Genomic DNA, 141,388 nt, shown 5'->3' with positions numbered 1-141,388 from the left:
GTGACTTTTCCATGTAGCTGTATTGTTCTTATAAAGACAACAAATGTCACATATCTGGTATCAAATCAAAGAGAAAAAAATGTTTTTTGAACTCAATTACTTTTTTATTTTTGACAAGATTAAATTAAGTAAATGTTTGACAGTCACATATTTGCCCGCCAATACTGTGAAATCCAGGATGATGCAGGTGAGTCTCTGTCTGCAGGTAAATCGGGTCTTTCATGTATTTCTGCGGAGGGAGCAGTGACAGCAAGCCATTTTTCAAAAGATTAATTACATGTGTTTCCATGAGTGATGCAGAGTTTGTTCAAAGGCCTGTCGACACCTCACCCAAACTGCTCACTTATAACTACTCTGCTACTAACTCCTTCATGAAATGCAACGCTGCTATTTGTGGGTGAACTCGTTTTAATCCTGGAATTAAAATGAAACCAATTTTCCTTTTTTTTTTTCTTTTTTTTTTTTTTCTGTGGGGCCATGAAATGAAACGCGGTGTGACATTTTCTCGTTAAAGAACCGTGAGATAAGAACGACTTCGCTTCTCTGAGCTTTACGGCAAAAAAAACAAAAAAAACATTCTCAGTCATTTGCATGACTTCATTAAACTCTCTTTACTTTCACTGCTGCTGCCACTGAATGCAGCAGCAGCAGTGAAAGTGCAGGTTTAGTGAATAATAAGATCATATGGGGTTATAAGTGTGCACTTAATAAGTCTAACAAGTCATGCCGCCATGGGACATTAGCAGGGAGTGGATCAATGCACATGAGATGCCAGTGCATTAACTTGACTTAATTATAGTTTCTCTCTTGTGTCAAACCCACCTCTTGTCTCCCCGCAACACACATGGATGCACTTAGCTGCCTGTTTGTTAGGTATACTCTAATGAGATAAAGCTAATGCAGTCTAATGCAACAGTCCTGCAATAAATCATATCTACATGAAGGTTAAAATATTCAGTCTTAAGAGTTTAATCAACTGTACAGTCATTTTAGAGGCTAGACTTTGTGGTGCTGTTGGATGGTAACCTCTCTGAGTCCGTCTTCTGAGCCAAAATACTTAAAACTGTGAGTTATTCGGTCTGGTAATATTTGGAAAGTCCAGAAGAATGAGATGATGAAATGAGAACACAGTCAAACTTAAGTCTTGCACACATACACGTACACTGTCCTTATTTAATTCGCAGTAATGGCTGTAGTTGAATTGATTGATGGATGTAATGATCAAAGTTCCTTTCTGTCTTGCAAACTGGCAGAGTGTTGTCCAGAAGAATCCTTCACCCCGAGTGAGTCCTTGACTTAAATTAGATTTTAACTGCAATGCGGCTGGCTTTTAGCTCACACCGTTTGCCAGTTAGTGTAATGTGTGTTAATGGACCATCCACTTAGGAATGACTCTTAAACTTACACTGTCCATAAAGAACAAACACAGTCACACATCTGCAGGATGAGAGCGCGGAGCAGGTGCTGCTTTCTCCGTCAACGCCGACCTTATTATCGCTGATGTTTTTATAATGTGCACAGAGTCGCCCTCGGATTAACCAAAGGAACGCGTGAACGTGTGTGACAAACAGTCGCTGTTGGTTGTTATCATAGTGTGCAGATGTGGCCGTGCGCTGCCCATGTGATTGGAGCTTCAGAGGCTTTAAGAGTGGAAGGTTTTCTCTTTTTTATTGCCTGACACGAGTGATTTGTTGAAATTCGATATACTTTACTGCTCACGCCCCACACATGCCACAGCACGACACGTTTCTCTTACACGCTGAACCTCAAGGTCAAACGTTGCTTTGTTCATTTTTAGAATATGCACGTGCGTCGGCCTGTTGTGTATGTGCACATCTACATGTGTATGTTGGCGAATTTGTGTAGGTGTTTGCAACTGAGGAGGAAGAGGGTTACATGTAGCATGTTGTATGTTGTGTGCGTGTGGGACAAGACATCTTCTCATTGGTTTCTGCCATTTTTCTTTAACCACTGGAAATCTGCATACAAAGGAATAAAACACTGTGCTTCAGATGTGTGTGTGTGTGTGTGTGTGTGAGTTTAGATCAGTGTCATCCTTCACTTGTATAATGAGCCGTATGTATCATAACTCAAACGTAAACGTCCCAATCTGTGACTTGTTTATAGCGCAGTTTACGCCCACCTGTCACATGAACTCCACATGATTCACATCAGTTTGCAGCCGTTATGATGTCAGTGGTCCTCCTGAATACAGAAAAAGGCGAAAAAAAAGCTCCTATTTGTATTCAAATGCACATACAATCTATATATGAGCATGAACTGCCAGAGCAGGTTCACTTTAGTGTGTCAATAGCATGACCACCAATTAGATCACTGATCCTGTCATAGTCCTCCTTTGACAGGTAATAAGGACAGATACATACTGATGTGCTTTTTATGTGCAACACATTCTCACTTATTTTGAGCCTTTGAATATTTGTGAATTATTAAGTCTCTTATGTTCTAGTTATGTAAATATATTCTTTCCATTTTCACTTATAATTGTCGCTGTGAACGATTTTTCCTGGAGGCACCTGAGCGTTTTATCTCATCTCAGTACTTCTTTTTTACGGCTCTGGTTCTGTGTGTCTTGTAACATAGCGGTTAACAAGCTGTAAATCACAGAGATAGGTCATAACCAGCTTGATGATCCAAATTATTATCCAGATTTACAAGTGTTAGTTTTAGTAAAAACAAGTAAAAGACCTCAGGACATCAGCTCAAGATACTGATGCTGACTGCTGGACAAACTTCTACAAACTTTCCCTGTCCTAGGCGTGGCCCCCAGTCTCCTGTGGAGATAACTGGACAATATATAGTGTACTGGAGTGGACATTTAATTTAATGCTAGGCAACAATTAAATACATATACATTTGATGGATGATCTGAATTGTGACGTAAAGCTCATAGAATACAGACTATGTCATTATCAATCTAGCCACATGTTACACATATTTATATTCATATGCAGTATGAACATTTTTTTCTTTAGTCATTCCTTCAAACAGTTAGTCAGAGGTTGAAAAATGTCCCATATGGCCTCCCATAAACTCTCTTTGCTTCTGCCAGCTTGCAAAACTTATTTCAGAAGCGTTTTCCAGGAGAAACAATAAATAAATATCCTCATTTAAATAACTTCGCCCCATTTAAATTAACTGCTGGACATAAAATTAGTGGGCTCTGCCTTTGCCAGCGATTCGGTTGCTTCTCACCACATTCAGATAAAGTTTTACAGATGTTGTACATGTCCTGAAGGGACACCAGTGACCACAAACACTTCAGCACTCTCCAATCTTCTGAGCTCTTTTCTTGTCTTATAGTTGTTGCTTTACCAGTGATAGCCGACCCTGACTTTCCCTTTTTGAAAACTGAACCTATCTCAAACTTGTTGAAATGATTTAGTCTCCCTGTCTTCTCCCCTTCTCCTTTCTCTGCCTTTGAATGATCGCCGACTCTCATATCGCAGTGCTGGAACTCATATTGCCTCTGAAGTCAGTGTCAGCTATTCCCAGACACCTGTTGCCAGGGTTCACACTATTCTGTCGGCCAAGACCGGCACACCAGATACTGTGTGAATCACACAATCAGCTGACCTCAGCATTCCTGTCATGTGTGTGACGATTTTAATAGGAATTGTTAAGATACATTTTTTGGTGCCATTGTCATGAGTAATTTAATAAGTAGCTACTTTAATTTCTGTCATTGGATAATATAAATAATAAAATGGTGACTGCTATAGACATGCTGTTCATATCATCTCGATATCTGTTTTTCCTTCGCTCCGCTGGGCAGAACCAACATGTCACTGTGCCTGTGCATCAACTTCAAATGTTCAGTTCAGGCGGATACATCTCTTACCCCACAAAAATAGTTGGAGCGGAGTCAGTGCCACACTGAAGATGGAAATGTGAGTGTAATGAGACAATTCTGTCTGATATCAGATGATCATGACAGTGCTGATCATCTCCACATCACTCCACATTACTACCAGGATGATGTCCAGCACACCTCGTTCTATCCTGGCAATCATTATGTGTTGCGAGAGAATCTTGACTGCAACGATTTAGACTAATCTCAGTTACAACTAAATTGATCTGACATCTCCGCAATCCTATGTTAGCCCTGACGCTCTCCCCCTTGCAGTGACCTTAAAAGCTGTTAATATTCTTTAATACATGTGCACTCTAGTTTTAAAATCAGCACGCAGGTCTCCAGCCTCGTCCTGACGACATATCGTGATGAAAGTGATAAAGATGCCGTTGATGACAATAACATTGACACTTCACGGCCTCTACAGTCCCAGCACTGACCCGAGAGATCTCATTTTCCAGATTGTCCAGGCCGGACACACGGAGAGATGCCTGTCGCTGCACTCATACATCCTCCTCCCTAAATCACATCCAACAAATCAATTTTTCCCCCGTGCAGCCTTTTGCTTCCTCCTTTTCCCTCCATCATCCTATCTCCTCTCTGTCAAGGCTTCCTCTGTGCGTATGCAGACATGTCAATCATTCTTTATGTCTCTTGATAACTCTGTACTTCTGACGGGAGGCTCAGTTCTGTCCGATATCTACGGGGCCTTGCAGCGAGGAGCGTTTTACCTCGATACCTTCATATATATGTAGAAACAAGCGTGATTAAGCAGGTGGATCGAGCGACACGAGCATCAGGGGAACATACAGTCACACATGGACAAAAACAGACAGCAGACGAGATTGGATTGGATTTCCTATTAACAGGAGAATCATTTATCTGTCATCTTTTTCTCTTCCTCTTTATTTTTTCATCCATCTCTGCCTTTTATGTTTCCCTCACCATTATTTTTCTTTCACTCTGTTTTTAGTGTGAGAGAGATAGATGGGGTAAAAAAAAAAAAAGCTTAGACAGGGTAATATAATAGAGTACGTGGAGGGCAGAGATGATGCCATAAAACAGCTTTTTATTTTTGCTACTTGCCCAAGGACAGAAAAAGTGTCTTCACCAGAAAGATTCTACATATTTACATATTCTGTACCTTCATTTTTTAAATGGATTTTACATTCTCTGCAGTGGCTGACACAATATATAGATATAAATGTAAAATGATTTACTCATCAGCATTGGAAAATTAAATCATCTCCAAAAGGCTCGTGATATTATTTATGTACAAGCGCAACATCCGAATCTTACCTCAAATCTAAATGCCTTTTGTTCCCGTTAGATGCACTCATGCTGCAGTTAGCCTCTACTGCAGCATTTTATTCCATCCGATACCTTTTTCTTTACTGTGTCTTTCTCCCTCTATCGTGCCTGCGTCTATCAAGGCTGTCACTTTGCACAAAGTTCAGTGCTTGAATGATGCTCTCTGATCTAAATAAATCACGCCTGCTGACTTTGTCTGAATGCAAAACCTTGTCAAAGAGATGCTGACGGTGCAGCTTTGCTCTGAATACATACTTTTCCAAGTCCTCCTGTTGTGCGGAGACAACCTTGAGTGCCGAGTGTTGTGAAGAATTGTATTCATAATGATGTATGAATGCAGTGATATAATGATCAGTATAGCGCTTGCTTTCCTAAGCACAAATATACAGCTGTATCTCAAGGTGAAGAAGTCAGTGTCCTCAAAACAATCTAAGATTTCACACTGTCTCAAGACCACAAGACAGATGCTTGATTCTGTGTAACCCCATACTGTATGTGGGATGAACAAATTCAATCAAATCTTACCCACATGTGCTATTTAGGCATTCACCAGATGTTCTTATCCGGCGACCAGTGAAATAAGTGAATAAATTGAACTACATTTATTTCCAGATACATAGTCTGGCAATTTAGTGTGGTATATAAGCAATAAAATAAATCTGTATAAGCAGATAAATAACAGCTGCCTCACTAATGTGTGTGTAAGAGCCAAGCACAAGGTGAGTTGAATCAGTGCAGTGAATCAAGCAGCTCCCTTAAAACTTCCCGTAATTGCACGAGAGAGTTTAAAATCAACACTTTTAATGTTCATCAAACTGCTGACACAACGTTTTTCTAAAGAATGAGCAGGATTGACCTTGTCGGCTGCATCTCTTGAGCTTTTTTGGTATGCGCACAGTGATTTGTTTGATTGAGGACAAGTCTGCATTGAGTAGTTTCAACGAATCAGGAAATTTGCCAACATGTTGCAAGCTATATGTGTAATTGAATTATTTAGGCAGGAGGTTTCAAGGACGAACACTATCTCCTCTGCATAGTGACATGCCCTAAAACAGCAGCCTCATGCTCTAGAGAGTATGGCAATCAAAAATATTACCTATACACCGGTGCAATGATCTAATACTACACCTTATTTCTTATAATACAGGAAGATGGTTGCCTTAGGTGGGAAGATACTCAGATACATGATTGAACCTCTGTATTAGAGGAAAGAAGAAGTAGAGTTGAGTATCGTCTGCATAGAAAGGCAGTGGGTTGTCCTATCTACAAGAATATACTCTTACAAAGGTGATACTGAACACACAACCTGGCAGGACCATTTCTAAGATGTGATGTCAAGGTCAAGGTGTATTTTGAGAATAGGTGAATGTTTGAGTCATTCATGTAGTGAAGAAAGTCACCTTTAAAAAATGGGTTGATTTTAGCCAAATATAACACTGAACTTTGTTTAGGTGTTTTCTCAAACTTCTGCTTTATCCATGCATACTTTCTCTATCTCTTTGTTTCTCTATGCTACCCTGAAAAACTGCCTGTGTCGGCATTATGTCGGCTTACCTGGACTCAGGTTCAAAGGCATCTCTCGTCCTCCTGCCTTCTGCCCTTTCTGATTAGCATCACTCCTTCTCTCCTCCTTTCCTCTGGGATTCTTCCTCATACAGTTTCTTATCCTCTTATCTCATCCTTAGACCTCAAGTCTAACCTTCCTTTGTTCCAAGTTGCAGGATGTAATATAAATGTAATCTCATGTTTTAGTCAAACCCTGGACTGGAAAAGTTGAACCATAAGTTTTGTATAGTAAGTAAAAATAAGGAAATGAGAATAAGAACTGGTAATGAATAGAAATTAGAAATTATGGATCCATTTTATAGTCTCAAACAAACTGTTATAAACAGGAGTCCCATGAGCAAGTTTGTGTTGATTACTATATATGCTATATTATCATTGATAAGGACATAGAGGACATAGAAGAAAGAAATAGTCCATGAAAGGCTTTCATTTTTATAATCCATGATGGTTTTACTTGTCAGGTTTTGGATGAGGCCATGATTATTCTCCTTCTTATTTTCTGTCTTTTTGCTTTCTCATCCCTACCTTCCACTCCCGTCCATGCCTCATCTAACATGGACATTCCCTGGTGGGATCCATTTTCAACCTCGAGCCCTCATCACTCGCTTTCTTCTTTCGCTCTGTCTGCATTCCTCTTTGAATCTCTCCTTTGCCATTCCTCTTTTAAATTTCTTTTTCTTTCATCGTCTACCTTGAGCTTCCTCCCGGCTTCACTTGTCACTGCTCCATCACTTCCCTTCTCTCGTTCCCTCCTGTCTCCTGTCCTCCTGCTGAGCACCTTGTCAGCGTAAAGAGAACCGCGAGAGGCACCCTGGCACATCATAGGAACAAGGCATCCTCCTCTGCGGTCCTTTGGCTGCTGTCAGGAGGTTGGAGAAGGTGATAAATTTAGAGGAGTGTACCAGCCGATGGATTGGAGGAGGTAGAGAACACTTGTCACAAGTTTGCATCAAATTTAGATAAAGATGTTGATGAGGGAGAGATGAAAGGGAAAGGACATTGAATAGTTAAAGGACTTTGAAGGGAAGGTTTGCGAATTGGACTGGGATTGATGTCCCTTTGCAGTTATGCCAAGGGGAATACAGCACAGAGGACAGAAAGAGACAAAAAGGAAAGTTTCATTGAGCTAGGCCGGTCGTCTTATCTAAATGGCAAATAACTGACGAATTTGTCAGTAAATGACCCATGTGATTGTTCCCATAATGACTCCTGTGAGCGTTTTCTAAACTCCGACTAAAACTACCTACTTAGGGGTGAAGAAATGATTGCGTGTTGTGTGTAGAATAAACCAAACTTTGCCTTTGGAAAGACACAGTACACTGACTGCAACTTGTTCAACCATCCACCTCAATCTCTTCCCTAAGGTCATGTTTGGACAGACAGCAGCACTGCGTGGAAATAGCGGACTCTTCATGCATTTCAATGGGGAGTGCTGCATTGGCACAGTGAGTGTGCCAAAGGGCAATGCAAGTAAAAAAAAAGTGAAACTTTTTTCTGCAGCGCAATGAAACGTCATCCAGTAAGATGCTGTGTTGGACGATCAAAAGTCACATTCCTGACAGATCAATTTGTAACGTGAACGGTGTATTTCTGTTTATTGTTAAAGTCTGAACCCAGAGAAGAAGAAGCAGAAGTCTAAGAGAACTGAAAAGCACTGAGATCAAACAACGCTGGACTGGGGAACAAACACAGATGACCCGACGAATGAAAGAGAAAAACAAGAGAACTAATTAACACAGAAAGCAGGCGGGAAAATAGAGAAGTAGAGAAACACAACACACCCACGGAAAGACTCTTTCAACGTAAAGCAGGAAACACTAAACCAGAAACCCAAAACCATGACTGTTCACCTCAAGACTGTTGTGACAAAGGATCAATAGATTGCTGTCATGATAACTGTCTGTGAACCACTGCTCGGGCCTTCATATGAATAGAAGTGTTACTCAATCCAGCCCTCCTGGTGTTGTTTTTCCTAGCACCTCAAATAACACGCGATATGAATTAACGTGATGAGTTTGTGTGGTGTTTTAAAGACCTCACACTCCGTCTCTGCTCCTAAGAGAAGCCGAGAACTAATCAAGAAGGTGTTGTCAGTGAACATATATCATTTCAAGCATTTGCTGTTGTTTTTCTGGTGAAGACAGTCCCTCACATATAAAAGCTTCCGCAAAACATTTCATGTTTAAGTTGCAAAGACAATAAATCTCTGCCCGTTTTAAAATGATTCTGGAAAAAAAAAAAACATCCAACGTCAATAAAACATCTGTCATAAAATTGATAGTTGTCTCATAAATACAGCGCGCTGACAGTAACTGAGATAACACCACCTGTTGTCGAAAGTCATTCACACAGCAGAGAAGACCTGTCTCTGTTTTAATGTCTCACACTCTTTCCCACACACAGACATACACGACATGCACACAAAGACTCAACTACACACACATCCATTCCTCAGAAACTTGTTTATGGCTTTCACATTGAGACAGTAGCCCCTAAGTCTCATATTGGACTCTCACAACCAGAGTGTCCGAAAGGTCAGGGTGAGAGGTTCTTCAGTAATAGAAACAGCTGATGTTTACCGTGATCTATAATCACTTCACATCTATAAGTGAGCCCCAGGGAGGGTTTCTGGGCATGGAGTGCCGCACTGCCCCACAGGGATGTATACTGTATGGCCTGACAATGCTTGAGTGCTTTGGGCTCGGTGACAAAAAGTAAATGGGTCCTCTTGCTTTTCTGCAAATTCATTATGGCAGGCATAGTGGACCATGGCGGCTTTCTGGACCTCTGCACACTCTTAGTCTAGCTTTAACATAAAGTCACAAACACTATTAATTCAACCACTGCTGCAAAATGACCCAAATGGAACCAACCTTTAACTTTTTGTAACATATCATATTTCTATATTGCTTAGAAACCAGACAGTCACACTAATGTAACAATCTTTGATTTTGATTATTATGAAAAATAGGATTTTTTTGGTTTACTGTCATCGACTGTGATAAAAGTAGAAGAGGTTTGGACCTCATGTTGCTGAAAGCCATAAATCAGAGAAGGGTAGATGAGAAATAAAAGTGAAAATTAAAAAGTTTAAGAGAAGAAAGAGGCAAAGAGAAAGTAAAGGAGAGAGACTGGATCAGAATCAGAGGGGGATTAGAGGACAGAGCGAGGTCCCTCGGGTGGGAGGTGTGAGAAAATGAGGTGGAGAAATCAAATGGCTGCAACGAGACAGGAGATGAGGGGGGCGAGAGTGGGTGAGCATAAGAAAAGAAGTCTGGCTGGTACGAGAGGTGAGTGAGTGATGATTATAAATAGTAATGTTTGATTAGCATGAGTGCGGTCAGGAAAGCGATATGGGCCTAACATCACTGACCTCCCACTGACGCTGAATCGGGCTCCCATATTCCATCCCAAAATAGTTACAGAGGACACGTATAAAACGGAAAGGGCACACCCCTCTTATGTTTTACCGGACGTCCCTCTTGTATCCATCTGGTCCAACATCCATCAGCCCGTAACCAGGTAAGATGAAGAAATATGAGATACTATATGAAGACAGTGGACAGACAGTGTGCCTGCAGGAGATTGCAAGAAGTATCGATAGTGAATGGTAGATATCAATATCGCAGTAGCTCTACAATCACTGATGTTGCTTTGTGATCAGTTGCAGTGATGTATGCAACTAAGAGCAAAGGTGATAGATAAACGTGTGAAGAAATGCAATTTCCTTTTCTTTTACAGGCTCCTCTATAGAATGAGATTAGATTTAGATACAGAGAGCGTATATCAACAGGGTAATTACTTCGTGATAGCAACGGTTTGCTGCCAAAATAAGAGACATGGGTGTAATTTTGTTGCAGTGCTTACTTGTGATATCTTTCAAGGTCAACTTTTAATTACACCTGATGAGATTGAGCACAGCTTCTATCCGGCTTCAGGGTAACGTGGTTTTGTCCAAACGCTGACGCAGTAAAAGACGTGAAGTGAGAATTAATTTTGTAATCGTACTTCTGATTCCTGGGCGAGGTGCAGAGCTGTAAAAAATGTTGCATGCGCTCGCACATAGAGGCGTTGTACACCATGAATATTCATAGACAGAACGGTGCAATCTGAGTTAATTAATGAAGGGGGCGCGTAATATTTTGTTCGTGTGTCACAATGAAATATGTAATGCTTTTTAGCGCTCTTAACGCCGCTGCTTTCAGCGGCTGATTAAAAGAAATTTACATCTTTAATCTGTTTTCTAATATTTTATGCAAATGCATGTTAAGTCTGCACGCTTAAGACTGCTTTCATCGCATGTGTGTTCTGCAAAGTCATCTCATTAGAGTTTGTGGTAACCAAAGCTTCATGCACACACACACACACACACATTTTTAGCCATGCTCGCACCTGTAGAGCTGTTATTTAGCTCAATAACATTTGGATAAATCGCCATGAAATCTGTGCACGCAATCTTATTTTTGGTTTGGTTTTGGTTACCTGCAAGACGACATTTATTATCAGCCTCAGCTGTACTTGTCTGGTGCCAATCAGAAAAAGTTCTCATGCTAACAACCTGTGAGTATCTGGGCACTCATCAACAGGTTAAATGTGGTACGCTGAGCACTTCTCGTCCTCGATGGTCACCATTTTGGCTACGTAGTGGCAGGGGAGGGACCACGAATGTCTAAGTTGTGCAAGTGTTTTATATTTAGAATTTGGCACTGATGTTCTGCATGGTTGCATTTTGGCACTAAAATGTTTGTAAAAGATCATCACAACGGACATATAATGAGAAGTTAGCACACATACTAGGAAGTACATAGTGTGTACAGTGTACTACAATGAAGTGTACTAATGTAAGTATCCAAAATGAGACACAGTACTAGACTTGCTTTCACCCATACCAAAACATTTAAACAGTTACTGTACAGTTTAAAAAGTAACTAATATAATCAAGTGAAGGAGAGGTGCCAAAAGAAGAAACAAATAAATAATTCATTTATAATTTACAAACAGACTCAGTCAATCAGAAAGACAATTACCGTAGAGTTATGAACACACACATGGGACTTTTGTTGTTGCCAAGCTGGAACAGTGTGGTTGAGCTCCCCTGTCTGTACCTGCCGGAGGATTAGACAGTGGACAGTGGTGATAAGAGCAAGACGACCCCCCAGGCCGCTGCACTACTTGCACATTCTCCATCATCCACTCCATGAAATCAATAGACAATGTAATGCTCATGGGGAAAAAAGATAGTGCTGGCTACAGTCAACCATCGAGCTTATAGATCAGTAGCTATTCAGATAAAAAGCTTTTGATTGAGGAAATGAACTGCAGTCGCTCTTTACAGAGACTGGAGATAAATAATACACAACATATCAGTTCAAGTTTTTGATGGTTAAGATACTTTTATGATCTGCCCGAACACGTAGATCTAATAATTGTTTATTTTCTTCAGATTTTTAGTTATTTTGGTCTTCTCTATAAACTGGTGCTCAAACTATGGTACATGCACCACAGGTGGGACGCAACCTCCCTGTATCGGAGGACTGGAGGAGTCTCCGAGTACATACATTTGATCATAAAGACTTTAACTACCAGCCTTGCTAATATGAAAGATTTAAAGTTCAGCATTTTAGGAAATTCATCAGCTTTCGTGTTGAGAAAGAAATCTGGCACGCTGTTCGGGATTCTTATATGAGGTATAAACCTGCCTTAATGGTACTTGGAGAGCCAAATATTATCTGAGGTGGTACACAGTGTAAAAAAGTTTGACAAACACTGGTTTAGAAGCTCACTTTTAATAGAAACCACCGACATTGCAATAGTTTGCGCTCATATTACTGTGAAGTGCTTTGGATTAGACTCTAACATTACATTATCAAAGACACGAGGTGTCCATGAAATAGAATATTACAATGCCAGTGTTATATTAATCATCGTAGCACTCCCTTAGAAGAAGATAATACTGCATTACCTTCTATTACTACCTTCTGTTTATATGTGAACCCGCCTGTAATGCACTCAGTAAATCTATTTTATGGCAGCGGCACAGTCCTCATATAAGCAAGTAAAGACAGTCTAATTCAGTTGTTCATTACATGAGAAATCCCAATATTGGTGACCTTAGTTTAAACTTAAAACAGCATAAAGCTCAAGGGATGTATGAGTCACATAAAAACAATGATTGCACAAAACAATGCACATTGTTAAGTGCCTCATTGCAATGACACAGCAGCACAAAGGGGGGGAAAAAACGAAACACCGTCAAAGCCTATTTCTGTAGAGGACAAGAGTTCACCTCCAGTTTGCAAACGGCAAGAGGAATATTTTTCTGCAGCATGTTTCACCTTTATCCCTTAACTTTGTCTTGCTCTATTCATCATATGCGCATATTTTATGAGCTTTTTACAGAGTGCCCCACAAACATGAACAGTCAAAAGAACATACTGGGCTCGTGTTTCTTCCAAATGCAAGTACATTCTTCTTTAAGCCGCCCGCCTCTTCACCCGAGCCTGTTTGGCATTCTCCGTAATGCTCATAAACACTTGCATGCCACACACATATTCACACTTTCATGCAGCTGTTACAGTACAGACTGGAGAGTTGGCATCCCTGCAGCATGGTTAGGTTTCCCACACCTAGAGAGATCATGATGGTGATGAGACTTCCCACAAAGGAAACTCCAGTTCTCACACTGTGTTATGCCATCACTACCCTGCAGAAATCTTTTAAAACACTATTTTTTTCTGGCACACGTTGTTAGTTTATTCCCCTCTGTTCCATATGAAGCACATTCAGTCAAGCGTTTCCTAAATATGTGGAGCATATCTTCAGCAGTGCTAAAATATTCCCTGGCAAAATAAGCCAGCCTTTTGTTCTGGGGGGGGAAATGTGAGGATGGAGGCGCTCCGTGCATTACGTCTTACCTCAGTAATCTGCTTCACTCATGAAAATGTTGATTTGAAGTAAACAGCACACATCAGGGACAGAGTTTCAAGACCGTGGAAATGAAAGAATCCAGTACAACCTGAGTTGAAACATTTTATCTAGCAAAGATAAAGCAGTTATTGATTATGGTAGTTTCGATTGAGACTCATATCCGCCCATTTCCTTCATCTTATCCAGGGTCGGTAAGCAAGTAAGTTATGTCTCCCCAGTAATGTATTCCAGTTCCTCCTGGGAGATCCCCATGGTGTTCCCAGACCTGATGGCTTATGTAGTCCCTCTAGCGGGTTCTAGGTCTGTCCCGAGGTCTCCTCCCAGTTGGACGTGCCTGAAACACCTCGAGAGGAAGGTACCCAAGAGGCCTCCTGATCCAATGCTCATTGCCCTACTTAAAACTCAGATGGTAGTTTGAAAAGATTTCTTTCAAAATGATTGTTAATTCAACAAATGTATGGGTTGCATTTGCAGCCAGGTATGATCTGAAAGTCTTCATTCATACTATAATGTCTGAAGCTTGAATCATTTCAGATATTGACTGCAGTTTTCTTTTTCTCGCTAAGATAAAAACTGTGTATCGATAGAATCACATAAAAACCACTGAGGCTTGAAGCTTGAAACATTAAAAACTAATAAATAAAAGAAAACGACACTCAGGTTTTACTCATTACTGGCACTGCTGTATTACCAATCAAAAGAATATTGATTTTGTATTGTAATATCTCTTCTGTGTCCATTTGAGTTTTACTATATCATCCCTCTAAATTGCACCCATATCGACACAGTGAAACCACGCTGTCCTATAAATTTCACATGCATATGTTGTAGCTTAGGCAGGAGAGATGGTCGATCATCATTTGTACAGTCGGCGGATCGATCCCTTTCACCTTTGGTCGACTTGTCAAAGCAGGATACTGAAACCCAAATTGCTCCTTTTGTGTATGTAAGAAATAATTTTTTGGATCACTGGGAAGATGTGTCTGAAGACTTAATACATTCTGCTGTAGACCTTACTGTGTGTTTAAAGAAGAAATCAATATTTTTCACATTAATAATGTATTAAATGACAATGTGAAAACAACATGACAAAGTGAAAGTTGTCACTTGTCAGATTATCCCCTCGGCTTTATGCTGCTTTATTGTGATTTTCAGCTCATTTTCACCCACAGCAGGCAGCTGCTTTCAGCTGAAAAAGCTCTAAAAACCCGCTGAACACGACCTGCTCAGCAGACAGACATGGTTAAACACTAGCTGGTGACACAGTGGAGTTAAAGATCTTGATTTTACCCTCAGGAGTTGGTAGCAACCAAAAACAGAACAAAAACAGAGCGAACTTACATTAATCATTTGGACAGAAACAAGAGTGTATATGAATGATAATGTTGCTCTGAAACTGCTGCATGTGAAAAATAAGCAACTCCAGTCCTCCAGTGGCAAAAAAACAGAAGATAGTGAAGGTTTAACTAGCCGACTGACAGAAATCAAACCGATATCAAACAGCAGCTCAGCTCAACTACGATTGGTCTTTATATTTCCCTTTGAATAACTCAATGTGGCATTCTTTATACACTTCCAGTGGCTGCACACGGACTGCGATATCTCCGTAAATCAATCTTATCCTCCTCATTTCACGGTGAATTGTTTCTTTTCCCCACGGACACCTCTGTGGTAAAGGTCAGAGAAGGAGGTTGTGCTCTTATAATGATAAAAGATTGAATGTGTGGCCACACAAGTTCAGCAGTGTTCGGTATTGATTGGTGTGTGCAGCAGCATGTTACAGTAGTAGATAAGACCATAGTTCAAAAGAAGCTCATGCATCACTGAAGCTGAGTGTGACACCAATAGAAGAAGATGAATCATTTTTAACATTTATCTGTGAGCAGTTTATACCAAAGATCTATACAGTTTATAATTTGTATAACCACGGACCAACTTCTAAGATTAATTAACAGACAACACTGTAAATATGATAATTTATACATATCTCATTCACCCATTCATACACTGATGGCTTGGCTGCCTTGTAAGGTGCAAACAGCTCATCAGTTTTTGGGAGTTAATCTTCAGGAGCAATTTGGGGTTCAGTATCCTGCCAAGGACACTTCAACCACCAATCATCTGATCAGTCCGGTTACATGTCCCGCTCAACCAGCTCCTGTTCTGGCATAACACCAGCTTCACTCCCAGTCAGCAATGCGCTGCAGGCCAGGTTGAAAACGTCCTCTTCCTGGTGGTCTAAACTCCTGTGGTACAAACACTAACACTCCCTCAGCTAACATCAGCTAACAGCAGCTACAGCTGGCAGCAGTTTACTTCACTGTCCATCAGGAAACTCTGTAAATCACAGAGAGTTGAGCAGCGGAGCAGCCGGAGGACATCAGAGGGAAAACCAGAAACAATTTCTCCATAAAATATGATCCAGTTTCACCAAAATCAGTGAAATAGTTGGTGGTGTGAGACTGTGAGATCGTACTCGGAGCATAAAGTTACATAGTGTGAGAACAGACAGAGACAGCATTCTCCTGATTACGAGTCAGCTGTTTTAGAAGCTGCCAAATAAAACCACAGTGTAGGCGACTATGAAGTAGACGATATTGAACTGTTTTTGGCATGATGCAGCAAAATACTGTAGCATGAGTGATCTGTAATTGGTGGGTTTGTACAGTCAACTCAGACTGTATTTCCAACACTGACAAGGACAGAGCAACAATATTGTCCAGCTCAGCATTGTGTTGCCGTACAGAGGGAACACAATGATGATGATGATACAAGGATGATGATGATACAGTGTCATTACCGTGACCTTTCTATAAGACACCTCACTTTTCTCTGCTTCGCATCACAGTGAGAAGGTTGAAAGACTTCTCGTACATTAGCAGTATACAGTAACCTGCTTTCAGCCTTGTATCTACAATCTGTGTATCCAAGAGCTCTGGGACCCACTGCAGATAAACTATAAGCCTGGAATATAGTTGTTTACAGTGAGTTCTCCTTCACGGGATCCCAGTAGCCTTGAAAAGTCAGAGCACATCTCACAAGTTCAGTTTTTCTAGTCATGGTAATGTTGGTCTGTTTGTTCCACACTGAAGAATCTGAACAGCTATTGAAGTAACCCACTCAGGATTATCTTCAGCGTCCCCCTTACCTTCATCATCAGATGTTCTTTGCTGTGTGTAATCTACACTGAGGCGTGGGCAAGATACCTATCATCATGGATTTAAATCCCACACATCTCTTGGTGTTCACATGTTACATATTTACATACTGTAGTTGTTTTTTGGACGGATTCTTAACTTTTTTATAAAGGTTATAAAGTTAGTGTATGTGTGTTGGTGTGGAAATGGATTGGTGGCTGTGAGTGTGATAATTTTTAGGGGATGTATGATTGAGCTATATTTATGGCAGGATAAATATTACTGGTATATGTATTGTGAATATCCATCTTTTTATCTTTTTATTTCATGTCATGCTGGTATGTGTATATCGTACAGTAGGTTGCTACGTCTGTACTGTTTGTGGTATGTTGATATGTGTTTTATGGTGCTGTAACCTAACCCTATCTCTAAGACAAATTTCTCCCTGGTGGAGACAAATAAAGAAACCTAACCTAACCTAATTATTAAGTGCATCTATAAAGACTGATTCCCAAGTGTTACTATGAGTTTTATGAATTTACTTTAGACATTTTCCCACCTGGTATGCAGTGGGATAGTATTGTCTAAATACAGATACTTCCTTTAGTTCTTCTATGTAGTACACTGTGTATACTATGTACTTCCTGGGATGGTGTGTTAATTTCGGTGATCATCATCATCATCATCATTTTACCGCTTTTTCTTCTTAGCGGCAACATTTGACTTCCAAAATATGAATATAAAACATATATGTAAGTTACATTTGTATACTGACAGCGTGAACACACTTATGTACTCAAAACAGTAAGCAAACGTGTGGAAGTTGGTGGATTTAAGAAAAAAAAAAGAGCTTACTTTCAGCATATTCCTCATGGAGCCAACTGGAAAAACATTCATGTCTGGTACACTTCTGATATTGGTAAGCCTGTTGAAGACAGTTCTGTTGGCCCCAAAGACAGCAGCTTGGTTCTGAAGACACTAACGGCTAAAGGGAAGTTGGAGTTGGTGCAAAGGAGTTGACGCTGATACCCTGCTTTGGATGTGGATTTCCAGTTATCTTATTAAAACAATATTTTATTCTGGAAAACATCCATTAAACCTGGCAGCTGGAGGCTGGACCAGGTGTGACTCACTCCATGTGAAGCTCTTGAACCTGTTAAATACTATTTCCAGCTCAAATATATTCATGAACTGATATCTGCGGAAGCAAAGAGACACTGACAGCTCAGTTAGGTGGAGGTGAGGTTTGAGTGGATGTCTTGTCGTCCAGCCTTCTTGAAATAATGCAAAATCCCTGTGAAGGTTTCCCAGACCACAAGGAGCAAAGTGAAATCAGAGCACCACATCCTGTCACTCTCTAGACTTCAAGTCATCCTCCACTGCTCGGTTAGGGATTCGCCTCTCTCTCTGTTCAGCTTCAAGTATATGCACGCTATGTTTGTTTGCAATAGCAAGAGAGGAGAGGAGGGCATCCGTCAAAGTCAAGGAAGGTGACAACTTCATGAGCAGCGATCAGGTTCAGTCACACACACAGGAGTCAAAAGCCAAAGTGCTGTTAAGTGCAGGGTTCACCTTTCCCAGTGCAAGGTACATAAAGACTCTCCATCTGGACTCGGCTGACAAACTAAACTCTCCTTCAGGCTGGAACCAGACTCACATGGCCTTTAAAACCCCCCTGCTGATTTGGCCTCTGTCTCTGTGCCCTTCTTTCATCTGTAATAACTCAACGATATCACACAGCAACACCGACGTGGACACTTCCCGCTCTCGTTAATCGCCTTTCCCTTCTTCTCTCAACACCACCCTGCTACGGTATCTTTCTCTTTCTCCACCTCTGTCACATCCCCTTCCTCTCCCTCCTTTTGTCACTCCTCCGTGACTGTCACTAATTCACTCTGTCACTCGTCACCTCCTTCTCTTCATGTCCTGGTTTCCTGCTCCATTTCCAGAGTGTCACCAGTGTAATACGAGAATGTCTCCGAGTCCTCTCTCTGCTCTCTAGCAACCTTATTTTTAACCTTGTCCCCTCTCTGTCCCCCCTTCTCTGTCTCCCTCTTCTTTTATTTTTCGCCCAACAGCCAAAGATGGCAATGAGCAGCATCCTCAACGCTGATGACATCAAGAAAGCTCTAGATGCATTTGCAGGTAAACCATTAACATGATGAGCTGCTCTCAGCTGTGTTTTGTCTCTAGTGGACCAAATGTGAGCTGGATCTGGTCCATGTGGTCAGATTTTGGGGGATAAGAACTGTGGATGATATGGGCTGAGAATGAACAGGCAAACTTTGGGCTGGTGTTGAAGACAAGTACCACTGGTTTTAGACAGGTTTGAGACAAGTAGTACTTGTAGACACAAAATTTTGATATACTGAATACTGAAATAGATAAGAATAGGGATTGGAAATTGGGAGATGTAGGTGGTTCCAAAAGTGAAAAAATCCAAGCTTTAACTGTGAGTCACGTAACGTCGTCTACATGGAAAAACTAATTTGAAATAGCTTCTTCCACTTTGCATCTCTATGTGTCTGCTGAACAAAGACACTGGCTGATAAAAAGTCATCATGTAAAACCCGATACTAATGAATATTTGGATTGTGCATATGTGTAGTATATGTTTGCATCTATAGCTCAGACAGACTCCATGACCTAGAACCGATGGGTCCTCTGGCAAACACATGTTCTCAATTTATAACTGTCACACTGTTAAATTACAATTACATTTTTCACCTTTGGGCCTCATCACCTAGATCAATGCAGGACAAACAATTTAAAGTAATGCACACTTACCTGTGTGTGCAGGATTTTAAGATGATTTTCTTTGGTGGTGTCTTTTTGACCTCTAACATAAAAATAAAGTACGCTGCGTGTCTGTGTGTGCATGCAGTTGCTGACTCCTTTGACTATAAGAAGTTTTTCGATATGGTGGGTCTGAAGGCCAAGTCTTCTGATGACGTGAAGAAGGTCTTCACGGTGCTGGACGCCGACAACAGCGGCTTCATAGAAGAGGAGGAGCTCAAGTGAGACAAACACGGACAGACACACACATACTGTATATAAACTCAAAAGATGCAAGACATGATCTTGTGTTTGGTGTTGTCTGACACAGATCAATTCTGCTTTTCTGTCCCTGCCTAGATACGTCCTGAAGGGTTTTGCCAAAGATGGCAGGGACCTGACAGACAAAGAAACCAAAGCATTTTTAACAGCAGCCGACAAGGATGGAGACGGCAAGATTGGAGTCGAGGGTAAACATCCGATTCCATTAGTGAGAGTGTCACAAAGTGACAAAAACAGACACGAAGAAACACGAATGTTGAGAGGAAATTTGAACACACACAGGCAGACTGTCTTCACTTGTGGCATTTAATTATTCGTCATTCATAAAGACTGCAGTTTCATTGGTGGTTCATTTTATATTTTGAATGTATTACTTTTCAAGGTCAGTGGGGTCTTCTTCCTGCACTGCAGTTGTTCTCTGTTTGACTTTCTATGCCAAAGAAGCAACATTTAAATTAGTCAGGTACCTTGGTGCAGGTGATTAGCATCGCCGTTTGACTGAAATTGTCCTCATCTGTCAAATTAACAGAACCACAAAGCATGTAGAATTTTAAGGAAGCTAAATATTTTCATCAGACACCCACACAGAGTATGCCAGAGCAGCTTAGTGCCTCTTATAAAACACATCTCCAGGTTTGTAATGTTTTCACGTCATCCAATAGTAGAACATGTAGGATTGTGCAACATTAACTCGATATGATGCATTTAACTCAAGTTAGGGTTAAGTTAAGGGTAAAAGAAAAAAAAGAGATAATGTTCAATGCCTATGATCAATAAAGATCTGCATCTACTGTTTCTCAAAGCTGACATATTGGTCCCACAGTCTAGAAAATAGAACACTGATAAATAGAGTTGTATCGTCTGCGTATGGTAAAACACGCAAAAGAGATTATTTGGATAAAATTAATAAACTGAGCCTTTTTTGTAGAACAAATGTCACAAGAAAAGGGCAAATAAAATAAAAGTCTGTGGTTTGTGCAATTGCAAAAATGTCAAACCTCCTTTCGTTTAGCAAAACGAAAAAAATATTCACCTATTTTGATCCCACATTTCCACCCAATCATTTTTGCACCGTGCCTAACTATAAATTGTGCACGCTCTATGTTACTGTTGAGCATTTTCCAACTTCATGCCAAAACTTTTCTACTTTAACTTTGAGGCTTGCATATAACTGAAAGCTGTGCATTTTTTACTTTTAGAAAATAACTTTTGTTTTCTCTTCCTCTCTTGCAGAGTTTACTTGCCTGGTGAAAGAATAAATAGTCACCTAGTGTGACTGACTAGCACTCCAAGATCACCTCCTAACAACCTCTACATCCCAACACCCGCTGGACCCCCCTTCTGCCCCAGCACCTACACCTCACCACCCCGCCCTGACTGACTCCCAGCCCATCACACAGCAGCAATTCCTGCTTCCCTTCTTCCTCACCCTCTCCCCCCACTACTGTCTTCGCTATGAGTGCAATGCCGCACTATAGAAAGTAAGCTGTGGTGTGTCACCCCACTCCACACACCTCCTCAAACCTCCCGCGGCTATATTCATCCTATTTATTTTATCCTTTTTATACAAACTGTTCTCGTTTGTGTTTATGTATAAATATAGAACATGCCTGCAGGAATAAATCTAACATTTTAACGCATAAAGTAGATATTTAAAGTAAGCAGAGAGTATAAGAGAACGACCCTTATTTCCTTTTGTATTTCTGACTTTACCCTCTTCATTTTCTTAGCCCACATTTCACTTTCCCTCTTTCTTTCTTCCCTTCTTTTCTTCTGTCTTCCTCTTCTCTCTTTCAATTTCACTTCTGGCACTGTGCCCTTCCTGCATTCGCTCTCCCCTCCCTGTGCCTCCTACACCATCACCAACATCCATCAATCTATCTATCCATCCATCCCTTTCTCCTCTGGTAATGAGCTGTTGTAAAACATACCAAAAGAAGAAAGAAGTCAAGCTGTGAAAGAATCAAATAAAATGAACAGAAAAACAAAGCCTCGAGAACACTGACTCACCGAGACTCTTCTGTTAATTCCTTCCTTTGATGTGACTGATTTTAAACTCTCAATCTGGCTCCCAACTTTTCTTCCTTTTCCTTCATTTCGCTGTCACTTACTCTTATCAAGCAGAACGAGTGAAGCATATCTTCAAAGCAGCCTAATAATGTATGAAAGGATGTACTTTAAAAAAGTAATAAGGGTAAAATTAATCCTTTAGTGTCATCTGTTCGTATTCATTAGCGTTGACTGTGTCGTTTTAAGCAGTGACAGGAGAGGAAGAAACTCTTGTTTTCTGTGCAGTCCATACTACATTGTGAATGCAACTTCGCTGCAAGAGAAAAGAGAGTCACATTATTCCACTTGCCAAAGAGTCTTTACTCAGAAGTGCCGTGCTAGTTTGACAGAACCATGCTGTCAAGCCATTAGCAGGATTGGATTCACACTGAGGTTCAATTTGGGTTAAGTATCCCCAGCGGAGGATCCAAACGGGCGACGCAGGAATCCTGATCTTCTTTAGTAGGCCATTTTACTGCCTGAGCAAATAAACATAGATCTGAAACTTTAAAGACTATCACTTAAAAGACGGAGAACAGGAACTGTTCGAGTTCTGTGTAGCTCGGACATTCAGATGAAAGACAAACGTCAGACTCTCTGTTTTGGTCCGTTCTCCATGCTCCCATCAGGAGCGTTTTGCCCACCAGGCTTTGTTAACCTACTCAGATTTGGTCAGATTTTCTTGGTTTATGAGTAAATAGTCTGCACCGGGTGTTTTATTTTGAAAAGTGACCAGATTCTCAGTGTCATTTCTTTGTCTGACTTCTGGGCCAGCTCGATCTGCTTGACATGGCTGATCACTTGGTCATGTGATCAGCTCCACCATCCGCATCACAGCCTGAAAGTTGATGGCACATCCGTGCATCCTCCATCAGAATTGGGCAGTATCTGGACCAGAATCTGGTGACAATTGGTGGGTTTGTTTCATTATGTTGCCAGGCAACTGCCAATCAAACCACACCCACATTATTGATGAAGCAGATCAGTTTTTGAATGAGTTGTCACATTTTATTATGTAATAACTAATTACATTGTTGGTCAATATTATCATCATGCCAGCAGCAAACAATGCCACCTGCTAATAAAGTGAAACACACTGGTTAAAGTAATGATGATACATGATACATGACGCCATAAAAATGGTTTTACATTATCTATGAATGCACTGCATTTTTCATTACATTTCTGATTCAGACTTTTTAATCCTAATTTTACAAGATAGTACATGATCTGCCAGAGGTTACGTGCTCCTTTTCTACAAGCCATTTTCCAAAATGAATTAGTAATGCAATTAATATTTATTAATGGAGTTAATTCAGTAGATCGTGTAGAGAAAAACGCCAGAGGTACAATACAATGACAATACTAAGCTAAAATACAAAATTATACAGTAGATGGCATCGTGTATATATCCCTGAGCTACAGATGACAGATCTTATATAGAAAGGTCAATTATGTTCTGAGCACTGATTCATAACTTTACACTATACGCCTATACACAGTGACCATTTATTTCCATTCATTCATATGCCAGAACCAATAAACCAAACATTTCAGAGAAGGAAAGAAAGACGATAAGATCATCATCAGAGTGATTCATTCTTAGTGTTTTACAAATCACAAAACCAGAGCCAATTTTGCAAAAAACTACGACAAAATGAATAGATGTTGGTTTAACAAGAAATATGCAGTCATGAATAGAAGTCAAACACAGAACATGGTCTCTACAATCAAACATAGTGGAGGTTCACGGATGTTCTGGGGTTGCTTTGCTGCTTCAGGCACTGGATGTCTTGACTGTGTGCATGCCGTTATAAAATCTGAAGACTACCAAAGAATTCTGGGGCACAATGTAAGGCCCAGTGTCTGAACGCTGGGTCTCTGTCAGAGATAATGGGTCTTACAGCAGTAAAGTGGCCACTAATGAGTCCAGATCTAAATCCTATAGATCACCCAAGGAGAGGAACCCATCAACTCTTAAAAAAAGAATCTCCAAAAGAAGAGTAGTCCAAAATCCAAGTACAGATGTATGAGAAACTCAATGATGGTCACAATAAAATGATTGATTTCTAAAGGGTGTGCTACCAAATATTTAGTTGAGGGTACCAATAATTTTGTCCAGGAGTTCTTCATGGATTATCTTAGATCTTTGTGTATTGTTCCAGTGGAAACAAAAGAAATAAACAAGAGAATACCAAAGCATTTGTGATTGCAACGATCTTCAGGGGAAAATTATGTGACAGAAATCCAAGGGTGCCCATATTTTTGGCCATGACTGTACCTACACAATCCGTGTGCGACCCTTTTCCAACTTTGTATGCAGAAGGACACTATGGCAAATATTGTATACTGAGAGGTATGAAAACATTAGTTGACAAAACTTAAGCTCCACTTACTCACTTCCCACCACAAATGCTGCTATTTCCAAGACCAAGAATGAACTGTCAAGCTCAATGAAAGCATCCGTTTAAGATGTTAAGATGTCATCATCGATTAAACCGCGGGGCCGATCTGTCGTCGGTGTGCGTCGGCTTCAGCTTAACTGTGGCAAATGGGTTTGTACCCCTTCAAAAACAAAAAGAAAAAAAAAAGAATAAATAAGAGAGAGAAATAAATGTTTTACGAAGAGAAAAAGACAGAGACAGAGCGGAGAAAACCAATATCAGAAATCATGGCCCTAAATAACATCTGTGAGCACAACAGTAAAGGTTATAACAAGGGAAATGAAAACTGCATTTCAACCTGTACAAGCATCATCTAGCAAACTGCTCACCTGAAGTGAGAGTGAGAGTAATAGTCATGGTTCCCAAATGGCTATAACAGAAATGGTTTCAGTACCAAACTGCACTTCAAACGCTAATGGAAGGAGAGCAATTTGGTGCCGTTTAGATCACTGCCCTCATGTGTTCTTCTCTGATTTAATGGCTTCATGATATACTTGAAAAAATATCATTAGTTTCTGTGGACGAGAACATAAGGGGCCTCCATTTAGGCATTTCACCACCTGTCTGCGCTTTCAAAGGCAGTGCCAGCGTTACATTAATCTTACCTCGGGAAAAGTTCTGGTTGTGATCCATGTGGTTTTGATCTCTGGAGAAAGAAAAAAAAAAGTGAGAAAGGTATGTGTAAGTGAATCCAAACCACAAAATGTAGACACATGCACTAATGGAGGCTCGTTCCTCTGCTCTCAGTCGGTCCTCCCACAAGGGAGCGGGAGGGAGTCCAGTTGACACAAAGTGCAAAATCACAAAGGGAGTAACAACAGCCGTGCATGAAGGAGACATTGAGGAAAATGCGTCAATGTCACGATGAAATGAATAAAATGAAATAGATACCCAGTGTTCAGTGTCGCTGAAAGCAGCACAAATCTCCATTATGAATACATTCAAGACTTTAGTAAACAATTCACGAAGGAGGAACTGCTCCATCAACTGAGATGTGAATAAATTGTTTACTGAATTTGAAATGAATGAGCAGTGTCTGGCAGATGGTGGAGCGCGATGAAGGCTGCATTGCGGGGAAGGCTTCGGGAAGGATCTACCATCCCTGCTCACTTACTGTCCCCTAATATACCAACCATTTGGAATATTAGTGCGATGTGATGACTTTCTTTGAAATCAATCGTTTATATAAAACAAATAATCACTTGTTAAGAGGGTAATTCATCACTTTACGCTTGTGCTTGTTAAATTCTCTCTGCATGCAGGAACAATGCTATTCAAACCACTGTGCGCTTGAATAGGTCCAAAGAGAAACACTGCAGCAGCCGACCTATGAAGCAGAGGTGGAAGTTTTTCAAGCCTGTAATTTCTTTTAGTATACATTACAATATGTAATCTACCTAGATCCTTTTAAAATCATAAGTCACTCTTGAGTAAGATGACAATTTTAATTATATTCAAACCTCTCTGGCTCTTCATTTCATAGCCAATAAGGCTATCAGCCGATTGCAATGAAAAACATAAATTACGGACAAAAAAGTCTCAAACACTGCGGCAGGCTCAGGTTTGGAGAGGTAACGCTGCATGAGCAGGAAGTCATTTAAGCACTGCAGATTTGTAAAAGCAGAAACCAAATTGGGTATTTTTAACACCAGTAGTTTTACTTGCAGTTGAGAATATTTAATTGATGTAACAGTGCTTCTACATGACCACAGATTTTCAGTACTGTTTCCACCACTGCTATTTAGTCACAAGGACTTCAAACAGGTCTTCAGTTTCAAGTTACAGCATGCCAAAACAAGAGAACAACCCCCACACACGCACACAACCTCCTCGCCCATACACCAACATCAGCAGCTGGAGCTTCCTCCTTGCATCCACCAGAAAGACGGATGTGGTGCCATTGAGAACAGCACTTTGCCGCAGTGCCCCTGCTGGACAGACTGGGGAATACCATCAAAGATTTAAACACCATATCTCATCAGAGCTGTCCCATAACATTTCTCCATCTTCACATACACAAACATGCAGGTATAAGTTTAGCTCAGTTTCTCCTATTTGAAACATTTATGACGCTAATGAAATACTTACATACGTAATATACAAACACCAACTAAAAAAGCTAAAGGCCCAGAGGTGTACAATAACACTTTCTAATAAGGCACCTTTTATGAATGGAAAGTTAATTACTTTATTAATAGCTAATGAATAATTTGCTGATGCTCCATCGGCTAGTGAAAAAGCCAATAATAAAAAGAAGTTTTGGTTTGCCATGTGGTAAAAACTGTTGATGGATTAAAACTATTCATTAATGACTTATTACCATTAATGATGCAGACTGGTTTGTGAGGAATGAATAAACAGATTAGCATTCATGAAAAGATAAACACCAACAAAAAGGATTTTCCACAACCTGGTAACCTGAAAGTTGTCCTTGTTAATGACTTATAGCTAAAGTATTTATGAATCAGTTAGCACCAAATAAAGTTCAATTAAATTAAATTACATTTTATTCACATAGCGCCAAAACATAACAGACTCATGACACTAAGAGACACAAAGAGCAGGTCTAGGCTGTGCCCTTTATAATATTATTTATAGTGACTTAACAATTCCCACCATGAGCGAACTCTTGGTGACAGTGGCAAGGAAAAACTTTAAGAGGCAAAAACCTCGAGCAGGTGGCTTTATAAAAGGTGCCTTTTTACAAAGGGAACCTCATATTTCAACAGAAATAAAAGGAAAGACTCATTCAATATTGCTAATCGTTGGATAGATAGAGAGAAATAATTGATCTGAGCTACACTGATCCATGAATCAAACATCTGACTGTTGGCCGTACCGTGTCTTCTGAACTAGCCTCGGCCCTTCTGTCATGACTCGCCAGTTGCCTCTCAGATTGTCTATTTGAAAACTGAGGTGGAGGTGGAGGTGCAGGGGGCGGCGCTCCGCCGTAGTTGCTGTTCCTTGATTGGTCGTACAGGCTACTCATGCTGCTGTTGCTGCTGCTGCTTCGGAGACTGAAATGACAGGAAAATACAACTGTTTTATTTGTTGAAGACGTATAGTGTGGTTGAATGTGCTTATTGTAAGTCGCTTTGGATGAAAATATTAAATAAATTCATGTAATATAATGTAAAATGTAATGTATATTAAATAAATTCATGTAATATAATGTAAAATGTAATGTATAGTATATATTTGTTTGCTTATTCTCCTTCACACATACATGATATTCCACTTAGACACAAAAAACATGACATAAGCATGTTTTGCCCTCTAAAATATATGAGATTTCACCTGTGTTCAGTGAGTTTCATCTCCATCAACATTCACATTGTGGGCATTTAGCTGTGGGATGTGTCCAAAGTGACTAAGGAAAGTTTTAGTTTAAAACCTCCCACTGATTTTCCTCACAGCTATGGGTCACCCACATATCTTAAATAGTTCATGTTATTATTCCAGGCCAGGAGTTTCATGCTGACCCCTTTTAAAAATGTTGAGCCCAAAAAACAATAAGGGCGACCTGGAGGAGATGCAAAATGTATTCTGTAACAGGATTGAAGGGAAACGTTTAGTCTTTTTAATTAATCTATTCTTAATGACTGTGGGTAAAGAATTAATCACAACCTCGACTCCAGAAAAGGGAATGCAGTGATTTACAAATGAATACGCTGGAAAAAATTAAGAAACCACTTCTTAACACTGAGGTACTGATGAGGTGACCACCTGAACCAAATCTTATCTAATGAGGCCGGGATGACTAATGAATCTAAATTTATTTAGAGTTTCAGTCCACCCTAAATCCACAATTTGCACCACAACCCAAGATGCCTTCAGTCCAGTTAGGGTTGTTAACTGCAGTACCTGGCTTTTTGCTGAGGTGTTATTGCCTGCACTTTTAGACTAAGGTAGCATAGACTCACCCCAAAGCTCCACAGTGATCTAAGTTATTATTGTATGGATTAAACTAAGAGGTATCCTGTGCCAATTAGTGAGCTTTAGAGGTGCCGATAATGAGATTTTGTCACTTTCAGACAAAACCTGGTTGGCTATAGCTTAACCTTTGTGGTGAACCGAACTTGTATTCTAAAATCAGAAAATTTCTTTATCAACCTGCTCTTAGCAAACTTTTTGAATATGTTGTATTGGATGTTTACCGATAGTTTGGAGGATCATCCATTGCTTCCACATAGGTGGCTGGAAACCATCCAGGACTGAAAACAAAAGAGCCAGAAAGTAAAGATGACATTTAGTGCATTAAGTGTTAATGTAGACACATTTAACTATTAATTAGTAAAGATAAATACATGTTTTAATGCAGTTTAAACAACCATTTGTTTGTTGAACATCTACATATGCATTCATGATCCCCAGAGGATGCATCCTCTAACTTCAAAGTCAAATATTTTGTTTTATGACCAGATACTTAAGTAATGATATTTTCATCAGCCTCAGCTTTTAGTTTATGTTTGACTTTGAATGGTTCCTTCAGCTTTCTGGGGAGGCCTTAGGAAGTCAGGTGACATAGTGTAAAGCATGTGTATGGTTGGAGGTCGCGGTGGATGAATGGGTCAGACATGAGGACTTTTACACAGGTGATTGCAACAAAAATACATGGTCAGGTACTTGATCATGGTTTGGATAAAAAAACGTTAACAAGGATTAGGGTTAGCCAGAAAGACCTGGAAAATATTATACTTATTTTATACATTGTAAAGAGGTTGGCATATTGACTTTGGCCTTTGTGCAGCCTTGCAGAGCTGCTAGTTTAGCTGTAAGATCTTAGCCTTGTTGTTCTTGTTTCGACTAATTTTCTTTTCTTTTTCCTTTACAGCAAACTGTTTCTCATATTGTTTTATTCCTGACAAATGTTGCTTCTAGAAATGTAAAATTCATCACCTCCTTCCCACCAGCTGATTTTTCCTGTGGAAAAGAATATGAAATCTGAAAATGTTTGTAAACCAGCTGAATACATTGACCTTCTGAATGATATCAGTGTTCAACAGAGAGTACAGCAGGCTGCCGTATATTTCACTTGAGCAACAGACATATTTACAATGGGTGCAGATGGTTGAGCAAGACAGACGGATACAACCGCATTCATACAGACAGTTACAGGGGAACATCACTCACCGCGGAGCACTGTCAGCACGGCCATACAGCCACCCGTTTTTGGGCTGTTGGACCAGCAGAGTGATCGTCTCTCCCTTGGAGAAGGGCAGCAGGGTGCGATTGGAGCTAATAGGTTGGTGGTCCGTGCGTGCCCTCATGACATCTCCTCTGCCGCCACCTCCCGAGCTAGAAATGCTTCCCTGGGGTGACGGTGCTGTGGGAGATGACAAATGAAACAGCACAAGCAAGCTGATAAACTCACAAAAACAATAAATAAATACGATTTATTTCTTTATACATTACAGCCCTCGTACTCATAACTCAGAAGGCTGGCAGAATACTAAGTATCTCACTCTATGCATAATTATTTTTGCTTGGATGGCAGGGGATGCAACTCACTAAAGAGGTTTTCTCTCTGGTGGGAATAAGTTGTGCCACTTTAGTGCTACACTCAACAAGCCTGCAATGTTTCAGAAGGACAAAGCGTAAGTGGAAAATGCTATTTAATATTCCAGAGATTGTTTATCGTCTGTTTGCGCATATATATATTCTCACTCCAGATAAGCAAGCCAAATTATTAGACAAACTTTCTGCAGGGGAAAGTTCAAGATAAAGGAGGTACGAAAGAACACAAGGTGAAAAGATATGAGGAGGGAGAGAAAGATGGAGGAGGACAAAAAAGTTAAAGAATGATGAAGTGGGTGGTGCAGCGGAGGCAAAGTGAACTCTTATTAACTCTTGCTTAAAATCTGTTCTGTTGCTTTTGAGGCATTGTGTTCTTATGGATGACGATGAATTGATATGATATCGTATCGTTTCCTAGATGCTGATATTTTTTGATTTATTGTCTGCGTCCAAACCAAGCAGCAATGTCCGTGACTGTGAAGTGAAGTGCGGAAAACTGCAGTTCCTCAAACGTCCACTTGAGGCTGGTTACAGAACATACGCCTTTATGTTAAAATGTCCGACTTCACAGCAGGAATAAACATGTTTACAGCCTGGTACGAAAAACAGTTTTAGTCTCTATAGATAATTTCCCTGTTCATGAGGGTGAATTTATATACAACTCACCTGTTCAGATTATATTAAGGTTTAAAATTATGCAGGATTAACAACAAGGCGGCTTTGATTGACAGTTAGGTGTCATTACAGATGGCTTGTTTGATACCCAGGCGTCATTCAACCTGCCTCAAGTCCGCCAATGATCCACATCTTTGCTGATTTTTAGATTAGCAGGGATGCGGTGGCGAGCACAGCCACAGATTTTGAGGTTTGTGACGTCACGGATACACTACCCATTCTTTATACTGTCAGTGGTTCAAACGTGGTGAAGTGACTCACCTCTTGATGGTATCCTTCCGAGGATCGGCTCCTCTCTGTTCCTTCTCATCTCATCCTCCCTCATCCCCGTCTGTAGAATACAAGAATACATACACAGGTACTTGACTGTTAGTCATCTGTGGAGTTGCTGTGTCATTATATTTTATCCTCTAAACACCAGAGAGTACCGCAGTCACAAATTCATATCAGAATAAACAGTAAACAAAAGCCCAGGAGTGAGTCAGTTAATGTCATCATTGGTGTTGGATCTCCTGTCTCTTACAATGAGTATATGTGACTCTGGAAGCACAACTCAGATATCAGTCTGAAAGTGGCTTACAGGCTTCACTCTGCTATAAGCGAGGATAAATCCCACGTCAAACCAAAACAAACACAGAATCCACGTTAATCCTCTGATTGTTATTACAGTAGGATGTGGGATCTGTGGGGTTCATTGGCACGTCACCTTCGGATGAGGAACAGACTGAAGCTGACAGGGTTTATCTCAGGGCTGCCTTTGTTGTTTGCTTGAATGGTAATTGCAGCCTTCATGCAAAGATATGGTTTAAGTTTGTGAATTATCCACGCTGTTAATCCTGCTGTAGAGATGTCTAAGGTGCGTTTATCCAAAAGATGTGTGAGGTTCAGATTTTGATTAAAGTTAGTGATTGGACAGGAAAAATACTTATAACTGTCTCACAATCACGTATTTCTTTTATTCCATCCTTCTATTTCGGGTTTAATCCCCTTCAGAAAGCTTATTATGCCTCATGCCTGAGGTGTGATTCACTCTGATGGTTTTAAATTTAATCTCCAGCCAGCAGAGGGCACCCTGGTAACAAAAATATGACTGCAATAACTCACTTTATTCTCTCTGACACACTGTGTCTGTGTTATCCATCTCACTGCAGATAACATCCAGCTCCATCGCAATATGCTTTCTTATCTAATATTTGCTCTATGGATTCAGATAATCAGACACTATAAAACAAAAGTTTCGGCTCAAATCCTGTTGTGCATTTCAAAAGATATTTGCTCAAACGGATCGTGTGGAGCTTCCCTCAGTTCACACAGGATTATATCTCACACCGGCAGCACACTCTTTGTGTTTTGAGAGATTCGAATGCGATCCATCTCCGACCCTGCTTGAATAATTCAGTGAACACAGCTGATTTCTGTACACTCACAGAGCTGTACACAGAAGAGCTTCGTCTGGCCTCTGGCTGTCTGGTGGCGTTGACTTCGTCCGTCCAGTCATTGGTTCTCTGCTGGAGGGAACCTACTGTCTGCACACAAGCAAACACAAATGCATTTTTACAAATCCATGTGAAGCTTTAACATGAATTACGAGCTTACGGCAGCTCATGTCGATGCAGAAAGATACACAGTGTATGCTCAGTGCTGCACTACAAACAGTGTGCGTCATTTATGGCTAACTCTTGATAAATTTCATCAGCACACAGTTTCTATTAGACTTCCATCTCTTTGTGTTTGTGATGCTCAAATCTGTTGGAGCCAGACATCCATCCATCTGTGACTGCTTATCTTTATCAGGGTTCCGGGAGGCTGGAGCCAATCTATCCCAGTTGGCATGAGGCGAGAGGTGAAGTACACGCTGGACAAACTGTTATTTCATCACATGGCCAGTGAATATTTTGGACAGACTAAGACGAAGACTATTTAGAAAACCTGTCTACAGATAGTTTATAGAGTCTTTGTCACGTTTCAACAGCTTATACTAGATTCAGCAATCTCTGATCACCACAGTGATTAATTGTTACATATAGACTGGATAACCTGCTGAACATCTACAGTAGAAATAAACTGCAGAATCTGTAGTGGATGTCCAGATAAAAAAACATAACACACATCTGTACTGTATAGTTCAGCATTGTCATATATGTGAATATTAGTCTAGTTATATCTGTATCATGCACTCTGTTAACTTATTAATTGCACTTTATCTGCACACAATCTCTACATATTATGCCTTCACACTACTGTAAATACTGCATTAACTGTATATATTGCACTTCGATTTTGCACTTCTGATTAGATGCTAAACTGCATTTCGTTGCCTTGTTTTTATACATGCGTAATGACAAAAAAGTTGAATCTAATCTAATCTAATAAAGTGTTACCCAAAACGTCTTAGCAAGGCCAGATCTTGACTTTCTATCTGACACCTTTGACTTTTTTTCTCTTCATTTTGACTTTTCACCTTTCTATGAACTGTTTTCACAACTACCTGTTTCATTTAAATATATTAGATCATTTGTCCGTGTTCATCTGGGAAATCCTTTAGCACCATGCACACTTCAAACAGCCTCCCTTCACATGGGGGCAGTGTACGATGGTTTGAGGTCATATCAATTGTATTGACATTGTTATCTCCAGTAGATTTAGCAAACATCATGTAGCAAGTATAAGTATAAAAAGGCAAAAGTGACGGTTTAAATATATTTGATGGAGGGGTGTGTACACAGAGTTAAACAAACATGTGTCAGTCCTGAACCACAGATACAGTTACGGTCTCAAAGGGCTCGGCTTTACGGGGCTGGGTTTAGTGTCTCAGTAAAATGTGGCAAGTCAAGTGTTGTGATAAAACAGGAGTCCAGAGTTCAAACAGACAACGTGTTAATGAGACATCAGTCCAATCTCTACCTCTGCATATATAAATGAGAGGCCGCTTATCTGCGGTTGATCCTCGTTAAAAAGGATGGGAATATCCCCGCCGCGTAAAGTGTCACATAATTATTAAACATTATTGTAAAGTCTCTTTCAAAGTGCTCCTTGTTATTATCTTACTGACGTTCATTGCAATAAAGACAACTCATTTGGCACCTGTAGACAGTACAAGCCAGAACAAGCCAGGAAATATATAAAATATCCAATTCACAGATGCTGTTTGAAGTAAGTTTTATACCTTATCCATGAGGTTGGCAATGGTTTGTAGCAGGCCGCAGTGTTTCTCAGCCAGGAAGCGGTGTCGTCTCTCCTCCTCTTGTAAAGCCTCCTCATGGCTCCTTCTGAGGAACTGTACGTACTCGCTACAATCCTGAGGATGCACATATTTGACAGTATATATGTATTATACAAGGTCATTTTTCCTCCAGGCTGCAGAAAGAGAGAGAAACACACAAACCTGGTTGGCTCCTCTCCTCAGCTGTCTATCCAGAGCTACCGCCTGGTTGTGGACTTCCGTCTCATAGTACCTCCTGCTGCCCTGCATGACGGAGAATTCACATCACGTCTGTGTGAAATCATTTCAGTCAAGCCAGGTACTGTGAGCCAACGTCAGGTCAAAATTAGCAATTCACTGGGAATGATGATGGAGACGTTTTCCCATTAATTCTAATGGCTTCCTCAGTTCTAATGACGGATTGTGATTTTTTATGGTCTAGGAGGTAAGTGAGCGATAAATCAATATATTCATTCATCAGATAGCTCACTCCATTCCTGTAATAACCTACGGTTATTAGATTTCCTTCCCTGAAAATCATGATGCAATAACAGCTTGTTATGAGTCCCCTTTGTGACCTTTGCTTTGGCCCTCACTCACTGCTAAGTAATCTCTGTCCAGTTGAACGTTCTTGTCCATCGCCTGAAGAACCTCCACGCTGAACCAGTGGAACTGGACGGAGATAAACAAAACCAAATTAAACACACGAGGAAATGGAGCACATGAGAGTTTGATCATACTCTGAGGCTGTGATTGGTTTATTGTTGATGTAACTTACGACTCCCTTCAGCTCCGTGGTGAGCATTCTTTGGTTCTCAGAGATCCGGATCAGGACGTCGCCTGACAGACAAGAGCATGACATGTTACATCATATTACTTCATATATTACTAATAAACAATCGAATGACATCATTCAATATAATACATGTCATGTTAAAGCAACAAGCAGCTGGGCTGACTGCTGTTGGACTAGTAGTATAATAGCAGATAGACTAATATATCTGCTATTATATCATTGCATAAGAAGAGGACACAAGCAGATGGCTTAATTAATGAGCATCGTGCTTTAATATATTATATATTAATATATTATCTTTTTTCTATGTGTATGTTTACTAGGCTATTTCTACTTTTATTAATCCAGCTTCATTGTTATTGTGTAGACTAATTTAATCTTACAATACCTTTCATCTATGCTCAAGTTTATGAACTATGATGATGTTTATGGAAACTCATAGTTTTCACATTTGTAGTTAAACTGCTAGAAAACAGGCAGAGCGGGGATCCAAACATCAGTTTTAGTCATGGGTTTTCTTCTTTAGTGTCTCCTGTTTTATTTTGTAAACCTCCCCTCTCCACGTGTCTTTAACTCCACTTCCCGCTGTTATTGCGCTCCCTGCCAGTTTTGATTGTCGGTCCCACCCTGATTAGTTTCCTCTGTATCTTGTTATCTTGCCTTCACTTGCGTATTTAGTCTGCGTCAGTGTTCCAGAGAGATCCCTCGTGTTTTTTTTGACTCGGCCTTTGTTTTCTTGAACCTTACCCATTTTATGGATCTTGGACTTTGCTTGTTCTCTAGTATCAACCATCCCCTGGCTCATGCTGCATTTGTTCATTGATATTGTTCAGCACCAGTCTGGTCTGTGTTTGAGTCCCATTACTTGTGTTCTTGGTTACCCTGCTTGATATTTGTGACAGTTTTTTTTATCCTACTGTGACATTATATTGTAGAAATGTTGAACTTTGGTCTTTGAAATGCTTGCTGGGATTCATTTCCTCTCTGGGGGAACTCTACAGTACGGGTACAATAATGATCGGGTTTGGATAATATCTTCAAGTGCAGACACTAAAGCGAACACGACTCCCCTTTAAGAGTGGCTGGGTTAAGTGAGCGGAGCACGGCCCGCTGCCTGTCATCATCTATTATTCATGTTGTCTGCTGGCATCTGATACCCACTCTGCCAACACTCAAACACTGGCTTTAAAACAAATGCAAACATACATGGTGTTGCAACAAAACTTTGAGTTCAAAATCTAATTGCATGTTCTTGATTTGACCTGAGATCAGCTCACTCAAAGTCTTTTAGTCTTTATAAGAGTTGACTGTTATAGATCTCCCTCCAAAAAAAGATGTTAATCACGCACACCTACGTCACATCTACTTGTGAAAAGAGTCATAAAGTGCAACCTGAGGATAAACTTTGGTCTTCATGATAGCAGACGGTATAATTAGTTTTATTATGTCCATAAACTAATCCAAAACACAATGCTCACATCTTGGAGGCAGAAAATTCCTTTGTGTTTACAGTCAGTATTTATGATGTTGCACACATACCTATGGAGCGTGAGGACGCGGTGTGGAGAGCTCTCTCTCCGATCTTTGAAAGTGCACTGAAGTATGCCTCACTTGTTGCCGCAAGAGCTGAAACACACATAAACATAATCGGCTTTTAAAATGCAAATTTATTTGATTTGCTGCCCTGGCATAAAAACAGAGCGAATAATTATAAAAAATGGAAATCAACAGGAGATAATTCAAATTAGCATACACATAAATATCTCTCTGTAATTATTTGGAGTGAAATCAGTGTTTTTTTGGGTGAGCATTAACACTACTCAAGCTACATTTTGTTTCCACTTCAGCTTAACTTATATACACCTTAATGTATACATTTTGATGGACTGACATCTTGGTAATTTAGTTTGTTATAAACAAAAAATAAGGTAGTGACTAAATACAACGAAAGAGTATCATCGCAGCCAAACGGCAACCTCCGAGGCTGTGAAGTTATGACAAAAACTGCAGTTCCTCAAACGTCCACTTGAGGCTGGATACAGACCAAGTCAGTCTCCATAAGTCAAACTTCACAGCAGAAATAAACATTATTACAGCCTGGTACAAAAAACAGTTTTGGTCTCTATAGATAATTTCCGCGTTCATGACAACTGTACTGAGGGTGAATTTATATACAATTCACCTGTTCAAGTTATATTAAGACTTAAAGTTATGCAGAATTAACAGCGTGGCTGTTGTTACAGGGCCGCCAATTGTCCAAGTTTTAAATGAAGAAGCAGGACTGCCAACATAACGGCGGCCAGTGCCCCAGATTTTGATCTACAGACTGGATCTCCGGGAAAAAAAATCAGTGACGTCACTCATACGCTGTTCGTTTTTTATACTCTCAGTGATCTCAGCTTATGACTCAAATTGAATTTATGATTCGGTGTGGTTCCTTTGAAATTCCATTGTAAATGAACTTATTATATCAATTTCAAAGTAATTATTAACGCATGCCTGATAGGAAGTTACACGAATAACCCAGTTAGAACATACACCTCTCTCTGGTTACAGTTTTCTGCCTTTGTGTGGCAGTATATGTCAAACATGGGTCAAATTAATGTGATCTCATCTTCAGCCTGGTGTTGACTGAGTAGAGGAGAAGATTCTGTTTTTTTTTCACATAGCTGACACTAACCAACCAAACAGACGTTGCCTGAGGCTGTCGGATTAATGGATTCTAATAAGAAACACCAGCGTGGATGCGAGAGTCAGAACAGCATCCATCTTCTATTTGAAAAATAGATCTTCTTGTTTATTTAGAAGGAGAAGCCACGTCAAAAGGATCTAAACAGACTCTAAGTTACATTAGTCCTTACATTGAGCTCATCAACATGTCAAGAAGTTATTGCTTTACCCTGAACACACAGAGGAAACGTACAGCCTCTGCACAGGTGGCAACCAGAGGCATCATAATCTGTATTTTATTGTCTGCAGAGCTTTTTGCTGCAGTGGGGCTACTAATCAGCTGTCGATGACGCATTGCTCTATTCAACACCTATAATGTAATATAACATAAACACATCAAACGGCTTCTGTAGCTTCATTTATATTACTGCATTTTAAATGCGTTTCACATTGAGCGCACTGCACAGGGATTAGAGGTGATTATGATGTGGGTAATTAAGACATAAAATATATGGGGCTAGACACAATTACTCTATGTTCAGATTCAAATTAAAGTTAATCCTGGCTCACGAGCATGGAAATGAATCCAGAACTGTTAGGCTAAGACTACATTTAATATCCTAAATCTCTGCCCCTGTATGATAAATTCAAATATAGTCACGGGGCCTTGTTTGTCTGCTCCCAATGTACTCATAACAACCTCTGCCGGCCTCGGTTACAGGCCAGTAGCCAAGGCTGTAATAGTGCCAGGACATTCCCAAAGCATATGGACTTTGGAATCAGGTGTACGGAAGCAGATGTATAAACGTAGGTGTGTAAAATTTCAACACAAATGACTTAAAAGTGAGAAATTCTCATTAGCAGATAGTTGTTGTTTTTTTTCTTACTCTGGAAAGCTTGCATGTAGCTGTTCCCCAGTGAAACCAGTCTCTGAAGGCTTGGGTTGAACTCTTCCATTAAGTTCTGTTTGGGAAACACACACACATACACACACATATATAAATATATATATATACACCACAGTCTGTTGAATTTTGGAAGTCAGATAAACTTTAAGACCCACCTAAAGGAGAATCAATAAACCCCATCTTTAATTTATTCTGTATTTATGAGCACAAACTTCCCACAAACACAGACAGCCTAAGACTCAAATCTCTGATGTTATCAAGCAAAGGACGTACTCCCTGAATCTGAAACTGACATTCACATCATATGTGCTTGGCAGAAATGACATTAAAAAGTTGAACTGTTTCCCTTCAATCTCCAGAAACTGCCTCAGCTATCTCTGGTGGAGAAATCACAATACAGGTCACGCTTACAAGATCTCTTACTCATGCGGTTATTTGTTGTCTCACAGGTAAGTTTGTTGTCTAATTTGAGCCACCAACCCCACGCACATAGTATCTGTTACTTACCGAGTAAATCCCCAAGGTGGAGCGGTGCAGCTGATCACTATTTATCCCCGACATGTTTATATCCAGAGTGGTGCAACTGTCGATGAAACCTGGAGAGGGGTCTGCAGATTTTAAATCATCCAGCAAATGTAGCAAAGGCTCTGTGAGAGAAGACAGCTAACTTAGTGAACTGGATGTGGTGTTGAGGAGAGGAGGCAGCTCAGTGTGTTGGTAATCGACACCACTGTGGCCTGAGAAAGACTGGAGTAAATAATTAAACATGGCTCCTCCATAAAACACACTGACACATGCTGTAAACCCTGACTGTCTGGGCGTGTGTGTGTCTGAGTGTGTATACTTACCATATTGTATGCAAAGCACTAAGGACTAAGATCTGTACAATGCATGAGTGCCAAAAACGGCAGTTCCTCAAACAACCACTCAAGGCTGGCTCCAGAAGTGAGTCAGTCTCCATAAGTCCCCATGTTCAAATGTCCAACTTCACAGCAGGAATAAACATACACATAACAACTGTACTGAGGGTGAATTTATATAAAACTCACCTGTTCAAATTATATTAAGGCTTAAAGTTATGTAGAATTAAGAGTGTGTGTGCCGTTACAGGTGGTTTGTTTGAGCAACCAGGCTTCATTCAGCCCGTCTCAGCTCCACCCACAATCTCTGTTTTAGATTAAGCCCTGAAGCAGCAGAGGCTGGACTGCCAAGATGGCGGTGCCCGGAGCCATCACACTCCGAGCTTCACAAGGTCTCTTCAGAAACCCGTGGGTGACGTCACGGATACAACGTGCATCTTCTATACGTTGGGGGGTCACACAGAAATGATTGTGAGCAGCATGTTGTCTGTAAGTGCCTGAAAATAAGATGCAGATGAAGTCATGGAGGTAGGATGTCTACTGAGCACATGGAGACATGGAAAGCATCTAAATCACAATCAGTCTATTTTCTGCACTATCTAATGAGTGTGTCCTCTTTGTCTTTGTGGTAAAGAGGAGGCCATCCTAACAACACCTGGATTTAGATTCATACAGTCTACCCAATATTGTCATTCTGACTTTCCATATTCATTTTTTTATTCTACTATTGCTATGTCACTCTTTTTCCCCTGCCTGTCTGTCTGGGAGAGATATCCCTCCTCTGTTTTTCCCTCAGGGGTTTCTTCCTTCTCCCCTTCTTAAGGGATTTTAAGAAGGAGACAGTTGTCCCTCATCTGAATCGAAGCTAAGGACAGTCAGACTGTCCTTTGAGGCAAATTTGTAAATGAATATGAAAATATCACAAAGTTCACTTAGCATATTGTGAAATCCATGATTTACTTAATCCTGATCTTTTAATACTGTAATATATTAATATTCCTCGTTTTTTGATTGATTAATGCAGAATTAAGAGATCCTATGTGCTAAAAATCACCTTAGATGTCACTTTAAACTGATAGATGCAGTGGTGTCCCAACATTTTTGCATGAAATACAAAAAAAAGAGGCTGCTCCGACATATTTGATCAAAACCTCAGATGAGCAGATGGAAAAGTTATTGACTTCTTACTCTCAGCCGTCAGATGTTGGCACTTGGCCCAAAACCCGACCCCCTACTGCCGAGCTGAAATACACTCTGAGCTGAGAGCTGAACTCAGCCCGCAGCTCGGATGGATTTATCATTATCAAACTGACGATTTTTTTTTACATTCTCTGATATGCCACAGTCAGTGAACTCAGACTGAACTCCCTGAAGTGAATGTGACACCTGGTCGATCATGCTGCTGTATTCCCTTGTGTGAATGCACGCAGGATAGTGTGGCAAGAATAATGCTTTTTATTAACACGTGTGTGACAGAGAGAGAGACTCCAGATATGAAGTAAAGAAGTAAACTATGAAATCTTTGATTCTCAGATCAATTGTTTATAGTTGAACAGATAACAGAGATCTGGCAGAGAAAGGAAGAGGACGAGAGAGAGAGAGAGAGATACTTGTACACTAGATGGCACCATCAACTAACCAGAGACATGACTGGAATTTTAAACAGCTTCATAACACACATTATTTAATCTCTTTCTTGTTCCCTCTCCTCCTCTCTTCTTTTCTTCTTATATTAACTTTGGTTCAATATTTCAGGTGTTGGCACAAACAAAGAAGTCAGATCATTTAAAGGTCCAGGCTGTCACCTTTACAGAACATGGCACAACTAGAACTACGTTTTCCGTGAGTGTATGATCAACTGAAAATAGGAAATAGACTCCTCTCTTGCCTTGTTAAAGGAAGAGCCACCAGGAGAAACTTCTCCTTTATACAAGGAGAGGGTGAGATGAAGGTGTTGCAATCAGAAACTACACCACTAGATGCCGCTGAATCCCACACACTGCTCCTCTTCCTTTACTGAGTAAAAGTAATATAAGAAATACTCAACTACAAGTTAAAGCTTACATAAGTACAGCTGTATCAAAAATATATGTATTAATGATTCATTATAATGTAATATTTTATGATTATTATGGTATGATGTGTTATGGTATATGTAGTATTTTAATGTATACTTTAATTTAAACAGTTTTGTCATAAGTCATATACTGTCATATGTCAATGATCGATCACTTGTTTTATATCCATCCATTTCCCATGACCCTTGAGCTCTAGCTGACATGTTGTCCATTAATCGCACATAAAGATAAGCGGTACATTGACACCTACGACAATTAACCTATTAAGTGCAAGTCTTTGGACTGTGGGAGGAAGCCGGAGGATAAGTATGTAAACTCTTTATACGTAACCACAATTATTAAATAAGAAGAAGTAAGGAGTATAGTACCTCTCTCTGAATTTGAAGTTGAGTATGAAGTATGAAGATGAAGAATGAAAAGTGAAGTGAGTATATATATATATATATATATATATATATATATATATACTATATATATATCTTATATCCTATTATAGATCTATATATAGTCCTGTTCATTATCCTGCCATTGTGTTCCTTTAATTAAATTATACTTCAGAGCATGCATCTGATGCAACAGAGGAACAAAACAAAACTTACAAAACAATGATAATAAAAGTCTTGAAACAAACACTTTGCTTTCATCCAGCTATGGATAAAACAATTAGTTTCCCTGCTGCTGCAAAGAGATAAAGTCTTTACAAATCGCACAAATACATCACCAGTCAGAGAATGGCTCCATCTCTTTGTGGTAGAAGAACTGTTCTTAGACTTTCAAATAAAGGTGCAGCTCTCGGGTATAGATTATGTATGAAATCCTGTGGAAAAAGTGCATTCACCAAATGATTAATTCCCAAACAAAGGGAAACTTTAAAGCATTAATACCACTGCAGCACCCAAAATAAAGGTCAAGGGTGACTAAAATGATAAATGCAGCTCAGACTCACCGGCTCTCACAGGCTTTTATAGACATAATACATCAGCAGTATATTTCGATCATTAACCGGGCTGCAGTGTCCAGAATGCTTCACCCACGCCGACCTTTTTAAAGCGCTTGCCCCCCCTTTTATTACAGCTCCCAATAAGATGGCTGAAAATGGACTGGTGCTGCAGCGTTGAACAATCATTTAGCTCCAATAAACCAACCTTTAATCCCCAAATGTATCCATGTACAGAGCCGTTTTTTACACCTTCATCATCCTGAAATACTGATATAAAAAATATTTATCACTGCGATCAACATTAGGTGTAGTCCAGAGACAAAATGAACCCACACAGCTGCTGCACAGCTATTTACAGCCACCGGTGACTACATGCTGAATACAAATGTGTGGGGCTCAGACATTACTCTTACTTCTATGAGGAATGATTGTTTTGTATTTACTTCTCCCAGCCTGCAGGAGTACTTACCAATCTACTTTACTATTCTAGTGGTCCAGTGAAAGGCTGAAAAAGCCTCTCTCTGCTGCAGACCAGCCGTGCCACACTGCTTCCCTCACCCATCATACATCAGAGCTTTCAGCGCCTCTGACTTTGAGAAGACTTAGCTTTAAAATCCCCCCTAATACTCGTGCGAGGATGCAGATCACACACTAATTTTACACACACAAGAGTTTTCCCACACCTGTCTTTGCCTCTGTGTGTGTGTGTGTGTGTGTGTGAGCTCTCCACTCATGCAAACTCATAAATATATTTTGTAATTACGTGTGTGTGTGCATCACGCTGAGATTAACGTGCATTTGTACTTGCAAGACCGGTTTAATGAAACTCATTAATAGCACCAGGTCTGCACACACACACACACACACACACTCAAACCCCCACTAGGGCCATCATTCTGTCATCTCAGCTGTTCCATAGGGAGCCTTGAGGCTGACTTATGGCCATCCACTCACACACACACACACACCACCACCACATTACATTACAGTAGGCTTGTAATGTGTTGCTGAGGAAGAACATATTAAGCCGAGGGGAAGGAAAAACTAATTTCCGGATTGTTATGCATGCAGGAAGGATCCAGTTTGGAGCTGCATCTTCACTGAAAGCTTGAGAGAACATGTCTGTCATCGCCTCTGTATGATCTAATCTGAAAAATCTGATGTTTAATATTCATAAATCTTCCACAAATGGAAAAAGAAGCACAGATTGTCTAAACACTGCTGGGAAAGTTAGCTCTTGGCTACAAGAGGAAGACAAAATGTACCCAAAAAAAAAAAGTGCTCTATAAGACTGCATGGAGCACTCTCCCCCCTTTCTCTCTCACTCTCTCACCCCTCCACTCTGCTTCAGTATTAACAGGCTGGATTTTTTTTTTTTTGCTTGAATACCGAGGACATGCGCGCTGAACAGGAGGAGGAGGTGTAACAGCAGACCGCCTGCTTCTCATGTTGTGACTCCATGATCACTCAATTATGGTGCGGAACTCTCGTTTTCCAATCGTTTGTATTTGTGGAGTAGGAGAAAAGTGAGAAGGTGTTTGGTTTTTACGCATAGATATAAATTAATCTGGCACTTTTTCTTGTTTTGGCGCTTTAAGTTTCAGAGTCTTATTATTAGATTTTTCTAATAATCGAGCTCCCCCGCCGCCAACCTGAAGTTCATTGTTATTATTTTGGCCGCCGGGATGGTGGCCTTCATCGGAGCGGTTATCTGCATCATCGCAGCCGTGCACACCGGATCCTCCAGGGCTGCCGCGGCACAACAAAAGCCAGCAACCGACAACCACTCGCTGTATCCGGACGCGGCGGCGCAGACCCCCGCTGCAGGGGGCTCCGTAGCCCGGGTCGGATCTTTGGGCGCTCTCCATGGTTCTGATACGCCCGATTCAGAGGCACCGACCTTTAACATCGGGCTCGGAGGTCTGGACGGGGTCACTGGACTCACCGGGCATGACCCAACCGTCAGTCGACTCATCTGCACGCCGATTCCCGTCGGTGAATGCAACCCGAAAAACTTTCAGCAACAAGCGGAAGACCCCTCTCTGTACGCGGGGGAAGATTGGGGTTACCTCCGCACCACCGCGGAGGAGCTCCGACAGACGGTCCTGCAGCAAAAGGACCAGATATTAACAGACCAGAGGACCATCAGAGAGCTGACGGGGAAACTAACCGAGTGTGAGAAGGGGGTGGACGGCAGCAGCAGCGCGGATAGACGCGGGAGCTCCGCGGGGCTGTTGGGAGGCAAAAGCGCGACAGAGGAGACGCACCTGGAGCGGATCATGGTGCGGGACAGTCCGGCTTCGACGCCCGATGGTGTCCACTTGGTCACCGTGAGGGCTGTGGACGAGCTGGAGCAGGCTATCATTCAACTCAAAGACCGCATAGAGAAACTGGAGGTACGTAGAGTGAGAGGGGAAGGAAACCAGACCAAACCAAGGAGCAGTGCTGGGTCATAAAGAAGGAAATCTGTATTATAGGAGTTTTGAATATTCATGTAATATAACTATCCTGTAATTATCATATTTGACATCTATGATTAATGTTTACTTTATTTTGGCACGACTGCTCTGTGAAAACAGGTTTTTTTCATTTTAAATGAGAATAAGTGAGTTATCCAGAATGTTTTATGTGTGGTGTTAGACTTTGGCAGTCAGACACCAACGACATCAAGTGAAGCATTACACTAATGGGTAAGCAGATGAAAAAGTCTGCAGACTTACAATCAAATCAATCAAACCTCATGTGAGTCAGTTTGAAAAATGATAATCGTTAATTGGTGATAACATCAACATTTAGTGATGTTGTATAATCAGAAGCTGTCATCTGTTCTGCTAATTGATCATGCCAAGGCAACAGATTGAGGTTGAAAAAAATGAATGCAGAGGGAGGGGAAACAGAGAATTAGTGAGGGGGGGGAGAGATGAGGATAAAGAGTGGGAGGAGAAAATATAGCAGAGTAAACCTGCCCTCATCTGACCAAAATCCAATGATGTACAAGCTCATTTTTGGCTGAGGCAATACCATACATAATTTATGAGTTGCCTATATTTGTTGAAAGCACAGACTAAACGGGCGTCTCTGCAGTGTAGTACTCCTCGCTCAGGGTGTAGTTTATCTCCGGGTTTCTTTGAGGATCACGCATGCTCTGTCTATTTGCTGTCCTTTCCTTTGGCGTCTGATTTCACAGCTCCCACTGTGACATGTCTTTAAACCTAAAGCACTCTACTGAAGCCAATCTGCTTCTCCTCACCCCTCCACCCTCTCCCTCTGTTTCTTTTACCATCCAAGTCACGTTTCTGTGTAGGCCTAGCAGGTACCTGGCCTACTTCAGTAGCACAGTACGACGTTTACATCAAATCTCGTGTGCTGGTGGATATATACGAGAAGAAGCACTCATTTGGGAATATACTAGTCAGGTCAAATAAATTGTTAAAATCCTCACCTCCCCCAGCTTTGTGGGTGTTTTACGGATCATGCATAATTCATAGACTCCAGCAACTCTTCTCTAGATGTCCACGTTATTTGTTTCAACCAGAAAACAATCAGAGGAGAAAATGTGTCCAGAACAAGGTGATGTGGTTGCAATGGTTTTCCATTTCTGAGTACACGGTAACAGCATCTCTGATAGCTGTTTGAGCAGTTATGATTGTTTTTTTTCTCCCCGCGCTGTATTTCCATTATAACCATAAGCTCAGTGTTAGTAAGCGCTCTGTAAAATCAGCTTCAGTGTGCTGATAGTACAAACTGTGTCTGAGTGTGAAGAGCTGTGTTACATGGCTTATTTCCTGTTTCATTATTATCATATTCTGATTGATCAAAGGGAAATCTTGTTTTTACACAGCTGTGTTACATTAGGCTGAAATAAGGCAGCAGGAGTGAGTGTACAGTGTAAATGGACCAAAGCACTTCCAGTCTTCACATGTGCTCTCTAATTCTGACATTACATATTCCTCTGCAGCTCTGCCAACATTGTGGGTCCCTGAAAAGACACAAAGCATTCGTTTCCTTGACTGAAAATGCTGCAGAAACTACTGAGCTGAATGCTAACATGTTTACCTATGTCTTAGACAATTCACAACAAACAGAGACTGATGATTCATTTTAGAAGATCGCAGGCTAAACAAGTTAAAAATTTAGACCAGATGACGCCGTTAGCTCATTGTGTAGGGAGCTAAAATATCTCCACCGAATGTTCGAGCCAATCAAGCCAATAACTGTTTAACATCTCACTAGTCTGAACCACAAATGCCAGCTGCTAGAGGAAATGTTGAGAATCATCAAAGTCATTAGGATTCATCATGAATATCTGTAGAAAAATAAATGTGGCGATGAACTTTTGACCAGCTGCTTGCAGTGCATGAAAGAGGAATCCCCAAAGTCTTTATCATTCATCCTCCAGGCAGCATGAATATCTTAACGATCTCATGGCAATCCTGAAATATTTCAGTATGAAGGAAATTAATGGACGACCAACAGACTCATAAGAAATACAAAATAAAACACAACAAACTTGGTTGTCTGTGAAGGTCTTAGAAGAATTAACTATCATCCAAGAGGCTGACAACAGTCATCACAACAACAACGAGCACTAACAAACCAAGTGAGGTTAAGCAAGTTAGTGATCCCACCAAAGCTAAAGACCCGGGTTTCCCCACCAGTCAGCCGAACTGAAGAAGCTTCTTAGATGAGCGGTGTCTTCACAGATCTGCAACCAAGCCCAGATGCCCTAGATTGAGCTCATCTCAAAGAAAGAGCTTGTCAAGCCTGTATGACGTGTACTGTAGTGTGACAAGATTTAGTTTGTACACATGTATGTACCAGACGATATTGAAAATGTAGTTTTCTCTCAGCACATGTAAATACCTGCCTTGGAGCTTAACCCCAGGCTCGCTAACAGAACTGTCAAATATATTTGAGAGTAGATCACTTATCGTGCTCAGACTCCAAGGAGTTAACATAACATTTGACATAAAAATAAAAAAACACATATGAATGATTTAAATGTCAGTGCAGCCCTCAGCAAATCATTTTTCAATGTTTACAGCAAATGTGTTTGTGCGCCAAGATGATTGGAGAAATTCACAATACAGACAGACAAAAGACTGGATCACTGTAAATATATGCCTCAATAGTATTTGATAAAGAAAACATACGTGTTAAATAGGATATGATCTGAGCATTACGTCATGCATCTTTTGGGGGAGATAAAAGTCAATACCTGAATGCCTTCAGCATCTTTAAATGTTCTTTTATTTAACCAGAGATTACATTAACTTATGTCTTATAATATCTGCATGTCTCATTATAACAGAGTGTTACATTTTCATATCAGTGTAGGAAATAATCCTTTCTCCTATAGCCTTATTTTGTCTGTATTATTTTATACAATATAAGCACAGTCTACACTGTGTGGCTTTATATAATGTTCAGAGACTGTATGTGTTTGTATTTTCTGTATATATTCCCTGGTGGTGTCTGTGTATTTCCACTGCATACTGTTATGCTCTGTGGGTATACCGGACCATGCAGGTTTTAAGAATCTTGTTGAGTACCACATTTTTTTCCTGCATGCGGTATGGGTGTTTATTTCAGGGAACCATTACGCAACGTCGGAGCCTGGCAATTTGTTGCTGACGGAAAATTGTTTGTGCTTTTCTGACTGCAGATTATTTGTTGTGTTGTACCTAATTGGAAAAGAAAAAAAACAAACTCCAGTAGACATGAGATGGCTTAGCTGAATGAAGATCTGTTCATACCTTAAAACTTCATGAGTGACACTTGGATACAAACATTTTTGTCGGCTTCTCTGCGAAATTCACAACAGGTGCTTCCAAGGTTTTTGATAACTTTAGTATGCTATAAGATTTGAAGAGTTCAATGTTCAAAGTTCAAAGTAATATTTTGATATTTTCTGAAAATATTTGAGCAGTCAATGAAAAACATTGATACCAACTCCTATTTGTCCATTCATGATGGCTACAGACAGTATCCAGTTATCTTAACTTAGCTGTCTAATGAACACACTGTATCTCAGGGGTCACACTCATCTGATTGCGGTAAAGCTGGGGAGAAACAGCAGTTTGTGTTCTTGTGTTTTGTGTGTGCAGGACTACCTTTTGGCTGGGTACCCAGCAGCCTCACTGTGATTGAACATTACACTCATTACAGCACAGAGAAATCTCATTAAATCAGGCCTTAGATGTATCACCAGTTGCAATGCAATGTTTCAGCAAAATTAATTATTAATGCAGTCTAATAACTTCTCTTTATACCGGCATGCAACTGACACAGTGTTGAGAATCACTGCGGTAACAGCTATATGCATTTTTAAAGTAAAAACACTATTCCCTGAATAATATCCTTATCTGTATAACTGGACACTGTGAACCAGTTCTTATCCAATCTCCCTCCTCTGCAGTCAGACATTGGCCCATTTCCTCACAACCAGACGGACAGCAACACCTCAAGAGTGCCAGAAGAAGGCGGGATGTCTGGCGGCCCAGAAAGGTTTGCTGATCCTGGGTCCAGAGCTGGTTCTGACAGGCCCTGGAGGATGGAAGACTTGGAGGGGGAGCTGGAGAGGAAGGTGGAGCTGCTTGACAAAGAGAGAAAAGCCCTGAGGCTGGAAACCGAGAAACACAGACAGGAAATCGACCGGGGCATCAATAAACTACACCACCGGATCTCGGGACTGGAGGAGGGTATGTATTAACACGGAGGGGAAAAACTAATCAGGATGCGTGGGTGAATATTAACGCCTAAATAAAAAAATAGCAAGTGACTGTGATTAATGAGTTACAAGATGACAAGTCACTAAGGATGAGAAATAATCTGGCATACAATTTACTGCTTTTGAATTAATCCTTATCATATGAATCCATGGGGTTTCTTTATGATGAATAAATTATGTTTAACTTACGTATGTTAAAGTTGGAAAAAAAAGAGATCAGAAAGACTGTGGAATCCATGCTAAGCTTAAGAAAACAGATCAGATGTTTCGATGTGAAGAAAGTGCAGATCTATTTGATCTTGGTGCCAGATGACTGAAGACGTATTCTCTATTGCTTCTTTTGTTTCCATATTCACGCGCTCCCTTTATTGTGTTATTTCTTCCAGGTGTCTCTGGTCATTCTTTCCCAGAAGGCTACAGACTGTCCTTCCCAACTCGGACAAACTACATGTACGCTGTCGTTAAACACGCCATCCCAGCGCTGCGGGCCTTCACCATCTGCCTGTGGTTGCGACCCGCAGAGGGAGGGATCGGGACTCCTTTGTCTTACGCTGTCCCTGCACAACCCAACGAACTGGTGCTGCTGCAAGGCCTCCATACTCCCACTGAGCTGCTCATCAATGACAAGGTATCACTCAAGTTGCATCGACTCCATATCAGAATTGACCTGTCCACTGGCTCTGTGAGAAGGTTGATGTAATGGTTTATGGGTCATATTTCAAACTATTTATCGATTTACATGTATTATTACATCAACACAAACCTTTCAGAGTCCATTATGATGAAGTACATGTTCTGCAGGACTTCATTTTAATAATTCAAGATAATAAATGCCATGTATGCAATGGAAATATTTTTTTATTAATCAACACTGTACTGACATACATTTATACTGATCAGCCATAACGTTATGACCGCAGACAGGTGATGTAGGTAACACTGATTATCATGTTATTGTGGCACCAGTTCATGTTAGAAGCAGAAAAAATGGGCCAGGTGTTCCAGGTCTGTAGTCATCAGTACCTATCAACAGTGGTCCAAGGAAAAATGGTGGAATAGCGACAAGTTCATGTTGCATGTTCTCCTTGTGTCTGCTTGGGTTCTCTCCGGGTACTCCTGCTTCCCCCCACAGTCCAAATACATGAACTTAAAAGGTTAATTAGTGACTCTAAATTGCCCATAGGTGATTGTGAGTGTGATTGACTGTTTGTCTCTATGTGCCCTGTGATGAACTGGCGACCTGTCCAGGGTGTACCCCACCTTTCACCCTAAGTCAGCTGGGATAGGTTCCAGCTCCACCGTTACCCCAATGAGGATAAGCGGTTACAGATAATGGATGGATGGATGGTAACACCTGTGTTTACTCTACTATCATATCAAAATGGCTGCTGTGAAAAAGGTCTATTGATAATGTCTTTACAATGACATACTGATCATACTGAGCTAATTTAGCTCAGTGCATCGCAATTTGTTGCAACAGGATGCCAGTGCTGACCCCTGTCCACTGTCGAAAGCACAAACAATGGCCATGAACCAATAGAAGAAGATGGCCTGGTGATGAATCACATTTTTTCTGATGAATCTTGGTGCCAGATTCCAAAGCACACCTTCAAAGATCTAGTGGAGTCCATGCCTCGATGGCTGTTTTGGCATTGTGCAATGTATTAAACAACATACTGTTGGTATATATTACTCAATATGTCAATTATTTCTAGATAAAAAGATTAGGATTTACTTGGAGTGTGAATTACTTGCATGAACTTGAAAATATACGGCATATTTGAGTCCTTCTATCTATTCAAACAGTGTCACCGAGAGGCGCAGTGACTAAAGAGTCTGCCGCATTAATCTGGGATGGATATAGTGTATAGTGTACTTATCTTACATAATTTATTATCACCATGGTATCACCCAGGAGGAGTTTCACTACTGCTTCCTACAAGCTCACCCACTTTCTGATTTTCTACCACTGTATATAAAAAACATTAGAGTCTTGAGGAGAATGTCTATTACAGAAGAAATAGCACGCTGTATTAGCATACAAATAAGCAGAACACATCAAACGCAAGAGCCAATTTAGCAGACAAGCTAAATAGCCTTGTTCGTGTGTTTAAATGACAAACTAATGTAGCACCTCGACAGCATTGCAGGGCGGTGGAGTGCAGTGCAGTGGCTTTAGGTGTAATTCAGTGAAGTCATTATGGTAATAGATGCGTGGAGGAAAAGTTCTATGTCCTTGGAGGTAGCAGAATGTCTTTGGGACCGAGGAAATACTGTCAACTTTTGTACCCCGAAGACTTGAGAGAGAAATGAGATGTCAGCGGAGAAGTCAAATAGCTACAGAGCTACAGCCCGATGACACGATTTACCTTCAAATGTGGGACTCTCCGAAACATCAGAATAGAAACTTTATCTGCTCTCTTTGCTCTCACGTTCCTAGGTGGCGCAGTTGCCTTTAAACCTCTCGCGAGGCAGCTGGCAGCACATCTGCGTAAGCTGGAACCAGAAGGGAGGAGCGTGGCAAGCCTACCAAGGGGGAAAGCTGAGGGGCGAGGGTCACGGACTGGCAGCCGGACATCACATCAGACCTGGAGGAGAGCTCATACTGGGGCAGGAGCAGGTGAATGCATGAATGAGTGATAACTGGTTTAACTGCAGGTTACTCCGGGAGAAATCTAATGTGTTGTGCCAGATCAGATTACTGCTGACTATAGCACTGCAACTGTGGATGTATTCACTTACTGACTTCTCCATGAGTTGTAAATAAAAGCATGAAACACTTTGTGCAAGCAGAGGTAAGTCTATCTAGAAATTTAGTTTGGAGTATACTGCTAGCTAAAGTGTAGAAGACGTATGCCATGTTTGGGTAATAGCCTAGAGGATCCTCATCCAAACCCCAAAGAACCCCTCAAATATGACTTCTTTGTTTTGTAGTCTTGTTATGACATCTTCTTTTCCCCCCCGAAAGCAAGTCCACAGTGTTGCCCAAGGCAGCAGAGCAGTCAAAGCTGTGTATATATAAAAAAGTTGTTTTTGTCTTCAATCACTTGATCTCCTTTCAAACCTCTACTCTTCTTTCTCTCCAGGATTCTCTGGGTGGAGGTTTCGACTCATCCCAGGCCCTGGTTGGAGAGTTGTCCCAGGTGGGACTTTGGGACCGGGTCCTTTCTTCTAGCCAAGTGTCCAGCTTGGCCCGCTGCGGCAGAGTAACCCACGGCACTGTGGTCCCCTGGACCGAGAACGGAGTTGAAGTTTACGGTGGAGCAACCAAGGACCCGGGGGAGCCATGTAGTAAACACAACAGAAGCTCGCAATGACCGATGGGGGGAGGTTTTGGGGGTAGGGGAAGTAAAAGAAGAGTGGGGGTACGGTTTTAGTGATTTCAAGAAGGTAGGAGTCATTTTGTTCAGTATTAACACAGGAAACTCAATGTGGAAGGTAATGGCCGCCATCATGGAGGTCCACTGGAGAACTGTGCAATAGACGATGAGATTCCTCATAAATATGGCTGTAGTGTGGGTATAGAGATCACATGTTAGTGTGTAAAACTATATACATACATTCAGATAAAGTAGATTTGTTTCCAGATTCAGGCCACACAAAACTATTGGCATTGGTCGTAGCTCCTGCTCTCTGCACTGTTAGCAAACCAGATGGCAGTTTAATTATCAGAAGCAACTAATGTAAAAAATTAAAGCAAACAATTGAACCTAATTATTGGATAGCAAATGTGTTAGTCAGTAACACAGTGAGGCTTATCTTATCAAAACTAGTATGATTATCTAGCTAACCCAAAAAGAAATGCTTCAACATGTTGGGAAATATGCGTCTTTGTTGAGTATACATGACATGTATTTCCCAAAGTGTTGAACCTTTTCTTTAAACCGCTCAGATCGGTGGATGTTATTTCTTTTTTTTTTTTTTGTGGTTGCAGCCGAGAGCTGTTGACCTCCTCTGTGGCTGCCAGAAGTCGTGTCAAACCAGCTGAAATCCCTCCGCGAGCAGCAGGGTCGAAGCGAAGTTAATTAAAAGCTGTGACTTTAGAGTAAGGTGATGAAAAACGTTGGGAATATTAAGTGGTAGACAGTCAGTGAGGAGTAGATGATGAAAGAGAAAGGAAAGAGGGAGGACATCGGGGGGAAAAGAACGGGCACTTTTAAGGTGTGATGCTCCATTGTTTTCACCTCTGCATGATGTATTCATATACCTGTAATGTCTTGCCACTGCACTGTGTTGCTCACAAGTTTCACAAAAGAGTTGGACGCCTCCTGCATCCATGGCTGGCAGGTGGTTTGTCTTTGTTTTTGTATAAGGCCTGAGGGTCTCTTTTGTTCCCTACCTAAATTACTGAACAAATCTAAAACAAGGAGTCCCTAAGGAAGTCACTACCACTAGCAGAATGTTCCTGTTTTTTGGGGTTTATTTAACATATTTTTGAGAAGCTTTTGCCCCATTTATGTCACTCTGGGGCAGATTTAGAAAAAATCAAGGTCAAAGTTTGTACTCTGATCATGGAAATATGTCTCAGATGACAACTTTCGGCCTGTAATATACTTTGTTCTTTAAATTCATGGTCTTGAAAGCACCCTTACATACATTTTTCACATTTACATAGCACACTCGTACAGTAACATGACTGTTTCCTCCTTACAGTTTTATACACACAGCCACTCTTGACTCAACAACCTCCTCCTTACATTCCATGCATGAGTCGTACCGTACGTTCGCAACACGTTTCATTTCGATGATTGTTCTCGGCTGTCGTACGGGACGCGATGTTAAACACAGATTTCATAATTTTTTTAAATCACTGGCTCTCCCTATAGCATAAAAATAAATCCTTAGTGGAAAGTGCCTGTCGGGGTGTTTGTGCCTGTGTAAACAAATTTATTATCCTGATGGAAAATTTACACTGCAAGATATTTTGAACTAATTAAGCGTCCGTGTTTTTGTGAATACCCTGGTGATTTTTTTTTTTTTAAGATTTAAGAGGTCTGATTTGAAAACACACACACACACACACACACACACACACACACACACACACACACACACACACACACACACAGATTTCTGATGCTAAACCAGTTCAAAATCATCTTGCTGTGCCTAACAGTGTCTTTGATGATGCCTCTCAGTCTGCAGTGTTATTGTTAATATTATGCCTGGTGTCTGTTCAGAGCTTCTTTTGGTTTGTTTTTTTGGGGCTTTTTGATAGTGATGTGATATTATTTTGTTTATTGGAAATGAAAACTCTATTGGCAATGTTTGTCTTTTCTTACACGACACTTGTGTTTTGTTTTTTTCTCTTTATGCATTGGTATCTTGTCTATTTTCATGCTGTTGTTTGTATAAATACTGTATGTCCTTGTCTTGTATGGTGTTGTATTGTTCTGCATATGTGCTGTGTACAAATCTTTATTAAAGTCCTAATTTTCAGATGTAAAGGATGTGATTCTTTTCTTTCTATCTGACACTGAATATAATATATATATTTATTAATTAAGTGTATGCATTAAGTCTATAAAAGATTCTATCTGCTGCCCTTTCAGTCAAGGACATAAAAACACACACACCCTTTTTTATTTATTTAAATGGAGCAGTGGTGAAACCTGCTGTGAAAGCATACCCTCCTGCAGTAACAGTGCTCAGAAGAACACTTATGTTTTGACAGAAAAAAATGTTGTTGTATTTTTGTTCTCCTGGAAAAATATGTGCTTCTATTTCTGCAGTTTTAGAGGCTTAATGGGTTCAGGACCTTGCATTCAGTGCAGGAAGTCTTAAATGGACAGAGCAGAACATAAAGTTCAATAAAAACACACGCTCACAGTAGATAATACAGAGAATATTCTCTGACCACACTGTCCATTATGACATTTTATATGAAACCGGATAAATACAACTTAATAGAGTATAACCAAGAGGCAACCTTTGTGGGTGCAGTTCCTCAAACGTCCACTTGAGGCTGGATTCAGAACGAGTCAGTCTCCATAAGTCTCCATGTTCAAATGTCCAACTTCACAGCAGAAATAAACATGTTTACAGCCTGGTACAAAAAACAGTTTAGGTCTCTATAGCTAGTTTCCCCGTTGATGACAACTGTACTGAGTGTGAATTATATACAACTCACCTGTTCAGATTATATTAAGACTTAAAGTTATGCAGGATTTAGAGCATGGTCGCTTTGATTTGGTGCCTTTACAGATGAATTGTTTGAGCACCCAGGGCTTTGATTTGGTGCCTTTACAGATGAATTGTTTGAGCACCCAGGCTCAAGATGGCAGAGCCACTGGTTTATTCTTTATACGGTCAATAAATATTATATACGTAAATACCTGCATGATTTAATGCAATCTTATAAAACAGAATAGCAATTTTTGGGAGCTTACTTTCACTTTTGTTTTTTCTCTTTGTTTTAGAGACATAACATATAATGAGATAAGATAATTCAGTTGAATTGAAATGTGATATTGGTTTGACATTTAGTGAAATATTTTTTTTCGATTTCTTGTGAGGGCGACATTAGAAGATTGATGTCACTGTGGCTCTGCAGCTGTGGTTCAGGAGGGAGAGTGGGTCGTCCACTAATCAAGTCTGCATGTCGAATTATTCCTGGGCAAGAAACTGAACCCCAAGCTGGTCCCAAAGGCTGCACCACCTGTGTGTGAATGTGATTAGCTCCTTTCTGAGGAGCATTTATGATTTACAATCACCTCCATAATTATCTGCTACATATATAATGAGCAGGCAGTTAGCTTAGCATAAAGACTAAAGGTCACTAATTAACATTTTATGTCTTTTTTTTAATAATAATAATAATTTTGTAAATACAGAGCAACACAAATGCAACTTTATATTAAAAAAGACAGAAATCAGCTACAAGTGCACCTACATACAAACTGGAGTGCCAGCTCCTCCGCAGTCTGGATGTAAACCTAACTGAGCTGAGCTCAGGATTAGTCACAATGATGCCTTTTTGTGGAGCGGACAGCCTACACATATATCTGTACATAAGATTTCATATTAGAGCAGAGCAGGTCGGCACAGTGACATTTACAAGTGTGAAAACAACAAGTTGCGCTTGGATGGGACTATTTCTTGTCCAGGAGCAGTGACGTCGTCGGCTACAGAGGTGTCTGTGGGTGTTAGAGATGGAGTTCTGATGAAGATCTGAATCATTTTGTGTCGTTCAATTCAAAGATCACCTTTTACCTCGCCTCGTCACCGTATTTTAAATGCATTAGTGCTCATCTGTCTCTAGTTCAGTACAAAAGAAGGCCCGTGCAAACACTGCACACAAGGTTAAGAGTTCCTGTCTTTTACCGTAGTGTGATTCACAGCAGTCTCAATCGGTAGTGAAGGAGCTCCGCTGCTAAGAGTGGCTGATTCAGTATTATCAATTCACTTTGAAGATTCAGCGTTACGGACTGTGTCATGTACTGAACACCTTTTCTTACCATGCTGGCTGTTTCACTCTATTTAGAAAATGGCACACATATAAAAACATTATTAATATTCTCGTCTAAGTCATTGCATTTTCAAAAATGTTGAACTATTTCTTTAAAATCAGAATTTCATTTGACGTCTTACCAGTAAAGCTAAACTTCCAGGTGTCTTCTCTCTATCGGTATCCCTGCTGTGTAATCTCCATTTTGTACACATATATATTAAAATAGACACATTCGGTTCTCACTCTGCCTTCATCCTCCCCACCTGTCTCTCATCTTCCATTCTCACCCTCCTCTCATCTTCTCACCCCCTCTCAGTGGCATTTCTACTTCAAGCCCCCTGCACCCTCCTCCGCTCATTGTCGACGGCCCCATTTCTCAGCCATTTCTTCAAGCCAAGACATCCCTCAGCGCGTCTGCTGACGAAGAAGCAGACGCACGCACAGCACAAGGCTCTGGCTTTTCGAGATCACTGTCACGAAACTGTCTTTTTTTTACAGGGAAAATATGTAGGGAGAGATTTGTTAAAATTAATAGCAATGAGTATGGATTTAAAAACAAATCCATTTATCAGTGCCCCTCTACCTCAAAACACAAGTCATGTAACATCATTTCTCTTTTGTGGGCCGAACACTCAGGCCATCAAGTGACCAAGAGATGCTGTACACTGAGTGAATGAAGAACAGCAATATCTGTAATCCCTAATTAGCATGACTTAATCTGTTCAACTGTTCCAGAGGATAAAAGTCGACTAAGCGCCGTTTGTTCACGCCATCATCTGTTTTAGTAACAGACTTAACAATTTCAATCCTCCAGCTTGTGCCAGACAGTCACAGTCATCTGGCTGGAGTCACACAACTCACATCTAAACCGAGTCAAAGTCCCGTCGACCTCACTGCTGTGCCGGGTGAAGTCTGCTGTGTGTGAGACGCTGCTCACAGCAGAATATTAACCCCTTTTACGCTGATGTCACACATTTCACTGAGGTTACGCTGTAAGAACATAAAGATGCTTTCTAATCTGATATATTCGGAAACTTTGGGTTCGTGGTAGAATCTTAAAAGAGAAGTGTGCATGATCTAGTGGCATCTAGGTGCTGATTGCAACCACCTTACCTCACCCTCTCCTTCCTATGGTGGCTGCAAAATGTGCAAAATGAAATGAAGCCAATGCGGAAGCGCCTAAAACTGCAGAAGTGAGTCAACCTCCATGAGCAGCCGTATTAAAATGCTCAACTTCATCAGAAATAAACACGTTTACCGTCTGGTTCAGACAACAGTTTTGGTCTCTAAAGCTAATTTCACCGTACATGACAACTGTACTGAGGGGGTATGTGCCGTTACAGCCTGACTCACGTCCGCTGATGACCCATGTCTTTGCCGATATTTAGATTAGATGGGACGGAGCAGTACATCCATTTTCATTTTCAGCTTCAAAACAGTGACGTCATGCTATGTCCATTTTTTATACTGCCATTGGAGCCATAACACTCTGAGCTTCACAGCATCTCCTGTGGGCGACGTCCCAGATATAACATCTATATTTATATAATTGTGCATGAGTCTGACTCGGTTCAAAGAGATCACAGAGCTTATTGTCTACTCAAAACGTACAACAATCCTACACACAAGATTCAATCAATAAGATTCTAAATGCTGACTGTAGAGAAAGAGAATATACATATGTATATGTAGGGAAAAAAAAGCAGAGCATTCAGGTATCAAGGCTGTTTAATAAACATACTGTTTCTGAATCACGTTATGTAATAACCAACTGGTTTATACGCTTGTTTTTTTTGCTCCGTGTCTCACACCTGCTATGTGGTACTGTAGCTTTAATGAAAATTTGCCTGTCACAGCTACTTTCTAACTGCTTCTGGCAGGCTGTCGGCTGTTAATCTTTTTTTTTCTCTCCGCGCTCTCAACATTTCTCTCAGACAGCAGCAAGCGGAAGAGACGTAGGAGGAGACACAAACTCAATGTGTGATTCTCACACATCAGATCAAGTCGCTTTTTCTCAGTCTATTTATTTTTTTTATTTTAGCACCTCAAAAAAAAGGTATCACACTTAAGAACTGGTGTCTTTGCTGAGAAGAAATCACGGGACAGTCTGACAGGAATAGATATACTGACTGCAGCAGGGACTTGACCTCTGACTTTCCCGGTTCATGCTAAAAGCTCAACACAGCCGGAAGATGATATTCCCGGTTGGATTACCAATCTAATCCATAACGTTCCATCTAGAAATGGATAGATTGTAATCCCATATAATCCTTGAAATGGTTGGACCAACAAGCAGAGACTTTGCCTCATACTACATGAACTCCATACAGTCCAAACTAATCCACGTTAAACAGTTTACTCTGTTTATCTTGGTCTGTTAAAGTGTGTTCAAGCTTCTTTTAACCCTGAATTAGAGGCCTAGTCTTCTTCTACACATGGGAGCTGTATAAATTACAGTCACTTGGTTTTCAAAGCTCGAGCACATATTCAGCCTCGAAGCTGCTTTTTCTCTGCATGTTTCAAACAGCAGCTCCAGGAAGTTGTTGATCACAAAATGTTGCTCTGTTGGGATCTGGCTTCAGGGCTTCACAGCACTAGTAAATATTTATTGGACTGTCTCATAGGAAAATATTTCATAGATTTTTGTTTCAGGGTGTATTTAAAGTTAACGTGCTCTTCCAGTAAAGACTGCATTACATGTATGTGGTCTACTTCGCATGGCAATAACTGATTTCTAAAAGAAACCAAACTTTGAGCTGAAACTTCAGGTAGATGTCAAATTAAAGAATAATTTAACATCAGGCTGAAAAGCTCTGGTTGAACACCTGTAACCACACCTAACAGTGAGGTCAGCAGGTCCTGGAGTAGATCTCTACATCGATGCAGCAAGCTGAGAAGTGAAACCTGTGGAGTCGAGCAGAAACAAGATTTTTAAGTTACTTTTTATTGTTGTAATCCTCAAGATTGGATTCCTTGTTGATTTGGCGACACATCCCAGTGTTTCCTGGGAATCCCTCATGTGTATGTAACCCAAGTTAAAAAATCTAAAATCTAGTGAGTGATGACGTCCTAAAACACATGAGGTCAAATGAGGTCACTTCCTTTTCCCTGTGGAGCATGTGGCAAACAAACAAAACAATCAAAGATTTTTTTATGGGGCGGTCGGTAGCGTAGTGGGTTAAGCGGCCGCCCCGTGTATGGAGGCTATAGTCCTCGCTGCAGCTGGCCCCGGCTTGAATCCCGCATCGGACGGCTAATTTACTGCGTGTCACTCCCCCTCTCTCTGCTTCCTGTCTATCTTCAGCTGTCCTATCAATAAAGGCATAAAAAAAAAGATTTTTTATTATCAATGAACACTTTTATCTTAAACAGTGCCGCTAGTATAGCGAGTAGTATTGTTGATAATGGTGACCTCTAATTTAGAAGTAATTACTGACACTTACTTACTGACAGAATATACATCTCTTTCTTTCTGATATTTTTGGTTTAATCAGTTTGACTGGTCACACGTAGGTGGGTAATTAATTCCTCTGTGGGATTGAAAACTACCATACACAGAGGTAACTAAGGAATCCAAATACTTTGATTGTCTATTACACAAAAAAATACTGATTATAAATGATCTAAAAAATATATTTAATCAAATATAGCTTTAATATCTGGTTCATATCTTCACATTAGAGAGAAGCATTTTTGGCATACTGTGGTTGTCATGATAAATACTTTCTATCAAAATCCTTAAATCCACCTACTCATCACTTTTGCTTTTGAACCAGTGTAGGTAATCCACCTCCTCAGCCTCCACATGGCAGCGTACCAGAATCGTTACTCTTTATCCACACACGCGCGCGCGCGCACACACACACACACACACACACACACACACACACACACACACACACACACACACACACACACACACACACACACATATGGTCCAAAATCCCTACAGAGACTCCATCTGGACAGGAACACACTTTGCTCTTCCTCTGTCTTTGTCACCCACTTTGCATCTCATCTCCCTCCCTCCCTCGCTTAACCTCCTTGATTTAATGCGATATTCTTTCAAGTGCGGGTAGGTGGCCTTGTATAACTCCGTGAGCATGGCTGTAATCCTGCCAAAGTCAATGTGTTTGTTTCCTTTAGGTTATAAATGTATACACCCATGTTGCTGTAAAACTTTTGGTAAAAATAATTCCGCAGTCTCGACTCACTTGAGGCTGTCTGTCTTCTCAAACTTCTCAAACTGTAATTGTTTCATTGGTTATTTTGTCAATTCACTGTTGCTGCAAGAAACCTCAAATATGCATGACTTCTCCCACGTATATTCAGCTGTCAGTGGAAGCTGTCTCACGTTCAAGCCAATATCTCTGCTCGACCGGAGATGGATACTAATCTTTACACAGTAGTAACTGAAGAAGGACAGAGAAGATCCTTATTGACTGGACACCATCATGTAGCATCTTTATAAAAAGCGAGCTCATGAAGACAATGAACAGGACATGATCCCTGCTTGGATTCTAGATGTTGGTGGTGAATAGAAAATACCCAGAACAGTGACTGTCAACATACACAACATAAGTTGCAGGGTAATACATCAATGGAAGTAACATCTTGATAAACATGTTGAAAATTTACAGTGTTTGATTGCAACAAATGGCAAAAATTTATATTCACGTAATCTGTGAACAGTGTTGTCAAGATTCAGGGTTTGTTGTTTAGTGTTTCCTGTTTTATTTTGTAATTCTCCTCATGCCTGTAACTCTATTTCCTTGCTCGTGTTTCCCGCCAGATTTGATTGTCTGTTCCACCCAAATGGCAGCCTGCATCGCTGTGAAGCGAAGCCAATGCAGAAGTGCCAAAAACTGCAGTTCCTTAAACGTCCACTTGAGGCTGGTTCCAGAACGAGTCAGTCTCCATAAGTCCCCATGTTCAAATGTCCAACTTCACAGCAGAAATAAACATGTTTACAGCCTGGCATGACAACTGTACTGAGGGTGAATTTTTATAGAACTCACCTGTTCAGCAGGTTCAAATCATGACCGCTTTGACCGACAGGTGGGTGGCATTACAGGCTGCTTATTGTTTGAGTACCCCGGCATCATAACTAATAATTGCTAATAAACTGTTTTATGTTTTATAACTGTTCTTGATCAGTCACTTCCACACTAATGTAATCTCCCTCCACATCTCCCTTCCTCCCTCTCTCCTTCACTTTTCTCCCTGTGTCTAATTACGTCTCTGTAGCCTCCTCGTTCTCAGCCTATCGTCTGTCACTTCTTCCAATTTCACTTCTTCGTAGAGGTGAGGAGATGAATAATAATTTTTGAAGCATGTGACTCAATTCGGAGAAGGCTTTAGCACCGTTGTCAAGTGTATGTGTGTGCGTGTGTCTGTGGGCACCTAGGCAAGTATGTGCGAACGCAGTTTGCTTGGTCGTTTTGACTTTACGGAGAATACTTCCATATTTTTTTTTACCATCTATGAAAGGCAAGAAACTGTCAAGTGTTTTGTTTTTAGAAAAGAATCAAAGATACTGGGTGCTCACAGTGAAGTAGTAAACTCCAGCTGAGTGCAAGGTGCTCTTGGAGTCAAGCTGTTCAGCTGTAGAAAAAAAGGGGAAGCCGCTGGGTTTATTTCAGGCACGCTCTCACTGAACCTTCATTTGTAAGTTAAAAATCACAAAAGGAGAACGCGTCCGGTTTATTTTCTGTTTTATTTTGCTCATACTTAACGATAAGAGCTCATCTTGCAACCTGAAGGGCCGATCATTCCTGCAAATTCATCAATCTTAGCATTCACATTCAAGATCCACTATTTTTTCATTATTCACCATTAGGCACAGTTATTCCCTGTTTCTGCGTACTGCATGAACAATTGAATAATACAAGTGTGCTGTGAAGACAAACGAGCGTCAGGAGATGAGTGAGTGGAGCGCGGGGATGATGAAGGGTGAGAAATTCAGAGCGACAACACGACGGTGGAGTGTGTCCAATTTCATACATACAAAGACTGAAGAGGAACAAAAAAGAAATGTGTTCAAATCTGGTTGTTGTTAAGCTGTGTCTGTGAGCCATGACAGGTTTTATATGAAGTTTAATATCACTGGAACTTTAGAAAAAATGAGCATGCAAGCTTCTATCAGCCCGCTCGCTGTAGCCTGCTACCCGCCAGGACAGAGATCAGTCAAACGAACGAGGAGGAGTGCTGGAGTCTTTTTTTATTACCTCAACTAAAATATGAATGTGTTGCGCACTGAGTCACCCTCGATCCTCTTCTTGCTGGATTTCAAAGTGCATGCATGTGTGCGTGAGAGAGTCTGAAAAAGACCTGTTTAAAAATGCATCCGTCTCTATGTTTTGTCCTCCAAATATTTTCTGTGCGAGCACACACACACCCGTGTCCTCTGAGGGCTTTCCGTGCCATGTGGAAATCATTTTTTGGTTTAGATAAAAAGATACACACACACACACACACACACACACACACACACACACACACAATTTGCAATCTTGGATTTTTGCTGACAGCCTTATCTTGACAAAATTAAAAGTGACTCTTTCTTTCCACCCTCATGTGTCTTCTCAGCTCTCTCCTCATCAGCTATTGAAAATTGCAGTCAAGTAAGAGGAAGTATAGCCCACGTCTGCAATCTGACTTTGTGAGTAATGGATCCTCCGAAATCCACCACGCAACCCCCTCCAAATAAAACTCATCAATTAAAAATCATGAGCATTTATTAGCGGCACGACACCGCTGCAGCTCATGACTCACGAGCCGCTGCGTGTCACGCTTATAACACTCTTATTTCTGTCTCTGTGTTTTTTTTGCCATATTGTGAAGTCTGCTTGAAGATGCAATCAGAAGTGTGTTGCTGGTGTTCAGGGTGAGGACTTCATCAGTGCTGCAGGTTTGGTGAGAAAGTAAGACACAATCACACCTGACTGACGGGTGAAGAGTCATTACCAGCGTGGGATGCTGCCAGACGCGGCGTCGCCTCTGCTCATACGATCTGTGTCATGCTGCTACAAGCCATCCTCTTCAAAGGCCTCCATATTGCTTCATCTAACACCACCAGAAGCTGTGATGACCTCTGACCTCTTCCATAGTGCTGCGGAAAGAATATTTCTCTTGCTGCCACCTACGGAGGGCTCTACTGAGGAACAAGCCCGCGGGACCCGAGCTCAGCTGTGTGTGCATCTTCCAAATTGAATGATATTTCAGACAGAATGGAACAAGTGAGATGAAACACTTGGGAAGAACTAGTCGAACACTGCAGGTCTCGTCAAGCATGGCAAAGTTAGCATTTAATCCGAGACACAAGGGCAGTGACAGCATGAGAAGCACCTGCAAAGATCAGGCAACGCAGATCTGGAACAAACGTGCATTCAAATTTAGTTTTGGATTGTCGGTCCTCGTTCTCTTTGTTTCTTAAAGTTTTGCAGCTGCAGCCACAATAAGTTTTTTAGTTATCAAATCTCTGTAACAAAGTGCCCTATGAGAAACAATAAAAAAGTGAAATAGAAAACAATAAATACCCTACGAAGGATGAAATTTAGATCAGGGAACAATAAAATTGGCAGTAAAATAACTAGGCATAAAAATGATTTAAAACACGTTATGAGACAACAGCAGAGAAGTGAGATTATAAAAACTAACATGAACACAAACCACAGTATTTAAAAATTGCAATAATCAAAAATACAATGCCATTTTTTCCGTATCCAAAGTTTGTGTCCTGCCAGCTGTTTTTCTACTGCGAGTTAAGTTTTACCTGGAGAGAAATGCTCTGGTATTAAAGCTCCTTCATGGAGAACACTGCACAGTATGTGAAAACAGCTAAATATCTTCTGTGGCTTAGGATGGCTGAGACAGCAGATGATGTCATAGTGATGTCATCAAGCTTATATTAGTTTTGGCTTGAGACTTCAAGTTCATAAGAGAGAGCCTGTGTCACAAACTGTGGGTGTGGACTTTGAGAAACGTTGCCATTTATCATGCAGGGAAGATTAAAGATGCTGTCAAGGTGCATAATGGGAAATGTAGGTTTAGGGTCATATCTGATCCCACCCCGCATGCCTCAGCATTCTTTGTTTAACCTGTTTCCTACATGTACCCCATTAGCCATATTAACCATTAACCATGTATAAAAATAAACCCTACCAGGTGAGAAACTTGTTCAGCCACTCATGAGTGATGACCCTTGAACGTCTGAGCAGTCCATTAAAACTCATCTGTTGCAACAGGACCATTTTGTGCACCAGATAAAGTTATCTTATCCATGGATGTAGTTCTTTGTAACCCCTCCCCAACCAATGTAAGAAGAATTACAAGATACCTTGAGACCTCTTGACTGATGTTGTAGCTTTGCCAGAGACAGACACAGGCCTGCAGTGATATAAAATAAGTACCTGGCTAGATACAAGGCGTATGGATTGGTCAGTCTTAAAGCAACATTGTCAGTTATTGTAATTGTACAATATGTTTGTGTTGATTTGTTCTGTACACGTGGAATCCATTGCACGTCTGTCCGTCCTGGGAGAGGGATCCCTCCTCTGTGGCTCTTCCTGAGGTTTCTTCCACATTTTCTCCCTGTTAAAGTTTTTTTGAGGGTCTAAGGACAGAGGGTGTCACTCCCTGTACAGATTGTAAAGCCCTCTGAGGCAAATGTACTGTGTGACTTTGGGCTATACAAATAAAATTGATTTGATTTGATTTGATTTAAAGGCCCGGGGTACGGACTAATGCTGATGGGGAGCACAGTGTCGTGCCAGAACCGGAGCTGGCAATGTAACCGGGCTCAGCAGCCTCTATGAACATAATAACAGACAGGCTTCTTGCTGTTGGACTAGTCAGTAATATTATCTGGCTGCTATGTCTTATGTTGTTGACCTTGCTTGATGTTTGGATAGCTACGTATTACAATCAGTTCAGCTCTGCAAATTTCTCAACATCGACATTTTCTTCTTTTTTAGCAGCATTTCGGTGAACTCCAGTCTTCATTCCGGGAATATTTGTGTGGAGCACTGAGCTAAACAACCTACCTCGGGCTTATCTCTAATGAACTGCCAAAGCTACCAAAGGCAATTTACCGGCTAAGGGAGAACACATGTGAGCTAATCATCTAACAATACTGTACGGCAAGTGGAATCACACAGTTACATTTACACACATTCTCATAATCGTTACATAATTCATGCGTTTGCTATATTTCATACTCCAAAGCCAAGCCTGGGGTTGTTGCTCCATTTCATTCATCCTTTTGTATCTTATTTTCTACCCTTCCTTCCTTCCTTCCTTCCTTCCTTCCTTCCTTCTTTCCTTCCTTCTCTCCTAATTGCCACTTCCTCTCGCGGTGACATGCATACATACATATAAAGAAGCCATACATCGAGCTTCAGCTGATGGCAGATTTTCCCAAGTGGAGACATGCGGGATTAGATTATCGCACACATCTGTCACCTTGAAATGGACGACGAGGGAGAAAAAGAGAGAGAGGAGAGGGTGGAGAGGGAGGTGCACAAGAGGTTATGAAAGATGGATGGAGTGAAGAAATGTAGACGATGGTAAAGATGAGAATCACTCTGGCGGGAATACAAAGCTGGATTTCAGAGCTTTTTATGATTTTTCACTTGTTTTTGTGAGTTGTACTGTGTGTGTGTGTGTGTGTCTCCAATATAAAATGTACATATCAAACACATTGTTCCTGTAACTCTATTTGGTATTCCACGCGAGTTCTCACCCTCCTCCATCATCTCTCTCACCTCTCCTCCCCTCCATCTCCATCTCCCTCCTGCCTTTCTCTCGTTTCCCTCTCGTCTCCACCTGCATTTGTTCCTCTTTGTCTTTATTTGTACCTCTCACCTGTTTCACTCCATCACCTCCCTCACCTCTCTTCCTCTCATTCTCTCTCGTTTCTCTCCCGCCCCCCTCCTGTCTCCTCTCTCTTTCTCTCCCCAGATGAAATATTCATGCCCATCCATACTGGGAGTGTAGCAGCAGCCGGAGCCACAGGAGTCAATGCTTTCAAAGACTCGGAGGCCTCAGAGCTTACAGAGAGAGAGAGAGAGAGAGAGAGAGAGAGAGAGATGGTGGCGATGGTGGAGGAAGAGAGGGAGTGGGCGGAAAACGAGAGGAGCAGGTGAGGGAAAAGAATAGAAAGATAAGCTGCGACAGAGTGAGAAAGGAAGAGAGGGAGCACGAGTGAAAAGACCAAGGAGCCCCTCCATCACATCAAACAGCAGGCAACACATGATGAAATGCTTCTTTTGCATTTCACATACACACACACTCACACACCTGCAAACACATACTGTAGCTTAAACACAAAGCGAAAGTAAACCACAGAGAGATCCAGCGCCTCCGGCACTTCGAACATCGGCCGACACGTGATTTTTGTATTCCACACATGTGCACACCTAAAAAAACTCTTGCACCCTTGGGTGCACATAAGGCCACTTAAGCAGTTTTTACACCCACACACACACAAGAGGAGACACATTGTATAACACATGCAGGCTGCGTTCACATGCAAACAAAAGGCTCACACGCAAGCGCACACACACGTTAGGTCTCCAGTGTTTTGGTAGGTCAACGGTCGACCACCTCCACATGATCTGATATGAACCACCACCCACCGCCCTCTCTAATGTGCCAGATGTGATCTTGAATTCACTATGTCTTATTATCCTGAGTTTGCACAACAGAGTCGCCACCCCGCCTGCCTGCTGGATAAAGCACAACGCACGCTCCAATTAGGCGCCAAATTCTGGGTTGTTTCCAAGCAACCTACATTAAGTAGCGACTGCTGTGAGGGGAAACGGGGCTTCAAAGCTTTGAAGGATGCTTTCGCTGTTTGAATGTGAGTGTTTGAGTGTGTTTTATGCGTGCATGAATGGGTAAAAAAAGGCAATAAAGATGGGAGAAGGGCTATAAAGGAATTGAAAGCGGCACAAATTTAAAAATATGTTATTAAATTTGGGCACTGACGGAGCAGATTGTGGACGCAGCGAAGCTCGTTTTATCCTTTGGGCTGCTGTTGTTGAGCAGCTGACTGCAAAGTGACCTCTGATCTCCCTCTGGAGGAAGAAAAATATATAAACGTTGGTCATGAGGGATGAGGGCACGTTACATAACACTACACTAGAGTTGATTATACTGTATGTTTTGCTTCTGGGCTGATGCACCAGTATATGTGAGCTCTTATTACACCCGTCCCCCGTGTGACAGTATGTCATGCATTTGGTTGATGTCTTTTCATCTTTGCTATCACATCTCATCTTCCCGGGGTCTGTTTTAAAGTGTATGTGAAGAAGAGTGCTATTTCTTTCTTAATTTTTATGTGTTTTTGTGTAAAAACATACAGATACGGAGGGACTTGTTATGGCTATTGATTGCTGCAGTTAAGACCGAGACTAAGACCAGACAGTATGTAGCCTGGGTGAGGTTTCCAGCTGACTCAGTAAGCGTATTTTCTCTTTGTCCAAGAGTAAACATCAGGTTGATTCCAAGACGAGACCCAGACCTTCAAATAGTGGTCTCAAGAACTGGATCTCGAGTTCTACAACACTGGATTGCTGTTTACAACAGTCAATAGCGAGTGTGTGTTACACCCTGCATCCCGACCCGGGGCTGGACACGACCTCTGAAACCAACAGTGGCCAGTCTGGCAGGGAATGTGGCAGCCTGCTGAGGTGGTTTCCTGGCATCCAGTCCAGTTCTGTTAGCTAAAAAAAGGGTGACCGTTCTTTAATCGTCATGGTTCACTTTGAGATATGTGAACTGTGTCTTATCTTAAAACATGAAGTGTTTTTTATTTATTTTAAATCTAATGTTTTTGTTGAATTGTTTTTGCTTTTTATCTCTTATGTTAGCAAAGTATTTCGTCTGCCATTGTTACCCAAAAACTATTACCAATGAGCCACACTGTTACCAATGAGCCACACTATTACCAATGAGCCACACTATTACCAAAAAACCACATTGTTACCAATGAGCCACACTATTACCAATGAGCCACACTATTACCAAAAAAACCACACTGTTACCAATGAGCCACACTATTACCAATAAGCCACACTGTTACCAATGAGCCACACTATTACCAATGAGCCACACTATTACCATTGAGCCACACTATTGCCAATGAGCCACACTGTTACCAATGAGCCACACTGTTACCAATGAGCCACACTATTACCATTGAGCCACACTATTACCAATAAGCCACACTATTACCATTGAGCCACACTGTTACCAATGAGCCACACTGTTACCAATGAGCCACACTATTACCAATAAGCCACACTGTTACCAATGAGCCACACTGTTACCAATGAGCCACATTGTTACCAATGAGCCACACTATTACCAATGAGCCACACTGTCACCAATGAGCCACATTGTTACCAATGAGCCACAATATTACCAATGAGCCACACTGTTACCAATGAGCCACATTGTTACCAATGAGCCACACTGTTACCAATGAGCCACACTATTACCAATGAGCCACACTGTTACCAATGAGCCACACTGTTACCATGGGCAACATGTTCATTCTTCTGGGTCAGTCCTGTTACAGTCCTGCTGCTGTGAATACTCACTAATGCATATGGATGCACGGCTGAAAATAGTCCCCAATGAATACACTATTTACTCCTGTGAGCTGTGGAACATTGGCTGCCCAGCTTTTTTAGTCAGTCCTGATGCAAAGCAAAAGAAAGTCTAATAAACTCCAGTGGTGTTGGAAAAACTCCAACCTTGACCAGATGACATTTAAATCAATGTTTCTAATTAACACAGCTACACACTCAAGACACGCAAACAAGGATTTTCTGTCTCTGTATGGATTCCTACGATAATGACATTCAGCAGCAGCCAGGTCTGAGCTGAGCGGAGTGAATAATTTAAAATGTCATCAGTTTATGACTTATTAATGTAATTATATCAAACAAAGTGCCACAGCATGTTCTCAAGATCGACTCTCTCACACCCACCCCCCTGACAAATCAAGACGACGATCAAACCAGTTCACCAATCACTACATTTTATTTTTATTCTACACTGAAATTTTAATTCTGCACATTTCTCATGGCAAATGAGGGAAACCTCAATATTTCTTTAGGCTTAAATAAAGATTTAAATAAAATTGTAGTTTAGGCTATATTATTCTTAAAGACTGTGTAAGGGCAATTCTGAGTTTTCTTTCAAAAACATTAAATATATTGGAAAATAGTTGCTGAAAACATGGGAAAAGACTTTTTAATGAAATATTGCTGAAATGTGGAGTCAGAGGTTAAAACACTTTTTCAGTCCCGGATTTTGTGGGCGGTCCTTAAAGGGTGGCTCGATGACACGCTGAGGCCACCCTGAGCACACCCCTGCACCCCTAGCAGAGAGATAGAGATGAATTCATCTCGCTCAGTGTTTAAAAGTTAGTCATGTCATTCTCTGAACTCATCTGACACATCAGCACATTAAGCCGACACGCCCCCACAGTCTGGAGTTGAGAGTACTGCTCATTTTTTAGATGATTTTAACACCTAATTTCATAAACTTGTCCTTCAAGGACACATCTCATAGAATAGAGTGAAATAAAGTTTCTTCTGGTTCTTTTTTTCAGCTCTGGCTGTGCTTGCTTGTTAGATAAAAGATGTTCTGATGCTTTGTTTTCATTTCTAGTGAGAATTAGCTGGGTCAGGGTCTGCTGGTAGATCTCGCATGGAGCCTTTCACGCCGACCTGATTATGCAATAATTATCATGCTTCTTCCTCGGTAGGCTTGATTAAAGGCATGCTAGAGCACACAAGAAATGTCGTTTTACATGCTATAAGGAAGCCTTCCCAGCGTCTGCAGGCTTTTATAGCAATGCTGAAGCTCGGTTGGAGCATGCAGTGAACCTCCTCATGACATGACACCATCAAACATATACCTTCATGATTTGCCCTTCCCCAACAATGCCAATGAACATCCCTAAACCACAGGTCCAATTTAAAATGTCAAGGACGATGAATAATTGCAATAAAGTTTCCTAATTGACTTAAACGGTTGCGCTATTATAACAACTGACGATTCTCTCTCTCTTTCTGTGTTTGTGTGTTTATATTTTAATCTCATTTGTGACATTTAACAGTTGTTCAGATGTAATAAAAGACTCTCAGAAGGTGCATGTAAAACCGCAGCACATTGCCGCAGGTTTTAAAAAACATCAGCCCGCTCTACTGGGACCTGCTGCAACATACATAATACATTCCCTCTTAGAGCAAAGTTAGCTAATTAACAGAAACGTATAGTGGGCTAATTAACAGTATGCGAGAGAATGATTTTTTCTTCAGCTCTCAAAGGACGGAAAAAAATGTAAAAAGAATTCATAGCAATGAGCTTTGTGTGCGTGTGCGTGCACCTTAATGCTTTGCCGATATGGTAACAAAAGACCCAGCTCATTGCTCTTGACATCTCCTCATATTTTCATTGACTGTTAAACCGCCGTGCTCGATAAGAAAAAAGAGCGTCCATGAATTCATGAAACCTCACAGAGTGTCCTTTCAAAAGTCAAACCCAGAGATGGAAATTGTGAGCATAAGAATGCTGAAATGTTTCGAGATAAGATACTGCAAAGATATCCAGCCCCTCTGTACAGGACTGCAGTGTAGCACTGCTGTTATCACCCGCCGTGCATTGATCCAGGCAGGCTGAAAGATCATTTGGCAGTATATTTGTCATTCCCTTCCTTTCAGCTGTGGGTCACGCAGACACAGGTCACCGTAACATGCCAGTCCTCTTGCCTCTGTTTGGATTGCAGTGACTGCATGATAACAAACACATATGCAATCTTCCTGAGGGTAAGAACAGGGCAACAAAAAAAAAAAAGCAGTAGAAATGCCACCAGACTCTGACAATCTACCTCATTAAGAGAGGAAGAGGAGCTGAACAGAGAGGGGGAGAAGAAAAAAGGTCTTGAAGGGAAAGAGATGTAAGTAATTCCTCCATCCTGCTGCTCCACACAGGGAATTTGGGAGCAGCAGGTTGTTCAATAATGTATTGATTTTCTTAGTGAGATTTTCTTTCTTTGAGGATTTGATGTAAATGATTATCTGACAGTTTTCTGCTAGACTGGTGGAGAGTGAATCTCTGTATGACAGCCTGTCTCTCTCCCCATCCACCTGTCTGTTTACTGAGAAATACATGAGCACTTGAGGTTCCTAAACGTCCCCATAAAGTCTGACATATGTTTAAACTGAGAAGAGCAAAGCAGGTGTTTAACTGCATCCTTACAATCGTGAAACTGCTTTAAAAGTGGGACGTGCTATCGTGTTTAACTGTCACACAGCCATGCAGACATGTAGTGAGATGACCTTGCTAACGTGGCTGACATAATAAAAGTGTGTATGCACATGACAACAGCTGGTGATGGTTAAATGCACCATTTGGTTTTATCCAAACGGGCCAAAGTGAAAAATGTTTTATCATTACAATACCATGTCCTGTATTAGTGCATATTTTCTTATTTGCATTAAATTTCCACGTGTTCAGTACAGATTAAGACTGACGCAGTGTGTAAATGTGAGTAGAATTCACTCGTTCATCACTGGATGGACTGACATGACGTTCATGGTCTCCAGATGATGAATCTTACTGACCTTGGTGATCCACTCGCACCACCATGATGATCACATTTGTGATTTTTAATTAAATCTCTCAACAACAATTTCAATGATTGCTGTGCCATTTGCTACAGATATTCATGCTCCCCAGAGGATAAATCACCATGACTTTGGTGATCCCCTGACTTTTCATCTTGAACCACCTGCAGGCCAGAATCTCAACCAAACCAGTTAAATATCAGAACTTCTACTGGATGGATTGGCACAACATTTTGCACAGGTTCCCAGATGATGAATCTTACTGATCATTTTCAGGTCTTTTTATAATTAAAAGCGTGGCTGCTTTGACTGACAGGTGGGTGCTGTTACAGGGAACTTGTTTGAATACCCAGATGTCATTGAGCCTGCCTCAGCTCCACCCACGCTCCACCTCTTTGCCCACTTTTAGATTTGCCCGGAGGCGAAAGAGGCAGGACTGCCAAGATGGCACTCTGAGCTTTACGACGGCTCTTCAGAAACCTGTGCGTGTCGTCATGGATATGACATCCATATTTTTTTTGCTGTCTATGGTTAAAACCTGCTAAACATGTTAGCGCTCTTTTGTGATATTACTTGGCATCAATACAGTGGCCTCTGTGAGCAATTCAGTTCATTCAAAGTAAAGTCAAAGTAAAAGTTTTATTTTATTTTGTCTACTCCTGGATGGGTGTGTAAGTGGATCGCAATGATCAGAAAATGTTTCATCATGATCAGGTTGGAAGTGTTGTCTGGGATTTTAAATGTCTCCCTCTCTCTCTGTTTCTTTCCTCTCTTTCTCCAGCATGATAAAACTGAACCTGGGTCGATCCACTCGCTCCATCTATCTGGGTCTGGCATTTCTGTCCCTCGTTCTCCACCTCCTTCTGGCATGTTTTTGTCTCTCTATCCTCCAGACAGCCTGCGTCCTTCCCACCTCTTCCTCTTCTTCCATTCCAAAAACAAATATTCAACACCATCAGTCTATCTCCCAGTCCTCCTCTTCTCCAGCTGCCTCCTCCTCACATAAACTGCCAACAATCCCACAGAATGAAGAGCAACACAAACTGAATAACAGACCCGTACACCTTAAAGACAAGCACTCATTCAGTGATGCCACTGAGAGAGAAAAGAAACTGATAGGAGCTGGAAAAGTGATTCAAAAGGACAAAGGTCATTCGAAGCTCGAGGCACTGTTCGAGCACCCTTTGTACAACCTGCCACGCCCAGAGCTGCGAGAAGATGACTGGCTGCTGAGGGTGAAGGCAAATGAACATGCAAGGGATGCAGGAAGTGATGAAGAGGAGAGGGAAGAGCCCATCAACAGTGACAGTCAGTGGTAAGTCAAACAGATCAATCAATATGTCAATACAATCAATACATCATCTAGTCTTCCAAAAATCTTTCAAATGTATATAATATATAAAGGCTATGTAGAAATATCTAAACAACTACCGAATGAATGTCCATGAAATTAAAGATATTCAAGGTGCCCTGAGGATGAACCCTACTGAATGACTTTTCCATTTGAGCGCCGCCATGAGGTCTGGTTGTTTGCAAAATGCTATAAATCTTTAATGAACCCTTGACTTTTCATCATACAGATGAAATCCTGCCGGTCAGGTCAAAAAGTTGACATTAACACACTGACTGAAGAGAGTAAACAAAACTGTTTAAAACTAGTTTCATGTTGGACTGTATGCTACGATATATTGCTGCTGGGGATTTGTATCTTTAATATCTCTCAGCCTTTAGACTGCTGATGCTCTGCAAAATGAATGTAATGGCATGCAATGTAATGTGTTGCTTCAGACAGCAGACTCACTGAAGTTCAGTTCAACTGTAACCTACTGCCTATTCATCACCTCCTCTCCTAAAAGGCAGAGTTCCAGTCAGGAGGGAGGCTACGACAGAGTCACTTGGACGAGCGACGTGGAGACACACCCTCCCTGGCTTCGGTTCCACCTAGGCATCTCACGCTGGGAGCTGTACAACAGGAAGGATCCCGACCTGGCCCAGCTGACTCACTACTTGGCGACGCAGCGTATCCTCGGTGCTGGTGAGTGAGAATGAGGGGTGGGGGCAGGGCTAGCAGGTGAGAGGACAGACTGAAGAAAGGACAGCTCCAGGGAACGCCACCAGTAAACAAAGGATGAGCAGAGGAAGGATTACTGACGATTTAATTATTCTCCTGTTAATCTTTTTGTTCCTAAAAGTACATCCTGCAGCGGCAGCCAGGCACATTTTGTTTCTTACTGGCACACTTTGTATAAAATATTTAGAAAACATACTGCAGACATGATTCTTTAAATATTTCCCACGTTCTGCCAAAACCTGTACAACCCACTCAGATGAAAACACCCAATTTAGGACTCAGTGTTGTTTTTGGTTTTTACTGAAACAAGGCAGCACAAGTAGCCAGTCATGAAATGTTTAATAGATTTGAAGCTAAATAACAATAAAGATTTTCATTTTCAGAGCCACTGTCACCTTGTTTAATATAGTTTTACAGTTTATGTTGTCCAGCCCGCTTTAGATAAAATATAGTACCTCACTTCAATCTAGAATCTGACCTAATCTTTACCCCAAATTGGTCTCATTTAAGTTCGATCCCTCGCGTTCCTCTTGACACAGCCATGCTGCTTTCTCATTTTCCCTCCTCCATACAAGCCTGTGAGAGAAGCCAGAGGCAACACTGAAGTTTCTGAATACAGTAAACTGTGCCTGTGTGTTCATATTTAGAACCATGAACATTTTTAGAAACACATTCGCACAAAGTTAATGTAGGATGATAGATGCTCGGCCGCACGTGTAACTTTGTTGAATTCACACATTTACACAGAACAAACGACTGATAGACCCGGGAGGATTGAGCACAATGTGTGATGACCCACAAAGTGTGAGTTTGGAGAAGGTGGAATAGAAACATAGAGGAGGGCTGTAGGCTGCAGTTGGCTATGAATTGATTGTGTGTGTGTGTGTGTGTGTGTGTGTGTGTGTGTGTGTGTGTGTGTGTGTGCAACGTGAATATCTGTAATACATTTATAGGTCGGCAGACAACATGGGCACTCACAGTAAACACTCGTTTTATAAAGCCTGTTATGTTTTTATGGACTAAAACATGATTCTGACAACCCAAAAAACAAATGAAATGCAAATGCAAAGATGTTAGCACAAAAACAGATAATGGAACGTCTTAAATCTGCAGCTCATGTGATCTTTTTCTTGTCAGGACGTAATATTTATATAATCCTCCCACAAACTTACATTGTCTCAACACCCAATCACCCCCCTCACACGTATAAACGGGGTGATTGTCTCAACACCCAATCACCCCCCTCACACGTATAAACGGGGTGCATGACTTACACACTGCACACTTAAACGCACACAAGGCACACAACTTCACCTGCATCAAAACATGCTCAGTTTGTGTTCGCTCATCTCAGACACCCATCAGCACGCCGCAGAATGAATAATGCATTGAGATTTGTGTTGCACGGTGCAGATTAAGGACTAATCTCAGCTACTGGCTGATTTTTTTGTTTGTTTTTTTCTGGCTGTGTCATCCCTTTTCTTTCACAGTTAACACTCGCCACGGTGCAAATGTATTTAAATATTTGAATTCAGGTTTGTTTTTTCTTTAATCCGAGTTTTAAAGAGGAATTATATGATATGAGAGGATTTGATTCGTATCTCAGGATGTATATCTTTTGAATTATTTATCGAATTTGCGGAACCTTCTTCTGAATGTCTGCCACCTTAATGTTGAACTTTGAAAGAACGCACGCTTTGATTTAACTCGTTCACGCTCCGCAGTTGTTTAAAGAGTGGGTGAGGTGACTCGTGCTTTAGTTTTTTGGATGATAGACTGTTTTTGTCCAATTTACTAATCTCAGTGTCGCTAAAAGGAGTTATATTTTATTGCAAACTGGCGAACGATGTGCTGAATTTCTTGTGTATGTGTTGCAGGCGTAGAATTGCCACCAAAGAGACTTTTGAGGTGACAAGATTCACACGTTTTTAGTTGAATAACGCATTACGGAGACATGAAACTGCTTAAGAAATGCTGCCCAAAACAAATTTAATTAATTCTGGATGATGATAAATTGTTTAGTCTCATTCCCAGGTTGTCAAATGACACAAATGTAGCAAACAAAGTGGCTCACACTGAACCACACCACCTTTAAAAGTCCCAAATTGTAAAAAAAGTAAGATTTCCATTTATTTCATTTTTTTATTCTAAAGCAGTTCTAGAAGTTAGATAACACTGTGTAAGTATCAGAATGCTCAATCTATGGAGAAACGTACACAGCACATATTCACACACACTTTAAACAAGACTTTAGGAAGGTTGTGATGTCACAACTATAGTCACCACCCTCAGCCACGCCTCCAGCAAGGCCCACCTGTACGCACCGTCCAGTCAGCCAATCAGGACAGAGGCTCATTAATATTGATGAGACAAAACACCCTGTTCTTGCAGGAGCTCCAGGAAGAAGCAGATGTGAAACTATACTGAAACTATACTATAATTTTTGGTATTTAAAATCACAAATACATCTTCCTATAGATATAAACATTTCAAATAAAATGTGTAAAAAGTTTATAATATGGGACCTTTAAGTTTTTTTATCTGCGTCTTTATGCAGTCATGTACCAAATAGAGTGTCCAGTGGCAGTTTAACAGTGTAAAGGGCCACCATGTGGACCAACAGGTGTATTGCACTACACCCAACATGTATCCAGTGCAGTACTCATGTAACCATTACGCCTCTTCTTTCTTTCCTAATCTAAATTCACCTCATGAATTTCAGTTCAGAAGACAGGAGGGACCCAGCTCAAACTGCTCATGTCGTTCCCAAACTACGGACAAGCTCTGCTGAAACCCATGAAGTAAGACGGCAACTGTGACTGGAGTGTCTGTTCAGTTATCCTGACTGTTAAATCACAACCAGAGGTCACATCTTTCGTTCGTACGTCTGCACAGAGCATCGTGCATTCGTGTTTGTCTGTGTGTTTTTCGTTGCACAGACAATCCAGAGATGCCGAGACGGACGTAAACCTTTTCTACTTCTCTGACTTTGAAAGACACAACGCAGAGATCGCTGCCTTTCATCTCGACAGGTACAGTCTGTCACAGTGTGTCAGAGGGCAGCAGGTGTCCTCTTGGGATTATTCTGTAGCCACCAGATCAGTGGTCCAACAATGGAATTATTCATTCATGAAGCTGCTGTACAGCTTGTATCGTAGGGATACAAGTAAGGTCTAAATTGAAAAGAGCACTAGTGTCCTTTATTCTGGTCACATTTCTGTCTTCCCCCTTGTTTTTTTGTGTTATTCTTAATCTTCCTGTCTGCCTTGTTCTGTATCAGACTGTTGGGCTTCAACAGGATTCCTCCAGTGGTCGGTCGACTCATCAATGTCACCACAGAGATCAGAGAGATCACCACTGACCACAGGCTTTCTAGGACTTTCTTCACTTCCCCCGGTATGTGTGCCCATCAGCATGCATTCACAAAGAAGTGACACCCAACATTAGACCACTGAACTAAACTAAGTCATCTCTCTGACTCATACTAGTGGGGAACGTGTGTTTCTATGGCCAGTGCGAGTACTACTGTTCGTCAGAGCACCCGGTGTGCGGTCACCCACATGCACTGGAGGTTTCCCTGGCTGCCATGCTACCTGACCTCACCCTAGCTGCCCGCAGGTCCTGGAGGTCACCGTGGAGACGCGCCTACAGTCGCACCAAACTAGCACAGTGCGTACACTGTCTGTATCTTATTGAGATTCCTGTTTAAAGTCTTTGTTGTGTCCATCTGCACTAATATACATGTTGGTGGACAGAATATTGGAAACACTTCTGTCACTTTTAAATGTCTACCTTGTTGCTGGTGGAGTTTACAGTTGAGTGTGTGTGTAGGATCACGAGCCTTCACTGCCCTCCAATGGTGCCATTGAAGAAGTGCAACACAACATTAAATTAGTGAAGGACAGAGAAGTTAACAAGTGTTAATGTCAGCTAATTAGTGTGATTAATATATAATAAGCCAATATCAGGCTGTTAGAGTAGAGCTGTGTGCATGTTTTTAAAGATGATGTGGACACATTTTTCTTTTGTGTGGGAGATCAGGTTAATGTCACAATATATAATCAGGAGGCCTTTGGATCACAAGAAAGCAACAGTGAACTAGAAAACTGAGGTGTGGACACCTGCTGAAAAGCCTGATGCAGAGATGTGAAAAAAAAACCCCAGCAGAATAGTGTAATAAAGTGTAAAAATGTTGAAAAGAGTAGAATATTGTAATGAAGTTTAAAGTTTGAATGAAGTCTGTAGCTGAAAGTATGGAGAAGCAGCGGAAGCTGAAAGAGTTGAAGGTTTGTCGAAAGATTTGAAGGTTGTGCCGTTCGTTTTTTAATGTGGAATTTGAATGTGGAAAAAGTTGAATATTTTAAATTTTAAATTCGAAATATGAATGGTACGGATGAGTAAAAAAGAAATGGCCATCATGTCTGAAATGAGCTGAACATTGTGATATTTGAATGGTTTCTGCAGGACAAAGTATGCAGGAGTAGTTAGGTGCCAATCTAAAATTGGCCTGTAGCATGAATGAATGAACTGTTGTTTCCAGGTGGGAGACGGACCCGGCCTACTGTGACACAGTGAAACAAACGCCTCCTTACAACCACGGCACCAGACTGGTGGATCTCATAGACATGGCTGTGCTGGACTTCCTCATGAGTCAGTACATTTTATCGGTAGTCGATCGGTTTGCCATCATTGTTAACTTTTTACAACAACCAACATGAATGTTTTTTATTCAAAGGCAACATGGACAGACATCACTATGAGACGTTTGAGAAGTTTGGCAATGAGACTTTTCTGCTTCATCTTGACAACGGGCGAGCGTGAGTGCCGCGAACATCTGCTGACTCATCTCAGCAACTCACGCCTGACAGTCAAATGTGTTGTGGCATCGTTGTGGTAACGCTTAATTTGCATTTCTTGCGAGCAGGTTTGGGCGTCACTCTCGTGATGAGCCGTCCATTCTGGCTCCTTTGCAGCAGTGCTGCAGGTAAGACAAAACTAAAAAAAATGTCTGCACACACCCACTAAGCAAATCTGAGTGGACATCTCTCTTGATCTTGCAGGATCCGTCGCTCTACCTTCCTCCGGTTGCGCCTCTTGTCCCTCCCTGGCTTCCGTCTGAGTGATGTCATGCGGGACTCGCTGCTCCAGGATCCTCTGGCAGGCGTGAACCCGCTCCTCTCTGAATCACACCTCTCCGCTTTAGACCGACGCCTTGCAACCGTCCTGCAGGTGGTGCAGTCCTGTCAGCATCACCACAAAGACGTCATCTACAACGACTTGGTGGGATACGACGAAGACCACGATCGATGGACTGGCTGAGGAAAATAAATAAAGTTTATTGGTGTCGAAATCTTTTTGTCACTGGATATAAAAGTTTCACGATCAGTCAAAGTGAGCACACATCTGCCTGCAACATTTAAAACTTTGAGTTACATCAAATATAAGAAATGCTAAATGTTTTCTCATGAATTAGTTCATGCTGAATTCATACCTATACTGTTTTAGTCCGTCCTTCATTGCTGGTCCAGATACACAGGATCCAGTAAGGATGCGTATAAATGGATCAGACCACTTTTTGCATTGTGCTGGTCGGACCTAAAGTTGAGGGCGAGCTGTGTTTATATGAACTCAGATACAGTCGCGGTGCATTCATCATGCACCATCAGCCTTTTAGCCTCTGTCAATAGGCTGGTTACATTGTCCACTTACCCAGCTCCGGTTCTGGCACGACATTGGCTCTGCTCCCCACCACGCCTGGTCCAAAACACCTGTGGTACAAACACTTTCCCAGTGCTCTAAACTCAAAGTCCGGGTGGCCTATCTAACAAACTGAGTTAACATCAGCTAACAGCAGCTACAGTTGGCAGCAGTTTACTTCACTGGTCATCAGGAAACTCCGTAAATCACAGAGAGTTGAGGCGGAAAAACATTTCCTCCATAAAATTTTATCCAGTTTCACCAAAATCAGTGAAACAGAGACACCATTCACCTGATTACAAGTCAGAGTGACATCAACAAGATTTCAAATCTGTTACAAAAAGTAACTTTAATGTGAGAAATCTGAATCTAAACTCTCTTTAACTCTGCTTGTTGCTCATAATGTCCTGTGCGTATCTCTGTCCCACATCCCAGTGAACTCCTCACAGGACAACGTGCTGAAAGTCACATACTGTATGTTTGAACCGGCTGGCTTTCCGTACGTCCACGCACACACACACACACACACACACGCACACGCACAGGACGCACGGTTGTAGTCCATGAGCGCTGACTGGCACAGTTTCACTTTCCAAACGTCACCGAGAGAGCAGGAACTGAGAAAACATTTGTGGGCAGATCTTCAAGAGAATCTTGGCGCAAATACTTCCGCCTGTATTCAAAGCTGCAGATTCTCCAGGGTTTTGATTTTTGAAACTTGTTTTGTAGTTTCCAGATCCTGAAGTGCCGAGCAGGACAGTTTATGCAGACATTATTCCTCAGTTAAACAGCTCATGCAGCCTCTCTGGAGCACATTACTTTAGTGCCATGCTTTAATATCACATCTAAACATCTGGCGCGTTTCGGCCTGGTGTGGCTCTGTGCGCTGAAATGGTGGACCTGCATTTCTTAGAGGATGAAGAACTGCTGCAGTTTTTCCACTGTCAAAAAACTGAAATGTCCTGCATGGACAAACCGCAAATCTTTCTCGACAAGCTCAAGGACTACGACCTGATCCCGGAGGACACATACGAGGTGAGGCACTGGGGTGGACACCGCTTTACGCAATTGTTATGGCGCACCCCATCCGGGCGTATTTGAATGCAAAGCGCGCCGGCGCCAGAGGCCTGCGCGCAGTCCAACATCCACTGTCACCAATAAAACATTGTTCCAGATCTGATGTGATGCAGCATTAAACACATCCACTGTTTTATTCTATTAACATTCTTTATGTTTATGTTTTTAATGCAGAATTAGAGCAACTGTAACCTGAGTCCTAAGAGATCATTTAAGTATTCCCTAAATAATAGTATTACCATAAATTAAGTTAATTAATTCTCTAGAGAAGCAAGAAATTACTTTTAAAGAGGATAATTATGATGTGGTGTTGGACCTTTTTGTGAGATATGATGAATTATTTTCCAATATTTCTATTTTCACTACCAACTCTTACAGATACTGTAGCCAGAGCTGGGAGTCATTAAGATTATGAATCTCTCACCAGTGCAACTTTGCTCATGTCATATCACAGTTTTTAATAATGAATAGCTTCAGCTTTTCCAAAACTTTCCAAAACGCACACATTCACACCTACGGACAATTTATGGTCACCAGTTAATCTAAGAACACAGAAAGGTCCACGCAGCCCGCCGTCAGCCTCACAACAAGAAGCTTCTTGCTTGTGTCAGTACTAACCGCCCTGTGTGCTGATTGATTTAAGAAAACATGTCATTACACATATCAATATCAATATTGAAGCCTAATTCTCTCCATACTTGTGTGTGTGTGTGTGTGTGTGCAGAAGTTGAGTCGCATGAAAAGTAAAGACAACTTGAGGAAAGCTCTGTATGATTTCCTGGACTGGTTGGAGAAAAAGCATCCGGAGGACATCAGAGGTTTCTGGACTTGCGTCTTTACGGACACCATCGTGAATAAATACCCCACCCTGCTAATAATGCGCAACAGCCTCAAGGACGGTCAGACTCTGCATTTGTAATTCTGCGGTCCATATTTATGTTCTCTATCGTTCTTCTACTTGTCATTTGTTCATGGTGTGCCTTTGATATTTATCTACGTTTTCATGGACAGGGTCTTTCCAATTTAACGTACGGCAGGCTGAGCAGGCGGTAAACAAAGAGACAGACAAAGGGAAAAGGAAGGAGGTGTCAGAAGATGAGGAGAAAGAGGAGAAGAAAGCAAACTCAGGGAAGAAAAAGAGAAAACTGAGAAGAAGGCGCATACGTGATGATGATGATGATGATGAGGAGGAGGAGGAGCAGGCCGGTCCGTCATCTCAGTCGACTCCTAATAAGAAGAAAAAGGTCAAGATAAACTTCTGTGAGTCACCTCCCACTTTGTAAACATTCAGGGTTAGAACATGAGGCCGATGGTGTTGTTGGCCTTTGTGATTTGGAACAAAGACGTTTTTATTTTCCAGCTCCTTCACTGAAGAGGGGAGAGAAGAGCGAGATTTGGAACTGGCCCATGTATAAGCATCAGCTGCCTGTGACCTGTGGACAGCAGAGCGGGTATCTGAACAGAGACAGACTGGCTAAAGGTGAATAAAAGCTCTGTTATCTTATCTAAAGGAAAAGAAAACACTTGGAGTGACTCAGCGAATCAGATTTTATTTTCGATATCAAAACATTGACATATATCAGCTGTCACTGTTGATTATTCATGGTTGACATTTACTCATTCCCAACGCTCTGAATGTTTCAGGGGAGAAGTGCATTGTGGTCGAGAAACAGTGGTTTACTCCCGGTGAGTTTGAGAAGTTTTCAGGGAAGAGCAGCTCCAGGAACTGGAAGTTAAGCATTCGGTGTAGAAATGTGCCGCTGGGAAAACTAATAAAGGTTTGTTGAAAAGGTTTTTATTTTGGTAAATACATGAAACAAAACACATCTAGCTTTTTCTTTAAAGGAACAGTATGTGACATTTTTCCTGTATTAAATCACATGGTTGTTATTTTCTGTTTTACACCCTGCAGGGAGGTCACCTGAAGTCAGGGAGGTACAAAGGAGGGTGTAAAAAGGTAAATCCGTACATATATTAATAGTTTCTGACTTTCTAGTGTATCTTGTTGTTTTTAATTATCCTGATCTGAACCTTATCCTCTGTTTTCTTCCCGCTAGGCCAAGAAAGCACTGTTCCAATCTGATGATGCCGTCACAGGTTTGTTGTATTGTGAAAAAGAGTTGTTTTCTGTTTTTTATGCGAGAAGAGCACTGCAGCATTACAAGAGCATCTTGTTACCTCGCTTTAAATATTAAAATATTAAAATCTAATCTTATCATTAGAGCTAATAGCAGATGATCTATCTGCTCACCTCCTCCTTTTCTAGTGTCTGAGGGAGAAGAAGATGGAGATGAAGAAGATGGAGATGAAGAAGATGGAGATGAGGATGAGGATGAGGAGAGTGACCACAGCAGCAAAAAAAGTTCCACGAATGACACGGGTGGGTGTGCTAACACATGTATTCTAACAATAGAGCAAACAGTTTCAGATGTGTGTCATATGTCCCTGTGTTTTTCATACTCCCAACATGAAGAAGAAGAAGAGACGGAGGAGCAGCCAGGGCCCAGCCATGACAGGAGCAATAAAGTGTACAAAGTTACATGTGGAGCGTTAGAGGGGACCCTACATGAAAAACGATTCGCATCAGGTACCTGTAAAAGAATCCTGTGTGATAAAGTGTGTACACACAAGATAAACCCAACAAAATATGTCTCATCCAAACTTTCTTTCATCACCAGGGTCTTGTGGGAAGAGTATTCGTACCGAGGCGAGCTGGTTGACCCCAATGGAGTTCTTGAAGGAGGCTTCCTGTCAGACCGGTTCCTGGAGGAAAGACATCAAATGCGAAGGCAAACCACTCGGTGTCCTAACAGAGGTAACCATCCTCAGCATGGTGTGTGTGTGTGTGTGTGTGTGTGTGTGTGTGTGTTGTCATTACAGTCCACTGATGGTATCATGAGAGTGACATGATATGATGTGACAAGCATGACACAACACGTATGGTTTAATAAGGTGTGTCTGTTTATAGTGATATATCTGAATGCATAAAAAAAAGAAGACAGTTTGACGAATGGCATCAGCTTCACAATAAAAGCACCCCATGTTTTGACTTTTATTGTGAAACAGTAGCAGCAGCAGGAAATGTTCGGTTTGCTGTGAGATAAAATTGTATAAAACACTTAATCACATGTATGCTGAATACAGTGCGGGGGTGGCGGACTCCGCCACTATCAATGAAAATTAGTATATAACCAGAAAGAATCTAAACCTCAGATATATTTTAAATCAAAACTTAAGACACACTTTTTTAGATTAGCGTTTTATCCTGATGTTGTGTTTTTTTTGTTTTTTTTTTACTACAGCACTTTTATTCTTTAACTGTATTTTAATTGCATTTTAATTTAACTGTATTTATTTATCTATGTACCTGTTATGTTCTGTTTCTACGGCTTTGTTGTAAAGCACTTTGGGTACCATCTGGCTGTTGTAAAGGGCTCTATAAATAAACTTGATTCGATTTTGATTTGATATAATAAGATACTATAGACAAATATTCAGCTTGACAACTCACTGCAGAAGGAAATCTGCCGTCATCATGTTCAGGTTTTTTGATTTAGACAGAAAGAAATAATAACATCGATATGGAAACATGCAGTTTATTTACCCTGTTGCTGCGTCTTAATTTGGATACTTACATTAGTACACTACACTATGTAGTGCAGTGTCGAGTTGTCTCCATTCAAGTACGGGCTGTTGTGCACCAAAGATGCACCTTAAGGTGACAGTGTAGCTGTAGCCAGGAGAGAGCCACAGGATTTGTCAATCCTAAAACACATAAACTATGAAACTATGATCTATTTCAGGCAAACGTCTTGAGGATCCACACACTGCTGTGCACTTGCAGTCGGTGCAAGCCAGATTGTATAGACGCGGTAAGTTTCAGACTAGCGCGTTTCCTCATTCAACATCTCTCGTTCTGTGACAGTACAAAACCTGTGCCTCTCCCAGTCAGCTACAGTAGATTGAATTTAGGTTTCTATTAACAGCTTTTCCGGTTCAGTATTTCCTGTTTTATGCTGAAAGGGACTTTCCTCGTGTGCCTTGCATTACGTCACTTCCTATCTTTGTCTTTTTCCCGCCTGTTTTTTACGTCGCTTGTATTTAATTAGTTCTCTTTCACTTCTCAGTTTGTCTGCACGTGTTCTCCAGTCCTGCATTAGTTTTGTCCCTGTACTTGTCTTTGTTGGACTTCTGTTTATTGGATTTATCTTGGGTGATTAGATTAAGTTAGTTTTTACCTGGACTCCTTGGGGGCGCCTTTTGTTATTTTGCGTTAACCTGCATGTCCTGTACATTATTAAAGTTTTGTGTATTCTATCTTCCCGTCTGCATTTGGGTTCACTCTCTGACTCACATCACAACACAAGGAACCTTCTTTCCTTGTGGTGTTCTCGCTCGACCGCAGAAACAAAGTTGCTGTCACATTTGTCTTGGCAGGAATATGAGAAAAACGATGACGAGTGCTACATCTGTAAAAATGAAGGCGAAGAAGAAGAGGAGCTGGTGATGTGTGATAACTGCCCTCGCTCCTTCCACCAGAAATGTCACCTGCCTCACATAGACGACGCCGTTTTAGGGTAAAGCTTTGATCAGAATGGGAGACGACAAAGTCTTTGAGTCATTTGAGATTTTCTATTCAAACCCGCGACATCACGCTCAACATTTCGTGTGTCTGTGTGTGAACAGGGACGGTACTCTGTGGATGTGTACGTTCTGCGTATTCAAATCCAACGAAGAGTGTTTTTACAAGGACGAGCTGAAAAGGGAAGCAGCCATGTCCAACGAAATATCACAGCACATGCTGGTGAGCAGTGAGCGCTCTGTGAATCTGTCTGTCTGTCTGTCTGTCTGTCTGTCTGTCTGTCTTTGTGTTCAACCTTTCTTTGCCGTCACTCTTCTTCCTTGCATCAACAGAAATGTCAGTATCTCCTCCTCTGTCTGTTCACTGCCGATGAGGAGCGAACATTTGCTACAGATCCAAGCCGCTATGTGAGTCTTTGCTTTTCCCATGAATATAAAGTGTGCTTAATGAGCTGGCTGGATTTATTAGCCATTATGAACAAAACACAAAGGTGTTGCTGAGTATTTCCTTCATTTCTGCTTTGCACCTGCAGTTGTCAGACTACTCTGCTGTGGTCAAGACTCCGATGTGGCTGGGCAAAGTAGCAGACAAACTGGAGAATCAGGTCTACAAGACCGTTGGAGAGTTTGTGTCCGACGTCGAGCTCATTTTCACCAACTGTGCCTCATACAACCGAGTAAGAAAGCGTTGTTAAAAACCTCCACATGACAATGCAGCGGTTAGATATCAGACATGACATTGTGTTATGCTCTTTTGCAGGACAATGCTGAATACCATGCCATGGGCAACAGACTCAAGGAGTTATTTGACAGAGATTTTAGGAAAGTTTTCAACGTCAGCGACTGACGCAGCGTTCTGCTCTCCAACACAAAGCTACTGAAAAAAGGCTAAACGTGTCGAGAATTACAGACTTGTGGGTACAACCCCGTTTCCAAAAAAGAGTTGCTAAACTTTCGCCTTCAGTCCTGAATGTTGAATGTTATGCCTGAGTGAGCCGCCCTTAAATGTAGGTAAGATGAATTCAGTTTGAAATTCCTCATTACTGTTGAAAATGGTCAAACGTGGAGAGCTCAGTGAAAATGAAAGAGTCCTTCATGACAGGTGGTCTAACACATTTGTTAAGCACTTTACACTTTGTCTGGATATAATATTCTAAAAGAAATAAGATAAGGGTCTTACTTTCAAATTAAATCATTAAACTGTCCAGTTTAATGAATGAAACGTAATTAATTTAAGAAATTAAAAGTGCTAACACTTAAATTTTATAAGTTAAAGGGGAACTCCACCGATTTCACACATCAGCATCAGCACATGATGCATTATGTTTACAAACGGGTGTATTGAGCCTTTTATGGCTCCAGAGGGAGCTACACTGAATCTGACAAATGATCTCAAATGATGTCATGCAACATGAGTTGCATTGTGGGTAATGTAGGCGCTGTTTTTTTTTGTATTTTTGTACGTTTTTCTGTTTTAAACTGCAGAACAATAGTAAAAAAAAATAAAAGTCTTCTTTTATTGCCCTGTTTTTTTCAGATTGTAATATCATGAATGTATTGTAGAAGTCAGAATGTATATATATGTCTGAAGTGTTCATGCAAGTGGATTTCCATGTTATTATATGTTTTCAAAATAAAATGTTTGTCTACATGTTTAATGACATAATCTTTGTTTATTTTTTTAAAACACTTTTTATTGGTTTTAAATGTAGAAACAACAAGACACGATAACCAATAGATCAGAACGGCCAAACAGCTAAATTCAAAAGCTAAAGACAATAATAATTGGCAACAAAAAGTCATGTGCAAATAAACAAATCATAGTTCTAGCTTGTTTCCAGTCCGCAGCATTGAAGCATGAGTTAAGGGTAACCTGTCATCAGCAGCCTGTTCTGTTGTTGCAAGCAGAGGTCTTACTCCACTCAGAAAACTGCCTGCACATGAGGAGCAGACTTATCAGGCTGTCCAAACCATCAGCTCATCCCTGCCCCTCACAACACCTTTAACAAGGGAGCACATTTAAAAAATCTCCCTGTACAGAAGTTTTGGTCCAGTTTTAGAGAATGCTTATAATGTGATGCAGACCAATGTAAGCTTTTACATATCCTGCTGACTACCTAGACTAAGTGTCAAAATAAATAATAATACTAGAACTACACCCTCTATTGAAAGTGCATTTAATACACAGAGGGGAAAGGAGTGGTGGATTTTGTTTAAAGGTCAAATGTGTAACATTTAGGTGGATCTATTTCATGTAATATTCATACACATGTTGTCATTAATCCATACAATATGTATTATATACCTGAAATCTATCTATCTATCTATCTATCTATCTATCTATCTATCTATCTATCTATCTATCTATCTATCTATCTATCTATCTATCTATCTAAATAAATAAATAAATAATAATAAATAATAGATTGGATCGGTATGGTAAAGTGAAGCTTTATTGCGGGGTAAACATGAACCGCATGTGCGGTCACTGACGTCACTGTTGCCAGCAGCAAATCTGTGCTGAGAGCTGCGCAGCCGCTCTGCGCATCCGTCGGGCTGAGGTGGTGGACAGCGCAGCCATTTCTCTGCCCCTCATGAAAAAACATGCGGAGGGAGGGAGGAGGAGGAGAGGGGGGGGCAGAGCATGCGTGTCCATCACGCGCACAACTAACCTGACGTGCGGGAGTCATACCGAGGCTGAACCCCGCACCGCCGATTGAGATCCGCGATCTCCAAACTTTCTCCCAAAATCCAACGCCTGCGCAGACAAAACAGGCTTCTCCATTGTGTGTGTGTGTGTGTGTGTGTGTGTGTGTGTGTGTGTTACTGCCATGGAGGGAAATCTGCAAGGAGGCAGCAGCAGCAGCAGCAGGGACGTCTCAACAATGCATGTGAAGACTGAAGCAGTCGATGAGAACACATCTGCGCTGGTTTTGGGCAGTCAGGAGTCGCCTGCGCCCTGCGGAGATACCGCATGCAGAGGAGGAGGAGGAGGAGGAGGAGGAGGAGGAGTGGATCAGACTGCAGAGGAGCTGGCTGACACAGAGCTGCAAGCAGCCACGACAGCCACTCCTGTGCTGCTGTGTGAGTTCACATTTGATGGGCTCCTTCTTTTTTTTTATTATAGTGCAAAATGAAATAAGTAATTCCATATTTAAATCTGTCTGTCTGAATGTCTCTTTTAATTAGATCCTGTGAGCACGGACCGCTTCTTCACCACGTCAGGAGATGGAAAAACTTACCTGAAGATAGCTCCAGGTGAGTGCATCAGTCAGTGTGAGCTCCGGACGTCACAGTTAAATAAAACACATGCACAGGGTCTTCTTACAGTACATATACATATAAATCTGAGGCGGTTATGTGATTCTTTCCCAACCTTTCCTGTCTAAAAAGTCATGTATTGTTGTGAGTGTAAAGGGAGCTCCAAATGTAATTTACATACAAATGATCAGATATTTTCAGCCTGAATAAATAATAAACTTAAAAATTAAAAATCATCTTAAAGCAACACTGCATACAAATTGGTATTTTTGTGATGTATGTCCATCACTGTGGTAAATATAAACAGTTGTGCACCGATATTTGTTATGATTATATCACTTATGATCAAAAACTAGCGAGTCGATACTTACTAGTCCAACAGCAAGAAGCCCAGCTCGGCATCTGTCTTTAAGCCTTTTAGTTGAACCGCTCACCAACAACTAATCTTGGCTTCCTCCGTCAGTGTCCTCTTTAGTCTCTTCGCCTCTGTCATTAAGTCCATAGAGGCTGCTGAGCCCGGTTACATTGCTCACTCACCCAGCTCCGGTTCTAGCATGACACTTCCCTGTCCTGGGCTTGTAAAACCTCCTCTTCTTCTTCCCGGTGGTCCAAAACGCCTGTGGTACAGCGTAACAAACACTGACACTCCCCCGGTGCTCTGAGCTCACAGTCCGGTCGGCCCGGCTAACAAACTGAGCTAACAGCAGCTACAGCTGGCAGCAGTTTACTTCACTGTCCGTCAGGAAACTCTGTAACTCACAGAGAGTTGAGGCAGAGCAGCCGGAGGACACCAGAGGTGAACTGGATCATATTTTATGGAAAAACCAAGAAACATTTTCTCCATAAAATATGATCCAGTTTCACCAAAGTCAGTGAAATAGTTGGTGGTGTGTGACTTAGTGCTGTAAAGCGTTACGTACTTCTCACAGGTGCACCTGGAGCACAAATGACCTGATTTTAAAATGTGTGTGTCCTCTCCCAGCTTCAGCGATGCCACCTGCTCTTTCAGAGAAGACGCTTCCCTCCGGCTCCGATTTCTCCTCCAAAGCTGTTTTGTGCCTGATTGAGGCCGTCGGCCGCCGCTGGGGCCTGTACGAGACTCGGGAACGCTCGCAGCTCTTCCAGAGCGTCCAGGAGGAGATGGCCTCCAAGGGTCACGTGATTCCTGTCGAAAAGATCCGCCGCAAGTGGAACAACCTCATCGTCACATACAAGAGGGTCAAAGATCGCAGCCGGGAGACGGGACACGCTAAAACGTCCTGGGAGTTCTTTGATGTGAGTATGACGTTTCCACACGGAGATCAAATGTTGGATCAAATCTGAAAATATCTTCTCATGGTTTATGTATCATTTTGGGGGCTAATTTGGACTGCAACTGGCTCGGGAAATAGAACTGGATCAGGTCTGACGACTGACCCAGAAACCAAGCTCCAACACAAAACTATGTTTACCCATATTGACTGCTGTGCAAGCAGATGTTTCCATGATTTGAATGAGTTATAATGAGTCAGAGTAACTGGCAGACTTTTCTGCTTCCTCCCACAGTACAAAGACATGCATTTAATTGGTTAATTGGTGACTCTAAATTGTCCGTAGGGTTTGTCTCTATGTGCCCTGCGATGAACTGGCGACTGACTTGTCCAGGGTGTACCCCTGCCATTGCCATTTCACACAATGCAATGCAAAAAAAAAGAAGTAGTACATTGATAAGTACAGGCGAAATTGGAAGGCTCCTTGACACTCTTACTGTAGCAACAGTATCTAAAGGGGGGCAGGGTCTGGTGACTGATCTGTTTGTAAGGAGTTTTTAGCTTCTACAACAGATTAATTGGAAACAAACATGGGTTACATTGTGGTTCAATGATTTATAGAACTTGTGTGCTTTGTGGATGACTAGTATACTGTAGTTTTAAATGACCATAGTTGGTTTTTGTCTGCAACTTGACTCCAAACAGGAAGCCCAGTTGTTGGCCAGTTAATAGCAGTCAGCAGCATAATCATATAGAGCCTAGTGTATGAATGGACTGCTCTATATATAACCTGTTTATTTCCTCTGATCCGTCTAGTTGATGGATGCCACACTCTGTGACACTGTCGGCACGCAAATCATCAACAACAAAAGAAACCGAGCTGGAAATGCTCTTTCTGCGCTGCCCGGGCCTTTGGCAAAGATCGCAGCAAAACCACAGCTTCCACAGCCCCCCAGCATCATCCGCCCTAACGGGGACTTTGCTTCGACTGGTGTTCTGGAATCAGCGGGTCAGGGAGCCATCAGCAGTCAAATCATCAATAGCACTGCTGCCATTACTTCAATGACTACAGCCACCATTAGCCCCACAAATGCTCCAGACCTCAAGCCCCTGATCGTCCTCAACAGTGACATTGTTACAACCACTGTTCATCCAGCCACCATCGTGCCATCTCCATCTTTTATCTCCTCCCCTTGTTTTACAGAGACAGCTTCTACTTCTCCTTCCCTTGGCTTGACTAGTAACACAGACCTCAACACGTCGCGCTACGTCGGCCGTAAAGCTCCGTCATTCTCATCGGGTGTCATACCGTTTCGCCTTAGCAACGCGCCGATTGGCAGCAATCAGAATCTCCTCGGCCTCTCCTCCTCTTTTCCCCCCGCTTCCTCGTGCCTCACTTCGTCTGTTTCCACCTCGTTGTCTGCGACAACTACATCGTCGGGAGCTGAAAGACAGAACCAGAAAGGAAACGAGGAGCAACCCAGCACCACTTTGTGCCAGGAGATTCTGAAGCGACAGGAGGAGCAGGCTTACCTGGACCGGGTGGCCCGTCGCCGGGTGGAAGCCAGAGAGAAGAGGCGCGAGAGGAGGGAGGTACGGATGGCGGAGTCCCTCGGGAGGATAGCCACGGCCCTGGAGCTGCTCTCTTCCAAACAGGACACGGTCATTGCCCTCCTGCAGAGACTGGCTGACCGGAAGTGATGAGGGGCGTCACGATTCTTCAAATCCATGACTTGATTTGACTTTTTAAGCTCACAGTTCGATTCGATTCGAAACATTTTTACCCAGCACTGATGGCTATGCCATTTTCAGACTAGTCTTGATTTGTAAAGATCAACAGTCCATTGGTTTTATGTCATGTACACTTTAAAACTCTTCATTAAAAAGATAAGCTACATGGTATCAAGTGTGATATAATCGCCAAATCTTTTTTTTGGTGGAATGGACCGGTCCATAAGATCAAATTAAAATAAGTTGAGTTACGCAGGGTCAAGCAGGTCACTGTAGGGATAGTGTTAAATCTTTAGATTGTGACTTCTCCTTGAGATACAGAGCAGCTGTATGTTTGTGTTTAGGTCAGAGGAAAGCGCTGTCTCACTCCCTTGACACAACAGGTAGGTACATAAAGTAGAAGCCTTGACGGAGTCGGATAACAATGTCGGACCACTAACATATTTCCTTAGACATAAGAGTAGTTGTGGCACTATTCTGGGGTCATACAGACGAGCCAGAGAGGACAGCTCGGCATCATGTCATGACAAGTGTATTGATAAATGCTTCATTCTCCTTGGCCAAGCTTCAATAAACCTTTCAACATAAGAAGACTTGGACTCCTGTGCACTTTCTCTCCACCGACTGAACATTGATGAATAAAATTCTACACAACAGATGCTCACCTGCAAAAATCCAACAGGAGGATCAATAATGTTCTGAGAGAATTGAGGGTTACAGCCTGGAGAGCAGAGAGGCTCTGTAACCCCTGCCATCTTTTACTTCTAGACTTAATGTACCAAACACTTTGTACTTATTTTGTACTAAAAGACTAGAGCACTGGAAGATGTGATGCGTTTTTTTTAACAAAATAAAGACACTTACATTATCAACAGGAGGGTATCACTTCAGATCAGCAGGGACAAGAGGAACAATTACAGTAACAAATGTAAGTACAGATATGTGAGTATTGCTTTAATGTAGGCTCGAAATAATGTGAATCTGTACACCGGCCACCAGATGGCGATTTTGATCTGTTTTCACGCCTCTACAAAGAAAGTTGTGCAACATTAAACTTAGTTCCCCAGTTGCAAATTAAATGCTGTCTAAAATAATGTATATATACATGAATTAATGCTCTGTATAGAAGTATAGTTTATTCCAAGGAGAATATTTTTCAGGTCTTGTGAAACTTGTGAAACTTTATTTGTGTTGCTCAACATTTCCTTTTACACAGTTTCACTTTCATTGTCAGTTTTAGGAAGGAAGACCTAAACAAGGAACGCCAGACTTCGTCTGAGCACCAGAAACTTAAATAAACATGGTTGTTGGCAGCCCGGACGATGCTTCTGCCAACATCCCTGACATACAGGCTGTCGGGGATCAAGAACAGCCGGAGACACCTGAAGGTAAGTCTGAAGGTGAACTTTGAAAATAGCACTTCCTACTTCTTGTGTACTTTAACCTTTTAGTTATTCTTTCTGTGTTCAGCTGCTCATAAAGTCAAAATCTCAACGGGTTTAATATAAAATGAACTTTATTCGAAAGGATTTTACATTTGTTTACTTATAGGACAACTCATCAGGAGTTTTTAAATCACGTGGCTCACTCTGTTGGCACATGTTCAGGAGCTGCAGGCAAGGAAACAGCAAGGGAAGAGGAAAAACACTTCCCATCATTGTTTTATCTTTTATTTACTCTTTGCTGGCCTTTCTCCTCCTCTTCTGTTTGCATTAGATAAGTAGATCGTGTTTATTACACATGATAAACTTTACCCTTTTTACAAGATTACTAAAGAACTTGTAATGTTAATGTAATATAATTTACCATGTCTTAAAAAGAAAGTGAAACATTTCAAGGAGTTTTATTTGTCATTACAACACATGTAAACATGGGATGAGACGAAAATTGGTTTCCCCTGGTCCCGGAGCAGCCCAATATCAAATATAAAATATTTAAAAAAATAAATAAATAAATAAAGTATTTTACCTCTTTACTTCTCTTACTTTTACTTTTACTCTTACTTTTACTCTCTCTTACTTTACCTATTTACCTCATTGACAAATTTGTCTGACTTCTATATCTGCAAGTTGTTTACTTTAGTCACTTTTTCCTGGACTGGTCTGACTTCTTTTTTTTTTTTTTTTACTCTATTTTGGTGTCAACCCACACCTCCCATTGTTGTCATAATCTGATCGCCTTACAGCTGACTCCTTATCTGTAGTCTAACGTGCTCCTTAGTGAGCTCTGATAATTTAGTAACAGTCTAAGACGTGACCTGAGACATGCTTACTTGTTTCTCATAATAACAAGTCAGTTTGTTCAAAATCAAACTGGTTTAAGCTCTGCTTAACACCGGAAAAAGTGGTTGGAACTAAGAGACAATCATTTCAGGCCACAACCAGTCATTTATTGGTAGAGATCAACCGCAACTGCAACTGGGGAAATTTTGGTCCCTTGTCTGATGAGTCTGCATTCATATGCAGTTAGTTTAGTTTAAAGAGGCCTTACTCGTCTCTGGTCATGGTGTCAGCAGGTGAGAGTCTCTCTGCATGTTTTGCAATGTTTGTTCAGTTTGCGGTTACCCCGCCCCCACCCAGCAATCACACTGAACATTGCACATGACACTTTATGACACTTCTGTACTGTACATATCCATTCCCCTCCATATTTTATATTTTATACCCCTTACTTATTTCTTTTTATTTCTATACTAGTTTATCTTTTCTTTTCCGTATATGTTCTGTGTGTGCTCAATCCTGCCACAGTAAATTCTGTGTTTGTGTAAACTTTCTTAGCGAATAAAATTTATTCTGATTCTGATTCTTGACCCGGCCAAAACAATTCTGAAATGAAAGTCCAGTCACAATTATGTGGGCATGGCCTTTATCTTGACTGATACCAGCAGATTTAAAATGAAAATGCCACACCTAGAATCAACACGTTTTGCATGAACCAAGGACGGAATAACACAAACCTGTCCTAGGAACAGCCGAACAGCCACTTTTTCGACTTTTCATCTCCTTAAAAGGGTGGACTACAAACATAAATGCCTCCAATTCCTACACCATTCATCCAGATCAGGTGGATGCTGATGATGCTTTTGGTGTAGGGTGTTGTAAATATTGTATATGCCTAACAGAAATAACTGATACTGACTATCCACCATTAAACAGAAAATCTAAGCATGTAGTAAGATGTTTCCTGTTTGTTGAATTCACAGAGCCCCTGAGGATCATGCTTCTTGGAAAGAGTGGCGTAGGCAAGAGCTCGAGTGGGAACACCATCCTCGGAAAGAAAGTGTTTAAATCAGACATGAAGGTGGTGAGAGTCACCACACAGTGTGAGAAGGTGATGGGGATAGTTCATGATGTGCCTGTCTGTTTGACTAAGAAAGTTAAGGATGTGCCTGTCGCTGTGATCGACACACCCGGCTTCTTTGAGACAGACAGCAACATGGAGGTCAATGTGGGAAAGATTCTGCAGTGCTACAAACTCCTGGAACCAGGACCTCACGTCTTCGTGCTTGTAGTCCCTGTAGGACGGATGACTCAGGAAGATCGAAATACCAACGCACTGATCGAAGCGAAGTTTGGTCCAAGAGTGTGGGACTACACCATCGTGTTGTTCACTCATGGGGATCGTTTGGAAGATCAAACAATAAATGATATGATCACAGAGAGCGATGCCAACCTTCGCAACTTCATACGCAAGTGTAGCGGCGGCTTCCATGTCTTCAACAACAAGACCCAGGAGGACCCGGAGCAGGTGACCAGTTTCATAGCAAAGATCCAAACACTGGTGGCCCTGAACGGAAAGAAAGTTTACGACAAAACCATGTATCCCAAAGAGGAGAGGCAGATTCAGGAAAAACAGGAGATTATCCTAGCAGAGAGAGAAGCTGAAATCAAACACAAGGAGGAACAGTTGAAGGATCGTTACCAGGGGACAGAACTGGAGGCGAAGAAGGAGAAGCTGTGGAGGATGGAAGAGAGGGAATCAAGGCTGGCTGCAGAGAGGGAGATCAGGAATTCCCTGCTTTGGAAGGCTGCGATAACCATCATAGTGTTGATGATACTAACTCCGTTTGCTCCGATTCTGTTGCCCGTTACGTTAATCGGCATTCTGTTTTTCATTGTCTTCATGTATCGATCTACTTCTTATTCTAAGAAAAATGATTAGGTGTGTTTTGAAGAAAGGGAGAGAAGCGCTGTCAGTACTTATCCATCAATTATTTGAGTCTATAACAGGTGTTCAATCAACGTAGTGGATTTTAATTCCAGGGAAATCGTCAGCTCATCATTAGAAAACAGTGTTTATCATTTTGTTTAGATTTTTTGCTTCCTCATCATTAAAACTTAATCCACTATTATGTAACACAACCATAAAAAAAGATATTGTTTAAACTGTTTTTATCGTCAGTTCTGTCCAATCATTTGGCTGTAATCGTAATGTGAAAATCTGTATTTTTTGTGTAAACTAAAATAAAGAATAGACAGTCTAAGAATATTTATCATCCTCACTTTTCATCACCCTTAACCTATCCAGAGCACAGAGGTCCACTCGATTCCAGAGGAGGATTGTCCGTTTATACCACAACATTAGATATAGATTTTTTCTATAAAATGTTGGCAGAATGTCTTGATCATACAAATGCAGTGTTAAAAACAACATTAGAGAGCGCTCTATGTGCCTCAATTGTGTTTCGGTTATGTCCAAAGAGCAGGATTGTGTTTATATTTCTGTTCTGCATCTTTTGATTTATTATGTTTATTGCTTTTCTTTGGTATATTTAAAGTGTCTTGTCTTGTGCATGACACTATATACTATATATATATATCGAAATGTGTCCTAAAACTGGTACACTGGTCTGTTAATTGGAAAAGAGTGTGGGAAGTTCAAGTTCAAGGATCTACAGGGAGCTATGCAGTTAAAATCTTAAATCTCAAAACCAAGGCAGTTTAAAACCCAGAAACCCAGAACACCAAACACCCAAAGCTTGTTTTTCCACAGTGAGCCTGCAGAGCCCTCTGCTGGTGCATTTTCAGTCAGCTGAAGCTCACTGTGATGATTCAAATATGTTGTGGGAGTGTCTCCCTCTTTAAACTTTCTGTTTCATTTCTCTCGTTGAGGCGCAGCAGAGGTAAGACACAGCTGCTAAGAAAAGACACAGCTTTATCTGTGATAACTCGTATAAAGCGGTTTTGATGGCTGCATGTAGTTTTGTGAAACAGTTTTATAAAATAAGCAGACATGTTACATAATGCAGTAAGTGTATTTTCAGTGATTATAATATAATGGGTGGTGAACAGTGCACCATTACAGTACTTTCATTCATTCTCCTGAAAATCATGAAAATCTGGGATCTTTTCATATTAAACTATTCTCATAATACCACACCTTATGCTGTGGTATTATAATTATATAACATATGTGGAATTATGACTCCTGTTCTCATCGTCTAAGTGTTTTAACCCTCTCTAATCTTCCTTCAGGTGGATAAATATTTAATACTTTCAAAATAAAACAGGCTTTGGTGCAATAAAACGAGTGCAGGGAAATGTGAAGTTGGCACACAGATATACAGGAGAGCTTTTAGAGAAAAATGAAGTGATTTTCGCGGCTTTTTTTGTGTGCAGGAAATGGGTAAATTATTACCCATGTAGAGCGAAAAGGCACCGCTGTCATGAATTATGTTTAAGTGAAAGCTTAATAATGGTAATAATGACAATACATAGTGTTATACTGTTCTTTTGTGGTTAATGAACGTTTGTTTGGGCCTTTTGAAAGGTACAGAATAAAGTTATCAATGTGCAAAGAAGACTGAATGGAGAGGAAAAGAGCACGGTTAAGAATAGAGTCTGATGATGAAGAAGAAGAAGAAGAAGAAAAAGAAGACAAAAACAGGAGACCTAGCTTAAGGATTAGAAAGAAACCCAAATATACTGAAGATGATGAGGATGAGGAGGAGGACCGGGACGAGGTTGAAGAAGAGGGTGAAGAAGACGATGAGCAGCCAGGCCCGTCCACCCAGAACAACCACACACAAGAAAGTGAGTCTTTATGTGATATATTTAAGCATCCATGTTTTGTTTTTTAAAAATAATTTCAAGACGTACTAAGTAAGTTTTCTCACCACAATCCCAACTTGAGTCATTTAATATCGAGTGTTTGCAGATACAGTCTTAATGAATAGCTCTAATCAATTCCACTTAACCTAATCGAGACCATCAACTCCTGTGTGCTGCGAGTCAAAATGATTTGTCAATGGAGTCTGGTGGCTACAGGACCAATTCCAAAACTTTTTGCATCTATTAAAACAAGAAACAGAACTTAGGTTTGTGCTCAATATAGCCGATAAAAAAAAAGTGTTGATGCAACTCTGTAAAATCTACAGGATTTTTGAATGTGACCTGTGGAAACAAAACTGGCCTCCTGGATAAGGACAAGCTGTACCAGGGTAAGCAGAAACTTATTAACTTCATGATTCATAAAGATGTAAACACATTATTGTTCATTATGTTCTAATCATATTTCTGTTTAGCTGTGAAGTGTATCAAGTGTGGGGACAGCTGGTTTTCTCCCTCTGCTTTCGAGGAACTTGGGGGAAAAGGCGCCAATAAAAAATGGAAAACAAGTATTCTCTATGACAAAAAGCCTCTGAAGTTTTGGATTGAGGTAAGAATTTCTTAACTTTATGTGAACTTTTCTTTATTGAGTAAAATCAAGACAAACACAACAAATAAACTGCCTAACTAACTTCTCACTATTCTCACAGCAAGGTCACTTAACCACTCAGGGATTTCAAAAGACTACAAAGGTAACTGAAAGTCACTACACTACACTGTGATACTGATTTTATAAAACAAATACATTCAACTTTGACCGTTATGATGAGTTTCATATATTTTGTTTTCTTTATTCTCCCAGAAAATGAAAATCCGATCATCAAGTCGCATATCAGAGAGCACTTCTGAAGGTTTGTACGCACTTTCTTGAAATTGTAGTTTAACCCAGAGTTACAACAACAATAACCAGAGTGCATGCAAAGTCAATATTATTAATATAGATTTACCACATAGTAATCAATGATTACTTAAAGTGTACATATTATTATACCCCTGTCAAAAGAGTCAGAAATACAGTCCGCAGAAGAAACTGAGGAAGATGATGTTACAGATGAAGACTGGCTTCCAGGCAGTGAAGAATTGGTACTGGAGACAGAGGAAGAGAGGGTAGAGCTTGGAAATAATGGAGAGGTTGTAGACTTGACAAGAGTTGACGAGAATAAAGAAGAGGAAGATGAGGTGGAAAAGGGAGAAATGGAAGATGGGGATATGCCCGCTGTTGATGAAAACGACAACAGTGATGTTGAAGGTGACGTTTCCGATAGGAATCATCATCTGTAAAAAAATAAAATAATAAAGAAAAAGCATGTGAGGCTACTAATATCTCTTTGCACATGTATGAAAATCACTCTTTTTCTTTCAGGCAGGGAAGCAAAATCGATCATTTCAACACCTCTGAGGGAAGTAAAAGTTGTCATCAGAAGGCTTCCAGAGGTAAGACAAAGAATTGTGTGGGTGTGTGTGTGCACATACTCTGTTATATCTCTCAAAACACTTGAACACTTGAACCTCATGGTTCATTGCCCCCAGGGAAGCTAACTAACCTGAATGCAGTCACCACTGTTTGTTTTTCACCTCTATTTTATAGTTCTTTTGAATTTTCCATGCTGTTGTTTCTCCAAATATATATATATAAATATGGTATAATAATTTCTGAAGAACAACGCCATAAAGTCAGATTCTGGTCTTAACTCAGGACCACAAATTATGTAGTTTCTGCGTTTTGTCTTTGTAGGGCAGCATTAAAGGTCCAGTGTGTAAGATTTAAGACGATCTACTGGCAGAAAATTAATATAATATATATTGTTATTAGTGTTTGAGACTCTCAAATTTGCAGAGAGAGAGAGAGAGAGTCCTCTTCCATGGAGTTTCTACAGTAGCCCAGAATGGACAAACCAAAGGCAAGCTGTACTCAGTGGGTTGCAATCTGTAAACCCACCACTAGATGCCACTAAATCCAACACACTGGACCTTTAACTGTTTCAAGATGAACAAGAAGTTGTTTTCTCAAACTGGGATTTTCCCCATTTATTGTTTTTTTAAAATATATTTTTCCACTAACCATTCAAAATAAATACTGATAACCTCTCTGACTTAAAAAAAATAAGAATAAAATACAACAAGTCCTACATCTGTGTATCTGGTGTCTACTCTAGTTTCAGGTACAAACGAATGCAGTGATGGAGTATCCACTAAAAGGTTTGTAAAATAATTGTCCTACTCAAACATGAGTTCACTTTTACTTGCATAGCGCCAAATATTAACAGAAGTTATGTCATGACACTTTCCATATGGAGCAGTTCTAGACTGAACTCTTTATATTTATTATTTTACTTTTAGTCCAAGTGATTATATTCTGTAACCTCAGTCTCATTCGTGAACAGACAGTGAAGATGCACAAAATGAAGATGAGAGAGCACGCAACGGTTCACCAGTAGATGACCTCTCCATCACAGCATCCGTGCAACTCGATCACTCGCATATGTTGGAGACATCGACCATCGGAGGTGATGAGAAAGAGAATCAGGAGGGCTTTACAGAAGATAGTGAACGAGAAGAAGATGAACAGAGAAAAATCAAAACTGAAAGTTCTCCAACTCTATCTGCACGAGCAACCATGTCCCAAGACATCAAACCTGAAACTAAGCACATCGGATCACTCGGCGATCACGCTGCCAACCTCTGTGCCTCCCCTGTGCTGGTAGTTACTGTGACAGACACACATTTGGTTGACATTAAAGGTTAGCATCAAATAAAGATTTAAGAGCTCTTTCAGTGGTAAGATGGTTTAAAATGTCATTGATTTGTTTTAATATTTGACATTTTGTCCTTTGCAAAGGGGACTGGGAGGAGGGTCATTGTGAAGAGGTGGAAGAAAAAGAAGGAACGCAAACAGAGATGGGGCCTGCACTTTTTGAAGACTGTGAAAATGCTTCTGACGAGCATCTCCACATGTCGAGATCTGACGCCACTGGTCAACCTTTTGCAACTGGAAGTATCAGAGATGCCGCCTCACCACAGACATTTATTAAGGAAGAAATCTCAGCAGCAATGGGTGAGTTGAGAAACCTTAAGAGAACTCATTTTTTCTTTGTGCAAGACTGAAAATATACTTCAAATTTAAATATATTCTACTAACTGTACAGATTATGACCCTCCCACTACATCCCCGAGTTTGTTGGTTGGATGTAAATATGAGATGACAGATGGCACCACCTCTAGCCATGACACAGCAGAATTACAAGCGATGCTCCTAGAGACAGGGTAAGAGTCTAACGATCGCATCATTTAAATAAACAAAGATGTTTAATTTGCATGCGAGGCCATGAAGAGAATTTGTCTCCACAGAGTTCCCCAAATAAGCCAAGCCTCAGACACGACTCCGTTCCCGGACATCGTGGAGGCTCAGTCGTCTGGGAGCTCTACCAGCAGTGATCTGGACACGATGGACCTCGATCAGCTGAGGAAGGAGAAAATAAAGATGCAGATAAGAGTGTTGAGGTTACAAGAGAAATACTACACTCAGAAAATAAAGGAGCAGAATAAATAAAATAGTTTCGTTGGAGCCTGATGGTTCAACAATCCTAATCCAATACTTAGAACACTGGGAGTGGAAGATTTTACTTGCTGTAGACTTGAAACAACAAACACAACCACATGAATTTTTGAATCTTCAAGTTTTGACAGTTTTTGTTTTCTTTTCATATTTTGTGGCGTGTCTTCTAGCAACTATTTTACACTTTGCCTGTTCAATCAAATAAAGAATTGTGTCGTAGTTTTATACTCTATATTCTGATACAGACTTCAACTTGACCTCATTCCTTTCGCTCTTTTTGTTACCATGACAGAAAATGATTGTGCTGTAAATAATAAAGATGGTGCCAACACGATCAAAGCATCAGAAGTCTATTTTGGCAGTGGTTCTCAACCTCAGGCACGGGACCCGCAAGAGGTCAAACGGTTGTGGAGAATAAAATAACATATTGTGGCGATCGGTGACAGGAAACAGCTCTCAGCAACCCTTTAATAACATTCAACTGAGGGGACAAGAACTCCATAATGAATGGATGTATGCTGTTTTTACATGCACTGTAGTTAATTAGAAGTAGCTGTCAATAAATATTTAGTATGTTTTTGAAATTTGAGCAGACAAATTTATATATATATATATATATATATATATAAATAAGTGAGTCATGTAAGTTCTATAGTTCATGGGCGGACAGATCTATATTAGTTTGGAGCTGCATGGTGTCATTGTAGTTTGGACAGCAGAAGAAAGAAGCTGCTCCGTTTCTGTGACTTTAATAAAAATCAATACAAAAATCCAAAAAACAATATTTATTACCAGCCACGTTTCCATTTATGTGTAACATTACAAAAAAATTGAATACATATCCTTAATTTGTACATTTGTATAACAAATATAACAGTTGTTACTATTACAGCAGCTATTCTGTCATATTCCCTTCTTCTTCTTCTTCTTCATCATCTTCATCGTCGTCTTCATCAAAGTATTTATCCTCGGCATCTCTGCTGACTATGTCCAAGTTGTCGTAGTCCGGGTTCTCATCCACCTCGCTGTGACGGAAGCACACAAAAACACTTAAACACCCATGTATGACCTTAAATCTGAAGTTGAACTTTTTAAGGATCCTCTATAGAAGGTTACTGTGGTTTTCCTGTGTCTTTAAGCGGTGTGGCTGACCTGTAGTTGAAATCTTTGTCTTTGCCATCGAGGAAGCGTTGATGCATCTGACTGATGAACTCCTCCCTGAGCAGAGCCTTCTCCTCTGGGCTGGGCTCTCCTTCCTGCCGCTGGACAGTGTTATCTACAGTAGGAACACAGAGAGAGACACGTGATGACTGACTGAACAGAGACTACATTTATTTTAGAACCAGCTCCACCCGTCACCCTCTCTAACCATCGTCGTCTTCTTCATCCTCCTCCTCCTCTTGTGCGCCCTCCTCTCTCTCCTGCTCTTCCTGCAGACGATTCTGGATGAGACGCTCCTGGTAGGAGTTGAGGAGGAGGTGTGCGAGCCCTCCAGTGCCTCCTGCTGGTGCTCCTGGTCCAGACTGTGCATCCTCCAGCAAGGCTTCCTGGGAGCGCTCCAGCACCTAAAACATGAATCACACAGAAATGAGACAAACCACCTAAACTGAATGTTTATTACTGACAGCGCTGCATCACGTGCTCACCTCCTGATCAGTCAGGTACTGGCCGATATATTGTTCATACAGCAGCGGCTCCCTTATCCGCATCTGTTCCTCACTGAAATACTGACCCTCTGTGACAGAAGAGCAGAGGGAAGACAAGAAAGATACACACTGTTAATACACTTCACCAGATATAGAGTACAACTACAGACAAAAAAAAAAAGCCTCTACCCTTCTGCAGGGCCCTGAGGGCGGCGTAGCGCTGGTTTCGAACCCTGGTCCTGTTGGTGCACGCTGCAGCTCGTCTCTGTATCACTTTGCTGTAGTGATGAACCCGCGGATCTGAGCAGACGTGTGCAAACGCGGACAAGTTCTGGGGCTTGAGGCAGGCCTAGAAAAGAGGGAGAGCGGATAACACAAATAAAAATCGGCGAGCACAGGAACCTGTTATTGATTTCATGATGTCGTCAGCGAGATCGATCTCTTTCCCTGTTGAGAGGGTGACGTTTATAACGAGTAACTGTTACTATAGCTTCTGTTAAGCCACAGATGAACTTGACTTGACAGTGTTAGATCAGTGTTGCGTTCAAGACCACCTAAACCGAGACCAAGTCATGACCAGAGGATACCGAGGCCGAGACAAGACCAAGACCAGACAGGTCATACATAGGTAACTAATATGTCTCCAAGACAGCAACAGCTTCTTCTTCTCCTGCAGGTGGTGGGAGGGATAATCACAACAAAAACATCAGACAAGTCACAGCAAATTCAGTGACACTGCTGAAAGGTGTGGTCTTAACTGGTCCTGAAATAAAATCCTAAATCCTCTTTGTCTGAGACTGAGACGAGACTATCAAAAAGTGGTCTTGACATCGGCCTCAAGACTAAAAATTAATCTGGAGTACTACAACACCGACATGGATTAATCTTAGTCCCAGATTAGGAAGTGGAGTCTTTATTTTAGTCGTGTGTGTGTGATGCAGAGGAAGAATTATTACACACACTGAGCTATTTAATAACACCAGTGTTGATACTAAAGAGTACACCAGTATCCACTGATGGATTTTCAGACTTAATACACACATACAAACACTGGGCGTATGTGTGTGTGTGCACATACATACATGTGTGTGTGTGTGTGTGAGTGTGTGTGTGTGTGTGTGTGCACATACATGGTACCTCTCCAGGAACACCAGCGGTCTGCTGCTGTACTGCCTCAGCAGCTCCTCTCTGCGCTCCTCCAGGCTCAGCTCGGCCTCTCCGAGCTGCTGGCTCTTCACCGGGCTTCCGCTCATGGCCACGGCCTGCAGCATGTCTCTGACACAGGCGGACTCCGCCGCGCTCACGTGCTTTGTGATAAAGCAGAAACACACACACACACACACACACAGACAGGTGACGCAGGTGTTCAGGTGTGTGTGTTGTCAGTAGAAGTAAACAGCTGATGCGGCTCAGCTCACCTGCGGGTCTCCCCGCGGCTGCTGGCTCTCTGCAGGCCGGGTGAAGTGACACATCCAGGCCGGTGTCTGCGGCTCCTCCGCGGCGCTGCTCTCGTCCTCGCTCTCGCACGGACTCGGTTTTGTTTCGGGTTTAACGGGAGGCTCGATCTCCCCCCACATGGTCACCCGGTAACCGGCTGACTGACGTCACTGCTCTGAATGTGTAGTCACCGAGGAGAGCTGGTGAAAGATTTAAAACATAAATAATTAAACTCGAGTTATTTGTATTTGTAGTTCTTCAACATTCATAGATACGGATGTTTTTCCACCATGCTGGTCCGTCATTAAAATTGTTCATCGTTTTCACTACCGACACAAAGGTTCCGCCTTTACTTTTGACTTTGTCGCCCTCTGGTGGTGTCTGTTCATTATTATTATTATTATTATTATTATTATTATTATTATTATTATTATGATTATTATTTAAAATTAAACATATAAACACACTGCCATAGGATGTATATATATATATAATATATATATATATATTATATATATATGCAGCTCTGTAATCAATATTTGCTGTTTCAGAGCACAGACACTCATTTTGGGGTTTCTACTGTAGGAGTTTGTTACCGTACAGACCACGTCACAATAAATAAATAAATAAATAAATAAATAACAACAACAACAACAACAATAATACTACTACTACTAATAATAATAATAATAAACAATAAGTTTACATTTACCTGTCAAGTTCCTACAGTGAGAGCAAAGGGTAACCAGAGTCACATTCCTTGTATGTGTACGCATACCGGGTCAATAAAAATTATTCTGATTTTGAATATTGTTAGATTTTTTTTTCTTAAATTGTTACTGTTGTGTAGTATTACGAGCCTTTCGTGATGACACATTAGCCTGCGTCTCATTTCTGGTGTTAGAGTGTGTAGAATACATGGGAACAAATAAAAATATGTTATTATGAGTATTTTTATTTATGTAAGTTATTTATTTTTTACTGTTTGGGGTTGGTGGGAAGAGTTTTTATGTTTATGTTTACGTTCTTTTTAAAGTTTACCGTGCTGCATCTGTTGCATTTATTGTTTATTGTGCATTAATAAAAGGAAAAGGAGTCTCTCCCTCAGAAAATAGGCCCCCGCCCCAAACATTAGACGCGGCCCTGGTGCGGATGAACACAAAGTCACCGAACCGTGGTAAATATTCTTCAGCAGGTGTTCAAGGTGCACGCGGCTGTCTCCGGACAGGTGAGTGTCACGTGAACTGCTAACCGTCGTAGGGAGGAGCCACCGACACACACACACACACACAACAACAACAACAACAACAACAAACACCGAGCCCGGTGCTTAAACATGACCGACCGTGTGCTCGCTCGGTCCCGCGTGTGCGTGACTCCGTCGCAGCGCGCGGGGTCTCTCGTGGAGGAGGTCTTGGAGGAAGTCTTTTAAGATGCCGCGCGCATGCAGACACCGGAGGTCGGTGTATCCGCCTTTTCAAAACAATTGTCTAAAACTTTTCTCCTCACGTAGTCAACAATAACAGTTGTATTTTGAAAGTTTGAACAGGAAATTCACTTGTTTTTGTTTTGTTTTTCTCTCCTCTCGGTGGACTTCACGTCAGCTTTGCACGGACTTAACGAGAAGTTGTTTCGGTTTGAGGCAGACGACGACATGGGCACCGTGCAGGAGCGGAGATAGTACCGAGGTGAGTGTTTACAGCAGAGCCTCCAGCTGGCCGCACTGTGCACTCTGTCAGCACCATGAAGCTGCACGGACCGAACCTACTGCCAGAACTCCTCAGGCACTGTTTACCCACTGAGTCTCACTGAGTCCAGCAGTTTGAGATACTGACTGCAGCCAGTCATTCACTACTTTTTATCTAGTCCAGCTGATCTGAGTTCTGTCCACCTCATCTGTCCTTTTTAAAGGTGAGCTTATGTTTTAATATTTGTATAGCGACAGCTGAAGACAGACAGGAAAGGGCATCGGGTTGGATTCGACCCCAGGCCGCTGAGGAAAGGACTCGGCCCCTGATACATGTGGTGCTTTACTATTATTTTGGAACAATGTCTTACAGTAATTTCCCCGGGGTAATGAGCTGAGACAGGTTCTCCCAGTTCAAATCCAGACCTTCACTGCAGGTCAGAACATTTGAAAAGTGACTGTAACACATGGATGACTCCTTTACCAGGGAGTCCCACGAAGCCTTCAATTATTAATGTACACATTAACCCACACTTCTCTGTCACTGCTGGAGTGACTTACCTCTGTCTCAGCCTGGTTAGTCAAAGTCTTACCTTCAGGTACTCCGATTGCTGCTCCACCACCTGACCGACCCGGCTCCTGCTCGGCCCTCAGCTTGCTCACGCTTTCAGCCCGAGACTTCATCTCCATCTCGAGTCGATCTGATCACTGAGCTTCAGTTTCATAATGTTCTGCTCTTCACTTTGGAAGACTTTGAAGCTCGTTTTCTGTCACAGTCGCTCACTTCTTTCTTAAAGTCGTGTTGGTGTTCAACATTGTCTGAACCCAAACTGACAGATCTGACACGTCTGCACTGAACAATGTGACATTTGAAGGTGTTTCTATTTCTAATGTCGTGTATCACCTTTCTTTCCTTTCACTTCTTCTTTAGCGTAAGTGGATTGAGTGAGATGGAAATTCCCCAGGTGCCTGTTTAATAGGAACTAAAGACCAGGTATGTTTAAACTCATCTCTTCCTTCATCTGACAAAAGTGCCTGTCAACAGTAATCGTGAATCTGAACCACCCCCCCGTCCTCTCAGGAGTCACTCACAGATGCATTAAGCGTAAAGTCGCGTTAGAAAGCCTTGTTAACTTTCCCTCTCGCGTTGACACGTTGACAGCTGAATGTATTTCTCTTCGTACGTTGTTTACATTCCAACACAAACACGCAGAGATATTCTGACGTTAATGTTGCCTCTCTTGTCTTCATACAGTAGATGAGTCTCAGGGCGAGTCTCTCTTTTAAAAAAAAAAATTGTCAGTGAGATCATGGACACACGTGGACATGCTGTTGCAACGTTTATATTACTATGATTAAGGACCAAAACGGCAGCCTCTGTGGGTGTGGAGTGGAGCCAGAACCTGCAGTAATACCGCCTCTTTTGGAGCAATGTCGTAGGCAGATAATGATTTCCCCGGGGTAATGAGCTGAGACAGGTTCTCCCAGTTCAAATCCTAACCTTCACTGCAGGTCAGAAAATTTGAAAAGTGACTGTAACACATGGACGACTCTGTGCAGCGCCTGTATTTATGATCACAGCTGAGACCAAAATATTACTGTTTTATAGGCAGTTTGGGATCAGAGTGCTAGATTTGTGCATGATGTAACAGATTCATTGACTGTTGACTTGACATAACACAAAAATACATAGTGTTATTTACAAAGGCAAGGGGCAAACTGTTAGCTCAATATGTTATTACTAATTAATAGTACGAGGAAATCAAACACAACATCTGCATCAAAGATGTTTTCATATTTCCTTCTTTGATTTTTACTAAAACTGTGAAACGACTGAGAGAGAAATAAATTAATGCATCATAATTGTGAAACAGAAATTTTTACTCATACTATAATCATCCAAATCTAGTCTACACTCCAGTAACTCAAGCCAAAGACGTGCAAAATAATGTTACATTTACAAAACAAATCTGTTGTTTCTTATCCTCAATCCTTTTTTTCTCATAAAGTGAAACATATTACTTGAAGATAAGGAAATTAAATTATAAATCTGTGTTTCTTGTTTAAGTATGTTATGTAATGTTATGTTAGGATGAACATCACAACATTTAATAGTCAATGAAGTTGACTAGCTCTGCCCTAAATTGCTGAGGATACTGACTTTATGTCTGGGACATGTAGCTTTACTCTCCGTACCTCATAGCATAGGAGGAGGACGTTTCAGCCGGCTCACAGAGCTTCAGCATTAGCTATAATCTGCTGTCTGCTTTTGATGACCGTCAGCCAAAAAATGAGAAGTGTTGGACACGAGAAGTGGTGAAAGCATGACAAACATAACAGAAGTGACTGGAAGGGCGGGACGCTGCAAACAGTTAGAGAACAGTGCACGACACTACGTGTCTGCTTCGTTTAGTGATTTCAGTCAGCCTGATGCAGGGAGACCGTCTGTCCGTCCGTCTGTCTGCATGTTCGTGAACCAAGGAGAGCAAAGAGAGGAAGGTGAGGACCGGCAGACTTCACTGTACCCGGTGGAGATCATCATCAGCAGATCTTACCATAATCCTGGCAGAAGGCCGCTTCATGAAGGCTCAATTCCATTTATTTTTCATAGTCTATAACTGCAGCCATTAACCAAAGGTCAGTGTTTCCCTAAAATACCGAAAAAGGACAAATGCTCTGGGTGTGTTGTTTTTCCATCCAGAGACGATATTATTACACTTGTATCAGAGCCAATACTGTTACTTACTACTTCTGCTACTTCTTGTCTCTTATCCCTTTGTAAACCTGCAGCGCTTGTCCAACCATAGCTGTAGGATAAATTTGTGGTTTCAGGTTTGCATTTCATCCTAATACAGAACAGGCACAAAGCATATGTTGTTAGCCACATAGGAGTGGTAAAAGGATGGAGGAAACATAATATCCATGGAAATGAGGTGAGGTTGTTGTTGTTGTTGCTACCGCTTGAATGCTGATACTAAATTGCACGTTGCTGATATAGTCTTCTCTTTTGGTGTGCTGTTTTTGCAATATCATTAGTTCAGCTTATCATTGTTTTACTTCCTTACAGTTTCACGAATGAAACCTTGTTCAGATGCTAACAGTGGAAGATCGCATGTGCACAACAGACTGTGCTGTACTTTATTTTGCAAAACATGTCATCCTTTAAATTTCCCTAGATAAACAGAATAGAAAGAAGGTGATGAGTGAACACTTAACAACAAGTTGCAAGTAATACTAATACTCAATACAGTATTTGTATTTGTTTATGATTACATTATTTATGATCAACAACACAAGACGTAGCTGCCTTTTATTTCCCCAAGCTCTCGCCAACGACGACTCTCGTTCGGTGGCTTCTTTTTCACTCACTCTCTCCTTCTTAGCTTCCTCCGTCAACGTCCTCTTCGATCTTTTCGCCTCTCTCATTGTGTCCATAGAGGCTGCTGAGCCCGGTTACATTGTTCGCTTGCACAGCTCCTGTTCTGGTACGACACTGACTCTACCCAGCAAACATTTTCTCTATAAAATATGATCCAGTTTTTATTAAAATCAGTGAAATAGTTGGTGGTGTGTGACTTAGTGGCGTAAAGCGTTACGTACTTCTTGCTGGTGATCATACCCAGAGCACAAAGACGCCATTCACCTGATTTAAAAGTCAGTGTAGCATCAAAATGACTTCAAATCTGTTATTTTATGATAGAAAGAGGCACCGTTTCTAGATTTCTGTACTGCAGTTTCTAGCTTGGTGTAACACTACATTTTAAGGGTCAGAATAATAAAAGTAAACTGGGTTGGCATAAAAATACTGGATACCTACCTCCCATTCCTGTGAGTAAATGTCTCGAGTGTGTACTTCTGTGTGTGTATTCGGGGTTTACCTTTCTTTGCTGCCAGAGGCTGATTATGTCATGTGTTTCCACGGAGAGCATTGTGGTGTTTTCTGTAACGCAGAACCTCATTGGCCTCACCGTTCCAGCAACTCTCCCAGTTTATAGTGAGTTGCCATAACAACAGAGCGGCAGACCCGTCATCAACTTTGGGTGTCCGTTACCTCTGTTATGTTCTCACCGTTAAGTACAGGCTCGTATAACTAGAAATGAGTCATTTAGACAGAGATAGAGGGTTGGAAGGGAAAGATAGGAGGTGGTGTATGTGATGGGAGTAGAACGAGGGAGTATGAAGGGAGAGAGGAGAAAGATAAAGAGCGGCTGAACTAAAGGGAGGCAAAATGCTTCATGCTCTGAGGTAACACAAGGACAGTTTTCGTGGGCGTTCGTGGCACATTTGCACCTGAAACTCTAAAAGGTTTGCACCGAGTCCAAGTGTGTGTGTGTGTTTATGTGTTTCCTCACTTCCCAGGTCTGTCTACAAGCCTCACTCTGAATCCCTGGTAACCATGGAAACCAAGTTTGGAGAGAGACCAAATGCAGATGCCTCCATCTCCAGCCCTCAGAGTGAAGCTGTGGCCAATGAGCTGCAAGAGCTGTCCCTGCAGCCCGCCCCCAACCTGCTGCCAGTCAGAGACAGGAAGAATGGTAAGTGGCAGTTTTTACACTCGAACCAGATTAAACTGCTTTTCACTTATTCAAAGCGGTGAAAGAGAGGTAAAAACTCGGATGTAATCAGGTGCAAACATGCAAATAAAAAAACCCATTATGCTCCCATTTGATTGAATTTATCTGCTCTCTTTGTATTTAACTGTTTAAAAATGCAAAGAAGTAAATGTTTCGAGATGGAGGGAGGGTGTTTGTGTGCCACACGTTTTTTTCCAGCATCTATTGAGCGGCTATCCACTGCTAGCGTTTACATTTCGGACATACTAGGTTTCCCCTTCGCATTACGTCATTATAAACAGCGAGTGCCATCTTCCAAATGCACATGCACTCAGGGGTGAGCTCGCTTACATTCACACCCACACTCACACACAGTGTCCAAACCAGTGAAAAATATTGTATACACACCATATTTCAGCATATTTGAAATGACGGTTTAACAACAAAGTCGACCTTAAACGTCACCCACACACTAAGACGTTGTGTGTAAGTTTGTCTGCAAGTATAAATACACCACCCGTTCTTAAAGCTACACCTCAAAGGATTTCTGTCTGCTCTTTCTAAGGCTGCAGAGAACAATCTTGATTTAGAAACTGGGTTCAGATGTAAGGACCAGGTAAGGTCCTGGTATTAAAGGTATTCTGTAAGATATGGAAGAGTTTATGGATCCCATAAATATGTTTTCATTTGTTGGTCGTCATACATATTTTCTTCATTTGTTTTTTTGCTGGAAGTTTGCAGGATCAGGCAGAGTTCTCATCACAGTGACATAACATGTTAATGGATCTCAATCCAAAATAAAGCGGTGGTTGCTGTTATTTTTGTTTTCACGGTTGAAATGTAGACTTCTCTAGCCAGAGGCATTTTGCTGGTGTCTGCTGTGGATGTTTAGAATTTGATAAAAAGGAAGTGTTATAATGGATTTCATGTGGCACCGAGATACAGATCGAACATTGATGTCATCATAATATGTTGCGAATGTTTTCTTTTTGCTTCTGTGGACAATTAACTTTTAGGATTGAGCTAAAATCAACATTCATGAGGCAAACTGTTCCATTATTTGAGTGACACAACTGGCCTGCGTGTGTTTATTTGTATAAAAGTATTTTTCTGCTTGCGTATTATTAAAGAGACATTCACTTGGAGACTATTTAAGGTCAGGTTTTACTTCCTTTATTCAGACTTTTTAAAATTAACTCCATATTCGGTGACTATAAATAAGTAAATGCAATAATCTTTGTGATATTTACAGCACTGTTTTTCCCTTTTTTCCATTCAGTGGGAATTAATATGCATGAGCATATGACAAGTTAAAATAAACTCTGGAGCAGAAACAAGTATTACACTACGTGGAGATAAATCATAATGAAATGAGAAAGGACACAGTAAACCACTTTTTCCACGTTCACCTCGGTCTTTTTCCCCCAGAAGGGTCTGTTTTGTTTAAATATGAACATATCTGCTAAGTTAACAGCTGACAGTAATCTGAAACGTGTGAGCAAACAACTGTACCGGTTAGACAGGAATGCCCTGTGGATGAGCCCTCTCTATTTTAAGGTGGTGCATGTCCCCACCTTCTGGCCAGTACAAGTACTACATAAGTACCTTAGTCTGGTTTAACAATTCATGAACAGAATATCATCGGATTGACTCATGATTGGTTTTCGTCCCCTTCAAATCCCGTTAAACAGTCCTGAATAACCCATCTGTATGTGGCAGCGTGTGTGTGTGTGTGTGTGTGCAACCTTAGCCCCAGTGTGCACGGATAAAGAGGTTCTGGATATAGCAATGTGGCCAGCTGGTCCTTTCTATTTAAACCAGTTGGAGAGAGTACAGAGGTTAAGAGGAAGGAGAGATGTAATATCAGAGGGAGGGTTGGTTGGTTGGGGGAGTTCATGGGGTGATTTTGAAGTGAAGAAAAGGTTTTGGCTGAAGAACTTCAGGAAGAGCAAAATAGAATATAAGGTCAAAGGGAGAGTTCAAACTACTTTAACGGCAATTAATCCAAATACCCCAGAGAGTCTCAGCGGACCAGACGCAAAGTTTTGCTCCATGTTGAAGAAAATCTGGAAACTATCTATGTTAACTTTTTGGAGACAGGTTTGCAGTTTAAGAAGCCAAAAAGACCAAGATTCACTTCACCCAACTACAGATATTTAGTGCATCTTTTAGAGCTGTCAAAACACAGTGTGGTCCCATTATTTTTAATAGTTTGCAAGAAAAAGTGAGACAGACCTAACTCATTCTGTCTTTAATTTCCACAGAGCTCAGTTTGACTGACGTGTGGATCAATAGTTAATAACTACATTTTCATTTTGAGGGAGAAAAAAAACAAAACTGAATGGAAATATAAAGACAGGCTGATATACGAGGGATAGTGGGGAATAGAGTGGATTGGAAAATTGATATCACTGAGTCAACAGCTAATTAAAAAAAACAACAACAAACACATAGTGAATGGTTGGTATGGTCCCAGTGGCTATTTAAAATGATGTGTTTGTACTTTTTAAGAACTTTTCAAGAACTTTCTTAGACAGACAGACAGACAGACAGACAGAAAACAGAGTCTTCATATGGAAAGCAGAAATAATGGCAGTAGAAATATGATTATTATAATGACGTGCATGACAACTCCACCAGAGGAAGGAGGAGGAGGAGGAGGAGGCGTTTAGGGTTGGATTTAACTTGACTCTTGTTTACAGCTTTGTCTTGTTTTAGGAAGGTGAAAGGTGATGAAACTAAAGAAGAGACGGATATGTAGCAGTAAAGAACAGCGGTAGATATGAAAATAGCATTCACAGCCACAGCCACAGTTGTTTTAAAAACTCAAATATACTTGGGCTAATTTAAAATCTTTCAGTTTATAGGCTTTTGTGATGCATGATGCATTTTATGACCCAAGAAAAAAGCCTTAATGAATTTTCAAAACTGCTTCTCTGCAATTATTAGATCTAACAAATAACCTTGATGCAGCTACCACTGGCATTAGCTTAATGTCTTGAAATGGTGATAACTATTCCTCTGTGTGGACCACTGTAGCCTCAGAGCCGTGATTTAATTTCCTGTATTGTGGAGCAGAAAGTCGTTGGGGTTCTCTCTGAAGTATTGAGTCAGCTTTTTAATGAACACACACTGACACATTAGTTTACTGCAGCTACTTTTGGTGGTGACTTTTGACCCTTTCGTCTCATCGTTTCCTCCCAGTGACATAACGGCAAAACCCTTTTAATAGATCCACGGAGCACCTCCCCCCAAGAGATGACAGTGAGACACTGACGAACATATAGACATTCTGCAGGGTAATGAAGACAAGGTCAAAGGTCAGCAGAAAAAAACCAAAACACTTCTGAATACAAGCGTTGTTCATAGGATCTGGTTTGTGCAGGGTTCATTGACCAGAATGAGTCTGGTCATTGACGTTTCTTGACCTTTAGAGCTTTGTGGAAATCTTTAATAGAATTTCGGGTCTGTTGGTCAGTCCACCTCTTTGGTCCAAAATGAAATATCCCAACTATTGGATGGATTGTTTTGAAATTGATTGTTTTGCAAAGCCTCTAGGCTAGAGTCATGTTTAAACACCCGTTCTGCTACTGTATGTTTAATTTGATTTTGATCTCTTTGAATTATAACACAGAAGTTCCCATAATTTGGTAGCAAACAGGAAGTACATTTTGGAAGTATGTTGTCCTCGAGTCAGTCAACATGAGTTCTGTTTTTGTAAGCCTGTATTTGTTTTTACATTTTTCAGTGTGCCCACGGACGTGCTATCACTGGATTACTTAGATACTGAATTAAACTTGATGATTCTCAGTCAGCTCATTCCTGCCAGGTGAAGGATGCAAAATAGAAACGAAAAAATGCATCTGAGAGCATATTACTATATAATCAGAGATCTTATTTAAAGTCCTACATCTAAGCTGTATTATTACTGTTTTGGTATTTGATTTAATTGAGTATTTATTTAGAATACTAACACTAATGACTTCCCATTAGTCTCCAAGACAAGAGAGGGTGGAGAGAGTCTATCCCCATGACTAGTCTCCCCTCTTAACTCTGCTGCATGTGTTCTTGAGCGATCACGATATATAAGTCGTCAAGGACATTGTCCCCAATATCCATTCTGAGGAAGTGTCACATTGCGTTATGAGGGGTACAATAATTCGGGCCAAATATCTCTCTCCTGTCTGGGTAGGTTTGTAAAGAGATATTCAAGCACTTGTACAGATACAAGAGGAAATTCCCCCTTCACCTCCACAGGACCTAAACGACTCCTGAAAACTGAACAGCAGTGCAACAGATCAGCACTCAACACTGACCTTGACTAATCCACATTACAAACATTACCTCTCCAAACCACGACCTTAAGATCCTTTTTCTGTTGATTAATCAACAGAGATTAACATCAGCCTCAGCTGATACAGCAACACGGAGCTCTGTGTGCGGCAGAGAAAGGAAGAGGGCCGTAGATTTCCAGCCCACCCGTGGCAATTTTTAGGCTTTCATCTCAGTGTTTACGATACGAGCACACACTTTATAGAGGCTTTAAATGAGTCAGATATGTGCAAACAAAGATGCGCAGACTCATCTTTAGATCCATTTATACCCTTCCTGTTACATTAATAGTACAGATATATTAGAGTCTCACACAGATACGCTCTCTCTGAGAATAAACAATCGCACACACATGCACAGAAACACACCCAGGATTATCCCTGCCAGCGTTTTTTGGTCAGGGTCTTATCTGAAGTAATGGCGGATCAGAGTCCTGATTCGTTTTCCCCTCTCTCTTGTCTGACTCAGGAGTTCTTGGCCTGGGGGCACCACATCTTGCATATTAACACCCTCTGATACAAAAATGCACACGCAGACACTTCATCCTGCATATTTAACGACTGTTATTTGTGTGCATCAGCTCACTTAACAATCCCTTATGTCTGTAACAGAGCCACTGATTAAATTATTAACAAGAGGGCATGCTTTACTCACCGTTTCTTTGTTTCCCAAGCACTAATGTGAACATGACAAGGGCCATCGGTTCATTGTAATGCTCGCCGACAGATGAGAAGAGGGCGCTTGGTTTTTTCACCTTTGAAGAGGGAAAACCTCTCTCACCTTTTAATGTCATGTCATATTATCTGATGTCACCCGGGACGGAGCCTTAATAATGGAGATGAATGAAACTGTCAATGGACAGGAACAGGTGTTTTATACTGACACGCAGGCGGGGAGAGGAGAAGACGGTCGAGATAAAAGAGGGAGATAAAGGCAGTTTAATGGCCTACAGGCAGGTTTATTGACCTGCTAAAAGAGGACACATCAGGCGGTGGTCGGACTGTAGACGTAGTTATACCTTTGATTTCTTTTTCTCTTTTTTAATTTCACAATTGCTAAATGTCAAGGCCAGACTTGTAGACTGTAGATGCCGGCTTCAGAGGACAGGCTTTCTCAAAAAAGATCCCGACATAAAATTTCAGTTCTCATTATGTGTCCTACATTAAAACATCGCTGTAGGTGCAAAGGCTTAAAGGTCCAGTGTTTAGGCTTTAGTGGCATCTAATGTTGAGGTTGCAGCTTGGAAATTGCAACCAACTGAATAACCTTCTCCTCACCCTCCTCTTCCCTGCCGTATTTAGAGCCAGTGTTTAGTTGTTCACTCTAGGCTGCTGTAGAAACATGGCGACACAACATGGCGGGCTCCGTGGAAGAGGACCCCCGGTGCCTGTAGATATAAATGTCTCATTCTGCGGTAACAAAAACCAAAACAGTTGTTGTATTCAGGTGCTTATACACTAATAAAAACATAGTTATGTAAATTATACATTACATTCTGTATATAGAGTCCCCTAAATCTTACACACTGGACCTTTTTAAAGAGGGGTACTGCTTGTTTGCCTGATTGACTGTTTGTAGTCACAGTTTGTTAATTTCTGGCTCTCATCAACTGGCACAATCTTTGCCAAGTCTTTTTAGAAATCTGTGGCTGATAGAACATTATCGGGCTATTTGCAGAATGTGGTCGAAAAATGATATGCACAACTATTCTGTTACCACAGAATGACCATTTTATATCTACACATGCCACAGATCCTCTAGTCTGTCACATAGATGCTAACAAATCCAACACACTGGACCTTTAAGATTCATTGCATTCAGACTGTTACCCTCTTTATTAATGCGCTTGTATATGAATTAAATAGAGAGAAGTTAACGTGCTGCTAATTCTAGTTGTATCTGTAATGAATGTTTGTTTGACAGAGAGTCATTTCAGATGTCCTCTCCGGTACTGAACTGTGTCAGACGAGTAATGTTCTTTAGTTTGAGTCCTTCGAACTTGGTGAGCAGGAAGTGGAAAACCCCAAAAGTCAAACAGGTGCGGAAAAAGACAGCCAAACAAAAAAAAAGGCAAACCAGACAGAAAAGATAGCAGGCATGTAGAGTGGCAGCAGGTGTGTGTGTGTGTGTCTGTGTGTGTGTGTATAATGATTTTAGGCCTGAAGGCATGGCGGCAGAGAAGGGCTCCCACAGGTGTACACCACTGACCCCAGACTGAGCTCAGATCAGAAGTGCTAAGTGAGAGGAATTTGTTGAGGAGCAAAGGGTCCCCACTCAGAATGTGTGTGTGTGTGTGTCCTTGTGTGTGTGTGTGTCCTCGTGTGCGCCTGTTTGCGTCTGTCAACGGCCGAATGACTGAGTAGAGCAACAGCTGTGACAGACTGCTTGATCACGGATTCACCGACATTTGACACACACGTGAACGCACACACAACCACGTCAGTCCCTTAGCTGCAGCAAACACAGCAGAAGCTCTTCTAAAGCTGCGCAGTAGCTTTGATACGGTAGCTTTGTAGTTATCCACGCTAGTTTTATGTCACTAATATGATACATTTAATCTAATCAAGGTGTTATTCTTCCAAAGAAGTGATGGTAAACGTCTGTTTTGATGAAGAGAAATCTCTTTTCATGCGTCACTTTGCTTGAAACTCTCTAACACCTGCATCCGGCTTTTGTCAAAGAGGATTACGTTGCTCTGTTTTGTGGATGTACAGACTTGTGGCTCGCGACAGCTGCACAAATCCAACACCTGGACTAAGCCGCGGCCCACCTCCAGCTCCTCGTTTTCTTTGCAGCTGCTTTCAAGGAGTCTCATTCAGAGTAATTTCCGAGTTTAATCGCACTCGCCATGCTGGAACACCTGCCTTGTGTCCGCATTGACCCTGCCCCCCTCAGGCCTCCGCCAATCAGCAGGAACATGGATGAGAGAGCCATACGGTTTGAGTTAGAGCGCCAGGCCTGTCAGAGTCTCAGACAAGGTGGGATACCTGTTGTGTGTCTTGAATCCAGAGTGCATACAGTACATATTTGTTGATGTGTATAGTTCAATCTTGAAATGCTTTTAAAAGTAGCTTGATGCCTTGATATCATCGGTAAATCGTCTGTACTTGTACAGCCCCTTTCTCATCTTCTGACCACCCAAGGAGTTTCTGCGCCACATATTTCATTCACCCATGCACTGCTTATCAGTTTTGGGAGCTAATCATTCATGCACATTCAGGCACCGATGCCACAGCCTTCGGGAGTCTTCAAGGACATCAAGGACACTTTGACATGCAGGCTGGAGGTGCCAGCGTTCAAGCCGCAGTAGAGAAACAATGTTGAAATTATTTGAAGGTTTCGATTTAAAAGAACTACTTCGACTGATTTAAGTGTGTGGGTCTTCCTCCCAGTGGGGGGTAAGTTCAGGTGCTAAGTGGATCAGATACTCTACAAGTGGCTGGGTTACAGTTGGGGCTCGTCCAGCCTGGGCACAGCACACTTTGCCTTGAGCACATGAACTCAGCAACCTGTTGACTGTAGCTGGACTCGGTAGCAGTTTAGACCGATTTAGGAGAGGACAAACTCTGCGAACTGCAAGAACCTTCCAGAGACGTCTAAAGTGTAATGACATGGATCGAGACAACCCCTAAAAATACGATTTAAAGTCACGACATCATACTTAAACCTCTTCTGCAGCTGTTAGATAGTATATTGAAGCCGTTTGGGTTGTTACAGATGTATATACAGTGTGCAGAGTCACACAGGCCTCATTCCAATCAATGGGAATAATAAGATATATTGGCAGAATTTTAACCAACATACGCTGAAACTTATTTGATGTGTGTGTGTGTGTGTGTGTGTGTTGGCAATTTACAGTAATGTTCCTTCTAATTCAGCTGGCTGTCCTGAGGGATTAAGTTCCAAGAGGTTACAACATGGACACAAATAGAAAACTGTGTGAGAGAGCATGGGAGAGAGAGAGAGAGAGGAGGAGCACAGGTTAGGGATAGAAACTGAGAGCACAAAGTACAGTGAGTACTACGCTAGCAGAAAATTGCAACGCAGAAACAGACAGCTGAGAAAGTTCATTTCAGCACTTAATAATGTTTTTTAATGGGATCGCAGACAAATTATACGAACGGATTCAATAAATCCACATGGTTCAGAAGAGATTTATAAATCCCAGTCTATAGAAATGTGCTTGAAGCAGTGTTTTGAAAGGTGACACTGGTAAGCTTGATTCCTCGTGTCTCTCTCTCTCTCTCCCAGGAGAGGAGGGAGGATAATGAAAAACAGCAGACACGGAGTGATAAAGAGTAAAAGGACAGAGTTGCAGACTGAAAAGATAGTGACCGAATATGGAGTAAAATTGAAATATATCTTCAGGGGGGAAGGCAAAATATAATTCATGGAAGACGTCTTTAAAGTTGAAGTGACTAAACCATCAAAACAAAGCAGCAGTTAGCAGCCCTCTTTTATTTCCTGTTGCTGCTGTTTCTCCTTCTCGTACATATTCAGTATGCACCTTATCGACTTGAAATACTTGGCTACATCTTAAAGACTGCAGGATAAAGCTGAATGCAATAAGTTTTCTCCTTCACCAGCTGATTATCCACAGAGGACAAAGAAACGGCATCGTTCTTGTACTATATTGTAGAGCTAGTTAGTCCTGGCGTTAGAAAAACATCGCCCTCTTCACTACCGTGGATAACGATGACGTTACGCTACAGAGACACTAATTTTAGCTTAAATGGTAAGACAACTAAACTTCTGTGACGTGAATTTTCCCGGTGTGGCTTCATTAAAGTCTATCTTATCTTCACTTGTCTTACTAGTAGCACGCTGGGAGCATAGTAGACGTGTTTGTTGTTCAGTGGAGCCTGTAACACCACAAAACAAGGCTAATTTCTTCTGATTTAACTGTAAATAAATAAGTAGAACCCAGCAAATACTGGCTGAGCCTGATATTAGAGAATAACAAATGTACTTATGTTTTATGTATAAAAACACATATTTTGCAACGATCCCTTAAATGGGACACTTGTGACAGCCACAGTAATGCAGGCACGATATTTAAGGAAGGAATTTAATAATTATAAACAGCTATAAATAAAAAAGGGCATAATTAAAGGGTCAGTGTGAAAGATTTGGGAGACTCTGTTCACAGAATATAGCAAAAATATGGCAACTATGTCTATAAATATCAGGTGCTTACACTGTTTTGTTTGCCTCCCTCTTTAAAACAGTTTGTACTTAGTTCACGTCTGGTCTTGTATGATTAGTATAATTGGTCTTGCCTTCATTAAACTGCTCTTTAGTGAAGGTACACTCGCTGTTATTTGAGCAATGAGCACACTTTCCCAGAATAGATTCTGTATCAGCACATTGCATCACTTGCCTGTCATCTCTTGGCGCGTATCATCTGCCACGAAAACAAGTATTGTGTGTGTGTGTGTGTGGGTATGTTTCATGATTGTGTGTGTGTGTGTATTCACACTATGTCGCCGTAAGTAGAAGTATTAAAATATCTGTGTTTATTTATGCACGGTTAATGTGCGCTCCGGTGTACGTTTGTGCGTGTTTGCAAATATTAGACTTGCAATGAGTATCTGTGTTAGTGTTTGTTTTGTTAGCATGGCCGTGTTTGTCTGCAGGAGCCAGTTAAATCCAAAAAGAGAGAAACTGCACCAATCCTGCGTCAGCCGCGTCCTAATCACAGAAATCAAAGAAAGATGAATGTTTTTTATCTCAGGACACACAGAGGGACTGTTTGCTGATTCTGCCTGGAGTATAGGAGGCCACAGCAACAGAGTTTGTTTTCATTATTACCAACCTGGAATACAAAGAAATGTACGCAGTGCTGAAACACACAGATCTTTTCCAATGTGTAGAAAAAGTTACATTTACAAAAGGCAAAGTTAGAGTTTGACTGAAGAAGAGGAGCAAGAGGGGCAGACGCAGGAGAACGATCAATGTTTTTTCTAAGTAATTGAGTGAAAGCTCATGTAGGGAGACATTGCCTGGCTTTTTGACCAGCAGAAAAGAAGAAAGTCTCCTTGTAGTGATGGAAGAATTAGAGGTTGAAAGAAGTAGATGAGGCATCCAGGAGAAGGAGTTCAGGATGTAGTTTCAGGCAGGTTCTAGGGCCAAATTGAGATTTTTTTCTCTCCCCGACACAGTGAACACCCAGTATGATCACTTTAAAGTCATTCCAACTCCATCAGTCTTCATCCTTAAAGGTCCTGTGTTGGTGGCATCGAGTGGAGAGGTTGCAACCAACTGAAAACTGCTTGCCTCATCCAACTATAGTGGCTGCTAAACTCATGAAAAATGTGAAAATCCCCATTCAGAGTCAGGGTTTAGTTCTCATTCTAACAAACTTCTGAATATTCAATTTCTGTAAATAAATCATACACACTGGACTTTATAATATATAAACTAAATTATAATTAAGAAAACTATAACCTATTAAGAACTTATAGCATGCTACTGAGCTTAAAAGTTATTATTAGATTAGCAACTGAGCCGTTCCTTTATATCGTCTTTCTTTGGTTCACTGTAACTGCTTTCATCTATTTGTGTGTTTTTAGCTGCAGCAGATTTTCAGCAAAAAAAAATCACTGTACACTGAACATAGCGGACTACGTAGTGGATAAAGAGCCTTATAGTTTCAACAGATTTTGGTAGAGACCAAAACAGAGCTAAAAGAAGAGTGAATTTTGGATTTGCATTCAGCAGGTGGTCAGAAACACGACTCTCGACTGGTGGTGTACTGTAAATAGGTACGAGTCAAAAAAGTTTGGTACAGTGTGTTAGATCATATAGAAACATTGCTTGAAAAGATTGTCATTCATAATGGTGCTGTGTGTTAATGTGTTGTTTTATATGAATATAGTTTTGGAAAGAAAGAAATGTATTCATTTTATAGTTTGGCTTTATCCACATTTGTTTACAGAATCTGAAATAAAACATATCTCCTTTTGAGTTACTCATTCATAGATTCAATGATTTCCGGCCTGTGATCCTCCTTCCTGTACAAAACATCTGAAATATTAACCTGACTTGTGAACAGGTGACCTCATGTACAGTCTCAGCTCGTGGTGTAAGAGCGCTGCGCTGAGGAAAGTTGAGCTACAGTTTGAATGTCATTGGTGTGATTGACTTCAGCCCAGAAGGGGCAGCAGTAAATTTTAAATTTATGGATTTGTCCTTTCACATCAGCTCTGATGAGACAGAGTGACCTGGCGCCGAGTGTGTTTTCTTTGTGCTGTTCACACTGTGTGACTCTAAACTGTGAAACTGGGCGTGTTTAGGAAATTAGGAAATATTATATTATGAATATTACAAGGTGAAAACATACACGGTTCACACTCTAGGCGGTGTCATAAGAATCTGATGACCTTGACCTTGACTCTTCATAGAGTCTGTAGTCGCCACTGCACGTAACCCACAGTGCAACACTTCAGCCACAGCTCTGCAGCGCTAAAGTGTGAACTAATATTGTAACTGTGGGAAAAGAGCTCGCTACCAAAAAATGTTCTCAGGTGCCATATTTTATTACACTTTATGCTGATTTCACAACCCAGATATAGAGTAGCTGCTGATCTGCACAAGATCATTTCCTGGCAATTCATATTTTCATTTTGACAGTTAAGCCCTAAAACTTTGTGTAGGTATGATTTCTTATGAGAAAATGTGAGGCTAGTTAAGGACAAGCTGCATAAAGAATTGTGAACATTCGGATGAATGAAGTTACAAGAAACACGTTTGTTTTCTCTCTTTGTCACACTTCATAGCGCTCTGGTGGTGAGATGTGACAAAAGCAGAGGTGAAGTGCGCTTCTATTTAATCAAATACTTGAAACAGGAAACTGTTGTGTGCGGTTTTGTGCGTGTGTGCAATCATATTCGTGTCTTTTCCTTCCCTTTGTAGTGTGTGTGTGACATAACCTTTGTATGTCTTCACACAGAGTGAGTGCGGAGAACCAGTTTTGATCATCAGCAGCTAACATGGTAGATAAAAAGCTCCGTAGAGCAGCTCAGATGCGACGGCAAACATTACTCACATAAACAGAGAGTCTTTTTATTTTGTGTTTTTCCTCTTGCAACTTGCAAAGTTATGAGTAATGTCACTACCTTTGTGGCTTTCTGTGTCTGGGAACCCGAGGTAGAAGTGATGTGTTAACAGTTTGAAGAGACTCTCCATTCATTCTGCAGTGACCGACTTTTGTTTCTCTGTCTCTTTCTTCAGTTCTCCAGCTGAAGCTACAACAGAGAAGGTCCAGAGAGGAGCTGGTCAACCAGGGGATCATGCCTCGTAAGTAGACTGCAGTATATTTTAGAAGAATTGATCCATGCTTAGTCATTGTCTCTATTTTTGAGAACCTTCAGACTATGAATTGTTCATGATGTCATGGAATTATTTAACACATGGCTGGTTCACCCTTTTTAGTTTCATTCATTCACCAGTCAGCTACGATTCCCTCAGATCAGTGTTCATCACGTTTAAGTGAAAATAGACAGAAGACAAACATGCTGTATACGCCTGTCAGTAAACATCACTGTAACTCTGACTTGGGATGTCACGCAGTTTAAAAATGATGAATTGCATCACGCAGTGCCGGAGTTGTTCTGCATATTCATTTACGACCTTTCACTACAACCTTGCCAGTAATCCTTATTTTCTTTGCTTGGGATGTGGTCTGTAATCTTCCACATCCCAAGGTGATGTATTCAAAAAGCTTATTTTATTCAACCAACAGTCCCTGAGAATATCCCCCCATTAAAGAATCAAGTGTTTGACATTATTGTGATAGTTGTACATCCATTTTCTGTTTATCGACTAACTGAGTAGAATAAAATACAACTTAAAGGTCCATCAGAGTGGCACAAAAAAGGACCAGAACATGTAAAAGATACAAGATGTGCTGCGACTGCGGTATTCAGGTGAAAGATTACAGATAAAACCTAACACAACATCCTGCAGAGCTTGAGCTGTGGCTCAGTTTAACTATTCATTTCCAGTTTGTTAACTGGGTACACAAAGCTGAGGTGCAGCCGGCTATTGAGGACAGAAAGTAGGATTTACCGCTGAGCTGTTGGGCTAGTTGTACCTGAAAGACTAACAGTGTATCCGTTTCCTGGCTTGACTTCATGCTGAGGTTTTCATTCATTCATCACTACCTGTGTGAATCGCTTGAGTTTTTGCCTTGCAGCAGTTCTCTGAAGTTATTTGGATTGTGGTTAAGACAGTGCCATCATCATCTCCTGCCAGACGGCAGTTTCAGTGTTGAAAGAGGGGTGAACCGAGGTCCTGCTTCAACTGCCATCACAAACATCCGTTAGCTGTTTTTTTCTTTTTATCTGATGAAGTGATTTCCCCTGTGCATCATCAAACACAAAATGCTACTTAAAAGCTGCTCAGAGCTGCTTTATATGCATATTCTGTCAGAGTCATTCAATAGAACTTGTCATTTCCATTAAACAGCATAGCTTTATGCTGACGGGTACATTTATTAATAGCAGTATGTTCTGGTATTAATAAACATGAGGAACATACATTTCTGTACGAGGCGATGACCCCAATGATCGACACATCAATGCTACAAGTCCCATTTTGTTTGTTCGTTTCATTATTTATTTATTTTTAGCTCGCTGAAGTAGAATAGTGCCGCTTATTTTCACAAATATTGAAGTTCATGAAACACGTTGTCACACAGGAAGTGCGTTTGCACGCTGCCTCTTATCTGCTTCTGCTTCCTAACCAAATCTGTTCATCTCTTTAATGCTTGAATCAGCTCAAACTATTTACCTTGTAACTCGCAGATGAAAGAATATTTTCTCTTCTGCATCACAAATGCATACACGACCAGTTCTTCTCTTCTATATAACGAGCCTGGCTCATGACCCATGACTGGTGGAGAAAAAACTGACCATCGCTGACAATGAGGGGAGTGTACTCTTGAGTTTAATATTGTCTGCGTGGTGTGCATGTATGTATGTATGTGTGGGAGGAAATAAGATAGAGTGAGAGACACGGCCAAGTGTGACCAGAGGAGTGAGTGTCATCACACATAGCTACTTCTGTCTGCTGACTTGTGTTTTTTTCCCTCTGACCGACCAAGATCAAAATGTTTTCTTAACATGGTTTCATCCAATTAGCCCATGAGACTCTATTCTCTTTAATTTAAGATTTGCTGCTTGATAGAAGCGTCGTTGGGAGCCGTAACAAACTGTTGGACCCTGTAATATGTTGGCTGTGGTTATGCAGGTCTGCATGTTGCTTGATTATATTTAGGGTGTAGTTCTGAAATAGTTAAGTTCAGATGTGGATTTGAATGTGTTTAATGTCAGAGTAAGGACGCGGCAGAACAATTAGCCGCTGACATTTCAGCTACCCTCCTCTGTTACGTGACCTTTATCATAATTGTCCCAGTAGTTTCTCAGGGAGACTGTAGACAGTTGTGACACACACTGTAGTGATCACATCCCTACAACGTCCACCTCTGTATCGCTGCTCTCCCCCTCTGACTCATCTCATCCTTCTGTTTATGTCTTTTCCTTCAGCAGTCTCATTCCTGTATCCCTGTAGCTTCAATCCTACATTACAATCCTGTTTATTCTCTTTAATCATTCATCTTGCACCTTATTGCCCTTGTTTCCACTGACCTTTCCTGCCAGTATGCCACCAAACACCCCCATCTTCCAGCTCCTTCCTTCAGTCCATTTTATAAAACATCAGATTAGACCTCAAAGGAAGCTTTCCTCTCCAGATCCCGGTCGATAGTCTCACAAACAGCCTCTTGACCTCACTTAGAAACTGTGGCGGTTCCCTCTCTCTCTGCCCTCACTGTCTGTGCTTGATATGTCTTTATCACTCGCTGTCCGTTCTCCCTCACACTATCCCACCATTAAAAATGGTGGAGAGGCCAAAGTCATCAATAAGATGAATTCAGTTACACCAAAGTCTCTCTGGGTGCAGACAGATGGACATTTATTTGACTGGCTGCTAAATGAGTTGCATTAAAATGAATTTAAACGAGTTACGCATCAGTTTGAATTTGTTGGAACTTGACTTTTGGAAAAATTAGAAGCCGTCGTGGGTGTTTGTGTCTGCATTTGCATGCAGTGTGGGGTAGGCTGTGTGCTATAATAAGCCCGCAGAGTGATATCCTAGCTAGCACTTTATTTATACACTTCTCAGATGTGTGAAAACATTTTTTCAAGTTCGTGCTCATCTACATGTGGTGATCAGGTTAGCTAAGCTGAACCTTAATACTGGTGGAGCATTTTAACAAAGATTCGTTAGTTAGAGACCTGGTAGTTTACCGACATGCAGTGGAACTTGCTTGAATGATGTGAGCAACACAAACGAAAAACTACATGCAGTATGAAGCGTATGTAGTATATGCTGAGGCGAAGCTACTGCTATTTTTGAATTGGGTATGAGGACAAACGTCACTATAGTTAGATGAGGTCAACACAACAACTGGATATACATAAGAAATCTGGTCCTTTGAATAAACTCGCTGTTATTTCAAATCAACTCAAGAGTCCATGTTAAACCATCGAATTTACTCTAAAGAAGAGTATCCCTGAACCCAGGCTGTAGTCTAAACTTCAGAAATGTAACCCTTTCACACTTATTTGTCTAACTCCAGATTATTCAACTCCAGAAATTTGCTGTGTACATGTGTGTGATAATTAACTGTATGATATTGGTGGAGGTGGAGCAGCTCTCACGAAGAAATGGCTACTCTATGTACAAATGTTTGTGGAAGACAGCGGTGATATTTGAGTAATTTTGTGGCTATTGAAACTAAAGTGTGTCATGAGGCTGACAAATAAATCACAGGGTTTAAACGGCTGAGCTGTCGGAATATAAAGAGGACAAGCCAGTTGCTTAAGCCACTAGTCATCAGCCCACTGAACATAAAAAGACAGCCTCAAAGACCGGGAATGCTGGTTAGCTTTAGCATGGTGGCAAGAAGCCGTGATGCAGCCACTCATGCACATAATTGAGTCTTTTCTCTCTGACCTCATCCCACAACTCTCTATTTCCTCCTCTTCATTTGCCCTTCGGTCTGTTGTCCCCATTTTTCTTCCAGCTGCCTCTCTCCATTTATCTCCTCTCCCCGTCTTCCCTCCATCCATTTTTCCGATTCTCCATCTTCTTCCTATCTATTTCCATCCTTTTCACTCTCCTCCCCACTTCCAAAACCTTATCTTGTGCTCATCCATCCATCCATCCATCCTTCCCTCCATCCCATCACCACCACCACCACCACCTCACTTCACATGTAGCTGACTGGCAGGCAGGTTCGTACACCCTCAAAGAGGCCACATAATCCCCTTATGGATGGATGAGAGGTCTAACAGGGGTGATGTCCTCAGGGTGCGCTCGAGTGAGTGTGTACCAGCGGTGTGACAGTGCTCAGCGACGTGAACTCAGGCTTGAGCAGGTACCAGCAGTCCTACCCCAGGGGTTTCTAGGACAGCGACACATTTTTTTGTTGTTGCGTCAGTGCCATCACATTGGATTTGAAATGAAAATGTGGCTTTGAAATTGAGTTAATCCGAGGGTGGAAACTCTTTCCTGGTCCGGCATTTGCTGCATCTTCACTTCTCACTTGATTGTCTGGAATCGTCCGGTGTCACAGTTTAAACACACGTTCAGTTGGGTTGATGTTTGGTGACCACGTTTGGCCATTGAAAACTTCTTGGTTGCCTCGTATGTATGTGAAAGATTCAAACAAGGCAACTCAACTGCTCTAGACTGCTTTAGTTGCCTTCCACTTTCCACTATCATCTTATCTGCATGCATAAATACATCATAACACCCTCTTTAACCACTTCTGGTGGTCAGACTAAAATGTCCTAATTGATTGATCCATGTTTAGTGCCACAATAACTTCACTTCAACGTTGCCTCTTATCTGTCTCTTACAGCCTCTTCCTCATTCATAAGGGCTTATGATTGGTCAACAAATAAGCATTTGCCAGGTATAAAAAGTTCAATTTACAACTCTGCAGTGGAGCAAATGGTGTTAATAAAATGCATGTTTTTTTTTTGCTTGTGAGGCCTTTACACTGACCACTGGTTTGTAACGTCCTCCCCGAGCGAGGAGGCTGGATTTGTTTACTCCTATAACCTGCCTGCGTATGTATTCTCACATGTACAGTACTACAACATTATTTAATAGTTTGAAGGTTCTTGTTTTAGAGACAAAATCATAATGCCTGTACAGATAAGCTGCATTTTTGGTGTCATCACAAGCCTTTAGGCTTTCAGGTTTCCAGCACCACTAATCCCTTCGTCTTTACATAATCACAGGCCTACAGTGAAGTCTTGCTTGAGTTATTTGTGTATGCTGAACAGATTTCACAAATTCCACCGCTGTAAAAGAGGCTCGTTGGAGTGGAAAAGTCCATCCCATTACATTTCTCCCCTTTACCTTGAGATTTCTTTTACAGAGCCCGTTAATGGGACCACTGCCCAGGCTATTATGCATTTTGCTCTGTCATGGCTTATAAACATGTGAGCCTATACTAGTGAGAGCAGGCATTTACAAACGCTTACATGGCCCACATATTTTGTGAGAAAGGAAAAGCTTTGGAAATATAAGAGCAGTAATCCTCAGCATCAGTAAATATATTCAGACTGAACTGGAAGTGAACCGAAGAAGCAAAGAGCCATTTAAAACCATTTTGCTCTCCATTTCCCTTCAGTGGCATGAATGTACACACAGCCATGTTAATGTCCCCCCTTCTCTCTCCTTCTCTCTCTCCCTTCTTTATTCTTCAAGCACTGAAAAGTTCAGCTGCTTTCCACGAACAGAGACGGAGCTTGGAACGAGCACGGGTGAGTGTGTCCTCCTAGAATTAATCACTGGAGTCGAAACTGGCCCGTTTGAAGCAGACAGTCACTCTGTCTCTCTCTAAGCCTTTTGACATTTGACGTCATTACAGAAATTCTTGAGTACTCGTGTAATACAGAGAGGCTGGAAATGACAAATAAGAGCTGAGATAAGGCCATCTACACAAGAAATGAATAGTCTCATTGGACTGTAAGGTGCATTTCATCTAAAGTATCCATCACATCAGTTATTTTCTAAGCAGGGGTACGTGGAAAGAATATAAAGGAGTCAAGTATATAAAAAAAAAACACAATTAAAGGAACACTATGTAAAATATTTACTGTATTAAACCAGAAAATTACCATGTTATGTCACCAGAGATGGCACAGTGCTCATTTCTGATGTTGTCAGACAAAATTTTCTCACTTTCTCTCCGTCAAACAAAGAGACACAAACCAAATTAAACTTCTTCGTGTCGTCATTTCGCACCTCAGACTGAAGAGGTTGAAGGAGGAGGAGGAAGAGGAGGAGGGGTGGGGAGAAGACGGCTCGCCAATATTTTTAATTTGGATTGCAGTACCCCTTTTAACCGCTAGATGACAGTGTTACACATAAAGTTACATATTGTTCCTTTAAAGTAATTGCTAAACAAATTGAAATAATGAGCTAAAAATAATAAATAAATTGTGAATGGAGAAGACCTAGAAATAATGGATGAATGTAATTAGAAATTAATGGATAAACAAACTGTTTTCTGAAAGTAACAGATAAGTCTAAATGAATGAAGTGTTGATGAAGAGGTACTTAAGTTCATTTGACAGGACTGTGGGTGCAAATCTGACAAAAAAAAAAACATGGCAACCTCTCCACTGAATGGTATATAATGAGGAGAGGAACTAGGTGTGAACATAAGAGGTAATGGGCAGTTATGGAAAATGATAAACACGTCTTTCTCTGTCTCCAGACTGAAGACTATCTCAAGAGGAAGATCAAGAGTAGACCAGAGCGATCTGAACTAATCAGGATGCACATCCTGGAGGGTGAGTGCCACATAAAGCCTCCTATTTGTCTGGAGTTTAGGCAAGCGTGACAAATAACTTGTAAGGATCGGATCACAGTGTCCATCGTTTGGTTTGTGCCTGATTCCAGAGACGTCAGCGGAGCCGTCACTTCAGGCCAAGCAGCTGCAGCTGAAGAGGGCTCGCCTCGCTGATGATTTGAACGATAAAATCTCCCACCGGCCGGGGCCCATGGAGCTGATCCACAAAAACATCCTGCCTGTTCACTCCAGCATTAAACAGGCCATCATAGGTAAGCCAGGCCAGGCTTTTGGATGGATTCAGTTTGTCATTTGCACCTCCACGAGGTGTCTGGATGACACAAGGAATCAATCCAAAACAATTCAATGTTTCTACAATTATTTCAGTTTCTTGGACTGTTGGACTCCAATAACTCCTCTCACAATGACATCTGACTAACAGAGTCAATTCTAAGCTAGATGAAGTCGAGCTGTGTCTACCAAAGTATCTTTTTCCAGCTGAAAAGATCAGCTTCTCTCCTGAGCACGCACAGCTGGTAGCGCTTGATTAACGCTTAATTTATTGTTGCAAGTGCCTGAATTCACGGATTAAAAATGTCTGCACGAGTTAGAGTACTTACTGCGGCCCGTGCTCTGGATAAAGGGAAGGCTGAAGCGCATAAGGAGAGAGGATGGACCAGCAGTATTAATTTCTCCTCCGCTGTCATTATCATTCAGCACTTGTACATGTAGGATGTGATGGTCGGTCTTGGTGGTATTTATCCCGCCCTGATGCAACTAGGAAAAATATTTGCAGCACTCAGTGCAGAACAGACCCTCTACGCCTTGTCACGTAAATGTAAATGCACCGCACTCCCACTGCAAACTACTCAAGAAATACACTGGCCCCAGCAAAAAAATACACTCACTAAGAGATGTAAGATCCCATTAACTTAAAAATCAAGTTAAACTAAACCAAACACCAGCAATAAACCAATATTTTGGTGCTGACATTGAATCAAATGAGGTCAAACATTTTCATCAGGTGGCCAAAAAACATGACTCAAATTGAATACTCATGTTGCTCTGTATAGTCTGGGTGTCGAACTAGTCAAGTCTAGTCAGGGTTTTTATGACCCCTGATAGACGGGACATACCGACAACACCTTTTAAATAAACCATGCCCTGCATATATGTGGACGAGAGAGCTGTAATATAAATATAAAAGTGCGATATATCAAAACACACCCACAGTTTGAGGCTCCTGACAGAACGTCCCACCTGGCCCCCTCCTCCAGCTATCACCTGAGATGGCTCAGCTGTGCTTCACCCACACACACACACACACACACACATACACACACACACACACACACATATGCCAGGCGACAAAGACATATTCACGTCCAATATGTTCATCACAAAGTCCCCCACCTGAGTATTAATGCCTCAAACAGTCACCGCCGTGGGAAACATTAAACTAGGATGAAGTAAATCATGTTTGCGCTCTCTCGTCGTGAATGAAGACATCTCTTCCCTCTCTGCTGTCGGCTTTAAATGGACACAGTGTCTGTTAATAAGACCCATTATCTTTTATTAGGAGAATTACATACCAACTGAAGAGTTATAACTCCAAACGAATGTGATTTCACTCAGTTGTAATTTGGATATTGTGACAGAACGATCCCATTTTCACCCTCTTCTATTACAACATTCACAATCGAAGAGGAGCCAGCTAACTTTTATTGTGTATCTTCAGTCCGGTGCCACTCCTGTCAGACATTAAATAATGACATCAGAGACGGTGGATCCAGCTGCTTGATTGATGCGTGGAGGCCGAGATTCAATAACGTACAGTGTCAGTCGATTATCCGTCTCTGTCACCGCCGCGCAATAAACGCAATTGCATTACCGCCACTTACTGTAGGAGCGGCGGGAACACGAGAGTTACACAGATTTGACATGCAAAGATACAAACACACACACAAAGCACGACACACAGAGACACACACACACACACTGTCACGGCACAGCGGTAAGGGAAGTCATCACATTATTGCATCTGAGGGTATTAAATCAGCCCCATGTTGTCTTTTCATCATCGCCTGCTGATGGGGAATTAATGGCCAGCAGTTTATTTTGTATAGCTGTCTGCTCTGGCTCATAGGAGCTCCTGTAATTAAATAACACACATCCGCCAGCAAAAGAAAAGTCTCTTTTCTAAGTCCACAGGATTTAAGTAGGTAACTTTAGTCCTTAAATCCCTGAAAGACTCAAAAGTCTGCAAGATAATAACATGATTATATGATACGCCTGAGGGAAAAAATTAACAGGATTCACTCCTGTGGCGGAGGACATATCTACCTGCTGCATTTGTCCTTTGCTCGACAAGTTTTTATGCAGTTGGTTTTCATATATGTCCATTAAATGACAATCATTAGGAGGCCAACTATTTAGGTTACTCTGCAGCATCCATCATGTAAATGCACTTGTTGACAGTTCTGGAGCAGACATTGGAGACTGGCGATCATCTTGGCTGACTTTGGGGGTTGCTCACGCGGTGCTAGTTCATCGGCGCGGTGCGCTGTGTTTGGATGATAGGTAGGAATCCGGTGGTGCAACACCTGTAAATGCAGCTTCCTGTGCAGCCTGTCAGTGTGCACAAACAAGACATACACTCACACACACTCTGAGGCAAAGAGCTTGTTGTGTCTCGCTGGTGGAAAAGAACCAAGTGCTCTTTTTTTGAAGTTGCATTCATGTTTTTTTTATCTGCCTTGATATCAATCCTTCCCTCCTCTGCCCTCTCAGAGACACAGTTTCCAAAGGCTTCGGGTGATAACTCGTCATGTGATGAGGACAGCAATTGCAGTCTGTCTCCAGAACAGTCGGTGAGCCAGGAGTCTCCTCTTGGACTGCTACCTCTGCCTTCTCCACCAGAGACTCTGACCAGGAGCAGCATCCCATCTCCTACACAGGTACGATCGCTCCAGAGAGGGTGACATGTTGTGTATCATGGAAAACATGAGTCTGAATTATGTAGCCTGAAGCTTCACTCCATTAACTGTAATGGTGACGCTGTTCTGCATTTCTGTCCTCCAATACCAATAATCTGACGTCGGCCATGGCTGATTTATTGGTCTATCTCTAAGTCAGGTTATGGTGTAGCCATCAGTGATTACAGTTTGTTTTCATCTTCATCAATCAGGTCCCTCCTCCTGTTCCTCCTCTCCCATCAGTCTCCGCATCCTCCCCCTCATTGAAGCTGACCAATGGGACAGCAGCACCATCTGCCCAGAGGACGGGTGCGATCTCACAGATCAAGGTAAGCGACGTCCCATCACAGCCAACAAAGCGATAAAGATTTAGGGAACAGAACATGAACAGAAAATGATCACTGCTGCTACTGTTGTAGCGTCTTTCAGCTCATTGTTTCGATTTTTGTTTTGTTTTTTCAGTTCCAGCCGAAACCAAACTCTGACCGCTCAGCCCAAAGACACAAAAAACCAAAGGACACCAAGCCAAAGGTAGATTTTTGTTTCTGTTTTTAGACGTGCAGAAAATACAGATTTCAGTGAACCCGTATGATCCTAAAGCGGAAGCAAATTAGTATTAGATGCACACGATGCTGTAGTTCTTAAATGGTTATTTGTCGTAACGTTGATGTGTTGCCTTCCAGATTAAAAAGTTAAAGTACCATCAATACATCCCACCTGACCAGAAGGGAGATAAAGAGCCCCCCCCTCATCTGGACTCATCTTACGCCAAAATCCTCCAGCAGCAGCAGCTTTTCTTGCAGCTCCAGATCCTCAATCAGCAGCAGCAGCACTACAACTACCACGCCATCCTGCCTGCACCACCCAAGTATGTTGTTGTGGATAGTAAGACTTAGGGGAAAGAGGTGTTTTGCTGGCTGGCATAGGGGAGTTTATCTGGGAGAACTGTCAAAGGAGCATTGGCCTTGTATGGTGGGAATTTGGGTGGGAACATGTATCACGATTCAAGGTGGTGCTTAAAACTTTTTAGTTTAATTGCGTTAAGTTGTCTAATTGTGTAAATCTTTTCCCTCCCTCTGTCCAACAGACCTCAGACAGATCAGCAGCCTTCCTCTTCCTCCTCCAACTCCATGACCACCTCCTCCCCTCCTCGACCTGTCACCGCCCCGTCAACGACGCCCTCCAACCAGGGCAGTCACAGCCGACAGAGCTCTGCTCCTTTAGGTGGGACAAAACCAACGTCTCTACCCCCAAACCTGGACGAAATGAAGGTTAGCTGCAACAACACACAAATCCAAAAGAAACCTGCAGAGTTGGTTCATGATCCATAGCTTATGTCCCAATCGCATATCTCACCAGTACTGTAGTGCATTTTCATTGTACAGTCAGCACAGTGAAGACCAGCAGCGAGTAGATGGAGTAACTGGTGGATAGAAGTTGACATGTAAAAGATTCTCTGTTAACAACATTTTGTCACCGAAAAGTGGGCTGCCGTCTCTGAGCTGACAAAGAAAGGGACAGTGATGGATTATTCTGTCTTTTTGTTTTCTCTCCACCTTTTTACTTTGATCCTTTACAATCTTCCTCTGATATTCATCCTCATCTCGACGCTCTTGCCCTTCAAACTCAATTTCTCTTTTACTCCATCTCCTGTCAGGTCGCTGAACTGAAGTCCGAGTTGAAGCTGCGTAGCTTGCCGGTCTCTGGCACCAAAAATGACCTCATCGAGAGGCTGAGGACCTACCAGGAGCTGAATGGAGGAAGCGACACTACCTCTTCTCCAACAGCAGGGGGTACCACGGGGCCAGGGGCTGAAGGAGCAGGAAAATCCTCCAAAACTGCTGCAACCGCCACCAACAAAGGCACATCGCAGCAACAGCAACAGTTTCACTTTCAGTGCCTTCAGACACCTTCAGGTGGGACCAACTGTGAAATCAATCACCACTCCTCACTTTAAGAAAAGATAAAGACAGCAGAGAAAATGTGTTCTGTTTATACTTCCTTCCAAATGTCAAATAACACTTTCTTTACCTCTGTGTAGCTGATGCAGATAGCAGTGCCACTCCAGGTGCAACCGCCCCTCAGCAGCTCCTCTGCGATGGCAACATCTCCCCCCTCACCCCCTCTGAACACTCGCCAGGTGCCATGAGCCCAGACGATACCAGCTTTAACAGTGAAGCCCTGGGGGAAATGGTGTGAATTATTTTGTTGCTGTTAAAATAGATTGAAACTTGGCACTCATTTTACACCTTTGAGTATGATTATTGATTTACAGCCTATATCGGATCATCATGCTGAAGCTCAGCCAGTCCAACAGCAAGAAGTTGCACTTTAAGGTTTCTTACGTTATGTTTACTTATTTTTATTTGCTCTCTTTCTGTCTAGATGAGTTCACCTCTCACCCAGTTGAGCCTGCAGCCGTGTTTAGCCGCTCAGCTTCCCGTTAACATTAAAGAAGAGCCCAAGTGCTCCACCCCAGCGCCGTGTCAGTTCTCTTTAAAGGCAGCCGCTCTGCAGAAACGTTGCCTGGCCTCGTCAACTGCCCCCACCACTACAACCACAGCTCCAGCAGTAGTGGCTCTGGACAAAGACAAGATGCTGCAGGAGAAAGACAAGCAGATAGAGGAGTTGACCAGGATGCTGAGGCAGAAACAGAGGCTGGTGGAGGTGCTGAGGATGCAGCTGGAGCACGGTAAGAGAGGAGGACTAGTTCCAGAGCCGCTGGTTCTTGTAAGAGTTAAACAAGAACCTCCTGATAAGCCCAGTGTCCCTCTCTCATCAGGCCATCCTTCATTCCCCCCTCCAGTGTCATGTGAGTTGGATGTTACCAAGGTAACTGTCAAACAGGAAGCCGTGGAGGAAGAGGAGGTTGTGTCTGAGACAACTATTCAATCACCGGACACTCGTGGATTACCACAGTCCTCGACCCAAACCCAGGAGGCGCAGAAAAAGCCAGAGCAGATGAGCACACCGACGAAACAACAACATATATGTCTCCAGGAAACCACTCTGCAATTCGCCCAGCAACAGGCCATCCAGAAACTTTTGCTGCAGCAACAGCACAACGCTCAGAACCAGCAGCAGACAGTTCAGAACCGCAATCAGACGCTGGAGAACCAGCAGAACCTGCAGAAACTTTCTCAGCAGAGGAAGAAGAAATCTCACAAACAGCAGCTCAAGCAACAACAGCAGCAGCAGCTGTCGCAGTCGCAGCAGCAACAGCGGCAGCAACAGTCCAAACAACATCAGCAGCAGATGCAGCTGAAGCAACAGATTCTACTGAAGCAGCAAAAGTCGTTTTTACAGCAGCAGAACAAGCAGCAGCAGCAGACGAAACAACTGCAACAGATCCAGATACAGACCAAGATACATCTGAAGCAGCAGCAGCAGCTGCTCGTTCAGCAGAAACAACGGGCACAGCAGCAGTCACCGCAGGTCAGCAATGAGTTCTGTGGTTGCTCCTGAAGTCAAATGTACACAAGTCTTCCTCTAAAGGTTTTCGTCTGTTTTTGTAACAGGTGTCTCAAACGTGCCTCAACCAGCAGTCGGCTCCCTCTTTCCCACTGGACCTCCTTAAGAGCAACTCCGCCCCGACTCTGGTCACCGACAGCAACGGTAACCACTTCCTGATTGCACTGAGCAGTCACGTCACTGAGAACCAAAGAAGCGACGCGCCTGATGGCAAAGCGACCAATCAAATCCCACTGCAGGTACGTGACTCGCTTCCAGCAGCTTGTTTGCGGATGTGTGTGTGTGGGGAGGTGATTCATAAAAAAAAAATCTGCGTTTTATTGTCATATTCAGCGTTTGACAAAACTAACCACTCTGTCAATTTGTTCTTCCACCAGCGACAACAGTCCACTCCGGCCAAACTTCCTGGCCACAACCTCGTTCAGCTGCCCAGAGCTGATAATCAAACCAAACAGAGCGCACACGTGGGATTCTTGAAGCAACAAAACACAAAGGTGAGCCACGATCTGAATCTGCAACCACATAAGCTGCGTCGCACGACAGGAAATCATTTGAAAAAGAAAGAGAGAGGAGAGAAAAAGGGCAGCACTGTCGCTTCACAGCGAGAAGATTCCTCGTACGAATTCCACTTGAGCAACGACAGAACAGTGTTAATGCTCCATAAAGAACACGGGGGCGAAAGAGAGCTCCAGTGAGTCCAGCAGCAAGTTAATGACGTGTGCTGTTTGAGACAGTGACGGCAGTCCCTGATAAGACTGTCTGACACTATCACAATGCTGATTATTATTGCTTTGCTAATTACTCTAACGACACCATCCATTACTATGATTTATGTCGCTAACGGAGGAAGAACAAAGACCGAAGTCGCATCTCGGCTAATTGAGACGTACAGGATCTCTCCTGAGTGCAGGGGTGCCGGAGCAAATCCTGCCACGGAAAATGTCGAGATTCAGTGGAACCGTGTGCTGATTGTGCATATTCCTGTTGTCAGCAGTCTTTACCCTTTCAGTGACACTCTTAATGCAGGGGTAGCAGTAGGCTAAAGGTTAGTGAAGAAGGCAGGAAGTTAGAAATCCTTGAACGAGTACCACTGAATGTGTTGTAGGGGGTTTCTCAGCAGAGATAAAGTCAAAGGTAAGGAGACTTATCTTTCCACTCTTTTCAATCATTTGGAGCCACAGAACGGGGGACTTCACGTATCCGCAGACCAGCCTCAGCAGGAAGTGTCTCAGTGTTTGTCAGCACCTCCCAGTCTGCAGCCTTTCTTCAAGGACCAGGAGAGTGCTCCCTCAGGGAAAAACACCTTATCACCTTCCTCTCAAATTGTAAGTAATCTCCAGATGACATGGATAATCTTTCAAGGTGACTCGTACCGTCCTGTCACATTAGAAACGGATTTTGTTATAACTTTGGAAAATCTCAACTTCATCTGTCTTTCACTCCCTCCTCTCGTATCCTCTAGGACTTGTGCCCCGGTCTGGATGTCTTGTTTAGTCCTCTGTCTCCAGCTTCCATTAAGACAGCTGCCTCATCGCCTGATAACAAAGTATGACGCACTGCACGTCTGTAAAATGAATGCTCATTATCCAAAATGTGTGATTTTTACTACCCTTGGGGGTGTTTCTTGTTACGTGAACTTTAAAGGGTGACGTGATGTTCCCTCTATGTTTGTCCTTTAGGAGCATGAAGATGACTTTATTGACATCATTTTGCAGACTGGAGGTAAGTTGCGATGTGATAATATTTCTTTTTTCAGTTACTTAGAAATGTGATGATTCATGGTGTTTGTGTTTGGGAGCTACGTTTAATTTACATGTTTCTCCCTTCAGAAATGCCGACCACCTTCAAACCAGCACCAGATCCTTCTCTGGACCGTCTAAACCCAAAATCCTTTACCTCTTCCCCTCCTCCCTCGCCACTCCAGCTGTTACTATCACCTCCCGTCCCACCCAGCTGTGACACCCCACAGTTGGCCGCCTCGGTGCAGTCCGAGCTTCAGACTCTCGTGGACAACACAGAAGAGAGACAACACCTCGGTAACACCGGGAGTGGACGCCTGGAGGATTTCCTTGAAAGCACCACTGGTAAGCCTCTCCTTGGGGTGGAGCCTGGTGGCCTTTTGACTCTGATCGATGACCTCCACAGTCAAATGCTGTGCACTCCCAGCATCCTCGACCATCCCCCGTCTCCCATGGATACCTTCGACATGGAAGCTGAGGGGGGGAACGGGCTGGACAGTATGGATTGGTTGGACCTAACAATGGGAGGAGTGAGGGGAGAGGAAACACCCACGCTGGCTCCATTGGGTCCTCAGACACCCACTAGCGTGTTTTCCACAGACTTCCTGGACAGTTACGACCTGCAGATACTCCAGGACTCCTGCCTATAGCCCACAGCAGTCAGAAAACAAACCGCACGGCTCGGTCGCATGCACTCACGGTTCTACACAAAAACATGTAATTGATTGCTGAGGCTTCAGTATCTAATTAGAGCACTCTTTCTGCATCTTCTCACACACTGGAATATTGAATCTTCAAGCACTTTGACCTTTATTTATTTTATTTACACGCTGTAATATCGATCTGTGTGCAGACACTTATCAGGCAGGTCTTCTATCTGTTTCTTGCTTCTTTAGCAACACCTTTGTCGACACATTACAGGGACTTTTGTGGCTTTTGGACCCCGATAGTAGATAAAACGCCTTCAACTGAGCCATGAACCTATCGCTTACACTTAAATTCATCTTCATTTGCTACAGAGGAGAAGTATTTATCTGTTTATTTGACCCTCTCCTAATTAGAGTGCAAATCCTTAGTGGCCTTTTGCAGTAAAGATAATCAATAGTTTACCACTACAGGAAAAGGTACAGGTAATCAATAGCCAAAGTTAAGCTTAAAGACAATGATCATCTAACAGCAGAAAAGTTTTCAAAGTGGATAGTAAAGTTGTAGTTTGGGCATAGTTGGTCATAATTTGGATATGCATTATGATTTGAGGTAGAGCACAGAGAGCATTACTAGAGTTTGTGTATCCTGTCCAGCAGGACCCAACTACTGCTTTTCAATAATGAATTAACATTTTTATTAATTATTATTCTCTCCACTCAAAGATCATTGCTAAAGAAACACCGCTATTGTACGCATTTTTAACAGAATACAAAAGTGTGTGACTTTTTTTTCATCACAGTTTTACAAATTATGAAATATTCAATTCAGTTTTATCTATAAATCACCAAATTATAACAAAAGTTATCTCACGACATTTTCCATAAGAGATGGTCGAGACTGTACTCTTTAGAATATTCACCGAGATCTACCAGTTCCCACCACGGGCAAGCACTTGGCGACAGCAGCAAGGAAAAGCTTCCTTTAACTGAAACAAAATCTTGACCTACGTCGGGAAAATGACAACGTTAAATGGTCGCACATGGATTGTCACACATAGCTCCAGTGTTACAGCACAGTGACGTTACAAAATACGTATGTGGTATATAGGTAGTGAGGTATGAAAACACCTTCACTGACAGTTAGTTTTCTTGTGTTTGTAATATTCCCCAAAGAGAGTTGCAAAAAGTATCCCACACCCTTTCTTTGCACTTTGCAACAGTCAATATTGAATGTTGAGCACATACCGTGTGCAGCATGTGTAGAACAACACGTCATTGTCCGGTATTTGAATGTAAAGAGCGCTTTAATTTGACAAAGTTCAGGTAATTCTATAAGATTTAAAACGTGAGAAGAAAAGTATTTCAGCATGCGCTCTGAAGAGAGTCCCTAATTTCATACACAACCCAACTACTTCTAAGCAAATACAGTAAGTGTATTATTAAGAAATATCTGAACCTCAAAAAAAGTGTTTCTGACGTCTGTACACTGATTCACGAGACGTATCAGGTCGTGACTGTGAGGCGATTGTTCCCGCGGGTTATAGCAACAAGATCAATTTAAATGGTCCAACTAGTTTGGGACTTTTTCAAAGAGTTTATATTAAATGAATATTTTTGCATATTCAGAAAGATTTTAACAGAACTGCACTTTGAATATGCCGCATGCATCTTATGTTTTATGATACTTTATAGTTTGTACATTATAAAAAAAAAACAACTTTTACACATTTTGTATTAATATTTTGTGCGTGAATGTCTTTGGTATCTCCTGAACGTAAACACGATGCACGTGCTTCATGTTTACATCAGTGTGTTACCAACTGATTTTTATGGTTATTTTGGACACTTGAGTCTTGAAAACTGCCATACTGTTTGCACTTGTTCTAATGAATGAATTCACGTGTAATACAAAGGGAAGTGAAGCTCCTGAAATGCCTTCTTCATGAGGATTATTTGGCTGTCCTGTACTGTATCAGTACTTTTGCCAACAGGTGGGAAAGACATTTTATTTAAGTCCTTTCCCTCTTTGAGACTTTACAGTGCTGTAATATACCAGTTTAGACACTGAACATGTTTTATAGTTTTCCATTTCTACTTGTGGAGCACTCTGGTGAGACCAGTTTGTGTGTACTGTGACTGTTTCTGACAAAATGTCTGTATTTTGAATCCAAAAACTTTGGAGACTCGTTCGTTACTGCACGAACAAACACACAAGTTCATTTTCGATTCTCACTTATCATTTTACACACTGTAGCCATATTTACTTTATGAATTCAGTTTAGTCTGCTACTAAGATTTATATGGTGTCCGCCATTTGCAGCCATTTTACTGATGATCTCCTGATTTGATGCAAAATGGTTCAAACGTTTTGTGACATTGTTCTGTAAGACACTCTGTAAGGTTTTACAGCGTGTGATGGTTCATCGTTCAGGTTTTTTGTTTTGTACAGTTGATTTTCTGACTTTGCTCTCACATCCTGGCTGCTTCAACATTTGGACTTTTTTTTTGTAGGAACTGATTTAGCTTGTTACAATCAGCCACCCTGGTTCACAAGTGATTTTTCATCTTGTTCTGTGAAAGAAATGTTAGAATTCAAACTGAAACTGATTCCTTTGGTTTCAAATTGAATCTTTTATGGGAGTAAATAGTTGGGTATTGTTTGTCAAACTGAGGTTTGATGCTGCAAACTCTGTTGTTTTTAAACAGTTATAATTTTGTGTGTGATTCACTCACCTCTCGTGTGGGTTTTTGTTGAACTTTTGAAGGATTTTAAAGTGCCTGGCATGATGCATCAAACACACTTCAACTCTGTCAAACTCATGAGGACAGGCTGTTTTCTCTGCTCTATTATTTCTGTAAGTGT

The 141,388-nt window shown here is 41.5% G+C and overlaps 10 protein-coding genes across 24 annotated transcripts in view; 8 read left to right on the top strand and 2 right to left on the bottom strand.

Annotated features, from left to right (window-relative positions):
• The window catches only part of pvalb6 (parvalbumin 6), a 44,936-nt gene extending 23,366 nt beyond the window's left edge, over positions 1 to 21,570 (top strand). For 2 of the 3 annotated variants that reach the window (XM_010735864.3, XM_019265984.2), the window contains exons 2-5: positions 18,891 to 18,957; positions 19,697 to 19,829; positions 19,948 to 20,057; positions 21,103 to 21,570. In XM_010735864.3, coding sequence (XP_010734166.1) covers positions 18,897 to 18,957; positions 19,697 to 19,829; positions 19,948 to 20,057; positions 21,103 to 21,128 — 330 coding nt within the window. In that variant the 5' untranslated portion in view covers positions 18,891 to 18,896 and the 3' untranslated portion in view covers positions 21,129 to 21,570. Of the gene's footprint in view, positions 1 to 10,231; positions 10,271 to 18,890; positions 18,958 to 19,696; positions 19,830 to 19,947; positions 20,058 to 21,102 lie in introns of those variants that run through there. The other variant, XM_010735865.3, reaches the window with a different exon arrangement.
• Positions 21,571 to 22,223: 653 nt separating this feature from the next.
• baiap2l2a (BAR/IMD domain containing adaptor protein 2 like 2a) lies at positions 22,224 to 39,015 on the bottom strand. Of its 2 annotated transcripts, none has more exons than XM_010735866.3 (14): positions 38,638 to 39,015; positions 38,110 to 38,185; positions 36,092 to 36,178; positions 34,535 to 34,596; positions 34,357 to 34,428; positions 33,940 to 34,020; positions 33,721 to 33,852; positions 31,982 to 32,080; positions 30,816 to 30,885; positions 29,496 to 29,688; positions 28,520 to 28,576; positions 27,202 to 27,379; positions 24,968 to 25,008; positions 22,224 to 24,483 (listed from the first exon to the last, which is right to left on the bottom strand). In XM_010735866.3, the coding sequence occupies exons 1-14, from the start codon at positions 38,689 to 38,691 to the stop codon at positions 24,405 to 24,407; spliced, it is 1,281 nt and encodes a 426-aa protein (XP_010734168.3). In that variant the 5' UTR covers positions 38,692 to 39,015; the 3' UTR covers positions 22,224 to 24,404. The 2 variants fall into 2 exon arrangements, with proteins under 2 accessions (XP_010734168.3, XP_027140511.1); XM_027284710.1 differs by lacking the exon at positions 22,224 to 24,483 and adding an exon at positions 26,178 to 26,302.
• A 327-nt stretch (positions 39,016 to 39,342) lies between these two features.
• nptxra (neuronal pentraxin receptor a) lies at positions 39,343 to 54,063 on the top strand. Its single transcript, XM_010735880.3, has 6 exons — positions 39,343 to 39,398; positions 43,645 to 44,404; positions 48,427 to 48,709; positions 49,125 to 49,366; positions 51,179 to 51,358; positions 51,825 to 54,063. The coding sequence occupies exons 1-6, from the start codon at positions 39,343 to 39,345 to the stop codon at positions 52,053 to 52,055; spliced, it is 1,752 nt and encodes a 583-aa protein (XP_010734182.3). The 3' UTR covers positions 52,056 to 54,063.
• A 16,998-nt stretch (positions 54,064 to 71,061) lies between these two features.
• On the top strand, positions 71,062 to 79,253 carry fam20cl (family with sequence similarity 20 member C, like). Its single transcript, XM_019265998.2, has 11 exons — positions 71,062 to 71,162; positions 72,614 to 73,147; positions 73,689 to 73,867; positions 76,626 to 76,704; positions 76,843 to 76,935; positions 77,184 to 77,299; positions 77,392 to 77,572; positions 78,444 to 78,553; positions 78,639 to 78,720; positions 78,828 to 78,887; positions 78,964 to 79,253. The coding sequence occupies exons 2-11, from the start codon at positions 72,615 to 72,617 to the stop codon at positions 79,220 to 79,222; spliced, it is 1,692 nt and encodes a 563-aa protein (XP_019121543.1). The 5' UTR covers positions 71,062 to 71,162; position 72,614; the 3' UTR covers positions 79,223 to 79,253.
• Positions 79,254 to 80,170: 917 nt separating this feature from the next.
• sp100.1 (SP110 nuclear antigen, tandem duplicate 1) lies at positions 80,171 to 86,914 on the top strand. 2 transcript variants are annotated; one of them, XM_027285945.1, is made up of 16 exons: positions 80,172 to 80,635; positions 81,402 to 81,576; positions 81,689 to 81,937; positions 82,038 to 82,157; positions 82,322 to 82,455; positions 82,590 to 82,634; positions 82,735 to 82,774; positions 82,944 to 83,057; positions 83,151 to 83,264; positions 83,356 to 83,492; positions 84,481 to 84,549; positions 85,115 to 85,254; positions 85,364 to 85,481; positions 85,592 to 85,666; positions 85,792 to 85,935; positions 86,019 to 86,914. In XM_027285945.1, the coding sequence occupies exons 1-16, from the start codon at positions 80,492 to 80,494 to the stop codon at positions 86,103 to 86,105; spliced, it is 1,905 nt and encodes a 634-aa protein (XP_027141746.1). In that variant the 5' UTR covers positions 80,172 to 80,491; the 3' UTR covers positions 86,106 to 86,914. The 2 variants fall into 2 exon arrangements, with proteins under 2 accessions (XP_027141747.1, XP_027141746.1); XM_027285946.1 differs by lacking the exon at positions 84,481 to 84,549 and having other exon boundaries at positions 80,171 to 80,635.
• Positions 86,915 to 87,805: 891 nt separating this feature from the next.
• On the top strand, positions 87,806 to 92,320 carry LOC104922920 (uncharacterized). The gene is made up of 4 exons (XM_010735882.3): positions 87,806 to 88,342; positions 88,448 to 88,516; positions 89,502 to 89,794; positions 90,586 to 92,320. The coding sequence occupies exons 1-4, from the start codon at positions 88,090 to 88,092 to the stop codon at positions 91,468 to 91,470; spliced, it is 1,500 nt and encodes a 499-aa protein (XP_010734184.3). The 5' UTR covers positions 87,806 to 88,089; the 3' UTR covers positions 91,471 to 92,320.
• A 414-nt stretch (positions 92,321 to 92,734) lies between these two features.
• LOC113746998 (GTPase IMAP family member 7-like) lies at positions 92,735 to 95,988 on the top strand. Its single transcript, XM_027284741.1, has 2 exons — positions 92,735 to 92,888; positions 94,703 to 95,988. The coding sequence occupies exons 1-2, from the start codon at positions 92,801 to 92,803 to the stop codon at positions 95,659 to 95,661; spliced, it is 1,047 nt and encodes a 348-aa protein (XP_027140542.1). The 5' UTR covers positions 92,735 to 92,800; the 3' UTR covers positions 95,662 to 95,988.
• Positions 95,989 to 96,533: 545 nt separating this feature from the next.
• On the top strand, positions 96,534 to 101,497 carry LOC104922910 (ABC transporter F family member 4). Of its 2 annotated transcripts, XM_027284727.1 has the most exons (13): positions 96,534 to 96,622; positions 97,270 to 97,532; positions 97,877 to 97,939; positions 98,024 to 98,157; positions 98,258 to 98,299; positions 98,410 to 98,458; positions 98,611 to 98,856; positions 98,971 to 99,041; positions 99,764 to 99,806; positions 99,992 to 100,348; positions 100,447 to 100,662; positions 100,754 to 100,871; positions 100,956 to 101,497. In XM_027284727.1, exons 2-13 carry the CDS (start codon positions 97,307 to 97,309, stop codon positions 101,155 to 101,157), a joined length of 1,767 nt encoding a protein of 588 aa, XP_027140528.1. In that variant the 5' UTR covers positions 96,534 to 96,622; positions 97,270 to 97,306; the 3' UTR covers positions 101,158 to 101,497. The 2 variants fall into 2 exon arrangements, with proteins under 2 accessions (XP_027140528.1, XP_027140529.1); XM_027284728.1 differs by lacking the exon at positions 98,611 to 98,856.
• A 436-nt stretch (positions 101,498 to 101,933) lies between these two features.
• ccdc97 (coiled-coil domain containing 97) lies at positions 101,934 to 105,641 on the bottom strand. 3 transcript variants are annotated; one of them, XM_019266000.2, is made up of 8 exons: positions 105,592 to 105,641; positions 104,228 to 104,446; positions 103,940 to 104,116; positions 102,999 to 103,158; positions 102,810 to 102,898; positions 102,533 to 102,728; positions 102,316 to 102,439; positions 101,934 to 102,188 (listed from the first exon to the last, which is right to left on the bottom strand). In XM_019266000.2, exons 2-8 carry the CDS (start codon positions 104,384 to 104,386, stop codon positions 102,059 to 102,061), a joined length of 1,035 nt encoding a protein of 344 aa, XP_019121545.2. In that variant the 5' UTR covers positions 104,387 to 104,446; positions 105,592 to 105,641; the 3' UTR covers positions 101,934 to 102,058. The 3 variants fall into 3 exon arrangements, with proteins under 3 accessions (XP_019121545.2, XP_019121546.2, XP_010734174.3); XM_019266001.2 differs by lacking the exon at positions 105,592 to 105,641 and having other exon boundaries at positions 102,536 to 102,728; positions 104,228 to 104,574; XM_010735872.3 differs by lacking the exon at positions 105,592 to 105,641 and having other exon boundaries at positions 104,228 to 104,573.
• Positions 105,642 to 105,662: 21 nt separating this feature from the next.
• On the top strand, positions 105,663 to 140,815 carry LOC104922921 (myocardin-related transcription factor A). 8 transcript variants are annotated; one of them, XM_019266004.2, is made up of 23 exons: positions 105,663 to 105,705; positions 105,851 to 105,934; positions 106,865 to 106,927; positions 110,293 to 110,468; positions 123,051 to 123,116; positions 127,747 to 127,800; positions 128,604 to 128,659; positions 129,619 to 129,694; positions 129,804 to 129,965; positions 132,484 to 132,650; positions 132,881 to 132,997; positions 133,131 to 133,199; positions 133,352 to 133,536; positions 133,756 to 133,939; positions 134,326 to 134,584; positions 134,710 to 134,861; positions 135,054 to 136,103; positions 136,187 to 136,378; positions 136,517 to 136,633; positions 137,312 to 137,464; positions 137,602 to 137,685; positions 137,819 to 137,861; positions 137,969 to 140,815. In XM_019266004.2, exons 4-23 carry the CDS (start codon positions 110,330 to 110,332, stop codon positions 138,526 to 138,528), a joined length of 3,885 nt encoding a protein of 1,294 aa, XP_019121549.1. In that variant the 5' UTR covers positions 105,663 to 105,705; positions 105,851 to 105,934; positions 106,865 to 106,927; positions 110,293 to 110,329; the 3' UTR covers positions 138,529 to 140,815. The 8 variants fall into 8 exon arrangements, with proteins under 8 accessions (XP_019121549.1, XP_019121551.1, XP_019121550.1 ...); XM_019266006.2 differs by lacking the exon at positions 106,865 to 106,927; XM_019266005.2 differs by having other exon boundaries at positions 105,663 to 105,934.
• Positions 140,816 to 141,388: the final 573 nt, after the last annotated feature.

The sequence above is a fragment of the Larimichthys crocea genome, chromosome XII, assembly GCF_000972845.2.
Source record: "Larimichthys crocea isolate SSNF chromosome XII, L_crocea_2.0, whole genome shotgun sequence".
NCBI classification, from domain to species: Eukaryota; Metazoa; Chordata; class Actinopteri; family Sciaenidae; genus Larimichthys; species Larimichthys crocea.
This window is presented reverse-complemented; position numbering and strand designations above follow the sequence as displayed.

Excerpts from the sequence above, each read along its gene's own strand:
- baiap2l2a (XM_010735866.3), bottom strand. The coding sequence starts at position 38,691 with ATGTCGGGGATAAATAGTGATCAGCTGCACCGCTCCACCTTGGGGATT. Across the intron at positions 25,009-27,201 it reads AGGCTAGTTCAGAAGACACG|AGATCAAAACCACATGGATC; the intron begins GTACGGCCAACA and ends TTCTTTCTCCAG. Across the intron at positions 24,484-24,967 it reads CAACCAGAACTTTTCCCGAG|GGGTACAAACCCATTTGCCA; the intron begins GTAAGATTAATG and ends TTGTTTTTGAAG.
- nptxra (XM_010735880.3), top strand. The coding sequence starts at position 39,343 with ATGGCGGTGCCCGGAGCCATCACACTCCGAGCTTCACAAGGTCTCTTC. Across the intron at positions 39,399-43,644 it reads CAAGGTCTCTTCAGAAACCC|CTCCCCCGCCGCCAACCTGA; the intron begins GTGGGTGACGTC and ends CTAATAATCGAG. Across the intron at positions 49,367-51,178 it reads AGCTGCTCATCAATGACAAG|GTGGCGCAGTTGCCTTTAAA; the intron begins GTATCACTCAAG and ends TCACGTTCCTAG.
- fam20cl (XM_019265998.2), top strand. The coding sequence starts at position 72,615 with ATGATAAAACTGAACCTGGGTCGATCCACTCGCTCCATCTATCTGGGT. Across the intron at positions 77,573-78,443 it reads AGTCGCACCAAACTAGCACA|GTGGGAGACGGACCCGGCCT; the intron begins GTGCGTACACTG and ends TGTTGTTTCCAG. Across the intron at positions 78,721-78,827 it reads CATCTTGACAACGGGCGAGC|GTTTGGGCGTCACTCTCGTG; the intron begins GTGAGTGCCGCG and ends TCTTGCGAGCAG.
- sp100.1 (XM_027285945.1), top strand. The coding sequence starts at position 80,492 with ATGGTGGACCTGCATTTCTTAGAGGATGAAGAACTGCTGCAGTTTTTC. Across the intron at positions 82,456-82,589 it reads CGCTGGGAAAACTAATAAAG|GGAGGTCACCTGAAGTCAGG; the intron begins GTTTGTTGAAAA and ends TACACCCTGCAG. Across the intron at positions 83,493-84,480 it reads CACTCGGTGTCCTAACAGAG|GCAAACGTCTTGAGGATCCA; the intron begins GTAACCATCCTC and ends GATCTATTTCAG.
- LOC104922920 (XM_010735882.3), top strand. The coding sequence starts at position 88,090 with ATGGAGGGAAATCTGCAAGGAGGCAGCAGCAGCAGCAGCAGGGACGTC. Across the intron at positions 88,517-89,501 it reads TTACCTGAAGATAGCTCCAG|CTTCAGCGATGCCACCTGCT; the intron begins GTGAGTGCATCA and ends GTCCTCTCCCAG. Across the intron at positions 89,795-90,585 it reads CGTCCTGGGAGTTCTTTGAT|TTGATGGATGCCACACTCTG; the intron begins GTGAGTATGACG and ends TGATCCGTCTAG.
- LOC113746998 (XM_027284741.1), top strand. The coding sequence starts at position 92,801 with ATGGTTGTTGGCAGCCCGGACGATGCTTCTGCCAACATCCCTGACATA. Across the intron at positions 92,889-94,702 it reads ACAGCCGGAGACACCTGAAG|AGCCCCTGAGGATCATGCTT; the intron begins GTAAGTCTGAAG and ends TTGAATTCACAG.
- LOC104922910 (XM_027284727.1), top strand. The coding sequence starts at position 97,307 with ATGGAGAGGAAAAGAGCACGGTTAAGAATAGAGTCTGATGATGAAGAA. Across the intron at positions 97,533-97,876 it reads GAACAACCACACACAAGAAA|GATTTTTGAATGTGACCTGT; the intron begins GTGAGTCTTTAT and ends TAAAATCTACAG. Across the intron at positions 98,459-98,610 it reads ATCAGAGAGCACTTCTGAAG|AGTCAGAAATACAGTCCGCA; the intron begins GTTTGTACGCAC and ends CCCTGTCAAAAG.
- ccdc97 (XM_019266000.2), bottom strand. The coding sequence starts at position 104,386 with ATGTGGGGGGAGATCGAGCCTCCCGTTAAACCCGAAACAAAACCGAGT. Across the intron at positions 103,159-103,939 it reads TGTTCCTGGAGAGGTACCAT|GCCTGCCTCAAGCCCCAGAA; the intron begins GTATGTGCACAC and ends CCTCTTTTCTAG. Across the intron at positions 102,729-102,809 it reads AGTACCTGACTGATCAGGAG|GTGCTGGAGCGCTCCCAGGA; the intron begins GTGAGCACGTGA and ends TTCATGTTTTAG.
- LOC104922921 (XM_019266006.2), top strand. The coding sequence starts at position 110,330 with ATGGAAACCAAGTTTGGAGAGAGACCAAATGCAGATGCCTCCATCTCC. Across the intron at positions 128,660-129,618 it reads GGAGCTTGGAACGAGCACGG|ACTGAAGACTATCTCAAGAG; the intron begins GTGAGTGTGTCC and ends CTCTGTCTCCAG. Across the intron at positions 137,686-137,818 it reads CCTCATCGCCTGATAACAAA|GAGCATGAAGATGACTTTAT; the intron begins GTATGACGCACT and ends TTTGTCCTTTAG.